Source organism: Lutjanus erythropterus, chromosome 19 (genome assembly GCF_056507025.1).
Source record: "Lutjanus erythropterus isolate fLutEry1 chromosome 19, fLutEry1.hap2, whole genome shotgun sequence".
NCBI lineage: Eukaryota > Metazoa > Chordata > Actinopteri > Lutjaniformes > Lutjanidae > Lutjanus > Lutjanus erythropterus.
The window spans coordinates 5,358,560-5,491,911 of NC_139335.1; the positions used below are offsets into that span (position 1 = coordinate 5,358,560).

At 39.7% G+C, this 133,352-nt stretch overlaps 3 protein-coding genes across 7 annotated transcripts; all 3 read right to left on the bottom strand.

Annotated features, from left to right (window-relative positions):
• Positions 1-47,838: 47,838 nt before the first annotated feature.
• elac2 (elaC ribonuclease Z 2) lies at positions 47,839-63,445 on the bottom strand. The gene is made up of 24 exons (XM_084744631.1): positions 62,945-63,445; positions 61,587-61,637; positions 61,420-61,490; positions 60,992-61,056; positions 60,820-60,877; positions 60,664-60,732; positions 60,468-60,581; positions 59,626-59,681; positions 59,472-59,530; positions 59,048-59,120; positions 58,845-58,957; positions 58,652-58,750; positions 58,423-58,561; positions 56,773-56,858; positions 56,362-56,483; positions 55,178-55,274; positions 54,430-54,568; positions 54,163-54,201; positions 53,975-54,084; positions 53,194-53,293; positions 52,980-53,100; positions 52,428-52,506; positions 50,070-50,214; positions 47,839-48,169 (listed from the first exon to the last, which is right to left on the bottom strand). The coding sequence occupies exons 1-24, from the start codon at positions 63,304-63,306 to the stop codon at positions 47,930-47,932; spliced, it is 2,607 nt and encodes an 868-aa protein (XP_084600757.1). The 5' UTR covers positions 63,307-63,445; the 3' UTR covers positions 47,839-47,929.
• Positions 63,446-64,664: 1,219 nt separating this feature from the next.
• On the bottom strand, positions 64,665-84,758 carry map2k4a (mitogen-activated protein kinase kinase 4a). Of its 5 annotated transcripts, XM_084743495.1 has the most exons (13): positions 84,047-84,758; positions 83,180-83,215; positions 81,002-81,034; positions 76,066-76,168; positions 75,386-75,560; positions 75,185-75,304; positions 74,970-75,089; positions 74,822-74,873; positions 74,609-74,736; positions 66,331-66,408; positions 65,976-66,124; positions 65,744-65,789; positions 64,665-65,465 (listed from the first exon to the last, which is right to left on the bottom strand). In XM_084743495.1, the coding sequence occupies exons 1-13, from the start codon at positions 84,195-84,197 to the stop codon at positions 65,352-65,354; spliced, it is 1,305 nt and encodes a 434-aa protein (XP_084599621.1). In that variant the 5' UTR covers positions 84,198-84,758; the 3' UTR covers positions 64,665-65,351. The 5 variants fall into 5 exon arrangements, with proteins under 5 accessions (XP_084599621.1, XP_084599624.1, XP_084599623.1 ...); XM_084743498.1 differs by lacking the exon at positions 81,002-81,034 and having other exon boundaries at positions 76,066-76,156; positions 84,047-84,757; XM_084743497.1 differs by lacking the exon at positions 81,002-81,034 and having other exon boundaries at positions 84,047-84,754.
• Positions 84,759-92,519: 7,761 nt separating this feature from the next.
• Positions 92,520-117,735, bottom strand: LOC146309125 (somatostatin receptor type 5-like). Its single transcript, XM_084744534.1, has 2 exons — positions 117,260-117,735; positions 92,520-94,693 (listed from the first exon to the last, which is right to left on the bottom strand). The coding sequence occupies exon 2, from the start codon at positions 94,634-94,636 to the stop codon at positions 93,167-93,169; it is 1,470 nt and encodes a 489-aa protein (XP_084600660.1). The 5' UTR covers positions 94,637-94,693; positions 117,260-117,735; the 3' UTR covers positions 92,520-93,166.
• Between the last annotated feature and the right edge of the window lie 15,617 nt (positions 117,736-133,352).

Sequence of the window (133,352 nt, forward strand, 5' to 3'; positions counted from 1 at the left end):
GGACCTTGTGGGCGGGGCTAATGGGAGAAACACTACTGCACATATTCAGTGAGCCACATACGGTGGAAGTAAACTTGGAAACTTCCTCTATACTTTCAATAGAAATGGAATCCAGACTGAGTCTTAAAAGTTGTACTCGTCACTCATCATGGTTAAGTTGTTTCTGGAATTGACAAAAAAGTCAAAATGTTATTGGATAAAACTGCTAAACTTTTATATATGTAAAACTATAACTTAAAAAAACTAAATGGAATAATGATGAAATAAATGGTTAACATGGACATTTGTTTCCACTCCTTCATGTTCAGCATTCTGGCTTTAATCAATACCCATGTGACGTCAAAGCCCTTAATTTCCCTGCCTGCTCCGGCACGTATTACAGTCTTTTCCATCAGTGTATTTCACAGTGTTGACATGAATATTTACACGTGCTGACGGGTTGATCGATCCTTTTTCCTGCAGCTTAGTCGCTGTTCCCTCGGCATTAGTCACCGCCAGCTCCTCTTAAGGTGACCGTGCCGAGTGCATATTAACCATGTCATTCGCCAGCTGTCCCCATGTCATACATTCCGTCAGTCTGACAGAAGTTGGGCCCTAAAATAGCAAGTACTCTTGTCAGAAAATCCAATCTAAAATTAAGCCCTGCTCAATCATATATAAGTCAAATTTCAAAGGAAGGCAGTTGAATAATAGAAGAAAAGGGAGATTTCCCCCATGCAGCTATTGTATTTTACATTCTCAGAGTTAACCCAGAATACAGCAGCCACCTTCACTTCATATACACGCTTCACACTATATATCTCGCAGCATGCTGCAACATGTAGCTCTGTCTCTTCTTCACTCAGACAAACATGTTGCAGCTCAACAGCATTTCAAAAAAATCATTTATGCTATAAGGAGGGAACGCTGAAGGCTGCAGTTATTCCTCCTTTTTAGTCTCTTTGCATTTTCCCTTCGACCACGGCTGAGGAAATATAACGCACAGGATGTCTATAACTCTTTATAGGATATTTTAAAAAGGTGTGTGTATATGGTGCAGTGTGCACAAGGAGCAGTGAGGATCCTGTTTCATTTTCCAAACCAAAGAGAGCTGCATGAAGTATTAAAATATGGTTATACCCCATTGAAAATCAACCCTTCATGTCAGAAGGTGTAATGAACTGACAGGATGGAGACTTCAGTCAAACTAAATTAACATCAAACTGGCAACGGACAAACCTGACAACCTCGTTTAGACCCTCAATATATTAAAAATGACTGATTTCTGTACATTTGGTTCTGTCAATAATGAAACAGAGAGAGTGCACATGTTATTTTAGTTGCTAAACCAATCAGTTCTAATATGCTGTGCTGATATTCAGTACAACAACACTCCCTCTTGTGTGATATTGTTTTTATATAAATTATTAGTTAACAGTAATAAGCAAAAAAACATAGAGTTCTGCAGGTCCAATGTGGAAATATAAGAGAGGGGACACAAATCAGTGGTCTAGAGATCTTGAGTGTCAAACATTTTATTTCCTGCATTCTGGTGAATTTTTATGCACCAGTGTGTGATTTCTATACATCAGCTTCAAAGTCCTCTGCTATTTTAAACATGAATGTGAAGGAAAATAAGTATACAGTGAGAGTAAATCATTTCTATTATGGATTCAAACATCAGATCATATATAGGGCAAAATGTTTACTGTTTAGGACTGTCAAATATAATTCCACTCCACCAGGGGCCTCTGCACCCTGTAAAGGACAGTGCATTTTATTTTTCGATAAGGGACCATCCTGTATTTTACAGGACAGGAGGGAACCATAACTGTGGTTCCGCACCCTGGTGCGGAGCAACAAAGCAACTGGGCGCTTGACGTCTGCATTTTGTTGCTATTTTCTTTTTCTTTTCTTTCTTTCGTTTTATATTGGATCTGGACAGAGATCATATCTGCCTGCAGAAAAACGATATGCAGAGCACCTGTTTTCTTCAAGAAAGAGAAGCATACAGTTACTTCTACAACTCTCGCTGTTTCCTTCACTGCCACGCTGAGGGCCAGCCCGCCATTAAACCCCCTGACAGCCCCGTCACCATCTGAGCCTGAGGAAACCCCATCAGACACACTGAATGGACAATACACACACTAATCGCTATTGCAATCCCAAGTAAGAGGCTTTTGTCTGCAGAGACAAGATGAACACTGGTGTGTAATTGTGACTCTTGTTGTTGTGTTACCGTACCACTGAGGCCTGTTGTTTGCGCTCGCTGCATGTTTCTGAGTGTCAAACTCAGCATGCTGATAGTGTGGTCCCAAGCTGTTGGGTTTTATTGTGCTCGTGTCCACCACCGTGCACAAAGCCAGTAAGCTGCACTTTATCGGTTTAAGGACCAGACTGACAAACCCGGGTTCAGTCGCCGGCCTCGTGAGTGGCAAAGGGACAGCAACTGTGTCTTTCTGTGGCAGAAGGATCCTTTGTTTTGCTTGTTCCTTCTTCTCTTGCCACAGGAACCTCTTCTGCACAATGCTCGTGATTCCACCAGCAGCTCTCTGCTCTGCTCCGCTTCAAATACGCACCAGGTCTATTTTTGATGGATGTCACGTTAAGCTGCACAGAGCAGATTGAGCGGGCAGGAAGTCAGAAAACAGCAAAGAGAGTCCATTTTCAAAATAAAAAACAAAACGTGCAGACTCTTGATTACATGAACAGACAAAAAAGAAAATATTTGACTATGTAACCAACTTATTCATGGTAGACATAAATCAAGGCATGAGTAAATCTCTGTGATTACTTTTGCATAATGTATTGTGGTAACAGCTGGTTGTGAAGGTCATTACTCAGACTTTATCCTTCATTGTCCACCCATCTAAAATAGTTAGCCTAATATAGTGTTTTAAGGTCTGTAATTATTTTCATCATCAACTAATCAGTTGATTATTTTCTCAATTAAGTAATTGGTTGTTTGGTTCATGAAATGTCAGAAAATGGTGAAAAACGTTGATCAAAGCTCAAGATGACATCCTCAAATGTCTCATATTGTCCATAACTAAAAGATATTCCGTTTACTGTCAGAGAGGACTACAGAAACCAGAAAATATTCACATTTAAGAAGACTTTTTTTTTTTTTTTTTTTTAAATAAAAAAAAATTCCACCCAGTGAAGCATTTTTTCACTAGAGGTCATGTGTCTTAAAATTGTTACCCTACTAATAATCCCCATTTTTACTAAATGTATCTGTAATCTGATTACATAGTTTTTATCTGTAAATGTAATGGAATACAGTTACCTTATTCTGTATAGAGGTTACATAATCCTGCTACATGTAATCCTTGACATTTGTGCATGAGACTGAATCCACGGTTTGGTTCCTGGTCCCTGATCACAGGGCGGTGTCCCATCATTATTAATTTATATTGATCATTTCATTTACATTAATAATTGTATTTATATTATTAATTATTTTTATATCTGCTAATGATTGAACCTGCTCCTCCCAGTTTCCAGCAAAAGCAAACTTAAACATCAAGTCAGTAAATAAAATTACCTTAAGTTAAAGGGTGGTTTAACAAGACAGGTTGTGTTTTTGGGGGTTATGCATCCACTCATAAGATGCCAGAAACTGTTTTCTGGTACACACACACACACACATACACACACACACACACATACACACACACACACACACACACACACACACACACACACACACACACACACACACACACACACGCACACACACGCAGTCTGCAGTAGGACATGTGTCTGGATCTCCGGCTGGTCGTCTGACAGCAGCATCTGCGAGGATGTGAGCGCTGCAGTTGATGACACTCTGCTCTGAACTGTCACGGGAGCAGATGGTTTATCAATTCCAAGTAAAAGAGGGAGAAAAAAAAACAAGAGAATCAAGCTTCAGCAAAACAAACAAACAAACAAACCACTGAACGATCAAAGTATCACTGGCCTTTGGATCCCTTTTTCCTCTTCTCAAGAATGCATGAAAGGAAGATGGTGCTGTCGAAGCAGCAGTGTGGGAATTATACTTGGAAAGAGGAGCAAGTGTAGTGGGAGAAATGTTTTATTCTCTTTTAGATTGATGGTGAGAATATTGCAGTTCAAGCTATCCAGAGAGAAACACTTTAGCTTTTTCTTGTGTGGTAGAAAGAGCTGTAATGGAGGAGCTGTTGAACAATAAAATCCATATTGACATGGCCAAGGATTTTATGGGATGAAATAACAAGCCTCTTCGATGTAAAAACACACAAATGAGTCCGACTTAAGTGCTGAGTTTGAGACAGTCTGTAATTTATAGGAACATTCCCCTCACGTATAGACGAGTTTCTACAACTGGATCAATGTTCAGAGGCCTGAACACGGACGACGGCGTGGCTTCATTTGTGAGAACATTCTGCTGGTCTGAATCTTGAGGCGTAACCAAAATGATAAACTCATTTCGTTTGCCTCAATTTGCATCCGAGTAATGAGTTTACAATCAGTCGGATCTAATGTGATATGTCCCTCATGGTGATGCGGATTCTTCATGGCAAATTGAGTTTTCCACAACCTGCCAAAGCGAATGTACGAAGACGAGGACGGGCGGCCTCGCTTCAGAAATAATCCCCCATATTTCACATTTCACCCTGTGATTTTTGGAGCCCTGAAAGCTCCGAGTTTATCAGTCAGGTACTAACAAGCACAGCTAAAGTCCTTCTTAAAGGTCAGCCATCCATTGAGAGGTGTGGACTTTCTGAATAATTCATCTTCACTGTTATCCTTTGGAAATTGAGAGCAGGAAATCAATTCCACATGCATGGCACCGCCGTCCATATTTACTGCCTCAGTGTCTGAGGCAACATTTACTCTCTAATTAGTGGATAATCAACAAGTATAATGGATTTTACAAGGTGGAGGAGTGTAGTGCAGCGAGCGCCCGAGTTTAGTTTCTCAAGATAAATTGTTTCCAGGTGGTGAAGATACTTTTGATACGACACAGTCATACTTTATGACAGTGTTTACAATGTTGGCAACAAGGTCAAACTCAGTGTTAACCAGCCTGAACGACTGTTTCTGCCCTCTACAGTAAAATGAGCTGAGGTATGTGAGGTAACTTTCAAATGCAGCCTGTAACCAAGAGCACAGGTCTTATTTCAGCTTAGAGGGGAACCTTAAGAATGGAATTTTCTCAAGAGCATTTTCTAGAGAGACATCATTACAGTTTTTCTCAATTGCTAAGACACGCTGAACGAAACTGGGATCCACTTGATCTTCATCATCGCCTTCTCAGCGCAGCAGGAGTCTGCATATGTGTTAAGTAGCAATTGCACATTTCAAAAATGACTCCAGCAGTCCAAAAAGTGAGTTGGAGGGATGGTTACAGTGTTACGATGGTCAGAGAGAAGCTCGGCATTGAAGGAGTCAGCAGAAAAACATATTTTAGCCACATACATAAAGACCAACTGAAAAGAAATCTATATATGTTCAAGTGTACACTATATTTACATTCTGAGTGTATGAAATATATTTATTTGACATGTGAAATGTGGTAAGTCTTTGGCGATTAGACCCCATTGTGACAATGTCATGTATAAGGGGGTAGTGGTGGTGGTGACGGGATGGAGATGGAGATGAAGATCAGGGTGTGATGAAGACTGGACATCTGATGAGCTCAGCCCGGACACTGGATATGAAGAACTGGAGGTGAATGCAGGTGGAGGCAGGACTGAAATGACAGCTGACAGCTGTCGGCAACGACGCGATCAGCAGCTACATCTGGTTGGTTAAATGAAGGGTGAACACTATAAACTAATGCTTCAAAAACACTGTAATCGCAACTCCAAATGGGAACTTTTACAATGCAAAGTGCACATCAGGAGGTGAATAAATCAAGCAGCCATGTTAAAAATGAAGTACAGACAGCTCAATATTTTCTAAGGTGGTACACGGAAAAAGTCTGAGAGACGGTGTTACAAGTTACAAGTCCAATACACTGTTCTATTCATCTTAAAGCACACTGAGACTGTACTATACAAAAAAACTTTATTAAAAACTTTGCAAATATGCATCTGCATCCAACAGTTGTGGTGACATTGCAGCAGGTGCTTCAACATCTGTTACGTGACAGAGATCCTCACTCTGCTAGTGCATTCTTCTAATTTAAGATGACTTGTCTCGTCATTTTCTTTACTTTTCTATTATATTTCTCAGTTGTTTTGTTTGTCTGGGTCAATATTAATTTTCAGATTCCTCTAATGCTTCACCCACAGCCTCTCCATACAGATTTTATCATTTTCATTGTCAACACTGTAAGATAACAGAACGTAAGCTCTGTTTGCTATTAATACACTTTTTTCTTTGCTGTGTCTTATGACTATTTGCAGCTGAAGTGACCCATTTTTCCTCACAGCGATCATTAAAATTCATTAAACTTTCATCTGATCTGCCTCTAATTTAAGACATATGACAAATCACCTACCAGTCTTGCCATATAGGCGTCACTACATCCTCTGGAGACGTGTGGAAATCAGCTTTTTGAAAAGCCTCGCTGCTGCATAGCAACCAGGCAGCCCGGCAGAGCCAATCGCATTCCAGCAATCATCTTTTGGCCCTTGTGGGTGGCATTTTAAAGGAACTGTCGTCACAGTGGAAGGAGAGGGATAATGGTGAGAGAGCACTCCGTCGTGGCCTGTGGCAAATGGAGCAGTGATGTACAGAGGAGTGCGAGCTCCCCGGTTACCTTGGGATGTCCTTGAAAAGACCGTTGATGTCATTTTCTGCCCACGCAACCATCACTTCTCTTATTCCTTTCTTCTCCTCTGCAAAAAGCAGCAGCAGCAGCCACACAAAGCACACAATGGACCTGCAAACTGAAAGGAAAGAGTAAAAATATATCCTGCTGTCAAGCTTTTTCTTTTTCTCAAACCCACAAATAAACGTTCTGAATTAAATTAAGTAACACCAAAGAGTTTTCAGAGTCTGTGTTTGTTTGCAGGACTCCTCCAAGAAAAACATCCATTACAATGAAATTTGTTAGACTGTTGGACACAAACAACTGTTTAGTCTCTGGTGCACACAAACAGTCCTATAAAATCTCTAATAAATTTGATATATTTCAACAACCCTGAATAAAGTAAGTCATTTCCTCTCAATAATTCTTCTGTCCAGCAACTTGTTGCAAAAATCTTGCAGTTGAAGCTCATTCAATAAACACCTACAATTCTTCGACACATTTTGCAAATGCAGCCAAATGTAAATGACAGTTAAATCAAAATTAGTTTTGTGTTGAAATGCCACTACAGAGTAAATTGTCCATTGTGGTGCAGATCGAGTTTTCAATGCCAGCTGGGAAATATTTCTATAGTCACAATAGTAAATTCAGGCCGACGTATGACCTCCCTCTCTGTGCTTTCTAGGAATATTCAAGAGATCTGAAGATTTATTCATTCCATACATAATTGTACGCAGTGCCATGTGCAGTGACAGTTCTCCATAGACGTAAAATAAGGGGAAAAAATGAATATGAATGAAATCAGGAGCATTATGAAAGAGTAATTTTATCCAGAAAAGAAAAGAGCAGGCATGAATGCAGGTAAATGTGATGATATGGAACATATGGGGATGCAAAACAGGGAGTTAATTCTACACCACGTGTCAAACTCATGGCCCACGGGCCAAATCTGTAACAGCACATCATCTTTATCTTATAAACACCTGCTATTAATTAACTATTAAACTGTTTTCATAATTGAGTGATAATTAAAATATTTTTTCAAGCAAAAATGGCAGATTTGGGTTTTGGTGTAACAAAACAAGAAATCTAAAGATATCACCTCGGACTTTCTTGCATTTAATAGACATTGCAAACAAAGATTAAACACAACAATCAACTTTAGTCTTAATTATTTGATAACCAAGAAGACTGTACATGTGCTGTGCTCATGGCGTCGTGCAGGATGGAACACACGACTGTGAAACCAAACAAACACTGAGATTAAAATGTCATAAGTTGTGCGACCTACTTGTGTTTGTTTAATAAATGATCTTCCATTTTGTGATCCGGTAGCACAGCAGGTCACTTATAAAAAGGGCATTTAATTGGGAATTAATTATATCCTAAGAATAATATGTGAAAGGCTAATTCAGCAGTAATTATGACTGTGTCATTTAAATCTAAAGCTGTTCACTAATCAGACGTGTAACGTGTTGCTTTACTGCATCACTTTGATGTTTATTTTATTTATTTCTTTCAGACTTCACTAAAGCCAGACTTTTCTTTATTGTTATGCCGTCACAGTGAAATTTCACCTTTTTTTTTTCATGCAGTCTGGCATGTATCCATATAATTAATTGCTTTACAACCTCTGAGAGTTGAACAACCTCCCCTGGCAGCAGTTTCCTCCACATTCCTGCACAGTTATAGCAGAACACCACTCCGGTTCTCTCGTTCTCCTCCTTGTGTTCCCTCCTGCTCTGACAGCTCGCCCGATGAAGTTAACCTGAGAATCTGGGTAATAAATCACGGCACCTTGGTTGTCCACTTGATAACGGCTCATACTCAGCAATTATCTGCTGAATCAGATTGGTCACCGCAAGTCGAGGGAGCCATAAATCTGCAGCACCTTCTGATCCTCCAGATAAATCCCAGGGAAATGAGAACGGCGACGAAGCTGCTGACCTGTCACTGTTTTTCCACTCCTTCAGGAAACAGCGTGCACTCTTAGAATTATAGGTTCTGACTAGAACCGGCTTGGCCCCATAGGAGAACCATGTTTGATTCCTGGTGTAGTCGTTCCTTTGGTATAATGGTCCTACCCTTTCAGAGGGTTCTACCAAGAACCTGGCAAAAAGAGTTATGCCTAAAACCATCTATGAAAGGTTTCACTCAGGACCACCTATGAGAGGTTCTGTTGAGAACCCCCCTGCAGTGTAATGCTCCACCCAGAACCTTCTCTTGGAGTTCTATCCAGAATCTTTCTACCTCCTAACGGAAACCCACCAAGGGTGTTCTCCTGAGAACCCTTTTATATTCCAAGGGTTTTATCTATAACCCATCAGGGGGGTTCCACCGAGAACCCTATTTATATTCCAAGGATTTTATCTAGAACCCACCCATGGGTTTTACATTCCAATGGTTTTATCTAAAAAACACCCACAGTGTTCTCATGAGAACCCTTTTTATATTGCAAGGCTTTAAACTACACCCAGGGGTTCCATTGAGAACCCTTTTATATTCCAAGGGTTTTATCTAGAACCCACCCAGGGGGCTCTACTGAAAACCTTTTATTTTCCAAGGCATCATCTGTTTTCCTGAGAACCTTTTATATTCCAAGGGTTTTATCTAGAACCCATCCCAAGAAATGGCTTATATGCCAAGGGTTTCTTCTAGAACACACTCAGAGGGTTCTACTGAGAACTTCTTCTTCTTCTTTATCTTTTTTTTTTCTGAGGACGTTTTTATATTCCAAGGCTTTTGTCTAGAACAAACCCAGGGGGTTCTACGAGGAACCCTTTTGTATTATGGTAGAAAGAACCCTTGAAGAAAGAGTTCTTCACAGATTTCAACAACCCTTGCAGAACTCTTTCCTCCAAAAAGAATTCTTGGGATGTAAAGGGTTCTTAATGGAACTCTTAGTCTGACAACAAACTGTGACAAACCCTTTCAACTGCATTGCAACTGGTTCTGGGTAGAACCTTCAGGAAGAACCCTTTTGGAACCCTTCTTTTCTAAGAGTGTGGAGAGATTCGAGAGATATTGTGAAATATATGTTGAAAAAAAGTTAGATTTTAATGCACTGAAGCCACGCGAGGCTGCTGATAATGTTGAAATGAACAGATTATAATAGCTTGTTTTCTGTCATCTGCCACAGAGGGGATTAAGTTTCCATACTGATGACCTCCAGGAAATGCCTTTCACCACCTTCAGCAGCCTTAATTGAAACCAATTCCACTGTGGTGCCGCTCACTGCTGCAAATTGGTTCCACTTAGGAGCACTGACAATGCTACCAAGGTGTTAACTGGGATAAATATGATTATTTTCCTCTACAAGACAAGTTGCCGGTGGAGTGAAATAACAGACCAAAACCGAAAATGACACTGTATCAACTAACAGGGAGTTCTTTAAATTACAGTGACGGCTCAGCCACCTGCTGCACCGCATACCTTCATCCGCACGCCTGACTCATAACCTTCATTTGAATTCCAGCTCACGGCGCGATTCATAGCCGAGCGCCTTTAAGTATCAGTCCGGCGCGGGCAGACTGGAGTTGTTTTTGTGCTCGGTGACAAAGCACTCCCGGGCCCACCTCCTCTATTTCACCGCTGCATGCTTCAGTGGTGCAGTTAGAGGTGATAAATGATTTATTTTCCTCAGTGTTCACCACAGTTGCTCAACTTTGCCCGAGCTGTTTCCACTCATAACACTGTATGATTTATGTGGGAGCATTCAATTCTCTAACTTTGGGCTTTTCTTTAACGCTCTGCCGTGCGGGCCGGAGTGGATGATACAATGTGAATCCGCGAGTTCAGCTGCACAAAACAAGGCAACAGTGAACACACCACTCCTCATGAATAATTCAGCCAATCTGACGAGTGCTGCACCGTGATTTCACATGGAACTGCACCGCATCCCTCAGGACAATCAGTGTGATTATTAGGCGTTAGGTTGCCATGGAGAAGCACATCGTTTCACGACATTTCAACAAAATTGGATCAGCAGAGACGGGTACGTCGTTATGACAAATCAACAAATGAGCAGGAAAAAAGTGAAATACTTCACCGGGGATGATTAGTGTAATTTAATGGTGGAACAGTGAGGTGACGTACTCACAATTAATCTACTGACTAAGGATTAGTGGTGTCTGTTAGATTTTATCCCAAACCACATCATCTGAACCTAAAGAGGTGCCACACACTTACATGTGATTTCTGAGCTGTAAATTAAATCACATCCAGCTTTGGATGATGATGTACTGATCAGACCATGACGACAATTCATCTCTTCACATGCTGGCAGCTAATTTAAGCAAATAACAAACTGTCAGTCTGATTTTTTTCATTTCTAGTACCCACCTTCAGGGGCTTTTCTAGCATCACATTATTGGTGATGTTGTCAAACATTTATTTTTGTTGTAGGCTAGATGTGAAGTGATGAGCAAAAAGTGATGCAAACTCTAGCCCCAAGGAAAACTTTCTTTCTCACAATTGTCTCTTCTTTGTCCTATGAGAAATAAACGAGATTCCTATTAGATCTTTTGCTGAGCTCACAGGAGACCATATGAAGAAACAAGACTTTAATTTGAGCACTGAGTTAAATTTAAGATCTCATTCAAGACATCCAAGTTTTCTTTTAGGTCTCACTCTTATCTCAAGAGCTGATCATTATTATTATTAAGATAAATTTAAGATCAGTGCAGTAAGACAAAAAAAGAACATTTTAAGTTCTTCAATTGGGCTCAAATTAGTCTCAGGCTGAGACGACACTTAGGCAATTATTCAGGAGTCGAACTGAAGAAGTATGAGAAAATGGTCCAAAGTTGAGCTCATTTATGTTGACACAGGCTAGACGAGAGCTTATTTTGAACTTTTCTGGGGTTTTTTTTAATGTTAGAGTTCTGTGTGTACGCGTCTTTCAACTAGACAAGCACAAAGTTTGTGCTTTGGGGTTCAGACGTTGTCCTGTGTGCACAGAATGTCTGATTTAGCTATAATTAGATTTTTCATGAAGGAGTGGCTTTGAGTCTTTGGCTAATTTGCAGCACATTGATTTGAGAGAGATGAGACTTTGATGGCACCCTGTATGTAAGCAAAATGTAAAAATATATAGATTTCAGCATTGTGGTACAGTGAAATTCATTTTGCATGGGCAAAAACTATAAAAATTATGATAAAAGTAATGTGCTGGTCATGGCTCCAGAAGCTGTTACTAGCTTGGTCGTGCAAGTTTCAGAGCGACAGAGACACAGAGCATCCCTGTAACCGTAGAAACTCACTGTCACTCTGTGTGCTCACTGCGATTGGAGAGGAAGAAACGCTGCGTCGAAGAGCCGCTAACTCTGAGTAGCATACAGGGGAATAAATTACAGAATGACAGATTTGTGTACAGAATATTTCTCGCTTTCCAGCTGATGGTCTAAAAACCTGCTGCTGCTGTTCTGTCTGTTTCTCTTTGCGCAGCGACATTATCAGAATTTCTTTTCCACTGCGTGAGAAAATGGGAGCTCCAATGGGAACTCAGATCTTCACTACATCACGCTGAATCCTGCCCTTGGGATGTGTAGGCACTGCTAGACAGACATTATGTATGACTGTAATACCTGTCTTAGACGTTACCACTTTATTACCATAACACCTGAAAGTGGGGAGACAAAAAGTCTCGTTGTCCACCTTGTTCCGGCACCAGTGCAGGAGCCCACCGTTTGGGACTAATTTAGCAAGAAAGTTATATTAAATAAAGAATTTAAAAGCCCTCTAAGGTGGACGGCTCACCTCGCTGAGCAACTCCAGCTATAGTTGTAAGTTCACATTAAAAGTAAAGTAGCGGTGAGTAAATCTTTCATGTTTTCTAAAAACTAAGAAAAAGTTTTGAAAAGTGAATTCTAGATTCCTGGGAGAAAAAAAATCTCAAAAATGCAGACTGAAGTTGATGACTTTCTGCTTTGCTAATGATGAAAACAAACAAGACTTTACTTTTTTACTTTGTCTTTGGATAACATTGAGAACAGCAGAGCTTGTTAAAAATTAACTTTTTGTGTTGTTGTTTGGCTGTTGGGTGTTGTGCTAGGTTCTCTGGAGTCAGCTCACTAGTCTAAATCTTTAACTGGGCACATTTCAGGGTCGTTTTGTGGGCAGAATGTATGTTATAACCCCAGTGACATGTAAAGTCATGCAAAAACTTGTATTTTAAATGACAGATGAATACTCAAGTGCATTTTATTGACCCACAATAACCACCAACACTCATCATGCACTAAGTTGAATGAATGTGATTTAATATTGATTTATTTTTGGGAAATAAACAAGAGTTTGCTGATGCTATCATGCTGACCTTTATTTCATTAAAATTCAACTTGGATCCTTTACAGTTGTCTCCAGTATCATTGGATAAAACTTGTGGCTGTCGGGCATGAACTTTTTTCAGCTTCTGGAGGGAGGGGGGTATGACAGAAAAAGTTGGAGAACCACTGCTCTTCTAGTGACATCACTGAAGCGACTGACAACACGAAAGTCACATGATGCACCTGGAATTACGTACCTTAGAACTTTTAATAAGGTTTTGATTTCACATAGAACATGAGCCCTGGTCTCCTGGGTGAAAGTCCTGTGTTTGTTTCAGTCATCCAACCACCCCACATCCTCCATGTGCAGACTTTCCCTGTTTATACTCGGTCAGCAGCCCGGAGCGTCTCACACAGCTGCAGACAGGTTTATATTGAAGTCATTTGAAAGCTGGTGTGTCTCTTTCAGCTGCTAACGGGTACCGTGTGCATCTGAATCACGAATTCCATTACATTGTTATTAGATTACATTATTATTAGAAAAGCCTACCTTGGCATAGTTACAAAAGAAGAGGTGGCAGTCTAAAAACTGAAGAGATAGATGAAAATTACAGTATGATTAGTGGAAATACAATATTTTGATGCTTTGTAGGCACAACAACTGCATTGCCAAAGAATATTAGGTTAGAAAATAAAACTTTTTTCCCAATTTAATGTAACTTCCGGTATATGCCACGCCCACTTCTGGTTCTCTATCTCAGTGGTTCTTAACCCCTAAAGAAAATAAGGTTTATGTTCACGACTCCCTCCACCAAATGCACTCAGTAAAATTAGGCAAATTATACCACTGGCACAAGCAAACTGATGGTATATAGGAACCGTTACCCAGTCGGAAATAAGCCTTTAATTCCCATCATGCTTGCTGGATTGAGTAGTTTGTTAAATCTGATGATTCATGTTACAAAATGCATGTTCAGATCATGGTGGTTTATACTGGCACTGTCAGCTGTGTGTTGTTTTGTAGTTTTAAATGTATTGAGGTGGATGTTACATTTCTTGTTGTTTCCTCAGCTTTGAGTGCTTGATGTAAAATGTCTAAGTTGCAGACGTATTTTTTTTTTAAAAAAATCAATAATTTGACACAAAATATTAATTTCATGATGATTTTATGGATTTGTTAATGATTTTATTGTTCTGTTTTATCACTATGATCCGAACTGTGTCCATAGCAACAGACTGTTCATCATAGCAACGGTCTGTTATACATAGCAGAAGTCTGCTAGACAGGAATAACAGACCTTAGGAGTCTGTAATTGACAGAAAAGAATCGAGTATTTACCAAAGCCATCAGGTGACCCCCCTTGGGGCTGCAACCCCCAAGCTGAGAACCACTGTTCTATCCAAATATACATACAGATCATTTTGTTGGTTGAACAGATGTATATACAACATCTCTTCTGTCTTCCAGTCTGGAGTCTGTTAAACTGGCGTGTAGCTGAGCTGAAGCAGCAGTTACCTCAGTGTGCTGCTGCTCCGTGTCAGCAGACATCCCGCTGTAACTTTCATCTTCCTGCTCGGGGACACCAGTTCACACGTACAGATCTGATGCAGCGTGTCGCCGGCTCCTAGTGTCATTGTTGTTTTTTGTGTTTTTCCTGAACTGCTCAAATCTTGTTCCTGTCAGCGCCGATGTTCTTTTGGGCGGTGCGAGAAGTCGGTCCCTCTCCTCATTATGCATGACCTCCTCCCTGTTTGTCTGCACCTGTCCTTGCATCCTGCCCTCCGCTGTCTGTCACACGGCATAATCATATTCACACAGTGGAAATCACATTACATATTAACCGCCACTGTGGAAGGGTTCAGGGCAGCGGCTGGACAAGCCTAATGAATGCCTAACCATCAAAATGACAGTGATAATGGCATGAAAGGAGTGTCCCAAAATATCCCCAGCTCCCCCACCCGTTCTCCTTCTCCTCCCGCTCCTCTGGGCGGCAGGTAGCACACGCTCATCTGTCACACTGTTACCTCTGTCCCACATCCACAGTCAAGCGCAATCACAACACTGTCACTGCACTCGTAGGAGTAAGGGTTTTTCCTGAAGGGCTGAGGTTCTACCCAGAACCATTTGCTTTTGAAGAACCCTTTTTTTCGTTCGTCATGGATCCTCTGTGATAGTAAGGGTTCCACTGACAACCTTTTTCATCCAAATAACCGTCTTCAAGGATTACTGAAGAAGGGCTTTCTCGGTAGAACCCTTGGGTGGGTTCTAGATTAAACCCTTGGACTACAGAAAGTTTCTCAGTACAACCCTTATATTGTATTTATTATACTGTCCATGGTTGAAGCGAGTTGATTACCCCTGCCCCCTCCTCCTCACAGACTCGAGGAAGCTCAGGCAGGCTGCAGAAACGCTGCAGGAGCACAAGACGAGAAGAACATGCGATGTGAAGTTAATCCTGTTATCCTGAAAACAAAAGTCGACCGCTGTCACAGCTGTGACTCCAGTTTCTTCCCTTGTGCTTCCCTGTGTCTCCCCCTCCACTGTGCGTGCATGTGTGTGTGTGTGTTGTGGGTGCGGCTACCTCATGTGGCACCTGGTGGAACTCTACACCTGCCTGCAATCACCTCATCAACACTCTGATCAAGAAGCCAGCTCTCCAGAGCCAGATTGCTCAGCCAGCTCCATGGTACACTATTGTGTTTTTCCTCAAGCCACTTTTTACTGAGGTTGTTTTCTCCTGTGCCCCAGGATTCCAGCACCAACGTCTCAAGATCAAGCCAGCTACAAACGCTGCCCCACCTCATTCCCCCACCCGTCCACCCTGCTTGTCTGCCTGCCTGTCCGCTGCAACAACCTGATGTGTCTGTGTCTGCATCTGGGTCCTAAACCAGTCAATTGCTCTGAAAATACACAATTCAGTGACTGCTTGCCAGACTCCATTAATATTTTGCTCATAACATCTAGTCCTTCTAAAAAATGAATGATTTTTTACAACTTACAAACAGACAATGACTAATTTGGCAAACATCCAGCATTAAACTCTAATTAAAGTGAAACAGCAAACAATAACACAAGTTATGGACCGGAATGAAAATTTTATAGAACACAGGCATGTTTCTGTGATCTTTGATGGTTATTTATTATTGTAAATATATTATAGATTTCTCCTTTAAGGCCACTGTCATGGTTTGAAGAGACCAGTGTTGACTAGTGGTACAAGACAGGGTGTGAGGCGCGGTGACCTCTGTCAAAGTCGCACGCTTTAGTGACCCAACCATCCACCCCAAACCCTAGGGATGTTTTGCAGTGGTACAACATCCCACCGTATGTCATTTATGGTGTTTGTCAAGCATTTTTCCCAAACTTGTTTCACCAGGAACATGCCATTTCTTTAACATGTAAAGAATTCAATCCACTGATATTGTGCAAAACATTAATCATTGACATCTTCAAGTCAAAGTTACTGGATATTGGTCTTCAAACACCCCCATTAACTGAAACCAAAGTGTCAGTGTACAGTGCAGATCAATTAAGTCAAAAGGTCTGCGGCGTGTGCTGAGCTGATGAGCAGAGGGAAGGCTCAAGCCTGATGGGGTCAACGTGATAACTAAAGCAAAGCTCACATCACCCAGACGATCCAAAGCCTGGTGAATATTCATTAAATCCTCCACAATAAGAGAGAATTTAATCTGCCAATTTAATTATGAGGCCGGCACACAGGAAGGCTTTGGTCTAGATTCTGTTTCCCCGGGAGATTCGTCCTCCATCCCCGACTCCCACGATGAGAAAGAGACAGAGAGAAAGAGAGCAGCCATTTGACCGGCAATGAAGGGAGACCTGGCCCTTGCTGCACAGATCAGAGAGGGAATAATGAGTGAAGGATGAGAAGAGAAAGAATACAGCTATACGCCAGCGTGGCCATTACTCCTCTGCATGGCCTATTATACCGAGAAAACAAGCAATATCCCCACACCACAAATTAGGACACCAGAGAAACAGGGAGTTATTGAGGATGGGAAATGATATTCCTGAGCAGGATGCAGTGTCAGTAATAGCTCTCAAATAGACTTTTCACAACATGGTGCACCAGCGCCTCTTGGCATCTTCCTCCATAATGTGGAGTTAGTGATTCTACAACAAGGAGGCGGGGCTGGCTCTGAAGAAGACTAAAAGGGGGCTGGAGTAAAGAGTCGTCTCTCATTTGAGAACATGCAGCAAACATGTAGTTTATCAGTTTAAGTGTACTCAAAATTTAGAATATTTTCACCACTTTACCTCGCCATCAGACAGCCTTTTACAATGGGAAACCCCTGTTATACAAGCCAAAGATACCAGACTCAATTGCAAATTCTGTCATTCTATCTTGCAGAACACTGGAATCACTGAACTACTGGTGTCTTAATCTGTTAGTTTGTTTGTGTAATTGTGTGCATCTACATATAGCATACATTTGAACTGATATTTAATTTTATAGGTGGCTAAAATACCTTTTGCTGCCGACCCTGTCCACAGCAGTTCATTGCATACCTTCCATGCTGGGCCAAAGGGCTCAGATACCAGGTAAGTCAAAGCATTTTCCTTTCGCTTTTACTTACTTTTTGACATTTTTGTTCCATTATCAAAGGGCTTGGTCTTCATGTCAATAGCAGAGCGGCAAAAGTCCTACTGAAATCCTGAAAGACTAGCCAACAATCATGGTGCATTTTAACAAACCCTGCACTCCACATCACATACTTTTTCTTTTAACTTTCAGTATCTGCAGCTGCCCTTCAAATGCAACGTCCAGGTGCAGATTCACAGCTACAGCTTCAACAGCTTAACCCACCACAGCCAGCCAGCCAGCCAGCCAGCCAGGCAGAGCAGCTGCAGCTGAGCTCACAGCCAGTGGCTATATATTGTCAGAGCTCGGTGGTTTGAGTAATGAGCAATAAATGCATAATGTTAAGTGTTGCGTTATCTCTTCTTTCTGGTAGTTTATTATAAAAGACCTGGACCAACAGACTAACTGCTCCTGTGGATGCAAAATTCAAACTCCAGCTCTGACGGACTGGATGCATGACTGCTGAACTTTTCTGAAATCGGATGCATCCCAGACAAAAGAAGTGACTAAGTATAAATGAGGTCTCTGAGGCAGAATACAGACACTTTAACCCATCAGTCTGTCACAGCATCACATCACTTCATCTAGTCCTTAGCAATGTATAGAATTAATTTAAAAAAAGTAAAACCAGATGAAAGACTCTGAATGGCTACATGGAGCAAGATATCTTCAGACTTTTATGTGCTGAATGTTTTATGCTCACACCTACACTGCAGACCCAGAGTTGAAACCCTTTAAACATCTCTACTGCCAGTGGGCCAGTTTGAGTACAAACTCATGCTGAGCAGCCAAAACTTTGTTCAAACTAAAAGAACTTTGTTAAATTCTTGTGGAGATCCAAAAGTTTTCAAATATGCCAAGCTGATTAAAAAAAAAAAAAAGTACATAAAATCATGCACATCTACAGTATAATATTTGCTGGAATGGTGTAGCCATAAAAACCAACACATTCTCATCTCACTTTGTCACATACCAATAATTTGTCACTGCCTGTCAGTTGCCTAAAACTGAAGCACATGGTTCCCTTTTGTGGCTGTAACTGTCATGGCCAAAAAGCTTTTATAACACGTGATTACTGCTGTGAAATGGTTTGGTTAGATTTAGACACAATAAATGGATGGGATTATACTCTTACCAGATGATTCCACCAAGCATGACACATCTGCACCACGGTTCTGATCCGTCCTCCACACAGCTGCAAACCAGTTTCAGAGGCATTTTAGCAGCATTTTTCCCACCTGATTATGTTTACTTGCTCAGATTTTGTTGATTAGATCTTCTTTTCTTGCTCTTTGTGCTTCTGCCATGGATAAGCAGGTTTCATGGTTAAATTGTTTTTTTTTTATCTGTCCGTCTTTATGATCATGAGTCTGCACAGGGTCTTTTATTTCGAAAAAGTAATCACATTCTCCCTGCTTTTTCTGTGCCTGACTTCTTGCCCGTTCGATCTGCTCTGTGCTAATTGATGCGGCATCCATCAAAAACAGACTTGTGTATATTTGAGACGGAGAGGAGCGGAAAGCCACTTCTGAGACACGCCAAGGCGCTGCTGGTGGAATCACAAGCACTGTGTAGAATGGCTGCGATCAGCTTTAGCTAATGTGGTGCAGCCGTCACGCGACTCAGGTGTGCCTGGAGGGACTTCCCAGAACCATTTATGTATACCATTAAGAACCATTTTCATCCAAAGAACCAAGGATTCAAGGGTGTCAAGGGTTCTTTTTTATCATAATATAAAACCTCCTTGGAGGGCTCTAGATAAAACTATGTTACTGTGTAACTCTGGAGTAATTACGCAGTACATTGTGGGCTGTAATCTAAAGCATTGTCACATTTGGGTAACGCTTGGGCACAAACACGATCTCCTGAAAGTCTGAAAGTTTGTTTGAGGCATCTATCCACCCCACCTCCCCCATGTGAGGATGTTCTCCCCCTCCTTATACTGTGTCAGCAGGCTGGTGTGTCACTCTCAACCGCAAATGCGTTCAGTCAACATCTGTATGTGTCGCCGAGGGGCGGTGACAAATAATTGGTATGTGACCGAATCATAAAAACAGTCCAGTCTAGCATGTTTTTTTATTTTTTGTAAAAATATTTCCCAACACAAATCTTCACCTCAAGACCAAACTTATCTTTCAACTGCGTGGGGCTGAAATTCTCCCCCCTCCTCTCTTCTTCTTGTGTTTGAACTCAGCTGCAATTTATCTGGAATGTGTCTGTCATATTCAGCCTCCAGTGCACATCCAGGCTTCCTGTGCTTTGAGACAGCTCTGTGATTACACTGGACAGGCAATACTCTGCGTGCGCCGAGCTGTTGATTGTGAGAGGCGAGAAGAAGAGATTTGTAGCAGAGGTGATTTACTTCACTTGTCTGTCTCTGTGGAGTTCTGTGGAAGTTGTTCTTTCACTCGCTCATCCTGATCTATGTGCTCTGCTGGAGGCCAATCAGTAATTTTAATCAAGGGCCCTATACAGCAAAACACAAGCATTATATTGTATACACACAGTCATTACACCTACAGCTGGGGGGTTTATGCCACTGTGAAGATGGAATGCTCATTACGAAACAGGAAACTGCTGGAAAATGGAAACAACTTTGTTCTTCTTGTAGTTTTACCACAAGCGTGACAAAGTTTGGCCTGACACTGGTGCCGGAGGAAAGTTACATCAGGTACATTTATTTATAGAGCAGATTTAAAAACAACACTTCCCTGCTCTTCTGCCTCAACACCACTATCTACATTTCATTTAATTTCATTGCATTGTACTGCAAACATCACTAGAGATGTATTGATTAATCAATTATTGATTGATGCTGTAAAAAAAGTCAAAATTCTCTTATTCCAGCTTCTTAAATGTGGATATTTTATGGTTTCTTTGAGAAATACTTCTTGACCATTTTCTGACCAAACAACTAATCAAGAAAATAACTGACAGATTAATGACAGACAATGAAAATAATTGTTAGTAGCATCCTTAAACATTGCATTTCATTTGGAAATTACAAGAGTGATTTTAAGACAAATGCTTGACATCTGCAGAGCAGCTGGGAATTCTCAGACCTACAGCACCTGTGTTTCACTTGTTGTTTTTTTTACTTTTTGATTCTGCTTTTTCATTTTAATTTCACTGCTGTAATATTTGGCACTTTATGTTGTACAAATAAAATAAACCAGCAGCCCGATGACAGTAGATTGAATTGAAACACTTGTTTTTTTTGTACAACCATTTCAGGAACATCTATTTAAGTGTTTTTACAGTCTCACTTTTGTGTTTCCAGCTCCCACAGTGTATCTTTAAACTCATGTCATCTATGCCTACATGACAAAATCATTATTGCCTTAAACCCAAAGCTGGGAGAGGCATTTGTTCAAACTCGGTACAAATGAGCGCTTGGGCTTGAGGATGAACTGATGAAATTTTGGTGACTGTGACCTCATGTCTGTCCCGTTCTCGTGAAGGTGGTATCTCAGAAATGCTTGAAGGGAATAACTTCAAACTTTGCATAAATGTCCATTTGGACTTAAGGATGAACTGCTTATATTTTGGCAGTACAAGGCATACAGTCATGGTCACTGTAACCTCACTAAACACATTTTTGGTCATAACCCAAGTTAACACTGACGGTTTGAAATCTTTCAGAGGTCATGGTGTGAAATCTAACAGAGGTCATGGTGTGGAGGTCATATTAAAATTTGACGGGACTTTGCAAATGTCTGCTGGTTGCATCTGGCAGCTATGGTGTCATTGCAGTAGGTGCTTCACCATCTGTTCCCTGGTGGGGATCTGCACTCTACTGAGTGACCTCTTCTAGTTAATGATAGGATGGAAAAAAATAATAACAGTTTGGCTTAAACGGTCCAAGATTTGTCTGTAATGTTGTTTGTAGTGTCAAAATCAGACAGTTAAAACTCATTCAAAAGCCGAAGACAGTCAAAATGTAACACCTAATCTGCCCTCTGCCTGTGTGAGAGGTTGGAGTGTTGAGAGATGCACAACGTGTCTATTTCAGCTCATTTTAAGTCTTTACCGAATCTAAGCAGGGCAGCAGAGGAGCTAACGAGAAAAAAGGAGTTCAGATCCCAGGACGCTAATGCTTCAAACTCTGAGCAAGTCAGCATGAAACTGCATCACTGCCCTCGTGTCTCCACGCTGTCATCTCATGATGTACTTGCATGCTGAAGGTGCTCTCTCAGTTGTGGAGGAAGATTTTGACAACCCCCAGTCCAGCCAAATATAAAGATCTGATCCGGGGTTACTCACACAGTTGCATAAATAGAGCAACTCTGAGTTATGTAGGCCTACTGGAGGGAAATTAATGTCTCTGCCCGGACAAGCTCTGGTCCCCCAGGTCTCCCTCCACAGTGGAAAAGACCCGAAATAATTCAAAGAAACTACATCGGACGTACAGTTGTTAGGATTTCAGACTCAGAGTCCAGATTAAAGCAGGTAACAGGATGACCCGCTGTGTCTGCGGGGATTACATAGGTGAATCTCTGCCTACTGTTGTTTTTACTCAATTTTAACAGCGGGGGCTGGATTTTGTTGCCGGCAGCTGCAAACAAACGCACTTAAAGAAGATCATGTGAGGCGGCAGAGAGATGAACAACTGATCATTGCTCTCTCTTCTCCATCCAGCATCCAGTTCATCTCCCTTTGTTGTTGGTTTCTGCTGTTTGGTGAATGTGTGATACACTCCTGCAGGAAAAAAAACAAAAAAACAAAAAAAAAAACAACAACAGCAGCTTGCGGTGTAGAAATATTAAGGGTCTACGATTTGATTTGGATTGTGAGGCAATGAGGCAGAACCATCACATTCACCCTGTGGGCTGCGCAGCCAGGAAATGGAGGATTTTAATCAAATGCATTGAAACTGTTTTTTATGGCCTCTGGTCAGTGAAGAACAAATATTTAGAGAACTGAACTTCCAGTATGGAATATCAGTCCTCTGCATTCAGCATCATTTGTTCCTTAAAAGTATGAACTTTGTTTTGGCATATTTTACGTTACAAAATGATTATAATACTGAAATTCAGCCTCAGTAGCAAAGTTCTTTTCCAGCAAGATTTCTCACATGATTAACACATCTTAAGTCAAGTATGTTTTTTGTCTGTGTCATTTCACAGCATGCAGTCTGTTCTGACTTTTGCAGAGGCGATGTGACATTTTACACACAGATTTAATGGAGAAAAATGTCAGGTGACGTAGCTTAAAGAGCAACAATGTCCACATCTGGAGGAGGTTAAAGTCAATGTTGAGTTATTTTATTAGTATGTAACTTAAAGGGGCAATATGCATCTAAAAATGAGTACAATGATCTAAATAGCAAGTTATTATTATTATTGGTTATTGGTTGAAAACTTTGGTTGAAGCGAGTTGTTTCCTCCTCCCCCAGACTCAAAGAAGCTAAGGCAGCTGCAGGAACACTGAACACTGAAGTTAAGAGATGGCATTTAATTTTACACACAAATTTCAGCGAGAGAGAGAAACATGTCAGGTGACGCATAAAGTGCAGCAAAGGATATGGAGGAGGTCATGGTGGATGGATGGGTCAAACAAACTCAGGAGTTTGACCCAGAAGACATTACATTAGACATAACATTAGACATTTTAACATAAGATAACCTATGTAACTAACACTTTCTTTAACCTAAACCACAGCCTTTTCCAGTTTAAGAAGCATCTGAATAATGTCATCTGATCCCAGGGCTTTATGTTAACACTTGGTACTAATAACCATATTGGCGAAAAGAAAAGTTGTGCTGTGCTGAAAACACTCCTTCACAGGTGAAATAACTGACATAATGTAAGAAGCTGTCAGCTCTGTATCAGTAAATACTGGGCACAAAAACAACCTCCAGCCAATCAAAATGACATTTCAAAATGTCCGACTTCAGAATTCAATCAGGCTTTATGTCAGAAAAACAAATGTTTTGAGCCACAACAAAAATGGAACCTTTTATTTTTATCTACCTGTAATAGGTTTACTCCTTTGAGATGGAGGAAAGTTAATGAAAGTGTGAAACCTCCCATTTTTGTTTTCTATTTGACCATTTGTTCTTTGTCAGCGGATACAACAACGACCCACGCAGAACATGATTCACAGATGTAAGCTGATGTTGGGCAGCATTTTCAGTTCAAGTCACGGCACTTTATCTGGCCCTTAAAGGGCAATTTGAGGCAAGAGGTAATGTGAAAATACAAATATGAAGGCGTTAAAATGCACAGCTGTGTATTGTTGAGTCTCAGGTGGATTAACTGAGTTGGGTTTACCCTCTTCTGCACCCTTCCCAACACAACGTGCAAAAACATTTATGAGTCTATACACAAGGTGAACTTCCCTCTATTTGTTTTACACACAGACGATCTAATGAGCATTTCTTATGGTGACGGTTTAAGACTTGACATGAGTCCTGGTCAGAGTTGTTAATGATCTTAACCCTCTTGGGGTCAATCTGACCCCAGGGATATTTGCCTTCAGAAAATGATTTACAGAAAATTGTTGACCAAGTTTTTGTGTCAGGCACTTTGTTTATTTGTTGAATACATAAATAACCCCTTGATAATGAAACCTTGACCTGTCCTCTAGCGCCACCATCAGGCCAAACTTTTAAATTAGAATTAATTTATCTTGGAAAGTTTTCATCCAAATCTTCTCAATTTTACTGACAACATTTATGACCACAAGAATATGAACCCTATTGATTTTGGTGATGATGTGACCTTTCCTGCAGCGCCACCATCAGGTCAAACTTTCAGTTTTAGAGTTAGTGTATCTTGAAAATCTTTCATCCAAATCTTTTCTAATTTGGGGTGCACATTCATGACTCTCACAGAATGAACCATATTGATTGATGTTGGTGGACCCCCCCCCCCCTTCTCTCATAAACATATTTATTTACTTATTTTTATCTCCTGTTTTCGTAACATATTTGTGGTTAGTCACTATAAAGTCTCACTCTCCCCTCCTCTTTTGTTATCCGGGCTTGGGACCAGCAGTGGCAGAGTTAAAGAGTTTGTTTGTTTTGGGTTTTTTTGGTTGTTTTTTTGTTTTTTTGGTGTGTGTGAAGGGGTTTACATGTTTGAAAATTCACCCATTTGTGAAACAGAAAATCATAATGAGAGCATCAGTCAGATAGTCAGAACATGGAACAGTTCTTTATGCCCACAGTCAAGCTTCTAGTCTGCACTACTTTACACAGGATGTGCTGAGAGTGTGTGCATGCTCCTTGCAGACATATTTCTTGCATAGCGAACAGGTCATGCATTTCAGGTGGGACAAACCTGACACCTGCCAATATTGTTCCCCCTCCCCCATGTCATGTATCAACTCTGCACCTGCAGGTGTGGGGATGTTACGTCACACATGGGTCACACACAGACAGACAAGTTGTACACAGCTAAAACAACTTGGGGTGAAATTGACCCCAGAGGAACACCAATGTGTGCAATATGTGTTCAGCACATTGAAAAAATATCATCATGATATTACGGCAAGTATATCTCCGGCCTAAGACTGCCTTTTTGTCATCTCAGAAATATATAAATAGTTAGATGCTTCTTGTCTCAATCAGACTCCGAAAAGCTGGTTCACATATGTATTTCTAGTTGTCTGGATTACTGAAATTCACCTTTTGCTGGACTGACAAAGCAGATGTTAAATTAACTCCAGCTTATTTAGAATTCGGCAGCCAGAGTTTTAACAAAAACTAAAAGGTCTGACCACATAACTCCTGTTTTATTTTCTCTTCACTGGCTCCCAGTGAAACAATGAATTGATTTTAAAATGCTTCTTATTGTTTTTTAAATGTTTCCTGTGGTGTTGACATGCTCAGTGAATACACACCAGAGAGATCCCTTAGATTATCAAATAAAGGCCTCCTCACTGTACCTACTTTATTTTCAGGCGATAATACACTAATGAAAACATACTTATGAATATTGTATTAAATTTCTGCCATATTCTACCAATAGACTCCCTAAATCCTACACACTGGGCCTTTAAAACTTAAAACAAGTAGATAGAAAAACTCTATAGCCCGTATAACATGCATGTTTAATCAACAGGTCTCTCAGCTGGTCATTTCCACTTTTGCAGTCTTACACAACTTTTGGTTTATGTATAAGCAAACTTATGGTTCCTCTACATGTGTTTACCAGTGACAGTTTTGTCTCAATCTAGAGTCATATCGGTGCTCCACAGCCTTCAATATGCAGATCCAAATCTGAAATCCCACTGCCTGTGGAGGCCATGACACCTGTGTTCCTGTGCTCTCTGCAGACTCCAGTAAACATCTGCCACTCTGCCATGAGTGTACATTTCCAGGGATAATCAGTGGCAGGTTTTCTCCCTTGTGGTGTTTCAGCTGCCGTCTCAGACCCAATTTCCCCTCTCTCTTTTCATGTTTAGAGCACTTAGCATGTTTTCCCAGTACATCACTATCTCCGTCAGCGTGTTCCAGTCTGTACTCATGTCTCCAGTTCGGCTGTGTTGCAAACTAAAAAATTTGTTTTACTCTAATTCGCCCCTTATTCCACGGTGTCGGCCTTTACCTGTCCAAACAGGCGAAGACAAATGCAAACTACGAAAAACAGTTTGACATCCGTCTTAAACAAAACTGCACAGGTCAAGGTTTTTCTCCACACAAGCAACAACCCTCCTTATTCTGTTTAATATAACTTTATGCAGGTTGCTTCTTCTAGGAAGCTGAATCATCTAATTGCTGTTTCAGCAAATATTTTTTTTCATTAATGTGACATGAGATTAAATGCACTCCTCTGTCTGTATTCAGAAAATTGGGGTGGTTTCCATTTGTCTAAATCCTTTAAAGCTCAGAGCTGCTCACAACCACAATTCCTGAGTCTCTACATAATCTCACAGTTCCTGTTCTGTTACTGCTGCTGCATTTAAACAGCTCCGGAAGAAACCTGGAGGTTTTCATCCGTTTAGCAGGTTTGTCACGTTTGATCTGGTGAAGTCAGATCCTGTCAATCACACAAACCGGTCATGGCATTATTGTTCCAGTGACAATAAAAAAACAGACTTCCACTGAGAAACTAGTGATGTATTGGTGGGAAAAGCTCTAAGACATCAAAACCTTAAAAATAAAACTACTTACAAAAGTATACGTTTTGATTTTTTTTCTCCAGCAGGAAAGTGGGGAGTGTTTAGTGTTTTATGTGTTGCACTAATGTATCTTCTGAGAACAGATAGATTCTATTATTTCTGCTGATTTCACCTTTGGAAAAATGAAATTTGTCCCTTAAATCAAATCAGTCAAGCCTCTACACACCTGAGGTCCACCTACGCAGGTGGTTTTCACTTATTTTTCAGCACTGTGTCGGAGTGTACAGATTGCCTCCCTTCTTTTCTCCTTGTCCTTTTTTCCACTGTTAGTTAGTTAGGTAGTTTAGTTTTCTTTATTTTCAGCCATGTTTGACCTGGGACACTTCATACATTTATACATAGTTTTTTAAATATTAAGAGCAGCTTGTCCTTTCTTTTTATTTTCTTTATTTTACCAGCTCAGTGTGAAATTTGACTTTTGTATAAAATGTGGAGGAAGTCAAAAGTGTTTTTGTTAATCTAATAGGTGGACATGCTGACACCAATACAGAGGCTTGTTTTGGGGCCAACATGATCAAAGGGAACACAGTTTTTTGAGAATATTATTTGCATAAATCTTGTCAAATTTGCAACATTAAAAATATGTCATCAGCAGTTCATGTTTGCAGTGTACCCATGGACATCTGGAGACAACCACAGCAGACTGTCTGAGGGTCAGGGACAAAAAAGGGGACACCAGCACATCAAAATGATGCACTTCATCACATTTTGTCCACCGGAAGGGCACCCTACAGGAAATTTGTTATGTGTTTCTTCAGGGCATCCAAGAGGGGCACGCTTTTTCCAACATTTGGGCACCAGGAAGGGAAGATTTTAACAGTATCAGTATCGTATCAACTTTAAAAAGTTTGATATCACCTATTCCTAACTAGTGTTTCTGCACAGGTAAGCACATTTCTGTCTTTTGCATGCAAAGGGTTACCTTGCAAGGCAGCAGGATTTGCGAGATCATGTGAGAATCCATCTTGCCAGAGGTGCATCCTAAGAGGGACTACTGGCAGCTACAGGTGGGGTTTTAGGTGCACCGATGGCAGGAAGTGTCCATGAAAATGACTCATCTCAAACAAACCATGGAAGCTCCTGCAGAGCTTAGCGTAGGTCCTGCGTAGCATCACTTATATCTGAGCTGGAGTGTATTTCCCCATTGAAAGAAGAGCAAAGAACAGCACTGAAGAATTTACAGATGCAAAAGATTATATTATGTTAATGTCAACCTGCACAAGTGTTCCATACCTATAGATTTCGTCAAAGGGGTCGGAGCACAGCAATCAATTTTGGAGTTCATCATTTTGCTCAGAGGCACTTGAGAGGTTTTGGATAGTGCAGGTGTAATCATGTTAGTTATCATGTTGTTAGTTATAGTTAAAAGTGGGGGTGATTAATATGACAGGATTTTTTTCATTAACACCTCGAGCCTTCAATCATGACCAATAAAGCTGCCTTTTCACTATAAAGCTCTGTTCATATTGCACTATTATATAAAATATTAGTTCTTCACACTCTGCACACAAAAGGGTAACCATTTACTACATATTGCCATTAGAAGCTGAGTACCATTAGCTGATAATTAGACTGATCAGCCACTATCAGTAATCAATACACACATACATTATTAAAACATTAATCAAACTAATAATTACCAGCAGTCAATGTCAAACAACCTTATCATTTTTTAACAGTTGTGTTTCTGTAGTTGTGACAAGCTAAACCTCCCTGCACTCTCTGGTGGAAATATTACACCAAAGTCCCTTTAAAAAATATGAAATATTTACTATTTTTTTACATGTATGTAAACGCCTAACTCTAGAAACACAAAATGCAAGGCGTCATATGTTGACAGTATTCTTGTCAATTCGGCATCAATATAATCCATAACGATAAACTGTATGTCCATTTTAGTCAAAGAAAACTGTGGGAATGAGAGGCAAACTAGGAGATTAAGATTTCTCACTTGCTGTTTGGTAGATCACACAGATGACTGATTGTGGAACATTTTGTTCAGATTTTTTTTTTTTTTTTTTTTTTTTTTTTTTGTGGCGGCAAAGATTTTGCCTCAAATCTTTTAAATAGCAAAGTTGTCTGGTCAAAAAGTAGATGCAAGAGCACACATCTGCTCCCCCAAGTCTGACAGTGCAGGTGCAGCTACTCATTTGCTCAATTGCACAGGCGCCTGTGGGTGTAATAACCATCCGCCCTTTAGCTAAAGGCCCACAGCTGAAATATACCTGCCAGTCAGCACTGGGGACCAAGAAGCCCTTCGGTTTCTGTTGGCTGGACCTCCAGGCTGTCCTGCAGCACCAGGCAGATTAGAGCCAAACCACCATATTCATAATTAAACAGCTCAGAGGTCCTCATGAATGTGTCTACCCGTTGTAAAGCCTTTATACTTATAGGCTAAATGTTGCAGCACTTGACTCGTACATGCAGAATCCACTCTGAATAAATCCAGCCTGTGTCGCTCTGCTGCAGTAAAAGTTTTTGTAGCATATAGTAAATTTAAACCAAGGACACAGCCAGGGATTTATGGAAAGGCTGAGATTATATCACCCCACTGTACGACGATAATAAGCCTCCACCAATTCATCACCACAGCTAGGAACCCTTACCTCAGCTAAAGTCTCCATTCATTTCTCCTCAATAGAAACAGTCTCACATCCCCGCCTTTTCTTCATTTCTGATTCCTCCTTGTGATAAATGAAAACTTCCCCGGCTCAGAAACAGTTTGCTTCTCTGTGGATTTGTGTGTCTTTTCAGAAGCATTTGACTGGGTTCATTCATTTGTACTGCGCGCTGACGTCTCTCATTCAGCAGACACAAACAGCAAGCCACGCTGTTTGTATTCACTTTAAAAAATGTGATCTGAATGCTGTTATCAGGGAGTCGGCTTCTGTTTATATTGAGTTTGGTGTGGTGAGAGCGGTGCGCTCAGCGAGTGAAAGGTGAGGGCTGAGAGATGGACTTTAGAAATAACCAACCCTCAATTTTCCAATGACTGAGCACTTTCTTGCAGAACAATACCCAAACAAGATAATGTGTTGACACATCATAGCTCAGCAGGAGGACAAATAGGAGACACGTACATAAATTTAATGTTGATTTAACAAAAGATGAACAATGTCAAGGTGAGAATGTCAGTAATTTGCAATGGATGAGTGAGGAAACAGAAGCGCAAAGCCAACCAAGGACTTGCGTCCGCATAGCATTTCTTTTTTTTTCTCAGTTGTTCCCGATGAGAAAAGAGCCTCTGCAGCAGCATGAGGCCGTGCAGAAAATAAAATAATTAATTGATTCCACGGGGGAAACTGGGTTCCGTTACAGTTGCTCCAACCAAGAACGGAAATATGTAAGCATAGAGAATTATAAGAAAATTAGGGCTGCACCAATTAATTGCAATTTGGCCAAGTGCAATCTCCAAATCGCAGAACCAGAAAAAGGAAAAATGTGTGAGAAAACAGCATTAGGACAAAGTACTGAAGTGCTGCAGAGATGACCTGGCCTAAAAATCTTGTTTTTCATATGAAATAAAACACAACATCATGATTTTTATTGTTTTCTGTTTGTTTTTTCAACAATAAAAGTGAAAATTGCAATGCAAAAATTGTCATTCCCAAGATACTGCGATTGCAATATGTGATATAAATGAGAAGTATGAAAAATGTGTGTATGATACTACAACAAACATACAGTGTATAATAAAGAAACAGACAAAGTAGAAATAACAATTATGCACAAATATGTATTATACAATATCACAGCAGAGCACCTTAGCAATAACACTGAAATGGGTCAATAAGTAAGTGTTAAAAAGAGGAAATTTTAGTTTTACAGTAAAATTATAATTATTATTGCACGTTTTATTAATGCACAAGTGCACAGTGGAGTTGCACAGTTGATCATTATTGCAAGGTTGAGAAAAATTCATCATGAACACAAATAAATTATGGGTTATCGTCTTTTTGTGTGGCCGCCTGAGTCCTTCTAGTTAAAAAGTTCTTTCTTTCTTTTCAGAAACCAGCTGGTGTCATCAGTGTGGCTTTTTTTTTTCAGGCCAACCAATCATATACTAGATGGGGACTTGTCACCATGGTAACCAAGTAAATGAAGGAGAGTATGCCTTTTTTTTTTGTTCCTGATGTGCTCCAGAGAGCTGAGGCTCAACTCATGTCAAGAGCAGAGAGGAAGATATTTTTGAAAGTCCCATCTAATGTTCATCTCTCAGTAGCTTCTAACTGAATCTCTGTGGTTTGAAGTTTAGTTTCTCTTCTGTTTGTGTGTTCAGGTATTCGCCTTATTTTGCTTCATGTTCCTTTCAGCTGGATAGGAGTTCTATTAAGTACTGATTTCACTGCTTCATAATAAAATCTTTTAGTTAACAAAATATCAGGGGACTTGTATCGTAAAGAATCTATAATAAATAAAATGTGGTTAAACAGCCTTTTACAGCTGCTAAGTCACAACAAATAGATAATAAAAAGCAAGGGGTGATGTTGGACTGCAACAACAGTGGCCAAGGGAATTTTTAAGATATTGTAGAAACAAAAACCAAATGCAGGTCTCTCTTGTATAAACTTAGTACTACCACACCTCCTGTGGATTTCAATGTCTTTTAAATGTAGCTAAATACACAGTGTCTGTCTCAATCTTCAGTGTCTCATGTGAACCTGTGATTCAAGACTGTTGCAAAGTGAATTTGCATGTATCACAAGTGAATCATGGGCCAGTTTGAAGAAAAAACACTTCATGGTCACTGGATAAACATCAACAGCTTCACTTTAAATGTCATCTTTTCTGCAGCAATCATCATCATTGCACTCTTTGGTTTTAACTTGTCATACAGGCAGTTTTTTTTTTTAAACCCTTTCATGCTTCTGTTTTCACACTTGTCAACTGAAAACACCGCTACGCTATGAAATCCCTGTGGTAATCGTGTTTTGTCTGACAACAGCACTGAATCACAGCCTTTATTCTGAAACGGTGTGTCAGATCAGATTTGCAAACACACTCCATACAACTTCAGCACAGTTGAGGACGATCCAGAACACAGACGTGCCGCTCCACAGTGATTAAGACCTATAAAAGAGTGAATATTCAGGATGTCTGCTCTCAAATACAAACAAAACTCATTTACACTTTCAAATAGCATGCAGAGCACACATCAAAAAAGCAGTTTTACACACAAGTGATAAACCAATCCTTCACATTAATTTCTGTGGAGTCAGGTGACCTACGTCATCATGTGTCACCCCTGCCGTTAGAGGAACAATATAAGTTGCAATATAAGTTAGTTCAGACTAAATGATATTATGTGACATGTAAAAAGCAAAAAAGTCTTTCTGATTACACAAAATGACTCACAACATGTGATTTGTTGTTCAGGAACTGGTAAGTCAAGGTATTGTTACTGGTACTGCTATTGAGAATTTTTAAACGATACCCAGGATCATTCATACATCATTCAGTGAGAACAGGCTGCTTTTCTACAGTGTCCTGTCAGAGGAAAGGGGCTGACATCAGGCTGAGGTCTTAATTATCTCAGGACTTCCTAAATCAACCTCTCACGTATGTCGCTGTTTGAGAAGATAAGACAAATCCGTCTTTGTCTGCCTGCTTTCCCCGAGGGGCCCGTGTTTATCTCCTCACCGCATCTTCACACAGAAGCCACTGCAGAGCGTGATTATCCTTTTCTTTTCTGCTCAGCAGTAAAGAAATGTCGCCGCTCTCTATCCCCGGCTGTACGGACAAGGAGGGTTTGAGCTGCTCACTTCACTGCTGATTAGCATTTGTGAAAGGGAAAAAAAAGAAGAAGAAATGTTCACATTCCTCCTTGTGGAGAGCTTGTTACTGAAGGACAACATTTCATCTTGCTTCATTCACTCTGAAGATCACAGCCCCTCTCACTTCAGAAAGGTGGGACTGTTCCACTAACTTAGCACAACAAGGACACAGCATGATGAAGCACGGGTTTTCCGTCTCCTCATCACAGGTGTGAGGCAACATCAAGAAGCGAGGGAAGCCTGTTTCTGAAGCATGGACGCAGCAGGACGGCACGCCAGCCTGCAGGGAAATCAGGAGTGTGGAGGTGGACGATGCTGAAGGCAAGTGGACTCGAAAACGCTGAGATTTGACATGAAGAGACGTGTAGCGTCAGAGATAGTCTGAGTAATTGGAGCTCCTTAACAATGTGTTGAAGGAAGGATGGTTACATGAGCCTGATGGCGCTGATGACACCAGCAGCACAGGGCTGCTCCTTCAAAAACACTTTCACTGCATTTCATGTTATTTAAAGAAAGATGACTCCAATAAAAAAAGTGACAATTATCTGTTAGCGTATTGCCAAAACAGTAAAATAAAATATGTCAAATGACAATAAATTCAACTCAATTCATTTAAAGAGGTAAGACCTGTGACGGGCTCATAAAGGCTATCAAAGTCGAGAGGAGATGAGAAACGCACTCATGCTGTGCACTTGTTTAACAATATGCCAGAAAACAAAAAAGCAGTTTCTTTGGATTTTTATATCAAAATCGAGTAAAATTTGTTCATTTTTCTTCCTGTGCAGCAAAAGATGAAGGGTGCTTGTGTAAGCTGGAGCTAACCATTTCCAAGCAATCATATCATGACATCCAGCTGACAACCAATATTAAACTTTCAGATGTGACAGACACCAAAACCAATTACCAACAGTATGAAATGTCAGTATGTCTTCCAAGATGTCTCAAGCCTCCAAGACCGACCTGGAATACAACACTGGGGTCATTTACCAAGTTTGCTTTTGCTGCATAGCTGAGCAACACCTGTCGCTAGGTCATTTAGCCATACAGTTAGCACTAAGTTAGCTGATTAAACCCCAGGGTGCCAAGAACCAAACCCCGCAAGAAAACCAGCATTGTAATGAATTCCCTGTCGTCAAACTTCAGGCAGTTTCGGGGGTTTAGTTTGGTCCGGGTGGGGTATGACTGCAAGGTCATAACAACTTTAAACCTTCTAATGATGGCAAAATTAGAGGGGTGTCAAAAAATGTTCACATGTTGGAGCAAAACAGCCATGTCACAAATCTGCATAGCTCCAGTTAAGCCCCTGGAGGCAGGTTACTATTTCCTTTGTTTTAACATAAAGAACCACATGAAGAGTAACTATATAAAAGTTAATAACCAGACATCTCATTTTATACCATGTGTGCACAGTTTGACAGGCATTGGGGTAAATGCACCTGACATTATGATTAACATTTCATTCCTAACATTCTTTTTTTCAGTTGGCTAAATGCTTTGCACTTGTCATTCTGGCTGGACTTCCGACGTTCACATAGCTACTTCATCTGAAATATTATTGGAATAAATGCACTTCTTGTCTGCATGTGAAAGACATTTTTGTCATCACTTTGTGGACGATTGCATTCATCTTATAGCTCTTTTGTTAAATATTCTTTGTCCAAATTCAGTGAAAATTTTGATTTATATTGATTGGATCGTGTGCCATATCTGTTTTTAATGAAAAAAACAAGAACTTCCTTCTAAGTTACTCTGAAATCATGAAAATAGAATATTTCCTTCGCATCCCACATAGCAAATTACTGTTTTGTTTTTGTTTGTTTTTTAATGAAACTATGTATTTGTGAGCCAGTTTTAAGGATTCTTTGGTGGAAACCAGCAGACTGTGCTGAGAGGCACAAACCAGAAAGTATTGACAGACTAACAAATTGTTAGTTGACTTAAAAAAAATCTGGAATAATACCTGTCTTAACTTTTAAACAAGGGTTTCAGCCCCATGGTTACAGTAATTTCTTCTTCTTCACAAAGCACAGGTGTAACTAATAACACTGAGGGGTCTGTTTCATGTAGGTGTGCCAGGAAGTTGTCTCAGAACACCAGTGTGCACAAAAGCAGGACCTTTGTAACTGGGAAAATGTGAATGGAAAGCAGCCGTGATTGTAGTTAATTACACCTGCGCTTTTCCCGCTATGACAAGTCAAAATGCTCACTGTAATAACAGGCCTGTTCTCACACAATGTGTTTTTGTTCTGCAGATGTATTCTCTGTTTTGTCTTCACTGGTGCAGGCTGCTCGTCCCCTCAGGACGGACAGACTGGCACCTTCTCTGTTCAGGACGTCTGGATCGGGTGCAGATGGACTGATTGTTTTGATGCGCAATTTGCTTTTATTCTCCTTCTGTCTGATTTCAGTTCACAGACACGCGTCCACAATGCTCCAGTTAATTGCTACAAGCCAGGAGGTAGTCGGGCGCTGGCAGCTGTGTGCAGCAGCGTCTTCATCCAGGTTTTCAAAGACCACTTTCATGGAATCATAGCACAGAGGGATTTGCAACAAAAAGCAAGTTCATCCATTGTTTGTTTTTACATCCACCTGTTGTTTCTATAGGCTGTAACAAAAGATTTTAAGGAATCTTTTTCTCCTGAACATTGTGTTTTTCCGCCGCAGTGGTCAACTTCTGTTCTCTACAGTTCATCTCAGAGCCAGCAGAGTGTGAAGAAGTTGTCACACATGATGGTACGACCTTCACACATACTCAGTTCTCCTGATTCCTCGCTGATTCTCCTGCAGGACACTTTTCTGTGTGGGTTTACTGCACATTTGCTCGTCTTACTACATTTTCCTATCTCTGTCTTTTGTGTTCTGCAGCCTGACAACTTTGCTGTGCATCTTTACCAGTTTAACACGGTTGATTCTCAAGATCAGATGTCCTCTTGTCTTTACTGTGCATTTAAGTGTTGTACTACATGTGATGCTGTAACAAACACTATAAACTAAAACCATGCAAGCTGTGAAAAGTAAAATATCACCAATAACAGGAAAAGGTAACGTTATTATGGCTTTGACAGGAAATGAACAGCTAGGCTACACTGTGTAAAAAGAGAATACCTGCTAAACATTAACAATAGCATTATTATTTTAGCATGGTGGCATTAGCATTTAGCCCAAAACACAGCCGTGTTTAAGTGCAGTACAGAGAGCTGTTAGCATGGCCATAGATACATAACTGACTTTTTAACAGCCTTCCCTGATCGGTCTTTATCAACAAGGTATCAGGATGTCCAAGCTCTTCTTGAACATCTAGTTATTAAAAATCCATAATACATAAATATGAAAACATAAAGTTATGACTTAAATAGATATTTGGACTTGGGGTGCAGTAAACAAATGATATTCAGAATATTGCTGATTGGCTGCAGAAAAAAACACCTAGAAGTTTATTCAGTGGGATTAAAGATAAATATATCACCAGTCACTATGAGGACCATTATAGATTTTTATGAAGAGATGCAGAGGCATAACTGAAAAGGAAAATCATCCAAATTGGAGTTGAGACATGTTGAGTCACTGTGACCTGCTCCAGATTTGAATGACATTTCACAACACTTTTTTTTATGAATTAGTAGGTGACTGTGGATTCTGACTGAATGGCTTAAACAGACACCTACGCACAATGCTCATTATTGTACCAGTGATTCAATAAATCCATTAAATGAGCCGGCAGCATGTATATAAAGCGTGTTGTGATTCACTTTATTTTGATATGATGGTTAATTTGCGCAACAGGATAAAAATGTAAGATGTGAATTCTGCAGGAAGGCAAACAGGCAGTGGATAATTATTTTAATTAACTGTTAAACTAAAAGTCTGACAGGATAAGAGAGCCTCTTCTCTTTTGTCTGCAGGGCACGAGTGGTCATGATGGTTTAATGATCATGATTAGAAACCTTTTGAAATTGATGGGAGAGGTCCACTGGAGCAAAACAGGGGAGGGTCATGTGTTTTTAATTTTAGTCTAAGGGGGAGTACATTGTTTTTAATTTAAGTCCTGGAGAGGGTCATACTAATTTGAACAGATCCATTTAAAAAAATAAAATGCTTTCTGGAATCCAGAGTTCCTTCAGCGACTCCCCTCCTGACCGAACTGCTGACTATTGACAAACTTGGCCTACGTGGACAGACGGCGTCTACACTATCTGGCAAATGAGTGGCGCTCTGCTGGTGATGACAGAGCAGATTTCCAGCACGTAGAATCTGACAGACATTTCCGTCTCCCAGATCATAATTGTCACATTCGGAGCAGCTCAGGCACCTACTCTTCATCACACCACGCCTGTCCTTCAAGCATGAAAACTTCCATGAGCCAAACTTGGACAGACGAATGGCGACGTGGCGCCATCTAGTGCATAAAATTAATGCCTTTAGCCCAAATACAGAGCGATGGTTCACATTTGTAATATTGTCATATTGTCATGTAAATGTCATGTAAGTTGAGTTTATTGAGATTATTGGCAGGGCTGCCATCATGTGTATTGCAAGTATCCGCAATTAACCAAACCTATTAAAGATTTGTGTTGCGTGACACGATGTTGTAACCGCGTTTTAGCCCGTTGAAAAGAGAGTGAAAAGAGTTCTTAGATGAATATCAACCAGTTTTTAACTAGAAATCAACGTTGAAACCCTGCCTGGTGCAGGTTCCTCCTTTGTGGAGATGCACGAGGTTGTTACATCTTGTTCTTTGTCATTCTCTCCAGAACTACATGTCGTCCTGAGGTGTAGAAAAATCAAATTAAGTATTCCCAACAGAATCGATGACAAACCAAATCTGTGTCAGTCACCAGATCTCGAACACTGAAGTGTGTGATTCTGGAGCAGCAGCTGCAATGTTTTCCTCCAGGAACAAAGCATCACATGAGTTTGACCCAAAAACGCTGCTTTAAAATCCCACAGATCGACATTTTGAGGAGAATTCCGATGATCAGACTCTCATGGGAACTTTTATTTCAGAAGTTGAGAATAATGCATGTCAAGCATCTTTTATAGTTTCTCTGCAGGCTCCTTAATCCTCAGTGAGTCTTTATCTGAATGTCAAAAAAACAAAAAACAAACAAAAGAAAAAGGAAAAATCAATGTTAGTTTATCCGACTCGCCATGTAAAAACACAGCGACCTTTAGGTCGCCAGCCTTTTCTATGAAGCATTGAGCAGGTGTGATTCGTGCGGCGACCGCTTGTGAATATCAGAACAGCTGATTGTTATCTCAGGTGGGGAAGATCTTTACTTTATTCACATGCAGGCCCAGGTGAGAGTCAGTGCTTTCCCAGCCTCCTGAGGTTTCTCTCTCAGACAGTCTGTTAATGCAGCGGCAGCCATGCTGAGGGGGGAGAGAGGCTAACCCAGGCGGAGCTACATGGAATATTAATGGGCTGTGTCGCACTGCCTCCACTTTCCTCGCACAAAAGCTGCTCTTCCACGTTCGAGAAAATCCATTTTCACAGCCTTCTCAAAGTTATCAAAGGTCTGCCTCGGATCTTTGATCTCAATTTTGTAGTCCTTTGCAGCCGATGGGTGAAGGTGTCTGCACTCTTAGGAATAAGGGTTCCAAAGAGGTTCCTCCTGAAGGGTTGAAACCATTTGTTTCTGAAGGACCCTTTTTTTTAGAAAGCATTTGTCAAGAGTTCTTTGTAAGATAAAAGGTTCCATTGAGAACCCTTTTCATCTGAAGAAAGAGAACTCTTTCATCAAGGGTTCTTTATACCATAATATAAAAGGGTTTCTCAGTAAAAGGCCCTGCAATATTAAAAGGATTCTCAATAGAACCTCTAGATGGGTTCTAAATAAAATCCTTGAAATATAAAAGTGTTCTTGGTGGAACTCCCTGGATACGTTCTTGATAAAACCTTTAGAGTTCTCAGTAAACTCCATGTGTGCATCCTAGATAAAAAACTTTTGGAATATAAAAGGGTTCTTGGTAGAACCCCCTGCATGGGTTCAAGCTAAAACCCCTGCAATACAAAGGTATTCTTGCCAGAACAGCCTGGGTGGCATCTGGATAAAACCCTTGGGTTCTAGTTGGAACTCTAGTAGGGTTCTGGGTGGAACCCTCTCTGGACTGTCTGAAAGGGCTCCAAGTGGAATCTTTCTAAAATGATTCTACCCAGAACCAAAGAACATTCTCCAGGGAACAATCTGAATAACCCTTTATGGTTCCAGTCAGAACCTTTGTTTCTCAGGGTGTGCGTGGCCTGGATGGAGCTGTAGATGTGAGGTGACAGCTGACGGACAGTAATGCAGGAGGTTCTGCTCAGATCAGTCGGGATGGATCGTGCGCCCACAATTACCGACCTGTCCATGTGACAGCGCCGTGCCGGCCAGGACTGTGACCTCCAATCTGAGAGGCTCGGGGCCCCGCTGCCTCCATTTTTTTTTCTTTCCACACAAGTCCCCTCAGATTACCTCACACTTTGATTCCTGGCGGAGCAGAACGGGGCTGCTCTCTGAATCAGCAGCCAGGCAGAAAATGTGAAGAGAGGCGAGCAGGCTGCATAATTGACTTTGGATTGAAGCGTAGGATTCAGGTGGAGGAGGTGTATCTGATTGGTGGCGTCCCGCTCTGTTCAGATCTGTCTCCTCTCGTTCCACACCAGATAAACAATGACAAACATGGAGAACGCAGGTGCCACTTAGTTTGATGATCTTATATTTTAATGAATTCCTTCCTTCCTGATTTCCTCCCACCTACTGTTATTTCTGCACTCTGGCAAATAAAGGTGCTAACCAGAACCATAAAGGGTTACTCAGCTTGCTCCCCTTTTGCTTCCTGGTAGAACATCTTATAAAGGTTCCACTTGGAATTCTTTCAGAGAGTTCTACCAAGAACCTAATATAAAGGGTTATACCTAGAACCGTTTGTAAAAGGTTTAACACAAAAACCCCTATGAAAGGTTCTACAGAAACCCTGCCCTAATGGTAGCAGCCAGAACACTTGGTAGGGATTCTATCAAGAACCTTTCCACCTTCTAATGGTGATAACGAGAACCCACCCTTTTATATTCCAAGGGCTTCATAAGGACCCACCCAAGGGTCTGCGGGGAACCACTCTAAAATCTGAGGGTTTTATTTAGAACCCACCCAGGAGTTTTTACTAGGAACCCTTTTATATTGCAGTGGTTTTATCTAGAACCTATGCAGGAGTTTCTACCAAGAACCCTTTTATATTGCAATGGTTTTGTCAAGAACCCACTCAGGGGGTTCTACTTAGAACCCTTCTATAGTCCAAAGGTTTTATTTAGAACCCATGCAGGAAATTCTACTGATAACCCTTTTATATCACAGTGGTTTTTATCTTACCCATCCAAGGTGGTTCTACCAAGAACTATTCTATGTTCCAAAGGTTTTATCTAGAACCTGCATAGGAGATTCTACTGAGAATCCTTTTATACTCCTACAGTTTTATATAGAAGAGCACTGATCTGACACACTGGCCTATTTTGGCAAAGGTTCTAACTTATGTAACAAACTGGCACCGGTAAAAAAAAAAAAAAAAAAAAAACTTTAAAAAATATTTATTTATTTATCCATAATATTTATTTATTAAGCAGCTTTTCATTTTTTTTTTCTTTTTCTGATGACCCATTCAGGTGGTGAATATGCAAGTCACCCAGCTGGTTGATATATAGATTAATACATATAATAATAATAATAATAATAATAATAATAATAATAATAATAATAATAATAATAATAATTTGTAGGTAAAATAAAGGATTAGTGAGCACCAGAGCTCAGTCAGACACAGTGATACAAACTATTGTGTTGCCCATCGTTTCGATTAATTTTCACACCCTATCTCCTCCCTTCCATTCCAGGGCGTTGAACACACCGAATTGCCAAGAGGGGAAGAGATATGAAAGGAAAGATATGGCACAGGGAGCTCTTTTGGATTGACTCTGTAGATAAACTTCAGCCTGCAGGTCTCAACAAGGATTTTGATGTGAGCGTTACGCTGTAATCCAAGATGTTTCCTTTCTTCATTCCTAATGTAGAATTTGAGTTCTATGATTCATGATGGCCCTCGTCTGATACCCCTCCATAACTCTTTGTTCTGTTTTTGTTTTGAGATGCTTATTTTTTTTTTTTTAATAGACCTGGGGATTGCTGAATTATGATGGCTCATGCCTTATACCCAAATCCCAAGAGGTTCTACCACCAGGGTGTGCACAGGTGTGTCGCATGCTGCCAATGATTAGCATGGGATTGGTTATTTTTACCGACCTGTCTAATAGTGATTCATGTAAAATTGATTAACTGCATAAGACTAAAGGTTTTATTCACCCACATTACACAAGCTATCATAATATACACAGTATAAACATAGTTATTTTCTTGTGAGGTAGAGGTGGGATTTCCTATATATCTGAATGCCATCTAAACGCATCACAGCTCCAGGTTTAGCGATATGCTAGCCTTTCATTGAGGCCCGAAGCTGCCATTTGCGCGAGTCCCGTGTCGCGCGAGCCTCCCTGTTGTCATCAATGGAGTTTGTGTCTGACTGATTGGGAGTAAACTAAAGCCAGGTGCTGCATTTCTGCCTCCTACCGATTACAGGTGATGGGTGAGTGTTATTTTTTACTCTGGTTCAGTGAGATAAAGTTGTTGTGGAGTTTTAGTTGATACAGCCTTGTTTATTGTTCCGGTTCTGTCATGTTGGCGTTGCTGGGCAGTGACGCTGTGTTTCGGTGTTGATGACGCACGTTGACGGTGTTGTTTATGCAGCAGTGGTTGATTTGGCTTGACTTAATAACTGTTTTAATTTGCCTGTTTCACGTTAATTAGAGTTACAATTAATGCCGAATGTTCACCGAATGAGTAAGTGTATGTTTATGAGTTGTAAGAATTCATTAACAGTCTTGTTGAAGGAGTAGATGTTTATAACGATTAAATTGAGCGATATGTAAATGGAGTCTGGTGGCAGTGAGAGAGGCAGCAACTGAATTCAGTCAGAACAGTGGGTTTTTGTTTGTAGGATAACAGGCTTGGCTTTCCAGACAGACATTTGACAGTCATAAACAGCTGATCAACTTAAACTGGGGGACTCCTCTCTTCGACTCTTAAATAGGATTTTAATCTAATGTACAGTCTGTGGCTCCAACTTGCTATTTGGACTGCAGTGCCCACTTTTGCATTGCTGCATATTGCTCTTTTAAATGGGAGCTCTTCAGTGTACGGATCTTTCTTTCTCTCTTCAAAAATGCAGTATAAACATAATAAACCAGAATTATCCTTTAAATTTTAGCATGCTCGACCCCAAAAACCTTCAATGTGTTACAACCCGACTCAAGGAATGCAACAAAAAGCGGGAGGCCACACAAGGGATTAAAGAAAAAACAAGAATAATTTATTAACTTAAACCACCACAGAATGTAACACAACCCACAAAGACCACCAGGTCGATGCCAGCTGGAGGAAGGGAGAGACAGAGTGAGCAGAGGGCCCAGCTTTTAAACCCAGAGGCCCAGGTGAGCTCAATCGGCTGATTACCCTCCCATGTCAGCCAATGAGGAGCCTCTCCATTAGCACCTGGAGACAAGAGGGGAGGGGGAGGGGAGAAAGGGCAGACAGGAGGGAAAAACAAGCGCCTTTCCTGACTGGCACGTAACAAATGTAAATTCCTCAGGTGGTCAGACAGGGTAGAAAGCAGGTCAGTGAGTCGCACGCTCATAACTGAAGCCTCAGGTGGCTTTCTTAAATGTAGCATGATAAATACATTTGAATTGTGCCTTCAGGAGTCATTTTCGGTGGTCAACTGCTGGTGAAGTGATGATTAGGTCCATCAATCCATCATTTTCACTCTGCAATGCTTGTGTCAAAACCTATTTCTGCCCCCATCCTGCTTATCATTCATGCCGCCTCTGACAGCAAAGGCCCCTAAATGGACTCCGGGCTCAGGAGCAATGCATCTTCATCTCACTGCTTCTTCACACTCCAGAAAATAGGCTAATCGCCGGCCCACCGCTCAACCCACTAATCTCTAAAAGCTCACATTTGCTTCAGAGTCTTGGCGTCTGTCTTTATGTGAGGGGAGACGGGGATCCTCTCGGTGTAGAAATCTGTTTATCCTTTGGCCTGCTGCGACCAGACCTCCATAGTAAATTTGACTATTTTAACGTAAGCACGGAGTGCAAATTGTAATGCAAGACAAGTGCTGGAAAACACGGCGGTGGTAAATGTTTTCTCTGAGGGCTGGTTCCTCTCTATAATTGAAAGGTCAGCCTCAGAAATCAAAGTTCACTCCTGCCTGCAGACACTGTACAATATGTGGACGGCATATGTGTCATATGTCAAATCAACAGGCTACGGTAACAAGCTAAATCACACTGAAGAGATGCTTTAACTATCCTCGAACTGAGGTTCTGAACAACTGAGCCAGAGCCAGCTGATTTAAAAACTCAAGCACAAGTACAAAATATTCTCCTCAAAAACTACTCAGAGTATTAGTTACTTTTAAACCGCTGAATGCATCATCAGTAGCAGGTATTCAGTTGAATGCTCTGTCTCTACAGATGTTCAGTCTAAATTAGGACTACAAGATTAATGATTGGTTGATCAAAAGAAAATTGGTTGCCATATTGATAACCAATTAATCGCTTCAAACATACGTCAAACATGCTGGATCCAGATTCTTTAATGTGGGGATTTGCTGCTTGTCTTTGTCATTTACGATGATTTTTAAAAAACAAAACAAAACAAAAAAAAAACATTTTATAGACTAATTATTTATCGATAATTAAAGTAATCTGTAGCTGCAGCCCTAAAAATGCAAATAAACGGTTTGGATATAAATTCAAATTGTACTCAGTACTCAATTATGATTGTAAAAATAACTAAGTAGATTTTGTAATGTACTGCATACTAAAGTACAAGTAAAATTACAGACTGGAAAAAGGACAAGTACCTTGCAAAAAAAAAAGACTTAATTGCAGTAATTTGAGTTGTTGTAATTATTTACTTCCACCCAGTGGTGGACACAATAATCAAGTCCAGTACTTAAGTATAGATACTCTGGTCAAATATTACTCAACTACGAGTGGAAGTTGTTCAGCTGAAATTTTACTTGAGTTAAAGTACTAGAGTACATGCTTTTAAAAATACTTAAGTATTCAAAAGTACAAATTACAAAGTACATTTTCTAATATCAGTACGTTGCTGTATTGTTTTCACGATGCATTTACAGAAGCTTGTAACTCTCTGAAACCACCTAATGATGCACTGACCTGCTTGTTGAACCACTCTGCTACACAAAGTCTATAGAAACGCCTATAAAAACTTCAGCATAGAAATTCAGTCAAAAACAAAAAGGACAGCTGTTGTCATTTTCTGATGTAACTGTATTAAAATCGCTGCATGAAATTAGATTGAAGTCAACTGTAAGGAGTTCTCCAAGTCTGTTAAATAACGGAGATTTCTTTCTGGCTTTAGGGGCAGTATATACATAATTATTTGGTATTTTTTCACCCCTATTGAAAGCCTACCTGGAATTATTCTCTTTTTCTAATTATAATAACATCTAGAGATTTAATTTAGTCTTTTTCCTGCTGTCACCATTACTGAGTTTTGTTTGAATGAAAGAGGGAGCGCTTGTTTGCTCTTGTTACAGACGCCTGGATGACGTTTTTCTGCTTTTACATCAATCCCAGTTGCGAGCGGGTACTGTGATTGGTTTCGTCCTGTGAGGAACACAGCGTGAAGCCAACTGCATTTTGGAAAACAAAAAACAGCAACAGCTGACTTCAAAGCTATGCTTAGCCTAACAGTAACAAGTAACGACAACCTTCCCAGAAATGTAGTGGAGTCAAAAGTATTTCTAGTATTTTGTCATAAGTCATAAGTTTCCAAAAAAAACAAATGCTCAAGTAAAGTACAGATACTCAAAAATGTACTTGAGTACAGTACTCAAATAAATGTACTCCGTTACTGTCCACCACTGCTTCCACTCCTGGTCAATCATAATCATACAAGAACATATAATGGACTGGTTATAGCTAACAGTCCTGGTTTCATTAATCGCTGCTGCCTCAGCCAGAGCTGAGTTCATGCACACTGTAATAAATGTTAATTGCATTTTGATGCAAGTACAGTCGGTGAGACAGGTTACAGTCCTCTCCTCTGCTTTGTTCAAGGGGCCCGCATGTCTGTGGATAAATAGATCATATCTGTGGATGGATTTTGATCGACAGATGCTGCAGTTAGAGCAATTATTGTGCTATTGTGCTACAAGGCTGTTCCTCTGGTGCTGCCCAAAGAAAAATGTAGAAAATAAAGGCAGAGAGCACAGGTCAGGATTCAGGTATTTGCTGAATTCACAGGGCAACAAATAATTAAGAATTTGTCACAGACCACATTTTGCAAAGTTGATAAAGTTTCTCTTAACAACTTACAAAACTTCACCATTTTTTGAGTGAGTCTGGAACGTTTTTTTCTGGGTGACAAAAGATCAAATTGCACTCACTGTCTTTGTGAAATGTGACAGTTTTCCTGTCATTTTAATTCTTGGTGCAAGCGGTGAAATTAGTTGAAACACCGTGTTCAACTTCACACATATCTGCTGCATCTTTGCAAGTTAAACACAGAGGAGCCAGTACAAGCTGATCCTGTTTTTTTTACACAAACAAAAAGATAACTTAATGTATTACTGTGCCAAATTCACAGGAAGGAACAACTGATTAAGAATATGACGTTGTTAGTGTTTCATAAAGTTTGTAAAGTTTCTTCTGACTCAGCAACTCACTAAACTTTGAGATTTTTCAAGGGAGTCTGGTACTTTCACCCAAGGTGACAAAGCAGTGGCTGTACTCTTTAGACTATATTGTTATGTTTATAATAACTAGTTTTATGTAGTTATATAGAGAACATATGGTTTTATTCCATAGTTCTCGTCCCCCACAGAAAATCTGGCTCAGGACCTCCTGTTGTCCAGGGCCAGGCCTGGACTGAGCCAGTATCCTCACAGTTTTGACAGTGACACACACCTGACCCCTGTAATGGCTCCGATCCTCCGTCCCATCCTCACTGTTGCTGTGGACGGAGGAGATTCCTGCAGCCGACGCTCCCTCAAGTGGCAAAAGATAATAAGTCACTCTTCATGGGCATCATTTCCATGTTGGCTGATTTTCTTTTTTCCTTCAGGCCTCAGTAACTGGGTGATATCTTCTCTCATGGCTCACCGAAGCCCCCATGTGGACTGAAGAGGAAATGTTCAACATCAGTGGTGTCACTTGGTCTCTGCTGCATGCTCTTTTGTGCATGCCGGTTCTGTCACTCGATGGAACTGATCCATAATTACTGTTATTAAGTCCATCTGTGTTTTTTTCCTGCTCTGACAAGTCAAAGTGTCTGCTGAGCAACCAGTCCAGTACTGTTGAACGATGGAAAAAACAGAGTGATATGACGAAGGTTCATCGACCAAAACTCTTAAACAGCAGAGAAACGAGCAGTGAGCCAGTAAAGCAAGAACTGCTGACAATCTATGAGTCCTGGTCTCAAGCGGATATCGCTGCCGGAGATCTTTTTGAACCAGAGAAGGCCTCATTAGTTGCCCGTAAACTCATCACTAACCAACCGGGTCACACTCACCAAGTTAACTGCTGAGCATCGCTGAAAATGTTCAAATAAAGAGTGAAGATATTGTCATCCCTAGAGCTGAGCTGCAAGCATGGCTAAGAAATATAACCATGTCTTGTAATAAAATAGTTATACTTTAACAAATATATAACAAATATAATATATACATAAATAATTATATCTAGAAATACATATTTTAAAATATATATTATTTATAATATAATATGTTCTTTAAATCATGGCTGTCTTATTAGTTCTGATTACTTTTAAAAATTAATTATTAATATTTTACAGTAATTTCAAATTTGTATAATTGAAACTTAAAAACATTTTATTTTTCATGACCTCATGGCCCACCTGCAGGGCCAGGTGTGTATAATTCTTATATTTCTTATTTTATAACTCTACTTATATTTTCTATACACACACATACCTTTTTTGTAGGTTTTATATTTTGTTGTAGTTGCTCTATGCCAGTGTTTCCCAACCCTGGTCCTCTGGGCCCACTGTCCTTCATGTTTTAGATGTTTGTCTGCTCCAACACACCTGATTCACATGATCAGCTCGTCATCAAGCCTCTGCAGAAGCCTAACAACCTGATCATTTGAATCAGGTGTGTTGGAGCAGAGAAACATCTAAAACATGCAGGACAGTGGGCCCAGAGGACCAGGATTGGGAAACACTGCTCTATGCAATATATTTTTCTTGAATATTAGCATCTGTAATGTGAACATTTCCCTCTCCTCCCCCCCGGGATCAATACAGTATTTCTGATTCTGATATTGGCAGCTAGCTGGTGACGAGTACTGTTCATCATGTTGATGTTTGATGGATGTTTGAGGAGCTATAATATTGTGTTGGCAAAGGCTCACAGTATGGTGGCCACATGGAACATTTGATAGCCATCATAGGCACCATCTCCAGGGAACACTGGATTTAAGATGGCAGTGCAGTGTCCCCCAGTCCTGAGGCAAATCAGGAAAAAGTGCAGTTGTAGAACCGCCAAAGACTAATAAATTTGACGTTTGACGTTTGAAAGGACCACATTATTATTCTTCATATTGAATTTAAATGGTGAGGCATAGTTGATATTTTGCTGTGGGAAGCATCAGTGAGAGTAACAGCGCACAGCCACAGGGGTAGTTGGGGCTGTTAGAGGTAGTTAAGTGACTTTAGTCACCTGTAAAGTGTGTGAATGAGCTCTGGTTGCAGTACATTACTAACTTAACAACTGTGTGTTGTGTTTGCTGCCACAGGAGAGGGGGGGAAAAAAATCCTACAGTGTCTTCCAGCAGTCTTTAAAGTGGAGTTAGTCAGACTGAGGCTGCACAATTAATCACAATCAAATCGAAAATGCAATATGGCCAAGTTCAATATCCAAATCGCAGAACCAGAGCCAAAAAGCAATTTTTTCAAAAAGGAAAAATGTGTGAGAAAACATTATAATAAATATGAGGTGTTGTAGTGACCTAAAAATCTTGTTTTCCTGATATAACAAAGCATGTTTGTTTGGTACAGACCCCAACAAATGTCACATCGTTATGACATTAATCAGCAAAGCGTTTTTGACGAATAGGATGGACAAACTGAAGACACATCGCCACGGCTGTTGGCGGCGCAGCATCAAAACAGACTGGACATGATCGTATAAAACTACATACTGTGTGGGATTGCTTTATTCCATTTAATGAAAAACAAAAACTAGATTCGTAGCTTATCATTGTAACTATACATCTGTTTTCTTTAATTAAACCACACAACCCAAATAAAAATCTCATTCTCTTAAATAAAATAACTCAGGATGCTCCCAGTTAAAGTCTTTTTCTCTGATCTCGTGTTCGTTCAGCTGGTTTTCAGTCTCTTCATCTCTACGTTGTGTGTCGCCGCCTCCTCCTGGTCTCTTTTGGCGGCTCGGCTCGTGTCCGTCGTCCTCGGCTCGCTGTTCACCTCAGGGCCGCCCCATCTCGTGTGTCTCAGCTCCCTCCTCTCTCTCCTCTCCTCCATCTCGCCGATCTCCTCGGCGAAAAGGGTTTTAAGTGCGGGAATGAGCCTGGGGAGGATTTTAAAGTCTCCAAAGCGAATCTGAAGCACAGAGGAAATGGAGAAAAGTGACTGTAGCAGGTCTGAAATTATAACTCCTGAAGGAGAGAAGTTCATAAGTACTGCGGCAGAGGACACAATCCTATCTTACAACTGACTTCTTCTCAGCAAAATCTTCATGAACTTGCAGTCCTGGGCTCCACTTCCATGTCTCATATTAACAACAGCACAGAAACCTGTCTACCTCTCAGTCATTAATCTCTTGTCAGAACTTCTTTTCACTCAAGGCTTGAAACTTTTCTGTTTGCCCAATATAAATATAATTTTATGTCCTTGCGTTTGTTCGTTTATCTAGTTTTAATGCCCTTTTATGTCACATGTAAAGCACTTTGAAAGGCCTTGTTGTTGAAAAGGTGTTGCACAAATTAACTTACCTCGTCTAAGAATTTATTTTTCAGCTTAAGTGACTCAGAAGCCACTCTTTCACCGAATGACCATGGTCCCTCAGACTAACACTATCAGTGTTTAGAGCAAGTAAATAATTGGATGTAATTAAATTTTCCTCAATAAGAAGGAGACATCTGTAGTACATTTACTGCAGTAAATCATAAAATGACCATGACATGTCACCAGAGATTAATTAAACATGCTCAGTTAAAGTATTCTCTGAGATCAGCGCCGCAGCCGTGGTGTCATCCTTTGAAATTTCTATTCCGGCCTCTAACTTGTGTTATTGTTTTCCCGTTTCCTGTTAATTCGAGTTCAAATTAATTCTGAATGGTCACTGAATGACCAAGTGTCTGTTTATGAGTTATAAGAAATCTTTTTCATAACCTTTTAGAAGGAATAGATGTTTATAACGGTTAAATTGAGCAAACTGTTAATGGAGTCTGGCAGGGAGTCACTGAACTCAAACTCCAGAGCGTGTATTTTCAGAGCAGTGGGCTTTTGTTTTCAGGATAAGAGTCTTAACTTTATGTCGAGAGACACCTGACAGAGTCATAAAAAGCTGATCATCTTATAGCGGAGGACTCATCATCGCTTGTTATAGTCAAATATCAATGTTGCGCTCGTCCTGTGCTCCTGCAGCCTGCCTGAGCTTCCTTGAGTCTGGGGAGGAGGGGGCAGGAGGAAATAACTCGCTTCAACCACAGACTGCATTTTAAATATTTTATATACCCTCTATGGTTCCCCCTTGCTATTTGGACTGGAGTACTCACTATTGGGCATTCAACTGTAACATAACGCTCCTTTAACTGAATGAATAAGGGTTTTTTTTTTTTTTTTTACATTTTAGTTTTTGCTTATCGTTTTTGTGATTCTTACATTCTCCTATTGTAAAAATGTGTAGCCTATACACTGAATTTTGAAATTCTTTTGAAAGAAGTTTAATATTTTATCAACAAACTTATGCATCCTCGCCTATGTCTATGACTCAGCACCTTTTCCTACTGAAGGCTATGGATGTCAAATACACAATTCAATAGTTGTAGCTCCAGACAGTTTTTTTTTCCCCCTGAAATTTTCGGCAAAATGGATATTTTGATAGTAAAGACTGCAGACCCGTAGTTTAAGGAATATAAAACCCAAAGAACCACGTGTGGATATTTAAATTAACTACCATCCAGTGAGAATGTTTCTGGATTTAGATCAGGAAAGAAAATGTTAAAGAACAAGAATCTCACTTTTTGATATCAGCATTTGTTGCTGATACTTTTTCGTCTCGTACCATAGACACATTATGTTCTCTATTAAAGCCGTACATATGTCTGTTCACTCACCGTGGTGTTGAACAACGGAAATGATGCATTCAGGTGCCATCATATTGACAGGAAAAAGATTTCCCCACTGAGAAGATTGCTGTTTTTTTTCCAAATGTCAAAATACATCCAATCAGCAGTGATTAAGAAATCCCGTGTGACATGTCTGGAGGGATACTTACTCTCATGTGGTCGAATGATATCCCCACCCTGTCAGTGAAGTCCTCGCTGAAAAGAGGGATCTTGGCGTAACGCTGGCTGAAGTGGTTCAACATGATGAACTCGGCGTTCATCCTCATGCCGATACCGATGGCCTGGGAAGTCGTGCTGTCAGAAGACACGAAGCAGAAAGTCAGAGATTTACGTTCTGCTTCTTTCAGAGGGAAACGTTCAGCGGGAGTATTGTTTTCTCTGGGGGACATAAAAGATGCTTTTGTGAAGACAGACGCTCACTCTGACGCCATAAAAAGCCGCAAAAATCGATGTCAATATCTGAGGAGAGTGAAGAAATTTAGCAGCACAGTCAAAAATAACTGCAGCCTCAAACAGCCAATAAAGTGCACTTCTTTTGGTGGGTGATAGAAATTTAACTGCTGCTGTTTCTTTTTTTTCAGCCATTTTATTCATTTGCATAAATAACATTAACATCTTCAACTCTGAAACAAAACTGTCTTTCTGGACAGACTGTCATTGGACTGAAGAACAGAATATAAAAATCTTTAATGTTCAATATGTAACTTGACCTTCCACAATAAACACGGACAGCATTTCATGTCATGTCTGAGCTTAAATCTCATTGACCGCTTCTAGAGCTACAACAATTAATCGTATCAATCAATTTTCAAATTAATTGCCAACTGTTTTGATAATCGATTTATCTTTGAATAATTTTTTAAGGGAAAAAAAAAAGTCAAAGTTATCTGATTTTTGCCTCTTGAATGTGAATATTTTGCGGTTTCTGAGGACGTCATATTGGATTTTGTTATACACCAATCAACATTTTTCACATTTTTCTGGCGTTTTATAAACCAAACACCTGATCAGTTGATCAAGAAAATGATCAACAGTTTGATCAGTAACAATAGTTCCAGGAAAAACTTGAAAAATAGTTTAGTTAGTTTTTATTTCTCAACTGACAAAATTGTCTAAATTCTCTTCTTTAATGTGAATTTTTCCTGGTTTCTTTACTCCTCTACGACAGTAAGGACGTCACCTTGGACTCTGTAAAATGGTGAAAAATGTTGTCCAGTGTCTCTCAAACAACCAATCAATTAATGTTGAAAATAATCAACAGATTAATTTACAGTGAAAATAATCATTGATTGCAGCCCCAATTATTTTGCAGAGGTAAGGAAACTGATGGAACGAAGAACTTCTTGAATATTTTCTAAGTTATCTGAGGGACTCTGTAGCGCCTCATGGAGCTTAAAGGCTCAAACTGGCTGAGGACAGGATGGGAACCATCTATCCTTTCTGTAAAAAGTTGGGTCAAGTGCTTTTGGGGTTGCCAATTACTTTCCTTGCCACTGAGAGAACCCTGGAAAGTTTATTCTTAAGTCTACAGTTCAGGGACCGTACTAGGAAGGAAGATGAAAAGTTAAGAGACAGCACAAATGCTGCACAATTAATCAAAATCGCAATATGGCTTTCTGCATTTTAAAATCACAGGAGGTGCAATATTTGGTGAAAGCACCATTTCATAGGAAACTAAAGCTAAAACTGTGCCCCTCTCTCCTACACACACCCCATCTGGTTGTAGGCTTCCAAACGTTTGCAACATTTAAGGTCTTCAGTTACGTATGGCAAAAAAAAAGGTAGTTCAGTAAGTCGGGACAAGAAATAGAAGGCAAAATTATAGAAATTGTCAGGTTGCGTTCCAAGATGAAGGAGTCCATCTTTATCACTTACTGTTAACCTTAATTTCTCAAAATATCACATCCTTTCCTGTTGACCAAATCTTCCTCTGTGAGCTTTTGCAGCTTCCAGATCTCAAAAATGGCTGCGCATCTGGGTTTCTAACTAAACCCTGATGTTGGCATAAACACTATTGGAATTGCATAAATTGGGTCTGACTGGAAAGCTGAGACTGTGAATATAATGAGCCCTATTGTATTCATGTGTGATAGTAGCCATTTCATAGACCACGTTTTGAAACTTGACCTCTCTGCATAAAATAAACTATTGCGACCTCAAGAAACTTCACAACCACAAACTAGAGACCTGAGGCGTTCAGATGGATGGCTCTCATATGTATACTGACAGTAAAGAGAGTTTTATGAGCAATTTCCAGAACAGAAGTGCTCACCATCCAATTGCCAAAAAAATGCAATTCTTACAGAAAATCTGCAAACGTCAGAAAGTTTTTAGATCCCAAAACACTGCACTATTTTTTCTGTGGTGTTCATCAAGGTCTTGTTGTCTCGATGTGGTACTTTCTGTCCACTTTTCAAAAATGGTCAAAAATGGTTATATTTTGCACCAAATCTGTGTAATAAATGGTTAGAAGTTAAAACTAGTTTATGATGGTTAATTTTACTCACCTGTGTCTTTTCTCTATGGCTTCCTCCTCCAGCCCGTCCTCCAGCGTGGCCTCGTGAATTAGTAAGGTTGTATTCTTTCCTGAAGAAAACAACAAAAAAAAGCAGAATCAGAGGCCTGAAGCACAGACGAGCACTTACAGCCTCTTCCTGTCCCACAGGAAATCAATCAGGTAGTCTGCGTAATCAAGGATCGGCACGCCCTGTTTGTCTGGTGAGCTGAGCCATCTATAATGAACAGTCATGGGATATACTCGCTGTCTCTGGGAGGCTTTGCTTGGACAGAAGCCAGTCAAGCAATTTAAGAAGAGTCAATGAAGTGGGATCCCTCAGGAACCATTAGAAGAGGCTGCCAGCCACGAGAGTGATCGAAGGCATTAAGAAATATCGGATAAATTATTCAGAAAGAGCCGTGTAGTCCAGCTACACTTAGATGACCTTATGTGAATCTCTGTAATGTTAAAAGCGCACGCTCAATTTGCTATTACCTACAGTGTGTGTGTCTACATACACTTCAGCGAGATGTGGACTTTAATCATTCGGAGTGCTACTAACCGATGTGTACGAAGGCGTCGCAGGGCATCGTGTCCCCAGAAAAGGCCAGTTTCCAGCCAGACTGGTGAGTGAAGCTGCAGGCGAAGGCGTTCTTACAGTGACGCACAACGCATGTCTGGAACTAAAACACACACGCGCGCACAAACAAATTGATGAGTAACTTTAAATAACTGTGAAGCCTTTAATGGTAACTGATGTTAAAACAGCTGCACACCTTCTGCAGATCGTTCGTTTTCAGCAGCGCTTGGATGAAAGTCTTCGTCCTCTGCGTCGGCGCCTCTGCATCATCATACAGAAATCTGTTGGGAATGAAGCTGAAACACAAAACAGATGATGTTAAAAGGACAACGGGGAGTTTTTAACTAGTTATGAAACGATCTCAATTTAATACTGATGCCTTTATATGAGATTCATAAGCAAACAAGACCATTTGTGACATTTGCTTTCCTTTTCCTTTACAGATGCTGTTTAAATAATTTTAGTAATTAAATAGTTTAGTGTTCATGTTGGGCCCATTCATACATTTTAACATACAGTAAAAAATAACATTTTTTTTCTTTAAACAGAGAAAAAAATTGACCTTTATATGTTAGATTTACATATTTTCAAATCGAGCACACACACATCCATAGTCTGGCATTTATGCAGCAAAAAGTCACAAAAATTGGCAGGTGGGTTGCAAATTCCACCCACTACTCAGGCAAAAAAAAAGGACACTTATTGACCTCAAGGTGGCGCTGTAGCAATCAAGTTGGCGTTTTTGCTGTTATCTCAAAAACAGCCTGGTGTGGACGCAAAATTCTTTTATTTTAATCATTCAGTTCATCTGCTTCTTTGCTCAATTTGGCTCAAACTTTTGCTTTAAAAAAGTCAAATTTTAGGACTTTTTCCTCAATTTCCTCCAGATATAAAGTTCTGCGATTTTCACAACCTGTTCGGGACTCTGTTAAAACTGCTTGCAGATCTTGTATTTAGAAGTTTTTGTGTGCACATACTTGATATGGTTGAGGATCTCCTCACAGTAATCGTGATACTGGCCGAGCCAGTTCATGATCTGGGCCGGACCCACCAGGTAGACGGGGCTGAACGCCTTCCCCAACGCTGCCTAAAAGACATAAACTTTAAGATCAGTTTTTTTATCTCATGAATAATTATTTATTTTCAAATATTTTCTTTTACGTACCAGTGCTCTTTGCCTCTGATACAGCAACATGAGCAGCCCCTAAAATCAAATCATGAATATTAGGACAGAGGTTTGAAGCAGCTCACTTTATAAAGAGATGATCTGGTATTTCCGTTACTTAAGTCAAGTATGGCTCTCTCCAAACTAACCAGACTCCATTAGCGAAATACACCAACTATAGACAAGTACCTCAAACAAACCCGCTTCAAATAATCCAAACTATCCCTTTAAACCACCACACGGTTATCATGTTTATCTGATGCTTACTGTGTGGTGGTCGGCATGCATGTGTGAGATGAAGACGGTTGAAATCTTGGACAGAGCGTCATCCACGCCGTCCCCGTAGTGCCTGCAGAGCTGACCGAAGGTTCCCTCTCCACAGTCCAACAGTATCGACTGACACGGGCTACAAACAGCAGGACATGAGAGGAAATACACTCAGTTTCCAGTTTATTAGGTTCACCTGATTAAACTGAATGCAGTGTAACACAACAGTCCTGCAATAAGTCTGCATAATAATTGTGTTCTCAGTTTGTTAAAAATTTGTAGTAGTAGGTAGTAGTAGGACTGATATTATGTTTACTGTTGCAATGAATTTGATCTTTTGAAATAAAAACACTTAATAGCAAAAAAAAAAAAAAAGTAGATCTCCACGCTCTGAAACACTGAGGGTGTGTCTGCTCAGCTGTCTCAAGTGTCAAACAACACTACAACCTGAAAGATGGACGTTTCGTCTAGCAGTTTAATTGGACTTGTTCTGACATGTTTGAGTCACCAGAGCCAGAGGACGGTCACCTATCAGATCGTTTCCCTCAGTCTGCAACAGGATGGTTTATTTTGTGCAAAATGTTCTACTGTGAGCGCACACCAAGGAGACTGAAAAATGAAACTATTAAATGGAAAAATAGTCGATGTCAAGTGATGATAAATCCAAGAACGACCAATAAACTGCAGGATAAGCACCGGCACTTCTACAATCTATCTTTAGGTTTGTGTGGAAACTTTAGTTTCATACCTGATATTAACTAAAGTGCCGCTGACATTTCTGATCTTCATTGGAAGAGCTGATCCTGTTCCCAAGAAAACCACCTCTGGGTATTTTTCTCCTCGTCCTGCAGGTAAAGACATATTTATACAAACACTAAGATAATGCAAACAATTTTATTTATAATGGATAATAAGTTTGGATTAAGTGAAGTGGGCTATTTATCCAGTCAGTGTATTAGCTACAGTAGATGGCGATGAACACACCCAAACTTTGGAAAAGCAGCAGGAGCAGACTTGCCAACCTTGAGACTTAAAAAATAGGGGGGATTTCAAAACCAAAGTAGGGAAAATTTGAGTTTTGCAGATGCTTTGTTTTCATTCTGTTGAATTTTTGTTACAATGCAAAACCATGTAATGTTACGTAAAATTTGCCCCTGTGGCCCTGTCCCCTCAAGAAAACTGATGCAGCAGATTTTACAAATGCATGTCCCTTTCTGTGAGCTTTTCATAAGAAATAGGACATCTTCATTCCAGAATGTCTGAAATTTTGAGTATTTCTCGCTGCAGTTACTGTGCATTTTCCTGTCCATCTCTGACTCACTGAGAGGAACGAGGTGCAAACACGGATATACAGATTCAGAAAAAGTTCTCATTCAAACAATCATTTTCCAGGTGGAAACGGTAGACTTTCTGAGCCATAGGGCTCATACACAACGTATGGTGTCAGAAACAAGTTTTTTAAGGTAAAAAAAACAGAAAAGTTTGTCATAAATTGAGAGAAACATAATGATCAAGGCAGCAGTAGACCAGCAACTCCTGCGTTCTGTGAAATCAGTGCTTTTGCCAAAGGAGTATGGTTGATTTTGAAGAACGCGATATATAAAATGTCAGTATTCTGTCAGAAAATGCTCTCTGATGGCAAGATAATGTGATGAAAAAAATTCAAAATATAGAGCATATTTAAAATGATGTTTTTTAGTTGGCTAAAATTTCTGTTGTTGCTTACTCTGTCCACAGCAGTACATCGCTCAGCTTTTGTGCTGGTACTCCTCTCTGCTTCTCCAAACTGGGGGCATGTTGACAGCAATCGACTGTTTGGACAAGAACCTCATACAACACCACTTCAAATAATCTGAACTATCCCTTTAAACACCACTGAAGAACCATCCACTTAAAAGTGAGAAACATTTTGTTCTGTTCCGAGTCTCTCACCAGAAAGCTCTGCAGTGTCAGTGGAGCAAATCTTCCTGCACTCATCCACTTCTTCCAGAAAGTTTGGGACCTCAGAAGCCTCTTTCACAAACTCCTCAGCGTTGCAGGAGGGGATGGCATCTCTAACGAATGAAGCACAGAGTCAAGAAGACACACACCACTGCCTGCAAAAACACTGGCGGGGAAAACAGGGATTCTTTTCGCATCTGACCTTGATGCGCCTCTACAGCGCTTGACAGAAACGGCGAAGAAAAAAAACACTGACACTTGTAAGACGAGGTTAAAAAAGAAGAAAGAGGAAGAGAGCGGCCGAGTGCAATGGTCCATTCCAGATTGTTTTCTGTGACAAGGCAGCGCTCGAAGCTGCAGAGTAATGTCGGCTAAATTGGGGGGATTGAAGGACAAACTAACCTTTGCCACTCCATTACGGGTCTGAGCTGGAACTTGAGGAGACACTCGGCTCTGACGTTGGGGGTGTGCAGGGCGGCCTGAGGCTCCTGGGGAATAACACACACACAAAAAAAAAATGCTTTTGATGTTTTCCTCCAACTGTTCTGCATGTAACACACTTCATCTACCACTTTGTGTTTGAGGCAAAGTAGGAATCTAGTTAGTGAGAGTCACTGCAGTCAAAACTAAAAAACAAAAACTCCAACATGTTAAAGCTACAACAAGGAACTTTTCTCTTGTGTTAATTCCAGGGCCCTCTGTGGGCAAAAGTGGGAGTGTTTCCAATATTATAACCACAAAACGTAATGTCAAAATCTTTTTAACTGGCTTACACACTACTCACTGTAACTTTGCCTGATAAAATGTAAACAGGCTTGTTTCATCTGATTTCACAGAGAATCCAGCCTGATGGCAGAAATTAAGAAGAACTCTGAGTTGTTTATGTACGTTACTCTAGTTTCATAACCAATTAAAAAAACTCCTTGTTGTAGCTTTAACTAAGTTGAGAGAAAGTATTATATAATATTATGTGCAAAATGACTGAGGAAATAAAAATATGCACACCAGAAATGTGAAATAAATGACCACCATGACAGAAGTTTAAACCTACTACAGCTGCATCTAACAGTTAGTTTCATTATCCATAAATTTAATGATTATTTTCCAAAGAATGGCATCATAAGGTCCGGGGTCGTGTGTACAGATATGTTGTTTTGTCAAACCAACAGTTTAAAACCCAAAGACATGACGCTGATAGACAGAGAGGAAAGCAGTAAATCTAAATATTTGAGAGAACCACTAAGTATTTAGTAGGGATGTAACAAAATGCTGAATATCGCAATTTTTGCAATAGAAAAATGTCTGCCAACAATATATATTGTGTTGTTACAGGCTTATTTTGTAAAAGGACTGCTACTGCATTATTTGCTGCTACTGCATTATTTGGCAGTTGTACCAGAGACAACTTATGCCTCTTTTTTTGCACATGCTTAGGTCATGGTGGCCCACGAGTTAAAAAGGAAAAAAACATTTTATATAAACAAAAAATGCTGTACACTTTAGATTTATTACTTAATAAAGGCCATTATTACAATTACAATATCATATCATGGACTTTTTATTGTCATATGGCAATGTGCGTTTTTGGTACCACTACATGCCTGATATGTAGTATTTTTATGTATGTTTTCCCATTTTAATCAACCTCAGTGTCCATTTAATTATAGATTTCCAAGTTAACAAAGTGCACCTAAATGCAACATGGAGTCCCTGTTCCTGTGTGTGTCAAACTTGGACACTCGACATACTCACGATGCCTGATGCTGCATTTTAATGGAGGTAATATTCAGATGCTGGTATTGATATCGGAAAACCCCTAATTTAGTTTAGAACAGTATGAACCGGAGAAAAACTGTAAATAAAAATATCAGCAAAATTGGAACTATCCCTAAATCTGTAGCACATAAAGAAGGAGAAGAACACACTATAAAGACAGACGGTTCACCTTATGGAAATTGGGGAAATAAAATGCGATGTGTGTGTAGAGTTAGTCCGGTGAGAGCAGACCCCTCAGTGCTGAATGAGAGGATCACATCTCACCGTCAGCATTACCTTTGTTTTGTAAGCTTGGAGTTCTGGAAAGATCTGCGGGTGAATCATGTTCAGCTGGGCTTGAATCTTGTGACTTCTGACATTGTGGACCGTACACACGTGTTCGTTGAGGATCAGGTGTTCTGTGGCGGACGGAAACCTACAGAAACGCAGAGAGAGCTCTCAGCCTCAGCGTGTTTAAACTGAATGTTAAAAAAAGCAGGATTTTCTCAGGAGTCTGGCTTCAGACCTCTCCATCCACTTCTTGTATTGATCGGTTTTCAGAACAGACTCTGGAGTCATGTGGACCACCAGCACGGCAGGATCCTCTGTCCCCCCTGACTGGTACCTACAGGGGACGACAGACTGAACTTCAGTACATTATCTTACTTATTTTCAGTTTAGATCAGATCAAGAAACGTCACAGATAATCAACCCGTTACCTTCTCAGCTGCTGATTGGTGCAAACGGCTTCAACGAACTCCTCAGATGGACACTCGACAATAATGAAGACAGGTCCTGGATCAGTGGGAGTACAAACCTGCTCAGGTCGGATCTACAACAGAAATGACATCAGAAAACACAGTTCAGAGCTGCCGCATAATAAGGCATGTTATTATCAGTGAACAGCAGTTTTACACGGCACCTCTCTTCCTTCGTATGTGACACTTTTCCCATCCTTCAAAGCTGCTATGAGTGGACCGATCGCTGCTGTGCCTCTGTGGGGGAAAAAAAAGGTTCATAGTAGTTTTATTTTCTGGATTATTACAAAAAACATGCTGGTTCCAGCCTCTACAATGTAAGATTTTGTTGATTTTTTTCTGTTTTACATCATTGCAAATTTTATATTTTGGAGTTTAAGGCTGTTGCTCAGGCACAACTAGCAACCTGAATCCATCACAAACAATTTATTACTTCATCAAAACAAAAAAAAACTAACATCACAATGGCGGTAAGGTGGATTTAGGTTCTAACGTCCAGCCCTACTCTGTATTAAAAGCATGTTTTCTTCACTAAAAGAATAAAAGCTGCCACATGTTCTGTTCAGTTTGTACTAAAAATCCACTTACACAGGCAAACCGAGCTCCTTGGCTTGAGGAACTAAGAAGTTTCCTTTCTTGGGGTGAAGCTGTAAAAGTGAAAAGCAGAGAAGAAGAGTGTCAGATTAAAAAACTCCTTCATCTGTACATCATATATGATCATAACATATTTAAAGTTTCCTACCTCACATATAAAGGAAACCACCAAAGAGGGATCTCTGGTAGCTTTTCGTCTTTCACCTGTAAAATAACAGAAATAAAACTGAAATGCTGGTTGCACTTTATTTTACAGTACATGAATAAGATGTAAAGAGCTGGACTTTGTCTCAATTTAGACAAAAACTAGAAACAATATGTTCTTTATTAGACAGTATTAGAGCCTTTATACTTTATTAGAGGGTAATCAGGGACACGTTACAACAAAACTGTACTGAAAACTGAAGACTGAGTTGAACCAACAAAGATTAAGTTAATATGAGATTAGTTCTAATCAGAGTTGAGGAAAACTACATTTAAAATTAGTCAAATTAAGAAGAGCTTTGTTGCACAATTAATAACTAATCTGTTTATTTAAGGGCAGTTTGCTTAAAAACAGAAAAAAATCAAGTGCTGTTAAGACTTAGTAAATATAAAAGAGGGGGGAAACTTGACTTCCAGCTGCTCTGTATTCAACAAAAACTAAATGTTTACTAGCATGCCAAAATTTAAACAAAATGTTTACATTAGGTAGCTAGCTAAAAGGTTAACAAAACACTCAACTGTTTAATAGCTAACTAAAAAGTCAGTTAGCCTCATAATGGATCGACAGAGAAGCTCATTGGAGGTTACACTTTTGGTGCAAAGGAATCAAATTTAATCTGAGTTTAGAGTACAAACTAAGATGAGATTTAAAGAGAGGTTTAAATTAATCTTTCTTAATTAGTTGTGTGCAACATCATTTAAAGTAGCTCCTTCATTTCCACTGTTCACTGACTTGTGGGACAACAGTGTCCATCAGAAACACACTCAAAAATTAACTGGATTCACCTGGACTGTCGCTGTAGCTGTTGGCGTGGATGTCGTCTGTCGTCCCGGGAGAGGGAGGACCTTGAGGGGGGCTGCTCCCGGGGGAGGAGTTTCTGTTGTCACCCCTCAGCTGGGCTGAAAAGCGAAGACAGAAAAGAGTCAGTGAGTTTCCAAAAGCAGGAAATACTCTTAAAAAAAAAAAAATATTTGAACTCACCAAATATTGGCACTTGATAAACTGTCATTGTCTGGTCAGTGTACGCCTTTTCAGTGTACGGTCGCACCGCTGGAAGTGATGATACATTAAAAATCACACAAGCAAAAAAAATAATGGAGTTATTCTGTATAATCCAGTTCAATAAACTCAACATACACAACTTGATGTCTTCCAGTGGTCCAGAAAATGACTTGATGGCGTTCAGATAATCTTCCTGTGATGAAGAAGGCGGAGAAGACGAGACACAGCAGATGTAAAAATTAATCAATGCTATGTTAAAAATCCAGCTGCAGACACGTTGACGCTGTATTACGATGGAGGTTCTCACCAGCTGTGGAGGTCCAGAGAGAACGCACTCTGGAACACCGGTGTCCTTCAAGGTTAATATCATCCCTGCAGAGGAAACAACCGGTGAAGGATACATCTTCAATTTCTAAAAACTATTCACATTTTTTTCCAAAGGAGGTTCTTTTATGTCTGATTTTATTCAAAAATCTAGATATATAATATTTAAAAAAGAACTCATCTCTGCAAATAGTCAGAGGGGAAATCACTTTCCCTGAATGTCCAGCAGAGGGCAGGCTGACTGAGCTGCCTTCTCTATTAGGCAACCTCTCTCAAACAATAAATTCACTGTCAAGGTGGTTTGAGTCAGACATGTCTTCTGATGTCACTGTCCAGACGTGACGCCAGCGTCCAGATGTAGAAATAAAACTTGCATAAAAACAGAAGAACAACTGAACAGATGTTACTGACCTGATAAACCTCCCACGTTCTGCCAGCTCAGTCTGGTCAAGAAGATGTTGTCCAGCTGAGTCGCTTTCAGTCTGTCAGAGGAAAACACAAGAATATTAAATCTCTCTGTCTTTATCCATCGACTGACTCAGATGATATTAAAATATGTGAAGTTCAGAGCAGCTTACTTGTGTTCCTGCATGAGTCTCTGTGTTCCTTCGCCACAGTTGAACAGATATCTGCAGGAGAGGAGGAGGAAAGGTGTGTGATGGTAAACAGCTGTGTGACCTCGTAACATTTTACTGCTGGATAATCAGGGTCGGGAGGGTTACTTTAAAAATGATTCCGATACAATTACTAATTACCTGCTAGAAAAACACAATCAAAGTAATTATGCACATTTAAATGTACTTTAAGTATGATATTTACACACAAACCTCAAAGTAAATAGACATAAATTATTACAGTCTAAGGCTTGTGTTTTTGCCCACTCTTTAAGAAACCACATATTATTATTTTGCTAATGTTTTAATAACGGTGCTGTCAGGTTTTATTTAAAGCCAGTACTAATACTGTAGTACTAAGTACTGCGCAGTATTCAGCCAACAACACTTTCTACCAGGGATGCACAATAAATATCGAGGCTGATAAATTAGCAGCCAATATTGGCCTATCATAGATCTATCAGTCTATATCATATCTGCGTATATAAGCTGATAAATGTCGGCTATATTAACATCTGACTTGACTGATTCTGTCAAAGCATTTAATTTAGGTGGCCATGAAAAGCTAAAGAACTTTATTGAAGATCATGATACTTTAGTAAAAAATAAGTAAAGGGGTATTTTAAGAGTCTGAATTGTTTTTTGTTTATGTTGTCAAGCTGTCTCAGCTTTTCTTACCCTACAGGCTGTATGAACATCACAACTACGATGCATAAAAGTAAAATTATGGGTTATTTTTTATCAGTATTGGCCACAAGAAGCGGGTAATTATAGGTTATGGGTATTTGATGAAAAAAACCATACTGTACACCCCTGCCTACTTTTTAACCACAACATAACAGAAGAGCCAGGGGAACACTGCATTATTACATCACATAAAAATAATTACAGATGAGCTTAAATCAAAAGTTTTTGTTCGAAAGATAGAAATTTTACATATTTTACACCTTTTTTTGTGAATTTACTTTAATGAAGGATTTTTTTCCCCAAAATTATCAATAGATTTATTCTGGAAAAATATCTGTCTTGTTTTTTAGGGTGTTTAAAGAAACCAAACACAACATTTTCTCATAATTAAACAAAGTCTTTGACAAACCTGCAAAGGTCTTGCCAGAATTTCTTGGTGTGAGAACAATGCCAAAACAGGTGTGACACTGTTTCTGGATATTCATGACATAAAGAACAGTTCATGTTTATGTTTATGGTTGTCAGGGATTTTATATCACAGATTTTTATGTAAAGGTGGGTGAAAGACATGAGCCCTGGTTTCAAAATAAAAGCCCTGGCTGCTGTTACTCTGGACATATTTGTGTTTAAATTACCTGTTGAACTCGGAGAAGACATACAGTGACGCAGCATTGTCTCTGCTCCCAGCACCGACCACCTGCACGTACACCGTGGACGGTCCGTGAAGGTCCACCCGTTTGCTCCGGTTCTCTTTGGTCTTCACCCGCCGCAGAGGTTCCTTCTGCTTGACTTTCTTCAGACCCAGAGGCTGACCCGTCCCCGGGTTGTTATTCGAGGCCATCGTTCGTAAAAACTGGAAAACAGTCCGGTGGAAACGAAAATCCCAGCGTGCGAAAGCCGGTGGAGGAGAACCAGAGAGAGCTCTGCTTTTAACCAGCTGCAACGTGAAGGACCTGAGCTGCAGATGGACCGTATTCATAATAAATACGTGAACCATTAATTAAAAATAACCATCTAAAAACGCCCAACTGAAGCTTGTTCCGACATTTCCACACACTTATTTAAAGAATTAATTACCTAAGAGTATCTGAGTGCACATTCAGCAGGACTTTAGAGGTTGGTGGACACATGTGACCCTTCTTCCGGCATTTAATGATGACGTTTACGAGTCTTATCGCTCATTGGTGCGGAGGATTATTTACCAGATCTGTGGACCAATCACGGCGGTGTCTTGAGAGGAGGAGGCGGAGATAGAGAGGGGTTTAACATGAACTACTACAGAACAAAACATCTTAATATTACATATATTCGGCTCTAAATAGTAATTTAATCATCAAATATTGCATCAAATCATTAATAAATAAATAATTTTATCGAATAGTATTAAATTAGAAGCAACGTGATCATAAAAACCTAATAATACATGGCCGTGCTATGATACAGATTAAAGTGCCAAGTCATTATGCTTCTGTGCCAACATTAAATAAATTAATAAATAAAACAAAAAGAGTAATGAATAGGAAGAATAGGATTTGGTGGTATTTAGGGCTGAACTTGCAGACTGCAAACACCACATCTATGACAGCTGCAAAACTGAGGTTCTAAGGTACTGAAAACATGATTTTTACTGTCAGGTAATTACACGCTTATAAATATTATATGCCATTACTGAAATATTTTGCCAATAAATCACCATAAATCTTACACACTAGACCTTTAACAGTAAAAATTTAATTTAATAAAACAAAACTTTCCACTCTTAAAGCCTTTATCATCACAATAAATTGTTATAAATGCAGTTGCAACTTCCTTTTCTTTCCTTTACTTCTACAACATATAGTCACATTGTTTATTTTACCAGCTGTTCATATTAACTTTGCAGGTTTTGCTATTTATTATTTAATGCTCATCAAATTCTAGTGTAACAAACACCTCATCTCACTGAGAGAACATTTCCAGACTCTCAAAGCCTTTATCATCACCCTCAATTGTTACTATGCAAATGCATATTCCTTTACACTCACAGCAATCAATGCATGTTATTATGTAGTTTAATCAACCAGCTGTTCATGTTAACTTTGCTCATCATGATTTAATTCTCACTAATTTCCGGAGTGAGGGATCAACTGAGGACTCATCTCTGACAAACATGACAATCAGAGCATTTTATTTCAAATATCAGAAAACTTTTGGTTCATGAGTGATATGAAAGAACACATCATGTTGAAAATCATGAGTTTTTCAAGGAGCATATTCAACCTGTGCCTAACCTTAAAAAGACTGTGGTTAAAACTGAGAAAACTTTCAAGACTTTGCACAAAAGTTGTCACATTCAGAAAAGAGTCACAACACACATCTCTTTCACTTTCTTTATTCATATATCAGCATATAGTCCACTGCACAGTGAGGACAGCAGCCTCTCAGCACTGACTGGACTGCAGGTCTAACATGATTCTGACCACCAACACTTTTAAACTGCTTTTTTTTTTTTTATAACCCAGAGAAGCAAAGTTCCATTAAGATACCAAACACAATGCTTTCATTTACGTACATGGAAGAGGTGGGACAATTCACAATAAGAGCATGATTCCAGTATGCTGAAGAATCTCCAAATCAAATACTCCACATGATTTTGGTTCTATAAATACAAGTTCCAGGTTGTTGTTTTTTTTATCTTAAATCACTGTAACTAACCACTGAGATGTGTCCTCATCAGGATGAGTCAAGACCATGATTGACTGATTGAGCTGCTATTATACTTACATGACTGTGCGTCTGTGTGTGTTTGTGCACAAGAGAGAAACAGAAGTGTTTAACGTTGATATATTATACAGACATGACTGAAATGAACACCACTTTTATTGCAGATGGTGTTTTCTTTTTTTTTAGGCTTTACAATTCTCTTTTAACACTGCAATAAGGGGACCAAGCAAATTTACACGAGGATTTGTTATTTACTTTGTCGTCTTTTTTTTTCTTTTATGTCTTTACTGTTTGCAGACGGGTGTATATTTATTGATGTGTTACTGTCTTGTCCTGTCATTAGTCCATATACATGGGTGAGCTGGGGGACGCCGGCATCTGATCCAGGAGCCTGCAGACGTAACCAGCTACATCGACCGAGCGCTCCTCGTACATCTGGATGAACGGATCTTTCTGGAGTGGAGAAAGAGAATTCAGACAAAATAAGACAAAAATAATAAAACGTCCAATGACTGCATTTAAAAGGGATAGTTTGGATTTTTTTTTTTTTTGAAGTGGTGTAAAATGATTTAGATTTTTTTTAGATGATTAAAACACATTTAGCTGCAGACTGAATCAACTGTAGGTAATAAACTGACTAAGTGCCTGCAGCCTCACTTCAAAAAATCCAAACTATCCCTTTAATGCCTTCAGTTGGTATTTTAGGCCGGTAAATGTCATGATGAACTCACCAGTAGCTCTTTGTACTTTGGCCTTTTCGACTCATCCTTTGTAAGGCTTGAGAAAGGATGAAAAAGACAAAGTGTTAAAAGGAGAAGGATGCAGTTCAGCTATTTGTCCACCAGTGGGAGACAAACGATCAAACAGCAGCTGCATGTTTTCCTTATTTATTCATTTATTTATTTATTTTTACACAACTGTGGCACATTGCTGCAGAATTCGTTCATCGCAGGGTTTTCTTACCACACGTTGACAAAGGAGATGAATTTGGGAGAGAAGCGCCTCTCCTCCGAGTTGCTGAGTTGTGGCGGGTCTCCCCTCACCACCTGGGTCAGCTGGTCAAACACACTGTTCCACTTTGGGTAGGGAAACCGTCCCGTGGCCAACTCGTACTGAAATACACGACACACACAGAACACGATGAGGGCAAACGGATGACCTTAAACTATAAATCAGGTGAGAAGTAACTTCAGAAAAACCCGTCAGAAATACGGAACAATTATGACTTTATTTGAGATACCTGTATTATTTTCATTTGTAATGTCATAAGGATCCATTAAAATCTCAGTGACACACCTTACAGCAAGTTAAGACTCACCAGTGTGATTCCCAGACTCCAGACATCTGAGCGGACATCGTAGCCTTGCCTGGACGCGCTGGGGTCTATTCGCTCTGGCTGGAAATCAAACAGGAAACAGATTAAAGAGTCGGTTTGGATTTCACAGAAAGAAACTCTATAGTGTTTCACGTAGCCCGAAAAACTGTGTCTGCAAGACAGAGAGAGGTTTTAGGAATTACGACCACTGAAAGGAGCTTGGCACAAAAAAAATAAGACACATTAAATCAGAGCCTCTTAATCTGGGGTCCGCTCCCTTTGTTTTGGCCCATAATTTGACAAGCTCATGTTTTTATGCTCTTTATTTTAAGTGAGTGCTGTAAAAACCTTACCATAATGCCAACAAAACATAAATTCTGTGCAGCTAAAAACTACATAATCTGAATTTTACTGCAGCCTGCAGCACAGGGCTGTGAAACCTCCCAATTCAGTTCTATCAAAATGTCTTGTCTAACTTACTTTCCGCTGATACTGCAGTGATAAATAACTGTACGAAGCATGTCATGTGCAGCCTGGGGGCATTTTGAAAAGATGTGTAACTTAAAATGCTGCTCAATATAAACTTAATATCCAGTACTGACTTGTTATTCAGTGTTGTCACGAAGATGCTAAACTTTATATTTCTGTCAAGCTGAATTTTTCAAGATGAAGTCAAATCTACAGCTGTTTGACTCGATTCAAAGCACTTTGAGTTGCATACACTTTCTGTTAGAAAGGCATCTTTAAATTGACAAAGACAACAATCTCTACCAAATTCAGATCAATTTTTGGCCATCACTGGAAATAATCTGGGCACCTCTGCTTTAAATCAACATGTTTGGATTCATGTCATCATGTACAAAAAGTAACTTGGAGCTCAGGTGATGCATGTAAATCATTATCATGGCAGGTAAAAAGGAAATCTGTTTGTAAACTCATATTCCCATCATGAGAAACAGATAAAATGCCTGGCTTACACAAAATACAGAAAGCACTGATGCAGTTTTGAATCAGAAGCTTAACAGAGGTGATCACGGTCTGAAGCAGCATCACAGGTTCTCAACAGAAAGGTCTGATTTGCATAACAAAAAAGTTGTTAGAGAAAAGCTCCTGCTTCAAAAACCAGCAAATATAAAAACTCTTTCATACCTTCTGCCATTTCACTGCAAAACTCCATTATCAAAAGCTAATATTAGCTCAACCAGGTAACCACACCTGGTAAATATTTGTTATTTTAACAGCACTTAAAGAAAAAGTTCTTATGTAATGCATGTTTTTTTTACTTATATGTTGTGTGTTTGATTGTAAAGGTAAAGGACAGCTGTATTGTGATCATAAAATCATACAAAGTACGATTACACAGTCAAATTCATTATTAGGAGCAGTGGGCAGCTACTGTTCAGCACCCAGGGACATTTAATGTCTTTACTGTTTTTTACTGCTGGTCAACAAATTGCCTGTCTGGGTATAAATTAAGTTCTACATGTCTTGACTTGATAAACATAGTTGGTGCTTCAGTTTAACATTTTAGCAGCCAAACTATCTGAGGGAATAAAGCTAACATTTATGGGATAAAAAGAGGGGAATAACCGAAAAATATGGCAACGTACATGAGAAAGAAAGAAATGTTTATGACCATTTACCAAGGTAATAAAAGATAGTGACTCATCTAAAATGTCACATTAATATTGATCATGAAGTTAAACTCAAAGGTTCATTGGACAATGCATTTACTAATGATACTAATGTTGCAATAACCACTGCAGCAACTCAAATTAATGATTTAAAAACCAAACGTATTATAGATTTAATAAAGACATCCTCTGAAAATATGAGATTGAAGCTTTAAAATAAGAGAGGTGTTGTAGTGTTTTCGGCTGCAGTGACTTTTACAAACCACCAGATGTCAGTGTGTGTGTGTGTGTGTGTGTGTGTGTGTGTGTGTGTGTGTGTGTGTGTGTGTGTGTGTGTGTGTGTGTGTTTTAAACTTAAAGCCCCAAAGCTTCAAATCTTTTCTAAACATAAAACAAGTTAGATCCATTCATCTGCACATCACGAGGAGACGTGGACACCTGGGTGGGATTTAATTTGACATCAATGCCATCACTGATTCAGATTCTTTACTGATTCCCTGATCAATTTTCTTTTGATGGCATTGTTTTGCAATGCGCAACTGTCAGAAAGACACGCTGTCCTCAAAAAAAAGGAACCGATAAGCTCAGAGGTATAAGATTCCAATGGATCTAAGAATGTGGAACCGGTTCTCATCCCTGCACTTTGACAACACAAAGGTTCTTATCATCAACGAGATTTTAGCTGGTGTTTTATTCAATATTCAAGCCCCAGCTGGTACTTCAAATGTTTTTGGGTTTTTTTTTTGTGAGGAGAAAGAAACAGGTGTTCATGAAAAATAAATCCAAAAACTGCAACACAAACTGGCCCCAGAGAAAACCGAACTTACTCATCACCTCTGGGCATGTTTTCACCTGCACAGCCAGATGCCATCAGCTCTGCTGCTCACGCATAAGTAGGATGTTCCCTCATTCCTGCCTGTCAGGGCGGCAGCGTGGTTCTGCATGCCTTACAAGACAACCTCTGCCAATTCTGTCACTCACAGCCTGGGCCTCACGCAGAAACAGTCTCTTAAATTTCTCTTATTTTTTCTGTTAAGAGGGAAACAAGAGATGCCAAATCCTTAACCAGGTGTGCTGAATGATAAATCCCACTTAATCATAAATTTGAGGCATGTGGACGATTGATTGCAAAGGAAAAACACGAGGAAACACGAAGAAAGAAGAGGAACTTCAGCAGCAGTGAAATCAACATACTATTAAATAAACTTAAACAAAGTTAACATGAGATTTTCTAGAGTGTCAGTACTGGAGTTACTGGAAAATACCCAGAAAATAACAAAATATTTACAACATTGTAAAAGGAAGTATCAGCTGAGAGACGCCCAGTTACTGGAGTGGGTGAGTTAAGAAGTTGAAAATGAAACTTAAGTAAAGAAATTAAAAGCTTTATACTATTTTTTAACCAAAGATTTACATTTCTTCTAAAGTTTTATTTTAAATATTTAACTAACGGTTATATTTTTGACTGGTCTGATTATATTATGTCAGTTTTCTGTTTGTTTTGTCCTACCAAGAGTCTAAAAACCCTACAATACTGAATTTAAGATAATATCGAATAGATAAAAGCAGTAAATCTTTGAAACAGTAAAAATATTCTGTATTTTAAACTGTTTTCAGGTTCAAATGGTCTGTAAATGTTTAAATTATAAATATTGTAAATAATTATAAATATGTTAATATCTTTGAATTCTTTTCCTTGCATTGGACAATCAATTTGTGGACTGGGAGATTTTCTTTTATTTATCTTGTCCTCTCTACCACTTGTAAAGTTGTTCCTATAGGAGAAGAACAAAAATAAGAAAACATGGGTGAATCCCAGAAATCAATGCATTCAAACAAAATAATAAAAAAAAAATCATGGATGCTAGGAAATCTGTTCATATAGGTCTTCCTGCACGAGGCCAGCAGCCTCCTCTGCAGCTCGTCACAAACCACAGAACCGACGCGGTAATGAGGTGTGTCGAACAAACGCTGCAGAAACCTCCTGCTGCTGCTGCTGTGCGGAGAGAAGGAAGCACCTCGTTGGCCCATTTACAGGCCTGATTTAGATGCTGATGTCACCCAGCAGAGCGGGACAGTCTGTGCTGCAGCACTGATGGGTTTTATGGAGCACAGTGCTGCAGAGAGCCGCTCACATCTGCCAAGACTGGAAGTGTTTAGTCTCCTGTGTAAAATATACACAGGATTAGAGAGGAAACGATTAGAGAACTATTTTAATAATCAATTAACTCTTTTAAGTAATCCGACGTATAAAAGTGTCAAACATTTTTAAGTTCCAGCTTCTCCGGTACGAGGAATTGATTCTTTTCTGTCTCTTATCATCATAAACTGAATTAAATTTGGTTTTCTAAATTGTTTAACTGAGTGACTCAATGACAGTTATAAGAAAAAATTATTAATGGTTAAATCAAAACTATTATTTGAAGCCCTAAACAGCGTTACATTTACACTAAATTTTTAAAAATTCTTCATCCAACATCCAATGTGAACTCAATGTTCATGAACTGTTTCCTCGCTAAAAGTTTGCGACCACCAAAATTCTCTCATTCTTGCTTGATATACGACTTCAGACGCTCAACAGTCCAGGGTCCCTGTTGTTGTATTTTGTGCTTCATATTTTTCTTACTTTAAATCAAAACTTTCATCTAATCAATGGTGAAATTAATTGCCAGGAACATCCCTCATCACATTATCAATATAATATCATGCCCAGCCCTGATGTGCATGAAGGGTTTTGGTTGCATTTGTGTATTTCTGTCTGTTGTTTAACTCACTATAGAGAAATGTGTGCAGCTCCACAGATGTTAGAAGGTATAATCAGGTACAGCAGCGGTTGTCATCATCATGACATGAATAAGAGCTTCAGGTTCTGTAAAACCTCCACATGCATCCAACACCTGAATGCCGCCTGAGGTACAGAGCATGTTGTCTACACTCTGTCACAGCCACATATCCAAACAATAAGTCAGTCTCCCCAGCTGTACCGAGGTCCGTTTTTCTACGTCACTGCGCCTGCTGTAACCAGCAGCGCGGTCATCGAACACCTGGAGCGTCTGCCAGTTGGAAACCAGAAACTGGAGCTGAGATTCCTGCTGTCTGAGCTCACAGTCGCGGGAAGCTCCCAGGCAACTTCGTTCAAACGCCGTCATGAATGAAGCTCCCTGCCTCTGCCTTTCACAGGGCAGCGTGTGTGTGTGTGTGTGTGGTGGGTCGTGATAGTGCCACACCAAATTTAGAATGGAAACTGCTGTGGCGAGAACCAGGGGGTGCTGAGAGGAGGAAGGGGGAGGGGGAGGTGAGCGCAGCTGACGTAACCCCACAACAGAAAATAACCGGGAGTGATGACGACATGGTGAGATCACCTGTTTGAACTGCCAAAGATCCGGTGCTCTTTAATCATGTTATATACACACGCGACACACACGCACACACACACACAGGTGCTGCTCACCCAAAACATGCTCTCCTTAACAAGCTGAACAAATAGTGATAATCATTTTACTGTGCAAATATGCACAAATTCTAAAATGCTCATCTTCTAAAATATAAGGATTTTTGCCGACCTCTGTAAATTCTGAAGGAGATTTAAAGGGATAGTGTGGATTATTTGATATGGGGTTGTAAGACTTTGGAGGCGCAAAGAGGAGTACCAGCACAGAAGCTAAGCAATGAGCTGGTATGGACGGGGTCAGCAACAAAAGGGATTTTAGCCACTTAAAAAAGGTACACAATAATGTACGCTATATTTAGAATAATGTTTCTACTTTACTTTGCTGTCAAGACACCTTTTCTGATGTCAAACTGCTGTTATATAAGCCAAATATTGCTCTTCCCAAACCAACCAAACTCCATAGGCGAAATCAGTCATTTTACGTCACAGAGGACAGGAGCTGCTGGTCTCCCGCTGCCTCGATCTGTTAGTTTGTTTCTGTTATTGTGTGACTTTGGTCAATCTGAGATATTGTTTCAAAACACTTAAGTTACACAGAAACACAAACACAGAAACAGATCAAGGCGGCGGCAGTCCAGCAACTCCCATGTTCTGCAATGTAAAATTACTGATTTCTACAATGGAGTTTGGTTGGTTTGGAGAGGAACAAAATAAACCTGATGAGCCTGGTAGTTGGTGTTACTGGTTTTACACAGTGTTTGAACACACAAATCACACTGATTACATTACTTGCCCACCATCTGCAACATCATTTTCTCCACATTCATCAAATAAAACAACTAGTTTGGAAAAATTAGAAACAGCAGACGCTCCTTAAAGCAGCAGCTGCAGAATCACAGCGCAGTTGGACAAGACAGTGGTGCACAATTTTGCATTTTCATATTATTAGAGATTCAAAGTCTGGACATCTGCTGCTCCAACTCTGACCAGTCTTTGAAAACTATGCCTGTTAGCAGTCCCAAAACTACATAAGAAGTCCTTTAATCATAAAAAAAAAAAATGCCATGTGCCAAAATTTGTTTCAAGTATAGTTTCCTTTTCCACTGCAACTCATCAGGTCAGTTAATAAAATGTGTAATAAGATTAGTCCTGTTCCAAAGCACTAAAAGCACCATAAACACATGATCCAGTGTCTGCAGGTTGTTTATGGCGTCACTAATCAACTAACGAGATTTAAAAACTCGCTTTCCGGCTCAGACATCAAACGCTCACCACTGCTGACATTTCAAGACTTTTTTTTTTCTTTGCATTTTGAACAGTTAACAACAGAGGAGGGTGTTTATCAGTGACTGGAGACATTTTAACTGTAAGGCTCAAAAAAAAAAAAACAACACTGAATGCAAAAGAAAAATTCACCATTTATGGTCAAACTACAACTCTAGTGTCTCTTCTCTGAGAGGTCTGAGTCAAAGCCGAGTCATCCAGTGTCGTTTCTCAGCAACATTTTAACCAGCAGCAGTGATGCATCTGGAATTACCCTCAACACACACATCAAAACACAACTGCTGTTCTAGTGTCAGCAGACGAGTCAGACACTGGCCCTGATATCCCCAACATATTTTTCTGAATTACGGCAGCGTAACAGTTTGCTTGGACTCTATGGCTCAGTTTACACCTGATACTAACATGATCTGATCTTCGGCTGCCCCCTAATACTCCACTAAACAGTTAGTAGGTGAGAAGAGTCTTAATCTACGATTGGAATGGACCCAAGATGCATTGAGGACATACAGAAATCTGATTACTCAGACCACATTCAGAGGTGTTTCACCTGTGTGTCCTGGGCCACACTGAAGGACATGGACATCATTTAGGACACAGTTTAGACGTCATGTACATCCCCTTTTTTGCCAGTTGTCATTTGGCTCATGGCCAACCATTCCACAAAATATTGTGTAAGTCTGTGAATCGACTTGAAAGCGATGAGTCTTTTTGCGACTGGTCGTTCCCATCCACCCCTTTGAGCCAACCGGCCTGAACACAAACACACACTTGGCCTCTGAATTTCAGCCTCATAAGGTGAAAAGTGAAAGTGAAAATTCTTGATCTGTTGTGCCTTCTTGTAAATTCAGCATAAAATGCAATAAAGTACATTAAGTCATTTTTGTTCGGTTGCAAACAGTGTGTCAACTGTAGCTACTCCTGTCTGAAATGTTGTTTGAACACAGTTGCAACTAATTTTACCAATTACACTAAATTATGAAAGAAGGCAAAGACAAAGTCCCCAGACTACCTTAAAAAAAATATTTGTGAGTTGTTGAGCTCAGAGGAACTTCATAAACATTATGAAACGCTGTCTGTGTCAATTTCTTAATTATTTGGGTCTACTTGTGGACTCTGCACATACATATTAAAAGAGAAATCTGCGAAATATGTCATCAGAGATCAAGGAAACATGTTGAAACACTCGCTTCTCTGACAACAACTCTGCAGCCTCGGCATCCTCCTTTGAAATGTATATTCCGGGCTGGAGTGACTGTTTTTCTATGCCTGTTTCATCTTAATTAGAGTTGAATCTTCACCGAATGATTAAGTGCCTGTTGAAGAGTCACAGGAAATCATTAATAATCTTGTAGAAGGCGTAGATGCTTCTGACTATGACTTGACTATGTTAAGGAAGTATGTTGCATGTCTCCTGTGCTTCAGCAGCACTTTCCGAGTCTGAGGATGAGGAGACGGGCGGGAAAGAACTCACTTTCAACCATAGAAATCACTGCGTCTGTTCCAGGGCGTTGGCTACTCCTGTTAGGCCGATGTTTTAAAACAACGCATTTGGTCCTTGCGAACAGGAAGCATGTACGTGTTTATTTGCATATAGAGCAGGGAAGTGAGATTCAATCACGAGTCACTTGAGACAGCTGGAGAGACGCACGTAATGCCAGATGTGAACTGATGAACTAAAACAAAATGTCCTCTTGTGATTTGATCAGGCAGATTTTAATGCCAGGTGTAAACAGGTTCTTTGAGGCTGCTAGAAAGGAACATTCAACAGAGTCTTTTTCCTTTGGAGATCCATGGATCACTGTTCCACAATAAAATCATTAAAATCCTGCAAGATTTTTTTGTTTGGGTGGAAGCACAAAGTATGAACCGTTCCTTTATCTACCACAGACGCTTTTTGATTCATCTCAGCATGACATCTCTTGTTTCTCATCTCCTAAAAACTCAGTTTTTCATCAAGCTCGGTGTTACTTACTGCCATGTACGGTCTGCAGCCTGCATCTCTGGTTTTGGCGATGGAGTCCACCAGCTGACCACTGATGCCAAAGTCACACAGCTTTATGTTGCCGTTCCTGTCCAGGAGGATGTTCGACGGCTTAATGTCTGAGGGAGAGGGAAGAGAAACTTGTGACGGAAAGACATCTGAAGGAGAACGATCAGATCATTTAAGCGCCAGGTATTTTCTTACCTCTGTGTATTATTTTCAAGTTTTCTTTTAAGTGGTTAAGTGCCTTCACAGTCTGCAAAACACAGAGCGTCAGAAGTTTAGCTGCAGGAATCAAAAATTACGCTTCTTTATTTTTGAAGAGTGGGAGATGATCGCTGCAGAGACTTACAGCTAATGTTATTTTTCCTAATATTTCTTCTGGAATCACTTCGTCTAATGAGCAATATACAAATTTGTAAAATTTGTCTAACGAGGTAGCCATAAGTTCCATACAAATCCAACAGTCACCCTGAAACACAAGAGATTCAGTCATGAGAAAGAACACTGACTGAATTAGAATAAAGCACTTTAACAATCAGAAGCTGATGTGTGAGTTAATTTCACCTCTCTGAACAGAGCACCATAAAACTGCACGATGTAGGGACAATCACTACTTCTCATCACCACGTCTAAGTCCATCAGCAGCTGCTTCTGCTCCTTTTCATCGACCGTTGACCGAATTCTCTGCGGAGGAAACACATAATTATATTCAAGGATATTCAGCCGACGTGTAGATGTCTGCATATATCAAAAAAGGTGAATCACCTTCACCGCCATGATCTGGTTACTCGGCTTGTGCACCATCTTATTGACGGAGCCGTAAGCCCCGCGGCCGATCTCGCCCAAGTCTTTGAGATCCTCGGCCGTGAAGTCCCAGTGCTGCTCCGGGGAGATCTTCAGCTTTCCCGAAGACTCGATACTGTGTGTTCGCAGCCTCTCTCTGACCAAAAAAAACACAGGGGTGTGTGTGTGTGTGTGTTAAACAAGGTTTCTAAACTAGAAACTAAAGCTCTGTGAGAAAAATCTAAAATAAAAACTAAATTAAATTAAATATTGAGATAAGGGTTCATTTTCGGGACAAACAGGACAGGATCTGGCATCCTGGACAGCTGCTTTCTCCAAGAGAAGAATCAATTTTTTCAGTGCAAGAAAACAGAATTTTCTTTAAAGTGTACAGAACCTCAATTAATGCATGTACATGCATACATGCACACACTGCAGGTGTGCTCTGGTACTTTAACAAACAGAACTACACCTCTGCATCCCACATTATAACTAAAAAACTAAACTAAAACAAATACTGGAAGTAAGGAGAAACTAAACCTTTTAAAACAATAAAAACTGAAGCGACACAAGCCAAACCACACTGGCAACTAAATGAAACACAGAAGCACAGACACCAGCTAAATGTAATAAACCTGAATTTATTTTGCAGGTTTACTCACATGTGCGGGTTTTGAAAGGGCGGCCCCGCCGTGTTCAGTGTGAATCTAGTCGTGGGTTTGATTGGGGGGTTGGCAAAGTTCAGCTTCAGGGCTTTGCGTTTACCTGAGCGGGAAGAGACGCAGCACTGTTTCAATGATCTCACGTGAACCAATGCCACGTTGAGGATTGAGCAACACCAAAAGCAAACTCATCCCACATGAAAGGTCAGAATGATAAGTGAGTTAAAACAACACAAACCATTAAATAACAGAAGGAACGAGGAGACAAGTAAATTCATCCAAATTTACTCAAACCCATGGAGGTCATGCTTTCCATAGAATGAGGGGATAAGAGATGGCAGCTTCTGCATCACCATATACAGATGTTTTTACTAAATACGTTCCAGATTTACTGTCATGTTTCCAAAAACATACTCACCTATAAGCCTGTGATAAATCTGTCAGCAAATCCCATGAAAAGACCAAAACTGAATGTATCTGCTAACAAGTCTTGTGTGTCTATCAACGTCTGATATATCTTCAGTGCTCCTGCCACCCCAAATACACACTGCAGCACCAAATGTGGATTCCTCTGCCACTGAAAATAGTCCCTAACAAATTTTTCAAACTATTTCCTGCTGTTTAAGTAACGGTTGATCAAAATAAACTACAGTGGCCAGCTGTTTTAGGAAACTACTGGCACTTTTTTTAAAAAAAATAAACAATACAGACACAGACACATTAGAAGAGTTGGTCTTTTCATGGGATTTCTTCACAGGACAGTTCACCCCCGAATCAGAAGTGCATATTTTTCCTCTTAGCTGTAGCTATCTGGATTGCTTTGGTGTGAGTTGCAGAGTCTGGGAGATATCGGACGTAAGATAATCCACAGACCTTGTTGAGAGCAGTTTCATTGAGGAATTTCTTTTCTTTCTCATAGAAAGAAAGTAGTTCCAGTAGATTTCTACTACCAAGAGAAAGAAGTTCGGAAATAGTTCTGACGTGAAAGTGCTCAAAACAGGTTGTGTGGATTATTGGAATAACTGGGTTATAACTTCTAGAAAGACACGCTGGTTTTGAGTTTTACAAACGTGTTTTTTGACACTTTGTACACCACAAGCAAGAGTGACATCTAGTTCAATTACACTGGAGAGAAGGCAGACATCTCTCTGGCCGGTATCTCAAAAACTCAGCAACTCGCACCAAAAACAGCCTAGATGGATAAACAGCACGACAGGTAAGAGGAAAAATATGTTTTCTTGATTTTGGAGTGAACTCTCCCTTTAACGGTACAAAAAATGTAGAATAATCTTTAACATTTATTGGTATATTTTACAACACTCATCATTTCATGGATTAATGGGTACTGTTCAACTGTTCAAAATAAGCTTTTTCTGCAAAACAAGAGCTAGTACCATTTACAGTCAGGTCTGTTTACATTATGAATCCAAATACCAAACATACAATTTCAGCTTTACACTTAGAATAACTTTGGTATTTTTCAACCTGGATCCTATCTTACCATGTTTTTTGTCTCTAAGAGACTAATGGGGAAAACATTTTTTTAAATGAGTTCAGTACTGAGTGAGACAGCTGCAGCCAGCAGCTTCAAAAAAGGACGCAATGTAATCTTTATAGGCAATCGTGCAAAGTACGTTCACTGAGTGTTTGACGGGCTTTTCTAAGAGTCTGACACCATTACAGAAATGATCCCTACAGAGATACACCTTTGTATTAAAGAACCTTTTTATTTAAACACAAACAGACAATTTATCGCCCTCACCGAAGCCACCAGACTCCCTGTACAGAAACAGCAATTTTATCATAAAAACACACTTTATTCAAACTGGACAGAAAGGCAGTGAAACTCACCAAAACTGCATTGGTTCGTCTTCTCACTGCTCCAACAATCACCAGCTCTGGCTTGGTGAAAATAAACCCTTAACTGGAGGAGTTGGATGGGATGGTGATTGTTGGTGATTATTGAAGGGAACGGAAAGACAAACCAAAGCCGTTTTGGCGAGTTTTATTTTGTTTCTGTCGAGTTTACACATTGCTTTCTGTAAATGGAGTCCGGTGAGCTTGACGAGAAAATCCATAATGTTATCAGGCACTTTTTACAACCATCTGTGGTAAAAACAAGCACTTTAAATGGACGTACTTTGACAGGGTGAGACTACCCACAAGGATTACTTTCTGGTTTGCAACACAGGCCTAATGACAGTTGAACATGTTTATCATCTCTGTTAGGTCTGGGCAATATGGCTTGTAATATTAAGGCTATTCTGTCTTTAATATTTTCTCTGAAATAAGATTTTGTAACTTCTCAAACAGTGCAAATGTGATGATCTTACAGAATATGAATATAAAGACTACGTGGGTAAAGGCAAATACTGGAACAGCTAAAACAGTCTGATCAGTTCAGAAAATGATGTCACTTTGCTGTAATGCAGCCTTTAAAACCAGGAAATGAAAACACTTATGTCATATCATGATACAATACACTATCTAGTAGAGCTGCAACTAACATTTATTTTCTTTGTTGATTAATACGTCTATTATTTTCTCAATTAACTGATTAGTAATTTGAGCTATAAAATGTCAGAAAATAGAGAAAAATGTCACAGAGGAGTAAAGAAACCAGAAATTATTTACAGTTGAGAAGCTGGAGTCAGGGATTTTGAACTTTTTACCATAACTCCAACTGGTTAATCGATAATGAAAATAGTTGGCAATTAATGTAATAATTGATTAACTGTTGCAGCTCTACTATCTAGTGTCATATCACAATACCAACATACTGCCCCGCCCTAATCTCAGTGTATTTATCACCATATTGCCCAGACCCATCTTTAAAATGACCTCGTCCCGTGTTCAGCAGCAGCCCAACACTTTCAGCTGTTCATCAGAGCACTTACAGTCAAACAAATCAGATCTAAACCTTTTATTTGATGCAGACAGAAATGCAGCATGCTGCTAAAATCCCAAACACCTCCATTCACAGTGCAGACACACCGACCCACACACAAAACATGAGATAAGGGGAAAAGAAAACACCAATACACGACATGCTTCTCAAGGCCAACTGCTTTGATTTCACCTTCAATCGCAGGGAAGCGCTCCACGCTCGCTTCGCTCCACCCAAAATACCACAAGAATGCGTGTGCGCTTGAATTCCAATAGGCTTGAGTGGAAAACAGCGCTTGAAATGACAACTTTCGGGTGTGTGTACCTTGTCTCGACAAGCAAGCGCTATGCTGAGGTGCACCCATGCCAAAAAAAAAAAAAAACCCACAGGTAATGTGACAACACTACAGACACTTTCTTTGCTTGTTAGTCACACACTGAAAACCAGTGAGGTAGAGCTTCCATTACTGTGTTTAATTGGGAGTTTAATTAATGAAAGCACAGTTTTTCTTCAGTTGTGAGACTCTTCTATCACACTGAGGACGGACAAAAGGGTCCAAATCAGTTCAGAGGATCTTGTGCCAAAATATCAATGGAAGCTCTGAATTTTAGGCTTGTGCCGATGAGGACAAACACACCTTACCTGCAACCACGTTTTACAAGGAGATGCTTAATCACTATGACAAAAACAAAGTGCAAGAGAATGGCTGCGTTTGCAGTTATTTTTTAAATGCAGTTATCACAAGATCCTGAATTAATTATTTTGTTAACTTGAGATAAGAACGCTGGTTTTCCTCTCGAAAAAACGTCTCGAGTCTCTGGTTACTAATGGAGTCAACGATCTCAGCAATCTCTGCCCGTGTCACACCCTGACTGAAGTACAGTAGGTTCTAATGCCAGTAGCGGAAATGCCTCCGATACAACTTAAAATGCTGGATCGGGTATCAGCGAGCACGAGTCCATGCACAGATCTGATACCAGGTAATTATTAACCCAGCTACTTCCCAGCAGCGTCCCTTAAGCCATTTTTTTAAGCTGGGTCTTACAACAATTAGAGCCTGCATGGATGTGAATTACATCACATCGCATCTGTAGATGGTTAGCATTGGCTGGAAGTGGTATTCAGATATCAGAATCAGTATTGGGTAGGAATAAACGGTATCAGAACATCTGTAATGAAACTAACTGATTGTTATCATACCATGTGGTAAATTTACTTATCAGTGACATTAAATTTTACCATAATGGTAGGTTGCAACAATTAATCGATTATCAAATTAATCTCCAACTATTCTGATAATCCATTAATCAGTTTAAGTAATCTTCAAAGAAAAAAATGTCCAAATTCTCTGATTCCAGCCTCTTAAATGTTGAATATATCCTGGTTTCTTTACTCCTCAATGACATAAACTGAATATCTTTGAGTTGTGTATGAAACAAGTCATTTGAGGACGTCATCCTCGGCTGAGAAAAAACTGGGGGAGCGACATACAGCAAGGGGCTGCAGGCTGGAAACAAACCTGTGCCCGCTGCAGAGGACTGACAGCCTCAGCATGTGGGGTGCATGCACTCCCAACAGAATTACCAGGGTGCCCCATTAAATAAAGAATAATAAAGGTTACCGTACTGTGAAAATCTCGTATGGTTGCAAAAAATTTAAGAGGACAACAGCCTTTTGTATGACAGCTTGTTGTCTTGAGATAAAGAACTAATTAACTTGTAATAACTGCATTAAAAAAGTAAATGCAAGATCAACCTCTATAGCACAGATATTCTGAATTAAAGTAGCTGGTACTGATATATTGAACCTCTTTGTAAAACAAATAAAATTCTGGCGTCTGACAGGCTGCAGCTTGATCATGTCCCGTTACCTGAGCAAGTCGTTCTAAACACTGAACCGTTAGGTACCGGCACAAGCCTACGTGAACCCATCAGAAGTCTTTACGTGGATTAGTTAAGAACAGCAGGACAGACTCCCCCATACCAGACTGTCAGGCGGAAACAAAGGGATGAGAACTGTTGGTGCTGAAGCAAAAGAGGTTTGGCTTACTTGGGGGAGCTCCAGACAGGTTTATCTGAAACCCTAGAGGTGAGAAGACAGCTTTTACTTTCTTCATATTTCACCGTCAGTCTCAGCTTGTTAAGTCTTTTTCAGGACACTGATTTTGTTAGTTAGACTCAGTGTTACCTCCCCTCCCTGCTATAAAAAAAGGTGTCCATTTCACCCAACACACCAGGACTGACAGGAATCCTGCAGGTTTGGGGTTGACAAATAATCACAGAAATTGGCCTTGCTTTGCTAACATGTCAAACATACTGGGGAGAGCTATGGCAGGTTAAATGCATCATCTGGGGGGGTAATGCATTAGCATGCACACGCATTTATGAGACAACTACAAGCACTTGAGTTTGGTGAAGTATGTTATGTGTCAGTCAGTGTAACAAATGAAGGAGGTAAAATAACCTGCAGGTAAAACCAAAATATAAGGGATCTACAAATGAGTATGAGCTACCATCATGAAATGGTTTCGGAAGGAAAACATATTAAAGCTGAATAAACATTTTCTTGGGACAGCTCACCATCAGTCAGCATCATGTGACGAGTTAGGAATCATTAGTTAGCAGCATTGAGGTAAAAGGTGAAATATGGTCAGGGAACGAAAACACAGGATTAAACAACAGGGCTAAATGTCAGATACCTGACACATTATGATTATTAAATCAAAGCATTTAAAGGCCGGATTATTACTACTGTTATGATTAATTACAGTAGCATCTCCTTCTTTATACAGAGGGGTAGCAGGGGTATAAACTTAAAAGGAGAGTTTGAATTTTTTGAAGTTGGCTTGCATGAAATATTCATCTACAGTCAGTGTATTATTTAGTAGGGCTGCACAATTGTTGAAAATATTGTCAAAATGGAAATATGGCCAAGAGCAATATCCAAATTACAGAAGCTGCAATGAACATGCAACAATACAGCATTATAATTAAGTAATGTACTTCTGCAGAGATGCCCTTGCCTATAAATCTTGTTCTTCAGATGTAAGAAAACATGTTTGTTTGGTGAAGTTTCCAATTAATGTTAATATTATTTTCAGTGAAAAAAAATTAGTGATGCTAAACTGATCATTCCTGTCCTTCTAATTATGAATTAGTCACAATATCTTTCTTTTTACCATATGGTGCAAGCCTGTTACCTGCAGGAGATGCTGGTCGATGCGCCCCCAGTTTGAAGAGGCAGCAGGAGCACCGGTGTAGGAAGCTAAACAATGTACTGCTGTGGACAGGGTCAGCAACAACAAAAAAAATTATCTATATCAGCTTAAGAGTGCACTATATTTAGGTCTTTTCACTGCTTTACCTTGCCGTCAGACAGCCTTTCCTTATGGGGAAAAAAGCCACCAAACTCCATTAGCAAAAGCAGTAATTTAACCTTGCAGGCCACAGGAGTTACTAGTCTACTGATCGCCTCGATTCATTAGTTTTTTGTAATTATTTTTTGTTTAACTGCATGATTTTGGTGCACCTGAACTAACTCTTTAAAACACAGAAGAAACACAACAATACAAACTAACAGATCAAGGCAACTGTAGACCACACTACTGCAAGGGAAAATTCATGTTTTTACCAAAGGAGTCTGGTTGATTTGGAGAGTTATATTTGGCTTACATAGCAATGATTTCCTGTTGGTCTGCCAGCAAGGTAAAGTGGTAAAAATGTTATAAATATAGCATATGCTTAAACTGATACTGATTTTTAAAGGTGGGCCCTTCTTCAGGTGGCTAAAATATGTTTTGCTGCTGACCCTGTCCGTGGCAGTACTTTTTTTTTTTTTTTTTTACCTTCCACACCGGTGCTCCTTCTGCTTCTCCAAACTGGGGGCATGTTGACCGCTCTTACAACCCTACTTCATAAAATCCAAACAATCCCTTTAACATGCATTTCAGCTACAAATCCAATTTTGCTGATTAATTAAACCATCACAGCATCAGTGCAATCAAGAAATAAATCAACCAACTACCAGCTATGCAAACTATATTACACATTATTATTATTTGGGACTTGAAAAACTATTACTAGGAGTAGCAGTGTATGTCAGCAGAAATGAGAAATGATTTTGCTTCCCAGAACTCGTCATCTTGTATTTAGAATCAAAACATTAATTGGATTTCTAATTAAACTGCTTATCCTCCTCTATTATTAAGTGAATGAAATATGTAGCTACCTGTTTCACTCTGACATCTCCAGCAGGTGTTGGACTCTGAAAGTTAAAATGAGACAGTGTTTGTACAAAAAAAGGAATCAGCATTATGATGAACATTTGGTTTAGCTGTGCTGCTAATGGAGAAGAGACTGGTGGAGATATTTCTACCTGAAAAGGACGGAGCAGCTCACTCCATAGATTAAACTATACAATCAGATTCATCAATTCAATATGGTTTTGCTTCTTGCCAACCACACAAACCCTATATTACGTGAGTATACATAATGCCTTATTTATGAAGGTGTTTTGATAAATTCGGCATATTTACCACTGACATAACTCTCATTCCAAAGAAGTGCAATCAGCTGTATTTGTATGGAAGAATGATGACGCTCAATTTAGGTATAACAGGTGTCATGAATGTCAAGGGAGCTGTCATTCAAATGCACGATGGCACACTGATTAAATCCATGCGGAATAGCGCATCTTTATAGTGTCTAACAATTAAAAAAAGAAAGATTTGTTAATTGGTCTCTACTACATTCATAGCAATAGTTAAAATCTATAATTGCCAATTTTTCGAATGGAGTTTGGCAGATATTCCTCAAGCAATAGGGAGCAGACTATAATGGGGACAGAAAATGTCAAAATGGTAACAAGGACATTAAATGCGTTTTGTAAAAATTAAGAAAACGAATTTCCGGGTAACTGACATTCAGTACGTTTCTCTCGGTAAAGATACTGGTCCGTTCCCTTGGGGATGATTTTTCAGTCCTGGGAGTAGCCTGAGCCTCCCACGGCTAGCCCTGCTAACATTAACCTTCACTGCAGCAGAATGTATGTGAGCTCCCAGCTACAAGCACATATTTCTACGTTAGCTCCACTTACCCTGCATGCTGCTCATGGTGGTAATGTGCTGAGACTGGGACTGGTGGTGGTGGTTTGCTGCAGGTCCTGCGTTATTGCTGCTGTTGTGGCTGCTGGGTGTTGTTGAGTTGTTAGGACTGGGAGTCGCCATTGTTGTGTGTTTGAATTCCATCAGCAGCACCGGGCTGCAATGCAGATACACGGAGAGCAACTTCACCCTTCCCTCCCAGCCACAATAATTACTGCTGCCTCACTAAACGGCAACTTCGGGCCGCAAAAAAACGAGCGGGCGGCGGTTGTAGAAGAGTTTGAAATGCGTTAAATTGTTAAGATTTTTTAAATGATTTGGGCTACGTTAAAACGCTACCTAGGTAGTAACGTTAACAAAAACAAACATCCAGCTAGGCTAAGCTAACTAAGCTGGCTAGCAACACTAGCCAAGAAGCTTTGCGACCCGCAATCAGCTGACCAAGCGTACGTCCCAGGTCTCTTAAATTGCACCCGTGCGTCCCTCACTTGAGTCCTTTCCTTGCGTCTTAATCCCTCCCACCGAGGACTCACGGAGAGATGCGAGGAGAGAGGAAACGAGGAAATCTGTTTCAAGAGTCATGAGACGTCATTTCCTCTGAAGCGTCGTCCGTTTGTGATGACGGGGGCAGCTGATCACAGCTGGATCAGCTGTTTGTCGGCTTGAACAGCTGTACAGACTCCTGATGGAGTTTGAGTCCGCACATATGTGACGTGTTCTGTATTAATTTTAATAAAGTCTCACAGTTCGCATCAGTGTCAGAACAGCAGCCTGTTACCTGTTCAACAAACACCTGCACGTAAAGAGCATCCTGACACAGAGTGTGTTTATATTATTCATTCATTATTTGCACTCGTGTTTATTTGAATGATGGTTAGTGGATGGATCGCGGGTGGAAACGTCTGTCCCCCAGTTGCGCACTTGGCGCAGGAGCTGCGTGCAGGAAAATCTTCATCATTTTCACCCATGTTTATTATTATTCTGATCGTGAATTTATTATTGAATTACTCAAACTATGATTGTTGGGTATTTTGAATATTATTTATTAAGTTGAATGTTTCAGGGAAATTAAAATGATCTAACTTTTATCAAACCTGACGCTGTTTGTGGTGATTTCTAGTGATGAGCTGATCGGCTCTGAGTTCGTCTGAATCCTCCTGTGCGCATAAATCCTCCACCTGAACCGTTTATTTCTCAAATTTAGGGACAGAGCCTGCAGGAGATTTCTTTACTATGTGTTGTATTGAAGTCTGAGTGTCTTCTTTAATTATTTACTTTAATGAGAATCTGCCACAGACGTTCCCCTGCGCGAAGCTCCTGTGCCAAGTGCGCAATTACGCACAGTTTCTCTCCTGGTGGAGAAATGCTTCCATACCATCCATCGACCGCCAGATCTACAAATAAATCTAAACATCACAGACCTGCAATTAACACAGTTTTTTTTTAACTGGATGGTGAATCAGAAAACAAATAAAATATTAAACGTGGGAGTGACACTTTGTTTTCACTCTGCATGCATCAGATCAGTCCGATCAGCTGCATAAGGGGGTGTGTCGGCCGGTTAAAAGACTTCCGTGAAGGCTGCGCTCGAGTATCCTCACTACTGGATCCTCGCTCCTCCGAGCCACATTAAGTTGGGACGGACCGGCAAGATGGCGGACCTGAAGAACTTCCGGTTCGAGCCAGGATCAAGAAGCGAGGAAACGTCAAATAAGAGACCTGGGACGTACCCACACTGACACTGACATGCCAATACCCACCGTGTCCCGAAGCTCGCCACATTTAGCCAAGACCAGACCGGATGTCATGTCGTATTCTTTTCAAAATAAAACATAAAAGTGTTACTTAGGCTAAAATAAACTGATATTCCTTTATTATTCCCACAGCCGGGACAATTTACGGTGTCTCAGCAGCATTAATATAAAGAAGCATCAATACATTTATTTTAAATATTTATAAAAATAGAAGCAAGTACAAAAATAGAATAAATTGTATTTGTATTGCACATAGAATGATGATAATACACCTGATTATTGCACAGTGGAACTAAAATTCAGAGAAATACTGAATATTGCACATTGGAATTAAAAATTAAAATACCTGCCTGAAATATTGCATGGTACGAATTAACCTGAAAAGGTATTAAGATATTAATACTGTACAATATCACATATTGCATATATCTTAAAATCTGTATCATATTTGAAACCTTTACATCAGGGCTTTTCAACATCAATAGCAAGTAAGCCAAAAAGAGAAATCACTAAAAATACGGTGGCAAAAGTACACATATTCTTTACTCAAGTAGAAGTACAGACACTTGTGTAAAAAAGACTCTGTCTTTGGCAATGAAAGCTTGAATTATGTATCTACAAATTAAAATAATAATAATAATAATAATAATAATAATAATAATAATAATAATAATAATAAATAAAAATGCTGCAGTCACTAGCTGTCCTTTTATACAATAACATAAAATAAAAATCATAAATTAAAATAATAAACCACATAAATCACAGTATTGTTACCGTATGGTGCCCTATTGAGAAATCTTTTAATTGCAATATTTGATATATTGTTACAACCCTAATAATTATAATTATTACATTTTTTTTAAAAGTATCAACACAATTGAAATTTAAAATATAAATTTATAGATGAATAGATCATTTAAAATAAAACAGTATGGAAATGTCTGGGACAAGATTTAGTGTGGGATACTAATTTTGTCATAAGCCATAAAAAGAACTTTTCAAAGTTTTTGTAAAGAATATTTTATTTTGTAAAGAAAAATCGGAAGTCGTATCTTTTCCTTGCGACTATCTTGACGCCACTGCAGTCGTGAAGAACGTGCGCTCGTTTTGCTGCACGGAGCAGCCAGGGAAGAAAACGTCTAAGATTTAAATCTGTCGGAGGACACATGAGAGACAGTTTAAAAACTGTGTGTAGGTTTAATCTTGACAGTTATAAAACCCGAAAATACAAAATAATGCTCTTATGAAGAGAGTCGTCGCTGCAGAAGATGGAATGGGGGGGGGGGGGGGGCGGACGCCCCACCATATTTTTAAAATATATTAATACATGTAATTAGTGGAAAGATTTAAATTTAAATTTAAGGTTCAATTATGTCAGAGTAGATTTGTATCTTGTGCTTCTTGCAGTCGTCCAGCAGATGGTGCCATTGACTTTATTAGGCTCACGCAGACGACGCCCCGCCCATCTGTCGTGCAGCCCCGCCCACAGCCAACCCAGCCCCATTCAGCATCCCACAGCCAGGGGTTACTGTCTTGCTGGTCTGCTACAAAACTGGAAATGATGATCTTGTTTATGGCAGATGAATATGGATTTCTGTTACTCATTAGAGATAACAGGTTGGGCTGAGGGGTTTTGGAGAGGTTCATCAGCATGTGGCTCCACACGGCTGCGTTCTCACACATCATGAATGCACCAGTGACCTGGTTTGATCATTTCAGAGTGTGAAATGTTTGCTTTTTGAGGGTATTTTAATAAATGTATTCAGTGTTTGCATTCTCTAATTTCTTTTCCTTGCACTTGTTTTCATGAAGTGAGGGAATAAAAAAAACACAACTCAAGCCTCATTCATTATCAGTCAGTGGGTTTTAATTTGCCTTTTGAAAGCCATTACAGAGCTAATCAGGCAGCATTTATACTTTCATCACATACACAGACTCACCGTAGTGTCTTCAGAGGTGTAACACTTCACCTCTCTGTGTGAGTGATCAGGAGGATAACTGAGCGTCTCATTTGAGCTCGATGGGACAAACACATTGATCTTCTCTGCTGTCACACATTAGGACTTGAGTGTGTTTTACAAACGAATCCGTGGATCCAATTAAGATGTTCTTCACACGCCGCAAAGGTCAGGAAATCTGATTAATATACATAAACGATGGCTGGATGGCTGTCTGTGTGATGGATGTCAGTTAGATTTACAGCGTAGATGTTTCACATGGGATTCACCGACAGCAGCAGCTGACTTCTTTTGCACATCTGGCCTTAACAACATCTGCATTCATGTATACATCATTTAATCTAAACTGTCTCTCTTGAGCCCTAACCAACCTCTGATCTCAACTGGGAACGTAACTACATAAGTACATTTACTCAAGTACTGCATTAAGTACAAGTTTGAGTCTGCTTCACTCCATCTCAGAGGCAAATATTACTTTTTGCTGCACTACATTTGTCTGACAGCAGTTAAGTGCCTGCTTAAGGTCCCCATGACCAAAAGAGGGCCCCCAAGAGAGCTGGAAATGTTTGTGGGGGTTTTTTTGTGATATATTGTCAGTGGGAATACTTAGATTTATTTAAATAAGATTTTGAATGCAGGTGATTTACTTTTAGTGGAGTATTTTCACAGTGTGATATTTGCACATTTACTTTCCACAAAACAAACAAACAAAAAAAATCTTATAATGCTCATTCTTGGGAACTGGGATAGCACCTTTATTTTCTGAGTGGGTGGCCCAAGTGGGGGGACTGACTTCTTTCTTTCTCTCTTTTCTTTCTTTTCTGTCTTTGTTTAAATTGAAAGAAAGTACTGAGATTTTTGTCACCGTCAGCATAGATGTCAAGTAATTAAAATTGAATATCTGATGGAGTCGACGTCTTACAGACCTGACAAAATGTGAGCAGCCATTTTATCTTATTAGGTTTATTATTGCTAATCAAAACACATTTTAAACCATAATTCTTTAGATTTAGACACTTGATAACAATAATATATAATACATTTGTTGAAAAATATAAAGCTTAACAGTGCTTGAGCGGTTTCCCTGCCTTGATCTTTACAGAATAAATTTCCATCCAAAAATTGAATGTTAGGTTAATATTTGTTAACATTTTTTGGCAGGACTTGATTTGTCCCATTTCTCCAGAATGGAATGCATTTCCTTATTTTCTCATTATTTTGCTGCTCAGGATGTTTCACCAGATCCTTCTGATTCTACCTTTACAGTTGCTTCTCGCAGCACTGACTGTACATAATGGCAGTAACCTCCAGAGACTGACTTCTGCCATGTTAAATGTCCTCTCAGCCGGCAGCTGGACTGTGAGTCACATCAGACCGCCATCCTTCAGGGATCTCTGGAGCTGGCAGCAGATGGTAAACACAGTCTGTCATTTTCATCATGAATCTTGATGAGGATGTGATCATTTATATAGACTAGATAGAACGTTTATTACCTCCACATATCGACTGAAATGTTCTCAGGTGGACAGTAACCAGATTACTGGAGCACAGTTTTGATGTACTGGTTCTTAACACTTCTAGTGTACTTTTTTAGGAAACAGTGGGGATCCATTAAGAGCATTTTTCATCCATGGGAAGAAAGAGCTCTACAAAGATTGTTGAAGAACTCTTTCATCAAGGGTTCTTTGCAGCATCATATAAAAGGGTCCTCAGTAAATCTTGTGTTTGTGCATTGCTTATCTGAAGATAATAAAGACAAAGCCAACTGCTTCGCTTAAACACATCATTCATTTCTTCATATTCAAATTTAAATTACATCTTTAATAACAGACTTGTAATTATGGCACAAAATATTGAAACTGCAGCAGCACAATGACAACAAAAACAAACAATTATAACACACAAATCCACACCAGCCTGCATCCAGCAGGATTATGTTGTACATTTGTCCCTGATGGTTTGAATTCATCCCAGGCAGTTAGATGTAAACCATGTTTTCACAGCGTAATCACTCTTGATGAGGCTTTACGTCCCTTTGGGAAACCGGTCCTGCACTTAAATCAACACCAACACTTCAGCTAAAGTGACGGATGATTTTTGAAAACACAAAGCAATAAAGACTCCCACTCAGTCACCAGTGGGATCATTTTGCAACTCCTCATGCATCCTGATTACACTGGAAATAAACGTGCATTATTCTGCATGCACGGTGGTTTGAATGTGCCAAATATGCAGAAAGAGCTGGTTTGACTGAGATATTTCATCAGAATCAAAAGGGAAGTGCTGCTGTTCATTAGGATCATATGTGGACCTTGTTGTGTTCATCCTCTTGAGCTGATGACAGTGTTTGCACAGGGTTTCCATAGTTGCTCCTGCCAAAAAAAAGTGAATAATAGCCTATTAGAGTTAACTTGAGGCTTGTTCATATTGTACGTGGGTGAGCGCCTGTGGGCAGAGAATCACACTGAGTCATAGTGAAGCCACCAGCAGACCCATCAACTGACTATCACCTCTTCATGTACAGTAAAGCACAGGTGGGTTCTCGCCGTGGGGAGTCTGGGATCACACAGGAGGAGGCTCAGACCAACAATATTTATAGCCGAACACTCGCTTGCACAAACACTAGTAAACAGTTTTCACAGGGAGAAGCAAACACATGCAGCCCCTCGCAGCTCCGCTCGCCCTGAACAAATCTCCACCCTCATCAAACCGCAGCCCCCGGGGGCCGGGCAAATAAAGTATGAGCCAGGCAAATCCCTTTTTAATGTGGCTTTAATGACGGTTTGATGCTCCTCAGAGGATCTTTGCAGAAGGGTGAGCGTGGGCGTGTGGGCTGAGGACCAGCCGAGAGGAGCAACAGCACAGTGATACAGAGCAGGAGCGTCGTCTCACTGTATTTACAGACGACTAAATATAACTCAGAGTGTGTGTGTCTGTGTGCGTGTGTGTGTGTGTGTGTGTGTGTGTGTGTGTGTGAGCGCTCATGAATGAACAGCACTGAGGTGAGTTTTTGATGAATGATGGAGAGTTTTCACCTCATCTGCTGGCGTTTACAATCATCTTTTACCTGCAAATTCATTTCAACAGTGCACTCTTTGAAACAAAGGTGCTGACTAGAACCATAAAGGCTTCTTCAGCTTGTCCCCACAGGAGAACCCTTGTTGGTTCTTTGTAGAAGGGTTCAAAGAGCAAACCTAAAGGGTTACACCTAGAACCATCTATGTGAAGTTTCACCCCAGAATCCCCCCTATGAGAGGTTCTATAGAGAACTGTTTTATGGTGTAATGGTTCCACCCAGGACCCCTTTTGGGCGTTCTTTCCAGAAGCTTTCCACTTGCTACGGGTGCTAATAAGAGCCCACCTTGGGGGCTCTACTGAGAGCCTTTTTTATTCCAAGGATTTAATCTAGAAGACATAGAGGGGATTCTTCAGAGAACCTTTATATATTCCAAGGATTTGATCAAGAACACAGTCAGGGGGTTTCACAGAAAACCATTATATATTCCAAAGGCTTTATCTAGAACACAGACAAGGGCTTCTACAGAGAACATTTTTAGATTCCAAGTTTTTATCTACAACACACCTATGGGGGTTCTATTGAGAACTAAGCTCATATAGAAACTTAATACAGTCCAAATTATATCTTTTTATCAACATAATGAAATCACGAGTGTCCCAAACTTGTCAAACAAGTCATGGACAGATTCCCTGCCTCTCTCCACAGGACAAAAAGCCCCACTAATTTGACCTGAATTCATTTGGAGTTTAAATAAATAAACCAATTAAAATTAATGACTTATACTTGTCAGTAGTTACGAGGACAGCTCTCTCCTCCGAAACTCCTCTGCAGATTTCTGACAAGCATCGTCCTCTGTAGTGCCGACAGAGTAACATCACCTGCTGCAGAATATTCTCAGCTCTGATATCTGCTTGACTGTCGTGTCCCCTGAACGCCTCTCATATTAGTCAAGTACCGCTTCACTTTGAAAAGACATTTTAGTGTCAAATCTCATGTTCAGTCATTCCCTCTTCAAGTCTCTGACTGTCTCAGCACATCGCTGCTCTGATGACACGTCACCAGCTGTATAGTATGATTTTCTAATTGTTTGGGCCCTCTAATACCACTATACTGGCCCTGGAAAACTTATTTATTAATCAATCACCAAAAGCAGGACATGACACTCAGCAGTGTGCAAATCATCTTTTTAATTGTTGGTTACATTTTTGTGAATGAAGCTTTTCTATGCCATTATTTTGTTATCTAAAACCTTTTAATACGAAGCAATAAACTCAGGAAGTGTTGGGTTTTCAGCGGATGTAATTTAACATGGCTCCTAAACAGCTGAAAGCAAACATGATACAGATATCTGTATGTACAAACAGCGACGCAGGAGAGAAACTAAATTTTAAACCACAGAGATTCAGTTAGAAGCTACAAAAGTACTGACAGCTGAACACACACAGACCTGCACAGACATGAGCTGAGTCTCAGCTTTCAAACGCACACCAGAGGACAAAAAACAAAAGGCAATTCAGGCTACTGGCAATAAAAAATTACCTTATCGCCTATTGTTAGCAGGTTCAGGAGCATTTAAAAAAATCTGCATATGCACGCTAATTTTGGTGTACATAAAAGTGGTATTAAACAACCCTAAAAGTTAAGGTTTTATGGATATTTTTGGTTCTGGCAGCGCTTGGTTAAGTTGAGGAAAGATCATGGTCTTGGTTTAATAGAAAAAGTCAAAAGCATCTTGAAGCGCAAAACACACATTTATTAAAATTTAACTGAAAGATGTTTCACTAATCTTAACCAAAGTGCTTTTGTTTGTCTTACGCTTTGTACACTCGCCATCCACCCTGACCACCTCCTATAATAATCCAACATAATCCTGGCAGCAATTACAAAGTAGTACATAAATATAATCAGTACGAGATGGGGTTACAGGCATGGAACTCATATCTTCAATCAACTCATCAATCTTCAGATAATATGCAGATGGTTGCAGTGAATGTTGACTAAAGCTTAAATACAGTTAAAATTTGAGCAAATGATTGTCACATTATGGATAAAAAAGCTACAAATACAACAATTAACAAGATACATGTGATAAAAGTAAATAAAGGCACAACTCTGCACATTCAACCATGCATATGTACACAATATAAACAGTAACACATTCTGTATGTTGGGAAAACTTTAGCAACTCCTTCAAATGCTAAAGAAACTTTGAGTCCATTGATCAAAAATAGCGATTCTACGGCCCGTCTGAGTTCTTCTAAAGTGTTCATTAATGGGCTTTTTACTCCATTACAACCAGATTAAAGTTTTGGATTACAGGCAGACTGCTCTGTGTTGTAATACTGAGTTCAATTAAAGTAACAGAGTACATATTTTACACTATAAGTAACTTATCTCCAATGAGGTGCTCTGTTCCAAGTTTTCCTCTGGCAGAGTTTTAATGCTCCCATTTTTGGTTCCATTGAGAAGCAATGGTACAGTCAGTGTGGACCCGTTGACTGGATCTTTGCCTTTCGTGTCCCCAGCTTTGTCCTTCCTGTCCGGGGACGGCGGGTCTGTAGCTCCTGGAGTCGGTCCTCTTTCTGAGAACAGCGGCTGTGAGCTCTGCGGCTGGAAGCTGCTGTTGCCATTTTGGGCGATCCTGTAGATCTCAGTCATTTCTGAGACATCCTCATCGTCATCGTCCTCTTCGTCCCTGATCGCCCGTCTCAGGCTCTCCCTGGGCATGAGCGCTGTCCTGCCCTCCTCCTGCTGCTGCTGCCGCTCCATGGGCTCGTGGTTCTCCACCTTCCTCGTGGAGCGGCAGAGGGCTTTCCGGAAACCCCTCTTGAAGTTGTCCGACAAGAAGCCGTAGACGATGGGGTTGGCGCAGCTGTTAGCATAGCCGAGCACGACGAAGAAATAGTAAAGACCCTGATACTCTGGTGGCAGCGCCACCAACAGGTTGGTGATGTTGAGGGCGTAGAAAGGCAGCCAGCAGAAGAAAAACATGGCAACAATGATCACAACCATTCGTGTCACTTTTCTCTCCGACTTCCTCCGCTTGGTTGAGGTGGCGTGGACTTTTTTACCCGAGCTGCGTATCTTCAAGACGATGAGCAGGTAGCAGAGGCAGATGATGAGAAGAGGGCAGAAGAATCCAACTGTGGAGGTGTAAATGATGAAAGCCGCCTGCCAGATGTCAGCTGGCTGTGGCCAGGCAATGTTGCAGGTACCTCCTGGCTTGAGGATGTTGGCAAAGATGACCACAGGAAGAACAACAAGAAACGACAAAGCCCAGACAGTGCCATTCACCACTTTGGCCACCTGAGGGCGCCGCCACTTTGAAGACCGAATGGGGTGGACTACAGCAAGGTAGCGATCGATGCTCATCACAGTCAGGCAGAAGATGCTGGTGAACTGGTTGATGGAGTCGACGGTCATGACCAGACGGCACATGAAGGAGCCGAACGGCCACGACTGGAGGGTGTTCTGCACCGCCAGGAAAGGCAGACTGAACATGAAGAGCTCATCAGCGATGGCTAAGTTGAGGATGTAGATATTGGTCACTGACTCTATCTTTGAGTAGTGCAACACAATGTGAATCACTAAAGTGTTTCCACCGAGGCCGATAATACAAACAATTATGTATATAAGTGGGATGAGGACCCCTGCCACGCTGGGACCAGAAGAGACATCTGAGATGGTGCTGTTGGTGGAGTTGTTGGTGGAGTTGAACAGTGTCTCGTTCAGATCGCTGTCATTGAACATGAACAGAAAGAGGGGGAGTCCAGGCGAGGGGCTGGCAAAGCTGCCGCTCTCCCACATTTCATCCGTCATCTCCAGCCTGGGAAGTGAGACAACACCCATGGATGTGCTCTTTCTGTCGCTTCGTCCTCCTGCCGTCTCAGCTCCCGCCCATCTGTTCTGTTGGGGGAGAAAAAACAATTAGTTACCTAACTGAATAGTTGACGTTTTCTATGTCTGTTTCATCTCTGAAGAGACTGAAATGAAAAGAAATGTAACACATCTTTGTTTTCCAAGGACATGAGAAAATGTACTTGGTTGTGTATTTGCAGTTAGTTTCTAATTTGTTAAATTGAGGAAGATGTTTTCTTAATTTGCTTGTGTTTTTCTTATTTTTTCAAGTTTTTTCTTAGACTGCAGTGCGTCAAGCTCTCTCATCCACTGTAGATATTCAAGAAAACATGTAACATTACTATAAACAGCAGTTTACACCACTTCAAAAGAACCTCCATACCTTAGTACACTGTAAAAATGTAAAAGCTGAGAAAACTCAAAATTTCAAAGGAATATATTGCAATAGTTTTGAAAATAGTAAACAGAACTTGTTTTTATTTTTATTTTTTTTTTTTATGTTCTTTCTGGCTAACTGAAGTAAAGTAACAGCCCCTCAGCAAAGACCAGTAGAAACACTGAAAACACAAATATGACAATATGGTCATCTGCTATAGTGCACATTAATTCATACTCGAACATAACAAAAATAATCGATATATCACCCAGCCTTATTTTGAGCATGTAATTAAGAGCTTTGTGTGTGTGTGTTGCACATTTGTAATATTTTAAACGTGAGAATTTAGCATGTAAGTTGGTTATTTTTCACCCTGAAACTGTGAGAACTGAGCCAAAACAATCATAAAACACTGTAATTTCCGGTCCTGGTGACCATCAACGTGTTTACAATGAAGAAACACAGGAAGCAGGTGAAGATAACACTCAGAGGACGAGGAGCAGAGACAAAAAGAGAAGCATGAGATAACAGATAAAATGATGAAAAGCAGATGTGATAGAGGTGGATATGAGATGATGAGTCAGACAGGAAACAATTAGCGCCGGGTGAAGATGGATGTTTGCAGGTAGATTGATTTGACCACAGCAGCTATATTTGGTCCTATTGATACAGCAGGCAAATTAAACAAAGTGTGTTCCCACAAATGGGCAATGCTGATAATTGACATTTCATTAGCAACCCAGTAGCACTCTGGTTAACATGAAGTAGGAACACACAGGGAGAGGAGAGGTGGTTGCAGAGGTGAGACTGTGTGCAGTCTCAGGAGACTCACGCTCGGTAAACAACTTCCATTCTGAGCAACTACAACAGCTGGTACACTCGCCCACGCGTTTAAACAGCCTCCTTCACTTGGAAATGAGAAGGAAACTAAAGTAGAGCCTTTAATAATAGCCATGCTAGGGATGTGGTCAGATGCCAATGTTGGTCTGTCACTGAAATATCTCAAAAACTAGCAGATAGATTATCAGATTGTCAAAATTTTGTGTAGACATTAATAATAAGGTTCCCTATAGGCTAAATTCATGATACCTCTATCATCAACCTCAGCTTTGCTTTATATTTAGTGCAAATTAGTAAATATTAGCACACTAGCATGTTAAACTAAGCTAAATGAACATGGTATACATTTTACCTGCTTAACATCTGCAAGTTAGCATTTGCCACTATGAGTACCTTAGCATACTAATGTCATCATTTATTTTAAAGCATTCCTGTACTGCGAGACTATTAATCAGACATCAGACAAAAAATTACCACTCGAAGAAGAAGGGAACCACTGGAATTAAGCAACAGAAGAAGATGGTGTTATCTAGCATGACAACATTGGTGCTCAGCTGGAGAATCGTGGGTCAGGGAGCATCGTGAGCCGGCCACAGGGCCCGGGCACAGAGCGGGGCTGCTTGCACTGAAGTCCCTGGACCTCCACAGCAGCTGGGACACAGCAAGGCTGGTCGCGCTACAGCTCCTGGGAATCACGTCGCAGCCAGTCAAAGAGCACCGCAGTCCGGCTGCTCGCACTTAAGTCCCTGGACCTCTGAAGCAGCCGGGACACAATGAGGCTGCTCACACCGCAGCCCCTGGGACCTGCGTGCAGTGTTTTGGGCATAGGGGCCAGGGGACACACAAACCTAATGTTAACCACACTAGCGACAGTGATGCCACACATATGAAGTGATAAAATAAAAACATGAATTTGATATTCTGCTTAAACTTATCTCTTTCATAAAAATGCAATTTTCTGTTTCTGTCTGAAAAGTGTATTTTTTGATGCAACCAACCTACATTAAAGTGCTTATAAAAAATAATGAATGAAGCTAGAACAAGATATTTTTTGTGTCTGAAACTAACAGTTTTGTCCTTTCTTTTGATATATTCCATATTAACATATTCATAGAACTAAATATTCTGTGGGTGTTGAAAAATCAGTTAATTTAGCCAAAAACCCTGGCGCTGGCTGGCAACTTTATTAAAAAATGTTGGCAGGGAAAAAGCGACATCTGGGTTATCAGTATAAATATTACACATTCTGGATCTGCAATAATTCTTAGCCAAGCTAGCTGTTCCACATTTTCAGTCTTTCCAAGCAAAGCTAAGCAAACATGGCTGCTGGCGATAGCTTCATATTTAGTATAAAGACATAAGGATCAGTTTGGAAAATACTGAACTAAAACCAGTAGCCACTTAGCTTAGCTAGATTGGTTCAGTCTGACACCAACACCAAGTCTGACTAATTAACATATTATATATTGTTTTCAGTGCAAAAATGTGGGTCTGGACTATTTCTTGCCTAAGCTAGCCGTCTTTTTGCTAAGATAAGCAAGTCTGGCGGCTGGCAGTGGTTTCAAATTTAGTGTAAAGACATGAGAGTGCTACCAATCTTCCCATCAAACTCTCACCAAGAAAGAGAATAAGTATTTTTCCCAAAATGTTGAACTATGTTTTCAATTTCCCCAAACCGTTCCTGGGCGCTAGATTAAGGCCGATGTGAGGAAATGTCCACAAAACCATTAAGGCATATAACAGCTTCTCGTTTCATTTTACTCTTCAGTGACTACACGGCTGTATTGTGGTAACTGTGGTATCACAATAAAAGCGTCATGGGCACCATTTCAAGAAAGAAATATTTCTGACCCTCTCCTGTTTTTCAAAATGCCCGATGTTGCTTTCAGAAATTCAGCAGTGAGAAAAACACAGATGTGCCCTGAGCTCACTGATAGAGTTCGTCAAACAAACCGACTGAAAGGTTATTGTCGCCTCAGTGGTGACAGCTGCAGAGTCTATAAAAAAGGCTTTCAGTCTCCTGCAGTTCAATTTAAAAGACACGTGAAAAATAAACCCAACCTGAAACAGCAAAACAAGAAAAATCAACACATCTACTGTCTTTTTTTATGAGACCACGGTAACTTATTTCATTTCAGCTCATTGTCACATTAATCATTTTTTTAATATCTCCAATTCCTTGTGATTACGGACATTTCACATTCAATTTGGCAATCTGGATCACCATGGAAACAAGAGAAAGAGAAAACCCAGAGATCAGTGTCGTAAATCAAACAGAACCAAATAACCGGCAACACACGGCAGGAAAACAAGAATAGATTCTTCTCTTCGCCTCTCGTCTCGTTTGAAAATGTTTCAAAGAGAGAAAAAAAAGAACTGTGCTGGCCCTTGGTGCTGAATGATGGGTACAATAAAATAACAGCTCAGGTCGAGCCTGAGCCTGGTGCTTCATGCAGCCACTGAAGGAGTTTTTCATAACCAGGGTTCCCTATATTGCTTCCCTAGTAGACTGAGCTGATATTACACTTTAATTAAATAAACTGTTGACCAAATAGGGCAACAAAGAGCAGAGGGTTTTCTTTTACCACAGCTACAGTGTGCAAAAAGGCCATAAAATGCTTTTGGCGACACTTGTTTGCATTTATTACTAGGTGCTGTGCGTCATTCTGCCTTACAGGACTCTGCAGATTTTTCCTAAATCTGTCCCTCTTGTCTCGTCACTTGTCAGGATGTTTACAACAACAGCTCTGGCAGCATGCATGCAGACATTTAGCTACATTTGGTTATATTGTAGCTAGTTATCATCATTCATGTATGAAGATAAACCCTTTTCATATTGCTAAACTGCTGTTCTTTTGCCTGCATATTCATAACGTTCTTAACAAGTCCATCAGGGCCCAGAGCGACTTTCTTGGCACACACATCCAAGAAATGGCAACAAAGAAAACTGACCCGAGGAGTACAAACAGAGAACAAAAGACGCACAACAGCAGGAAGAAAATGACCCCATTTACACTTCATGGGTGGATTAGATAGCAGTCAGATATCACAAAGGCTAAATGCAAATGCATCCGAGGATCACTGGATGAAATCCGATTGCTCGGACCATTTCAGGAGGAGGTTTTAAACTCTATTATTCTAGTCAGATGGTGAAAAGATGTAAATGTGTCCATTTCTTCAAGATGCAGACTTTACTTCTGTCATGGTGTAATTATGTCTGAGGAAGTAGCCTCGACAGGGTCTGACTGCATGCTGTGATAACAGCGGCCAGATTCACCCAGAAATTACATGGAGATTAGCTGTTGTTCTCCTTCTTCCATCTAAATACATGTGCTTACAAGTGTTTGTGCAGTGCAGTTGCTCTGCTGTGATAAGACATTTCCAATTCACAGAGCTTTCAGAGCACAACATCGTTCAGTCTCTGTCTAAAACACTCCCACACTTAAGATGATAGAGTGCGAGGTTTTCTAGTTGCAGCTTGTTTTTGTTTTGTTTTTTTGAGCAAACATGCTTGCTTTGACCATTCCCAGCCATCCTTGTGATGTGCTGGTGTTGTAATCCGGTGGTTTTCAAACTTTTTGTGTCTGAGGCACAGCAAAGGCACACCTGTAGCCGTATCCATGCAAAACAGCTTCAATAAGCAACCAAACCAAGAAACAAGAAAACTTGGGTTACAAACTAACAAAACATTTGCGCATTGGAACAAAATAGCAATCTCAGCAGTGCATCATGGGAAATTATGTCTTTCAGCCTCTCTGCTGCACATGTTACAGTCACAAGCCACAATCCTTGAAGTATTCCACAATGGCTGAAGTACACCATTACACAAGTTACACTACAAAAACTAAACAAGCTTTCCAGATGTGCACCAACATCAACGAACAGAACTTTTCATAAACTTCAGTTCATTAGTAATGTTACACATACTACTACTAATACTAATAATAATAATGATAATGATAACAAGCTAAATTAGCCCGTTATCACATAAAAAGCACTTGGTTATTTCGACAAATGAAATTAATTAGCTCAAGTTCAGCTGTTCTCAGCTCTCTATGCATCTCTTTCAAAACTTAAGCACAGCTGCAACTGTGATGCCTCAGCGAAATCGATTTATCGACCTCCCCGTCTACATCTCTCATCTCAAACAGTTTGATGCCTGCACTGTATTTGCCATATTTTATTCCGTCTCATTAATCACACTGAACAGCACGGGACCTTTCAGGCCTTTCGACGCTCCCTGACAGGGGAAATCCATTCCGTTTCTAAATTGAGGTTCTGAACTGCTGCCTTTGTCACGCGGGAGCCAGATATCCCATGATCCGAATGCCTCATCGCCCGCCTTTCTTTTCTTCAAATGACACGAGAGGAGTGGGTGTGTGTCTGCACAGAACAATCAGAGCTGACCGACACCGCCATATAATCGCAAGTCGCTTCTGCAATGCTTTGGCTCATCAAAGGCTGCAACCGTGTGAAGATAAAGGCAAAATACTTTGTGTCAACAGCATCTGAAAAATCAGGACACCCAGGCTAAAATTACATATGATCTATATTTAACTCTTCTGATGTCCGCTGCTTTTGATAGGCTGACCGTCTGAGCTGCATCGAGGACTCATCTCTTGTGGTCATGCTGTTACCGGTGACACATATTTGCCACTTTGTTTATCCACTGACTCACACTGGACATTTTTTCAATGTCTTGCTTGAGCTTTTGCAAACACAACTGACAGCTTGTAACCAACAATCTGTACACCAACGCTGTCACCTATATAACTTATGTGTATGTACAACTAGAAGCAAATGTAACGCCAGCCGGATGAGAAAATGTTGTTTAGTCACAACATATTAGTAAAATGTTCACTGACAACATATTTAATTTGTTTTTCTGCTAATATTTCTGATCATCAGAATCAGCTTTATACACATTTGTCGACTCCAGACAACAAGAACAATTTTAAAGATAGAAATAGACATACAGCTAAATACAAGGAGGTAAAAATAACTGTAATGTGCATACAAGTAGGTGAAAAAAATCAACAGCAAGAATGAACACACCAACACACAATGTCTTTGTAAAGGTCAGGGTGGTTCTGTAAATTGGAAGTAAGAATAATATAATGCAGAGTGCTGGAATAAATATTGAGTGATTCATGTAACAGGCTGCTTTAGATACATGAAGTAGGTGTTTAAGCACGGTATAGATAAGATAAGATAGATGAGATGAACCTTTACTGATCCCTGTAGGGTAAATTTGATTTGACAGCAGCAGAAAAAAGTAGAAGTCCAATAGGAAATGTAATAAAAAATAAGTAAAATAAGATCAAAGTATATAAAGTACAACAATATAACAGTATATAAAGCATAGAATGGTGAATGGTGATGATGACATGTAGTCTACAGTCATTGGTTGTCACAGCAGTGTAGTTGAGAAAATATTTTATTTCCTGAAGGGAGGCCGGCTGCAGACATGAGACATTGCAGTAACAATTTAATGTACTTAGATTCAGTGATTATCTCTTTATACAGTAGTTTCTACTGTTAGTGGCTGAATCCACCATTCTCATGCTGGATAAAAACTGACCCTTCGCTTAGCTCCATCCTCCTTAGTTACCGTCGCTAAGCCCTTCAAGTTTTCCATTCTGCACAGATGCCATGAACCGTGATAACAGTGGCAGATTTGGCATCAAATTGGGAGTAATTGTTGAAACACTCGGTCTTTGGTTCCACTGTGAAGTAAACAAACAGAAGCTTCTTATTTGAGCCTAAATCAGTATAGATTTAAAAGCGAGTGCTGTTTCACAGAGTCCCACTCAGGAGCGGGGGCTGAAAGAGGTGGGCTGAGACACTGGGCCATCGGGCGGGTGGGGAGAGGGGACTGCTTGGTGACGAAAGCTCCCACTGTATACATCATCTGCTTCCAGATTGGCCAATAGCAAGATAAATTGCAATAGCCGGGTTTCAACCAGTAAAGGGCAGTCGCTATACATATTTATAATACAATATGTAGAATTCAAATACTGTGTGCTAAAATGTCAAACTTCACACCTGAATCAATGAATAAAACTACTAAAAACACATGTATGTCACTCTTTAAACTTGCAACAACAAGAAGTCATGGTGAAGAAGCAGAAACATGACAAGAGGATGACAACAGTGCTCGCTGTAACGGTTGGGAAGTGAGACACAAGACGGACGGTTCCTACAGCTCGCCAGCTAGAACTGGTTCCACATTAAACAGTGGACCTTTTGTATCCCTGAGTCAGATGCATGCTTTCCTAATCTGTTTCTACATTGTGTTCAGAGAAAAATGATCAGGAATCAATATGAAAGAATCAGGTCGATAAGCACCTTATCAATTTCCATCCCTTCTCAAGAAGTGTTTGCTGTACGACATGTCTCCAAATCAACCAGGAGCATAATTGGGTCAGAGTGTTCATTCAAACAATCTTGGACTAATCAAACAAAACCGTACGTAGCATTTCTTACCAGAAGCGCCGTCATGTTGTAAAACAAACCTGCAGCTATCGGAGCGGCTGAAGGTGAAAGCTGCCTTATCTGAAACATGAAGGCGTGCCGCCCGCTTAATTTTTTCTTTCCCTGGAAATTACAATGACTGTAGATGGGAAGCACATTTTCTTTCCACAGGGAGTTCTGATCTTACTGGAATAATTATACAAACACCGTAATGTTTTACTGAATAAACAAAAGTATTTACAATTTACAGTAAGCTGCTGTTTTGAGAAAAATTACACGATGAATGTAAAAACACATTCATTCATATAAATGGAAAACCCAGAAACCATCAGTCACCTGGTTTAAGAATGTAATTAAGAATTATTTTTCTTTTCTCTTAATTATTGCTGATTTTCTGACGAAGACTAGGTGCATTTTTGCTGTGTGTTTGTGAATCTTATTGACACTGTTACCATGGTGATTGTCTGTAATTTGCTGGCGGGGACAGATGTATGTCCTGCTGTGACTGTAGATCTGGTCGAGGACTTCTGGACTGACCGAGGAAATAAAGTACATGTAGTTTTAGTCCATTTGATTCTTATTTATATATTATCTATTTTTATTTTGTCCAGTTAGCTTTGCTTTGAGTATGCTTGTATTATAATAATAATAAATAATAAATAATGATAACAATAAATATAAAAAAAGTATCAGCTGTGTTAGTTTTGGTACATATCAGGTCGGTAAATCTTTGATGATGAATCAACAGAAGTAAATATCAGACTAATAATCAGTCTAATGTATTTATAATCTAGGAACTTAGAACTTCATTTTATTCACAAGCGTAAATTGGTTTCAGAAAAAAGCATCTGAATTGAATTATGAACCCTTGAACTGCTGAAGAGTAAGTCAGCACGACGACAGACTGTTGCAGAGGAAGTCATTTGTTTGAGGGAATCTAATCTCAACACTTGACATCTGCACGCTTCATAAACAGTCTCTACACTGCCACTAGAGTGAAAACAGATGAGTAGACTGTAAATGAATGTGCCACGCTTCATGCAGTTTCTTGCAGTTAACTTGGCGTCACACAGCTGCAGCGTACAGCGTTTCTTTTCATATCTCTTGTTTTCTCTCTTTGCATTTTGTGCACCGACATACATTACGGCTTTTAAAGTCCTATTAAAAAGTCACACCTTTACCTTTAACTTGGCTTAGATTCTATTATTATGCTTTCACTTTTCACTGTTTGTTAGATTTTTAGTTTTTTTTATGTTGATCACTTTCCTTCCCCCTCTCTTCCTTTTCCCAGCACATTTATTTTCATTACTATTTTTTATCTAATTTGTTTGATTTTAATTTTTGCAAATAAACAAACTCAAATTAAAACAAACAGATAATGAATGACAGTTGCGATAATATGTCGTAAATTAAAATGTCATTCTAGGAAAACTTATGATTGTTGACAAATACAGCACAAAGTCCCTGCTGCTTAAAAACTACATTACAGTGAGTTATGAACTACTTATTAAATGTTTATGTAGTGCTTATAAATGCTAAATAAGAGGGTTAAAGTAAATTCTCTGTCAGCACACAATAAGGGCTTAAATAAATACCTACAATTTAACATCACTCAACACCAAGATGCTGTTGAGGTGAGTTCAGGTGAGGAAATGTTTGTACATCACACAGTTTTGACTGCAGCTCGCTGCAGGAGCGGAAATGCCAGCATCGTAGCTGTCAAGCTCTGCTGCACCGCTGAGTCGAGCATCCATCACAAAGGTCAGAGTCTCTGACAGCTGGAGCACTTGAAAGGTTCAGAGTATTTCAGGGAGGAGGTGCGTCATCCTGACAGCCATGTAGCTCACATCAGCGGAGACACGCAGTTACACAGAGCTTACGCTGACGGGCACAGGTTTGGTTTCAGTACAAATCTGAAATATTTAGTTCTACTTTTACTTTTCCAGCGAATGCTCTGAAGAGCACAAGAAACGTCACCAGTAGATGCGCCAATAAACTGCACTTACAGCTGAAATGAAAAGTGCATTTTTAACCCATTTAGATTTCTTCCCATCCGTCTTATTGTGCACGTATTTAAAAATATATACCAAATAAAGAACCGACCAATTTCAACCAATAACATCAGGACATCCACCTGTCAATCTGTCTTCAGCTTTTAGTGGTGCAGGGATAAGACATGTAGCTTCCTCATCTGTCTTCCAAGATGTCTGACACCTCAAACTCGTTCTGTTTCCCCTAAATTTTGTGGTTACAGACCTGCCGGTGAGAATTCACTTTAGTGAAAGTGGTATCTGTGACAGCAGATGATGCACAAGGCTTTTTACAGTGGACTGATTCAACACAAATGTTAGCAACACGCAACATATGATGGTCTGTGGGCCTCGCGACATTACTGCACAAAAGCACGACATTATAACTTTCACTAAAACACAACTTAATGACTCTGTTCACTGATTTGGGTGAATTTGGAGAAAATTCTCTCTGGTTTTCTCTCAGATGTTGGATGTTACTGAGTGTCCTGATGCTTCCCTGATCATCCTGATAACTGGTCCTGATACTCGTTGCTAAAGTAGTAGTAGGAAGTTGTTAAAACTTGCACTACATTTGGTTGTGAACCTGATACAGTGTCGTTTTCTACCACAAAAACTGTGTACACTACCTGCTCAGCAGCAAACCACAGATAAATAGTTGGACAAAACCTGGTGAACAAAGTGGAGAATTTAGCAGATAAAGAGCCACATATTTCCCTCATACGTAGGCAGAGACCGAAAACAGCTAAAAGAGAGTGAATATTGGATTTCAGGTGGACAAAAACAAGGCAAATGAATGATAATGTTGCTCCGTAATGCTCATATGTGTAAATAAGCAACTGTTTGCTCATGATAAGTCAATGCTGTGTTCAGTTTGTTTTCACATTGCCAAAAAAAAGTCAGTTATTGTAGGTTCAACTGTTCTAAACACTGAGCTAAAACTAAAAATGCGGAAAAAAAAAATAAACACAGCAACACTCTTATCAACCCTTCTCTCATCTGACTTATGCTCAGTGACTACGTTTACATGCACACAAATTTTCCACTATTCTTCCAAACATGACAATATTCCAGATTGATATGGCTCATGTAAACAGCACATTATGCTGGCAGTGGATTACTTACAGTATATTAGGGATGCGCCAATTAACCGGCCACCACCCTGCGTTGATGTATCCCCTCTAACATTTTCTCATTAACACTTGTTTAACTTCTGCTTCTGTTTTTCTCACTGCAAAGTTTTACTGCAGCAAACTCTGGTTTGTTAACATCTGCTTCCATGAGATCACGTGAAATCACGTTTCCTACGAGATCTCATGAGATTGTGAAATGAAATGAAAAAGTTGTTTAATAGTCACTGCTTTATTATGAAAATACAACTTAATTTTACATTAAAGAAAGGTTACAAAAATGCTTGTGTATCCTGTAAATACAGTTCATAGAAAATCGGAGGTAGCCAAGACAATTGCAATCAGTGCATTTCTACAGGATATTATCAAATTGTATGTATTATAACCAGGAGCAAAATGAAGCAATTTTATGTGCAAAAATGAGTACAGCAGCCAAATAGTGAGTTGGAGCCATAAACGGTATATTAAATAGGTTGAAATCCTATTTAATCTATGAGGTAGGCTGCAGGAGCGCATGACGCATGCAACGTTATAAATTAACAATAACAAATGAGGACAACTTTAAATATCACAGTAGCGGCGCATCGTGACACCAGTGGTTCAATTTACTCTCCTGATTAACAAAGGCATCAATCATACTGGACTGAGTGGGCGCTCAGTACTGACTGGACTCATACTGGCAGTGGGAACGTGGGTCGAGGTCACGGTTAAGGACGTTGGCAGAGCTGTTTGAATAGCGTGTTTGTTTAGGCTTCTTTTGTATTTCCTCACCTTGAAAACCGAGAGTGAATGTTCAGTGGTTTGCCAAGTGATTAACCAAACAGTCCTGAGCAGACATGAGTAGCAGAGAATGGAAAATTATTATTGTGGTTTACAACAAAGAACGAAGGTTATAACAAGATGTAGATAAACAACTTTTTATTCACCACAAGATATGGCCTTCATGTGAGCCTTTAAGTTGACAGCAGTGTATTTTAAGTGTATAAGATGCTGAGTAATTTTCCATGGACTAATATTGTTCCATAGCCATGGAAAATACTGTCTTTAATATCATATCCCAGTACACCTCCAACATAATTTAAGTCAACATTGTAATTAATAGCCTTAACAACTATTGCTGCTATGGTACTGGCAGTAACCATAGCAACAATACAGATGCTTCACACAATATCAACACTTAATTCTCACTTTTAAAAAGATAATGTTTTTTTTTTGTCCTTGGTGCAAACATGTACTCTAAAGTGTTCTGTTATGGATAATAGTGAAACCACCAGTCCTTTCAGATGTCAGGTGGAGGTAATGTTAATATGCACGGATATATCCAACAGAAGCACATCAGCATACCTTTTTCTCTCCGGTTCGGGCCAAATATAGTGCTTTGTACATTTTGGATGTTATAGATCATAATTGTTTAATCCTTGTTTTTCTGGATCGCAACAAACGCACAGACACAAACACTGCAGCTGCTCCAGCTGTCATGCTGACTCATCCAACCATCCAAAAAAATGTTTTCACTCTAAAAACAAACTGGACCATCTAGAGGAGGTTTCGCATCTGTAATTTTGGTGCAGATCAAACTGAAATATCCAAAAGTCTGAACCAAACAAGGTAGGTATGAAAACACCCAATATTGACTATTGGAGCTCTTCGTATTACATTCATCTGAATAACTTTTGTGAGTAAATTTGCGCTGACTGTCATGAAGTATTTAAATTAAAATCCACAAAAAATGTTGACACTAACAGGCGCTAAAAGTTGCATCACTTTCAACCAAACTGCAGCAGTGAGTCTCTGGAGGCGGCAAGACTGATGTCCACAGTCTAAAGGGCTAACAGGCACTGAGTCTACTGTGACTCTGCTTTGTTAACAAATCTGGTGAGCCTCAAAGCTCCCAAGTGCTCTCTTCTGAATCCTTCAATGTACAGGCTGCAGTTCAGCATGTACAGGAAATACTGAGGGAAGCAGTTCTAGAAAAAGTATTCGCTGCACTGGTTAAAGCGACCAAATTTCTTTGAATAAGTTAGGAGCAGAACTTTAGGTCGTAACGCTTCCATGAATATGACTGGCAATTCGTTCGGTAACACATGAAAGTGGAGAAGAAGGGAGCTTTTGTCAATGTCGGATGTTAGGAAGCATATGGCTGTTTCCTGGAGGCAGCATCGGAGCAAACTGTCGTTTGTTCATTCGTGCCATCACGGTCAGCAGTCACCGCCTCCAACAGATGAAGGTAGTCCGTGTAAATGTGTAAGTTTTTCCATCAAACATAAGCAACATTATATTTGAAGTTGATGCAAATGACACATCCATAAAGGCACACAGAGGTCATTTCATTTCACTCCTCATTTACTGCAAAGCTGCACTACACACTATTCAATCTCACATCAATATAAAAGCATCATGAGCACCATTTCAAATGTCAGGAGTATTTTTGAGCATCTCCATCAGTAAAATCGACCTTTTTTTTCCTTAAAATGTCTGATGTTGCTTTTAGAAAGTCAGAAGCGAAAACGTGGTCTGAGTGGTATTGATCTTTTCTTCCAAATCTCCATCCGAAAGCAAAACAGCATATTTCTCAAACACCGATCTATTCTGTTGTTTGAGTACGCTGCACGTCTTTGTGTATTTAACTGTTGTTTTAGTGTTTTTGCTAACTAATAATTAATTCAAAGCAAGAACAAAAATGTACCACTTTATGTGGGGACACTTTCTGTAATCTGGTAATCACTTTGTCTGGTTGTTCTTGTTGACGGAGTCTGTTCAAAGCTGCAACGCCGACGCGTTTCGCACCATGTGTTGTTTTTCACACATCAAAATGAACATAAGCTCAGCGGTGTCACACTTACAAGTAGTGGACTCACATAAACAGCACATGACCCTCAACAGCAACTCTTCCATCTGGAGGATAAACATTTCAGTCTTCTTTCATCCGGACTGTGGAAGGTTCACAGTCAGGGGACAATGTTCAGAGAGACGGAGTCAGATTATAAAAAAGTGAGACGGACATGTCGAAATTACACCCATGAAGACAGGGGACAACTTGCACAAAGTTATGGATTTTATCTTTAATTATTCCAGATTTTGGTTCAACAAACCTTTCCTCTGTCACAGAGTTAATGTATAATACTTTGTGATGCTCTAAATTATGTTTAGATGATGCCACTATGTTTTCTTGAGTTCGGCTGGGTGGCGTTCAGGCTACAGACAGTTGCATGTTTCTGAGCTTCTTTTGCCTCTCAGCTCATGTCTTTCTTTAGCATACATGTGGTCTCTATTTTGTTCATGAACAATGAATAGTGGCTGTACAAACACGCTTGATGAGATTGGTGTGTAGTTTATGTGTGAACATTGTGGAAACCAGTTTTTGGTTATCGTCTTAGCTGAGCTAACTCAACCACAACACACAGACCTCAAACCGTTACAATAGTCTGGTGTCTCTTCTCAGTGTTAACATTGTGAAACAATCAGAGTTAGGTTTAAGCACCAAAACTGCTTGCTTAGGTTCAGGAAAGGATTGTGATTTCAGTTAAAATAAGTATGTTACTTACAGAAGTTATGTATCTAATTTAACTTACGTACATGACATAAGTTAAGTAGGTTACTAAACTTAACCAAAGTTAAAATAAGTCAACATTGGTGTTTGGTTTTACATGGGACATGAACTGCAACATCCTCAGTGAAAGTACTGTTTGTCTTTTTTTGACCAATCCATCCACCAAAACCTCTTCCCTGTGCTGCTCTTTAGACCACGTCACATGACATTTTTTTTCATCTGTGACACCGGTGTGTAAAATTGTGAAAAATGTCCATCTAAATTTACTAAAACCTAGATGACAGGGTTTAGGGTCAACAGTGCAAAAAAGTAGTACATCCCCACAATTAAGAAGGTCTAACTTTGGTGATATTTAGCACTTTTTTCATTTGAAAACATTACAGATATTAAACAATTCATTGATTAAAATTGATCAAACAGTTGCAGACACATTTTTTCCAATTAATCTGCTAATTGTTTCTGCTGGACTGTGGACTCCTTGCCAACCACCTACAGCTGTTGCCATCACAACATGCATTTCTACGTGTCCACTTATATCTGCGTGGGAAGAGCTCATCTAAACATGTAAAGAAAATAAAAAAAAAAACTTGTACACACTTTTGAGTGTTTATGCGGTTTGTGTGTGGGTTACTGACAATCACAAGTGTCCATGAATCTGTTCCGGTCATTATTCAGAATGAATTTTCACTGCTTTGAATAAATCGGGGACTTGTGGCTCAGCATGTTGATCGATGAATATTTTAAAGAGGATGCTGTTTATTTTTATTTTTTTTAACCTCCTCTCCTCTAAACTCAACAGGAAGTCCATCAGCCTGAGGCTGCTGCCTTCCTGAAAACAAGGTGATATCCTCTCTCTCTTTATACTGACTTGACTGTACAGATTAAGGAAGCTAATTAATTTCATAATTAAAATTGTTATTGTATTATATGCAGATGATATAATTTTACTAGGTGAGCCTGACCTACAGAATATGGAGGGTTGGGTAGTAACTGATTACATGCATCAGGAAAATCTAATCAGATTACGAAAAATAATAAAGTAACTATAAACAGGCCAGATCACATTTATTTAAAATACTTTATCTAAGGCAGAAAGGAATTTAAAAAGATAAAAGAAACACAAGACAATGAAAAAGACAGGGCATAAATATCATTTGACGATATGAAAAGTAAAACAAAATAAAACATAGGATGAAAATAAGTTAAAATAGAATAAAACAATCATGCAGTAGAGTAAAGGTTACGGAGCAGCTACAGAGCAAGATATGAATAAACAGTCCGAAGTTTGACTTAATGCAGTTCTCACCCTGTAACACCATTTGCCTAAAATTTTATATATGAGTTTCTGAGACCTCTCCAGCATCAATATGATCAATACTTTCCTGAAAAATCTGAGACATGTCCTCTGCACTCTGGTGGAATATCAGTGCACTGCAGGCACCATGGCCGCCCTCACAAATTTGCTAATTTTGAAAAAGTTACTTCAGTATAACAGAATAACAGTTACATTTAAACATCAATATTTACCTTAGTGAAACAACCTATAATTACTTAATATTTTGTACCTTATTTCATAATAAAATCATTGAAAACGTGTGCATTAAACGTGATACAGCCCTTATTATTAAACCCTGCAGTCATTATTCTATTGAATTTCATGTTTTAATTTCTGCCACAATCACAAATTCAACAATCACTAATTTAACTTAAAATCATGTGTGAGTTGCAAACAGTTATGAGCAAGTGAGCACTTGTTATTAATTGTTTTGGGTTTTTTTAATTGATTTTCACTTGAGCAATTCCTGGGTTGTCATAATTGTGTGTTATATTGATCAATTCATAAACGCCTGATGTATCAAATATGATACAAATGAAATATACATGAGGTTATTTTTTATTTTGTCAAAAGTCCTGCAGACACAGAAGTCCTTTAATTCTTGGTATGCTCTAAATGTGACAGCCCTGATTTTATATATGAAATGATGTGCATGTTTAAGTGAAAATTCATTCTTTCTGGGGCTTTAGAAGAGTGAATGTTTCTCCTCTGGTCTCAGTTAATCAGACAGACATTTAACCCAGTGAATTCACACAAGACCTGGCATCCAATTCTGGATTTAGTCTTAAGCTTCGCTGACATTTTTCTGTCTCGTACAGGTCCTCTGTGTGAGGTAGACGCCAATCTCAATGTCTGAAGGGAGAAACACAGAAACACTGCAGACCAATCAACGTTTTCTTTCTCCTGCTTCATTTTCAAGACAAGGTGATAACAAACAAAAGCCCTCTTTACATAAATGTGGAGGCAATTTAACTCGTCAGTCTCGTGTCTGGACCGGAGGAGTGCGCTCAGAGATCTCTGACAGGTGGATAGTGATGCACGGAGTGCCTCGGATGTCGCCTAAATCTGCATGTTCGCATAAATCATCCACCTGTCACCCATCCAAGCTAATTATTTTCTACAATTTAGAGCCTCACACTCACATGGACGTCCCACTCCACCTCTAACAGCCCCTGCAGGATATATTGCCTTTTAAATTGCAATGTGTGTTGAGGAGCAGAAGCTTTCCAGGTAAATTCAACAGCTATTAGTAGTAGTTTGCATCGACAACAGGAAATACATGCCTGAAAGTCTGAGCAGACATGCTGTTTTTTATTTTAAGCATGTGAATTCATGCTAATTTCTTTTAGCACCTTAATGGTAATTCCCATTATGTGTTAGCATCAAGCTAACAGACTAATCTACTTATTTTCACATAAAATTTTACTTTTCACGTAAATGATGAGGGGAGAAAACAAAAAAACAAAAAACAAAAACAAAGTGAAAGTTGAATGAATATGATGTTGATTTATGTAAAGAACATAAAGAACTTTTTTCAAAGGGGTTCATGCCAGAAAAAGTTTGGAAACCACTGCTTTAAATGATGAGAAGAGCGGTGGTCGTAAACTCATGCTTCAGCTGAAAAATAAGTGTTAAGATCCATCAGTCAGGCAGCCTGAGAGGGAACAGAACAAACTCTTCTTCCTTCACATCATTTAACTTTTCCTTCTCACCGCTGATTTCCTGCAGTGACGCTGCTTCATAACACATGAGCACTTGGCTCTTAAATGTCCCGTCATGACTGAATAAAACCCTGAGGAACATTTACATAAACAGCTTTCGCAGCATGAGGAAGACAGTGATGTTCGACATTTTATGTCTGAAAACACCTAAAGAAGAAAGAATACCTTAACATGTTTAACTGTAGCTTGATACTGTAATGTTTTTACTCCTAAACACTGTTTTGTTTTGTTTTTTTGTCTTTGACAAGGCGACACATTGTGAAATTTAAATGCATTTCTGGATTATTCACCTCTTCAAAGGCAATTTTGCCTGAAATTATGCCGTGGGATGTGCTGATTAACTTCCCACCTGTGGTGAAACTGTGTGTGTGTGTGTGTGTGTGTGTGTGTGTGTGTGTGTGTGTGTGTGTGTGTGTGTTGTTTATTTCTTGAATTTGTCTGATTCACTTTGTGGATGGACAGATGTAGGACTGGCATTCTGCTTATCTAACCGATTCTTTATCAATTCCTGATCAGCTAGGTTTCATTTCACAGCATTTGTTTTAATTTATGTTTACATGTATACATGTAATTCCTGGAATTTAAAGGGACAGTTCATCCCCAAATTAAAAAAAAACACATTTTTCCTCTGCCCTCTTATGTTTTGTGTCCTAAAATATCCAACATTTACTATATTGACTTGTGTCTGTGCAGAATTTGTCCCCAGAAAAGTGTTTTTTAAAAACCCTGAAATCTGAGATTCAAACATACCTAGCTATGGTATCTAACAAATGTGAATAAGGGGAAAAAGAGCAAATGTGACTTTATTCTTTTACTTGTTATCAGGGCAGACCATGTTAAAATATAGAGATGAGACAATTACTGGTGTAACTGCTGTAACATTCCAGACAATCACTATTACTGTTTCAAATTTTAATTATCATGATCACTGTGTTTGATTACTGTAAATACTATTCAACATCAACTGTAATTAGCATCAGTCTCACAGGTGCAATGATGGTTTGTTTTCCCTCAGTGAAAACACTGAAGACATGATGCCGTGTCAAATCATTGACAGGTTTTCAATAGAAACTCAATTGAACTTGCTCAGCTTTTGTTGGTCAGGTCATTTTTCCTTGATTTCTGTGCTTCTACCCCCGGTGAGTAGGCTACGTATTTATAAAGTTTTTCTTTTCTTTTTTTTCTTTTTCTGTTTGTCTGTTTGTATGATCGCAAGTTTGGAGTCTTTTTTTTTTTTTAAACTGACTGAATTCTCTTTGCTGGTTCTGTGCCGCTTGATGCTTCTTCCATCAATAACAGACTCAGCACGTGTTCTCAGCAGCGTGGACAACACAACAACACACAAATTCAAGCACTTTTCAAGCATTTTCAAGGTCCAATATCAAGCTTGTCCAGCTCTTTATATCTGGTAAAAGACATGAGGCTCGAGCAGAGTCTTAAATTAATAACAAAGGCAAAAGCAATTAGGCTGTTTCCAACTTTTATTTGAATTTTAATAGTATTTTGTTTCCTAAAAAAGTCAACTATTTAGCCAGGTAGTGATTTATTAGGAAAGTAAAACAATTGTTTCAAGAACCTTATTCAAAATCCATGCACTTTTCAAAACTTGAAAACTTAACATTAAAGTTGAAATGTTTTCAAGGATTTCCAACACTGATACAAACCCTGCAACAGATCTGATGATTTAGAACCAGTTCTCAATTCCCAAGATGGCATAATTTTGCTGTTCAAGTGTGAATTCATTACAATCTCAACTTCCAGGAACACACACTGAATAATCTTACTGTTCTAGATGTAAAAATGTTAGAAAAAAAATCAAATGCAGCGTAAAGATGCAGACTTTTGCAACATTTACAACATACGTGGCCTCACATGGAAGAGACGTGATGGGGTTTTTTTTTGCTCCTCTGAGCTGAATAAATCATGTCAGCTGGTAATCAAAGTATCTCACAGTGCCATAAACACAGTGGGGTGTTTTTTTTTTTCAGGAACTGAAAATGTGTTTTCTCCTACAAGCTGAACAAATCACAATACAACTCTCATAACAAGATACAGTATTTGGTTCACAGTCCTCTTGTGTCGATGAATGATTCATTTTAACAAAGCTGCTCACAGCGTTCTAGCACACAAAACCATTAATAATTGAGATGAAGCTGGGCGGTATAATAACCATTTTGTCCATATTATCCACCCCTGCTGGGGAAGTGGCTAAAAGAGGCGTGTTTATCTGAAGTATAACTCCAAACTCTTGAACAAAATAATGATTTTTCAGGTACAGTCGGTACATTTTTGTTGAGGCTGAACACAAACCTCCCTGCAGGCACCTACAGGCACAATCTGCAGAAGTATCTGCAAGCTGCTGTACAATAAAGAATTAGCACAAGAAGAAAACCAGAGGGGTAGAAAGTAACAGGATACAGATTATAACATACTGAGCAAGACACTAAAGACACTTGTACATGTTGGAAATCATTAATATGCAGATAATACCTTGCTACAGTCTCCATATTTAACGTTTAAAAGCAGTATATCAACATTTAATGAATTGTTTACAACATTATGATACAGTTGTAAGCAGACATAACAATATTAGCAATACTGCATAGTAAAGAACACTTGAAATATCATTGTATGTGTGTACAGCTACATTGTGTTGTGATATGAATCATTTGTTAAATGTTATAGATGCTAAATAGTGAGACAAAGCACAGGCGTGAAGAGCTGGTCACAGTGAATCAGTTTCAAGTGCTTCTGGATGCATTATTCTGTTGTAGTTCAACGATAAAATGAAAAATACGTTCAATTTGGCGGTTTTCAGCCCGCCTTCAGCATCCACCTGGCGGATTTTGACCCAGTGGTGGACGGTGATGCCATAGAGATTGTTGGGTTCAGTTTTGTGGTCATGTTCTCAGAAACAAAACAGCGTTGTTTATTTATATCTGGATCATTACCAGGACTGTGTTTATTTCTCAGTATGAAATTTTAAAAGTCAACTATTTCAGTGTAGGGCTGAACAACTATGAAAAAATATCAAATTGCAGTGATGTTGACTGATTCTATAAAGTCTGTAGAATCTGATTTGTTGAACAGGACTCTGCTTCATGATATTATATATTTAAGAGTTTTGTGACACACATTTTGCCTTTAACAAATACTGCAACCTCCTGCAACTTTAAAACTGCAGAAAGCCATATTGCAATTTCATTAAAATTTCTGTAAAAAACTGCTGATGGTTATAAACTTGGGGACTATCCATGCAGAAAAATGAATTCTAGTAGGAGAGCTGAGCTGCTGTTTTCATATTTGAATGTGTGCATGTAACAGATGATACTGTGAGGAAAACTCCACAGGTTTCCAAAACTGTCAGTGCTTCATGATGGAGAGCTCCGTGTTTGCAGGGGGTGGCAGCGTGCATGTGACTGGCAGTGACTGCCTCAGTGTCTAACACACCCACAGATAACTTAGAGTCATGTATTATTTTAAATCCAATCCTGTGTTCAAGTGCAGGTGCATAAAGGGAGCCTGGCTGTGAAATGACCAGAAGTGCTTCGGCACGCTCCAGACGCAGGGCGCATTTGGGTTCACTAAAACAGAACCTTTGGTGTTTTCTTGTGCACCTCGTGTACTAATCCACTACAGGCTTGTGGAGGTAAAGATAAAACAAGCACGCTGCGCAGAGGACATCTACAGTACCTGAAACATGACGCCACATTAACAACATGTTGAAGAAAACACCACAAAACATGTTACTCCTGGTTTTTCTTTTTAGTTTAGACCGAATCAACGGCTGAGCTTGTTGCAGGTTGCAGGCTGTGATGTCATCTCCACAAAAGTTTCAGGTTTAACTATAGAAAATGCAACACTTCATCTGTCAGATGTTTACTCTAACATTAATAAGTGTGTGCACGAAAGCAGTCATGCTCGTGCACGTGGCAGCCCACCCTGCAGAAAACACGTTCCCGCCCGCATTAGATGACATAATGTCACCATAATTTACACATGCCTACACACACACACACACACACACACACACACACACACACACACACTTCATCTCCCTTACTTTCACACACACACAGATTAGGTCACTGTGCTGAGTTTTAATTATGTTTGACAGTGAGGTGAGTTTTACTCCTAATGTATATTAACTGTTAAAGGGATAGTACACTCAAAACAGCAAATTACTTATTGCTTTTTTAAGATTACTGTCGAAATTCTAGAGATAGATAGAAAATTAAAGATATATTTCGTAATAATGGTATTATAAGCAGGATTTCAATCTTAACATTCATTACAACAGTTCAGGAGTCTCACAACACAGCTCAGATTACACACAACAAACAGAGGAACTGAATAAACCAAAAAACGTCACAACAAACATAAAACATTATATCAGGCGAAACAATTTCGCCTCATTTGATATTAATCAAAAAGTAATGAAAAGTAATCAATTTACATTACTTTGGTATTGTGATACTTGGATTAGATTAGTAACTACTTTTTTAACAGGTAATTTCTTTAAAGTAAGGCTGAATGATGACTATGGTGTGTTTATCTATTTATTTATTTTTTATTTTTTGCAGGAATCTGTACCAAATGAAGGACAAGGACATCTCTGTCTCACGACATTCATTTATTTAATAGTTTTTCTGATGCACATTTCGCCTTTAACAAATATTGGACCGAACTGCAGAAAGCCATACTGCAATTCAAATAAAATTTCAATTAACTGTGCAGCCCTAGTTGCTGACTACTTTTATTTTAAAACAGGTAATTACAGGTATATTTTTAAAGTAACCCTCCCAGCCCTGATTATCAATAATCTAGGCTACAGTTTATTATTTGTCAAGAATCAGGGCTTTAAATTTGAGTCTTGAGACATTTTTGCAAACATGCCCCCCCTTCTTTAAATCTGTCCTCCTCATTCAAACGTTTCCACGGTCGCCTCTGGAGTAATTAAAGGCATTTCAGAGAGATTTGTTGTTGGTTTTTCTGATGTTAAAACCCTCACAGGTGAGATGAGACACACGGACTGTCCACTCGGCGCTCATCGGTCCACATTCAGCCACTTGCTGCTGTTGCATTTTCGGCAAACGTCCAGCGAACTGAACAGTACGTGTCGAGCTTCAGTCAGATTCATGCACTCTGTCAACTTACCTTTAAAACTGAGACTTTTCAAAGCGGCGATGCTCCCCAGCCCGGTCTCGTCCGGTGTGATTTAGGCTTTTTAGTGATGAAACAACGCGAGAAGAGCAGGTGCACCTCGTTTATTCCCTGTCAGGACGTGTTTTATTCTCATCGTCCGCCGTGCAGCACTCCGCTCCGAGTTTTTCCTCCTCCGTCTGTTCCAGGACCGACCGACTGACTGACTGACTGACTGATGCACTGAAAGTCACCAGCGCAACATTATAACTGCACGCAGGTCGCACCGTCTCTTGCTTGTAACTAGGTAACAGCTCTGCCTGCTGCACACAGTCAAGTAGGAGGTGTTAAAATCCTATGGTGAGTGTGTGTAGCTCTTTCCCACTGTGTGCTCAGGCTCTATCTGTGTGTGTGCTGTGCAAGCCTGAAGAACCATTAAAGGCTGGAGTGGTTCCACTTAGAACATTTATGATACTATAAAGTCAGTAAAAAAAAAAGTGTCAAACAGTTTTATAAAGTTATAGCCTACTTAGTTCTATTTAAAGTGTTGGAAGTAATCAGGTACAAATACTTTGGTACTGTACTTGAGCAGATTTTTCAATTTTAATCTGTACTTTACTCAAGTATTTCTTTTTACGGATAAATTTTTACTTATACTCCCTACGTTGTAAAGTAAATATCTGTACTTTTTAGTCCTTACATTTTGAAAACACGCTTTACTTTAGTTTTCATGCAAGACGAAAAAAGATGACACAAAGAGATGAAAACAACGCAAAAAGACATAACACGATAACAAAACAACAAAAGAGACAAAACAAGACGAAAACAACGTAACAACAAAAACAACGTAAAAAGACAAAACAAGATGAAAACAATGCAAGATGTTGCAAAACATGTAACAAGATGAAAATGAGTCAAAGATGTACCAATATGAAAGTTATGTAAAATGTCTAACGAGACAAAAATGACGCAACAAGGCAAAGGAGACATAACAAAACAAAAATGCATTTAAGACAAAAACAGCATAGGACACATAAAAAGATGAAAACAACGGCCAAAGAAAACGACTAAAAGATGTAAAAAGACGAAAATAATAAGTAATTAAAAGCAGTTTTTCCTTGGAAAATAAAATGGTTCTTGGTGGTTCTTGTTAGAGGTGTGTTGGAAGGTAGAAAGGTTCTGGACAGGAAGGGCTCTTGGTGGAACCATTACACCATAGAAAGGTTCTCTGTCCAACCTCTGATAGAAGGGTAAAACCTGTCACAGCTTGTTCTGCGTATGTTGGGTTCCTGGTTGAACTTCCAAGTGGAACCTTTAGAAAGCTTCCTTCCAGGAACCAGAAAGTCTTCTCCAAGGGACGAGCCAAAGAAACCTTTAAGATTTTAATTAGCACCTTTATTTGCAAGCATGTATATAGTAGTCTATCTTCCCCCATTAGTGGCGGAGTCCGCCACTCCTATACTGGATTCAAATTGCTTTCACACCCACGAGGGATTCACAGGAAATGAGTTCAGTGTTTTTAATTACACTCAGTGGGCAGTTTATTAGATAGACGTACACCTGGCCAAAACTAATAAAGTCTCATACAACAGTCCTGTAATAAATCCTCCCTTCATGAGGATTTTAATGCTCAGTTTTAAAGCTGATTCAACAATGATCATTTTGGAAGATGAAGCTGTAGGTGTAAATGTACAGTTTTATGTCTTGAGGAACCATTAATGGCTGGAGTGGACAGCTGGGGAATAATGATCATAAAATAAGTGACTCACATGAAATTATATTTAGTTATAACTTACAATGACAACAAAAAGAAACAAACAAAAAAAAAAAACGTATCAGAGCTGGATTAAATTAAAGCTAATGCTAACCTGACATTTCCTACTACAGCTGCTTCACATTAAAAACATTCTGCCTGTGGCTTTTATTGTGAAACAGTCATAAGAATCACAACATATATGTCACAGCAGTTAGTGCTAACCGCAACACTCCATCAGAATCAGTTTCATGTCTGCTTTTCAGTGAATATATGATGGCAACGTAAAGCCGTCCATGAGCGCTAAGGCTAGTTTTCCACAGAGACCTAAAGTGACCCAGTTTTCTGCTCTGTTCTGGCTCTTACACAGCTGGATGTTTTCTACAACCAGTGTTTCAAACGGCAGATTTCTCAACTCAACTCTTTATTTCAAGTCATAAAAGAGAATGAGAAATCTGTGGAGGGTTGGCAAACGGAGCCACGAGAGTCATAACAGTGCCACACAGGAGGAAAAAAAGACCACCCCGGTTCCTCTCTGCATTTTTATCTCTACAGAATAATTCAGACTAAGCTTTATATCAGACAGAACTGGTTCCATTTCTACATTCAGTACGACATTGCATCCACTCTAACCACTCACTAGAGATCAACGTCATTTTGAGTCGACGCTGCGGTGTTACCATGCCAACCTACTTTGTTTTTAGTCTATCATTTTGCGAGAGAGTTAATGTGTGATGGGTGGTTGTGGTCAGCCATAGCGTGTAGATAAGCTGTGTGTTGGATTTGCTGCCACAGAAAATAAATGAGAAGTTCCTGTTTCCTATTTCATGGCCATCTTGCGGCACCATCCTGTTTTGTTGTTTCTCTCGGGAATTTGCATGGCCTCAAACTTATGAATAATCATCATAAACTGATCCATAAGTTTTGTATGTTTGTTTGACAGGCCCAGTTCAGGGAGCAAAAGCATGCATTGCACCTTCAGTTTAATATTTAGCTCCCTCATTTGCACCATCATTGAAATTTAAGTAATAAAAGCCAAGCGCACACTGGTAGGTCTGGCGCACAGATAGCGCATCTCCATGCGCACCTCTGAAAATGTTGTGCCACAGTTAAATATGACAACCACAGATCAAAGGAAAGCTTTAATTCAGGAAATGTTCAAATCTGCATCCAAAGACAGATGATTTTCCATCAGATATATATATATATATATATATATATATATATATATAAAATACTCCTGTTTTTTGAAACTGAAACACTGCAGTATTGCAGAAAAGTGCAGTATTTCTGAAAATGTACTTTTTTGTTTCCATTACTTACTATTTTTGGATTACTTAACACATGCAAACAACAGTATCTATCCATTTTTATACTCATGAATTAGCTTTGCATTGGACACACACTCGCTTTGTCACATAATTGATCATAAATGTCACATGACAACTTGCTAATCTGCTTTGCCACTATAAAGAATATTATTGAACAAGTTATTATTTTCTAGACAGAGAAAATAAATACAAAAAAATACATACAATACATTTTTTAAAAAAATTGTGCTGTGTTAAATTGGTATGAAACAGCTAGAAAAAAATAATTTTAAAAAGTTGTTTTGCAGGGCAGTTTATATTATATTTTTGACATCATGTAGCAGGCCAGATGGAGTGGGAGAGGGGCCCAGAAATGGCTCCCATCCAGCAGTTTGAGACCCTTGGTCCAAACTGTGAAAAGCAAACTAGTTAGAAACTATGAGTCAGCCTAAACTGACTAAACAAAGGTCTCCCAAATACGGCACAGAGCCTGAGGTCGTGGGTAGTGATCAGATGCAATCAGATGATTGATCGCCATGAAATTAGCACGTAGCAGCTAATTAGATAGCTCTGCTGCTGCAGAAACATATTACATCAACAGAAAATTTTATTTCTTTTTTTTTCTTCGATAGTCGACTTAAAACAGCCTTAACAGCAATGTCCATCTTGTCTCTAACAGTCACCATTGTTGCTATCACCGTCAGCGTTATTCCTGCCCCGTAGTGCTGATCATTAGTCCTCCCTGCAGCACTCATAAGTAATGTACTTTTTACAGATAAAAGTTAAAAACAGTGTATAGAATGCATAAAATAAAGGAACATACAACTTATTAAAAGCAATGTGGCAGTGCATTTACAGGTAGTGTGTTCCAGAGCTTTTGGGCGTAACTGACAAATGCCGCATCCCCGATTTTCTGGGAATTTCAGACAAACCAGATGCAGATGATCACAGTGTTCTTGAAGGCAAGAAGGGAACAAGGGAATTAGCAAAATAACTTGTTTCTAGTCCATTAAGAGCTTTGTATGAAAGGAGAAGGACCTTAAAATCAGTCCTAAATGTCACAGGAAGCCGGTGCAGAGCAGAGGTTCTGGTTTATAGTTGAGGTGCAGACCAGTGAAAAGTCCATCACATAATCAAGTCAGCTTGAAGTCAGCTTTAGTTATATTTCTATAGCAGATATGGATATAGTGTATATTAGCTGATAATTCACTGAACGGACCAGTGTATTACTGATATCTATAAGATATCAGCAAAGTCAACATAAAATGTTATGTTATAAGCCAGCGGTATTACAGTATTGTTGACAGCGACCTTCATCATCTCACAATGTATTTCATAAATCAAATAGATCATGAATTGGCCCTCTTTCTCCTAGACGAGTATGTAATATGTCTGTTTTGAACTCTTTCAAATCCTGCAGTTCTCTCCATCTGTTGAATGACCAGCCAAGGTTGACTCGTGTTTTCCCCCGTGCTCTCACACTGTGGCTTTTTCTCTTTGTTGATCCTGGCTGTCAGTATCAGCCATAACCACAAAATATAGCTAATGTCAAAACTAAGTCATCTAAATGAAAAAAAACAAAACAAAAAAAACCTCTGCCTGCTTCTTTTTAACTGGCTAACGTACTACAAACTGTGAGACTTTGCCTGCTCTGCATGCTGTGGGTATAAGCATGCCACTGGTGGTTCTTTCAGGCGGCATCTGCAATCTGGAAACAACAACAACAACAACCTCCGAGCTAGCAACCTACACACTAAAAATGGTAAATTAGCACCTGGAATGCTAACGTTATGAATGTAAATAAGCTAGCAGCTGTCACCTTTTGTTTTACGGTGTTTGGATTTTTTAACGGCAGGTTTCCCCATGTTCCACCAAAACATGGGCTCACTAATTGATTCCACTGAGCACGGCACATCTATGCCACAGGTTTGATACGTCCTCCACCTGGCTACACGTCCCAGCGGTTTCAGATTGGATTGCCCACTTGATTATGTTTACTTTCTCAGATTTTGGAGTAAGCTATGTAGTTTCTTTTTTTTTGTCTCTGCACATGGTATTTTATTTAGAAAATTCACCAGATCCTGTATGGTTGATCTGCTCTGTGCAGACTGACGTGGCATCTGTCAAAAAATGGACTGCTGGTGGAATCACAAGACGATTCTGATTGGTTTAGAGAAATATAAACAATGCAAACAAGCCAAATGTTTTGGGGTTTTTTTCCCCTGTAGCAGAATGATCTTGTTTGCTAACGTAGGTCACATAGAGACATCAGTAGAGTAACCAAATGAACAAAGTTTTCTTTGTAAGCAAGCCTTCAAAATCAGACAAATTTCACTGTTGTCACCTAATGTCCTCATGCAATATTTTCTGTCCTCCCTGTCTGTTGTCACTGCTGATTTTCTATTTCATTTTATACTTGGTTCTTGAGAAGCAATAAAAAAAAGCAATAAAGATATCATACGGGCATCAAGTGTTCATGAGATTGTGGCAGTCTGGTTAAAATTGTTCTTATCACCAGTGATAAATAAGAGAAGACATTTTTTATTGCAGTTTTTTTGTGTATGTGAGAGTATTTTACAGCCTATAGATTGGCACTGCTCCTGCTGTAGATCTGGCTGATTGGCACCATGGGCGTCGTAAAGCAGATGTGTGTTTGACATTTCCCTTTCAGATGTATAGATTGTGTAACAGTGCTGCAACAGATCAATAGACTGTAATGTGCCTTCACTCTAACACACTATTATCCCTTCTCCCATGCTTTCAGAAACAGACCATTCTGTGCTGCTGAGGATTCCTCTCCCTCCGGGGCTACAAAGGAAGCCTTATTCGCTGTCGTTAAAATGTCCATGACAGCAGGGACTATCGGCCCATCTGTTGCTTCAACAGTGTCGTCTTATCTGTGTGTGGTCTGCAAGATTTCACGTTTCACATGAAATCTACATGATATAAGGGCTTCCTCTGTAGTGAACACAGACAGTTATAGAAAGTATATCCTGCATGAGAAGGTGGGTGGATGTCTCTTCACATGCTCTTCCTCTTCTGCGTTTGTAATACATGATGTGATTAGGACATGTTAGAGGCTTCCTGATGTGGAGCTGCATTATTAAAACTCCAGTGAAGTCAGAATTGATGGTTATGTGTTTTTTTATCACATGCATATTTACCTATACATCACTTAAACACATTTTTTTCTTTTCCTGGAAAGCAATTTGAAACTGTTGATGACTCATCCTGCACTCAGGGGTGTTGTTAAATTTGCATCCAATGAAATACTTTCTCGCTTATGATGCAGCATGAAAGACAATCTCATCCATTTTACCAGAGCCGACCGGAGTGTCTCTGGGTGCCGAGCAGGACTCAACGATTTTGAAAAATTACAGAATATTCAGTTATGTGAATATGTTAACATGGAATATATCAAAAGAAAGAACTAAAAATGTTTGCTGTTTTCATAAATGAAGAACATTAAAATGGTTTACTGAGGGGGAAATAGGCTGTCTGTGTTCTTTTTTTTTTGAGAGGGAATCTTGTTAAGAAACATAATCAGGTTTGTATGCAAATATGCGAATGAGGACCTTTTTTGAGCAGAATTTTGTCAGGCTTGGGCCTGATCGGGGTCAACTTTTCAGGCCCAGTTAAAGCCTTTTCCATCGCTGAGTTTGACGGGAGTGACAGAGGGGTCCGGCTCTGCGACTTGACAGTTTGGAGGGCGAGCTGATGAATTTAATTTGTCATGCTTCCACACTGATGTCTGACCACACAAATCTGATCTGATCACTTGCAAAAAAAAAGAAAAACCTGTGGGGATGGTCTGTCTTGAAGATTTGATTTGAGAAACAACTTTGATTCCCCCGCAAGTCTATATCTGTAATATGAGGCTCCTTAAAGGGATGGTTCACATTTCTTTCTATGGCAGAATCTAATGGAACTATTTTCTTTTCACTAGAAAGAAAGGAGCTCCTACATGAAACTGCTCACAAGAAAGTCTGAGGTTAACTGGGTCATGATTTCTGGAAAGACACACTGGTGTTGAACTTTTCTAATGTATTTTTTCAGTACTGCGCACCACAAGCTGAGTGACATTTAGTCCCATTATTGGAGAAAAAACAGGCATGTCTACAGCTGATATCTCCAAGACTCAGCAACTCACACCAAAGCCATCTAGATGTATAAATAGCACTACAGATAAGAGGTAAAATATGTATTTTTGTTATTTGTTTTATTCATATTTTTCCAGGTGCTGTATGTAAGAATCACAGGCACCATGAGAGACACCTCAGCTGTGAACCGGCTCAAGGCTATCAGTCTAATTATTCAGACCGGATTCAGATGAAGGCATCAAACTATAACTTTTGTATTACACTCTTTATCATGTAATATACCACCTAAGTGTGGAGCAGGGGTGGTACACCTCAGGGAACGGATTCCTACAGCGCCAGAAAGGTCATGAACAGTGCCCACGTCATTCCTGCCTGCCTTCATCATTACAAATAGCATCACTGTAAATGGCAAACCCCGTTCCCAAAAGGAAAGTTTAAATTAAAATATCATCGGAAAGCAATTTTCAGTCTGCTAATGCGGATATCAGAGACTTTGTTCTGTTCACCAGACGTGATGTTTGTCTAATTGAATCGCCTCAGACAAGAGAGATTGGCAGATTATTTAATGCCAGGCGGCGGAGGACTCATGAGATGCCAGCGAACGTCCCCACAACATATAAAGAATCGTGTGTCAGAGTGGGAGAGGCTCTTTGACTTTTAGCTATTTGTCATCATCCTTTTTAAACTTTGATGAGTCAGACATGAATGATGAGGCGTGGGCGAAAGCTGAGCCAAAATAAAAACAGAATCTTCTTAATGAGATCTGTTTTCTCCCTTTTAGCTGTTTAATGGGCTTCAAAGGCCTTGGAAATCCATAGTTTAGTCTTTTATGCAAACAGAAACGTAAAAGGTTTAATGATGCTGTTTCATAATGGTGGAAAGTAACATGTATTTATTCATGTTCTCTACTTCAGTTATTTTAAGGTACTTTTTATACTACTTTATACAAACGATATACACTAGATTTACACAGAGCTGACCTGGCTTGACTCGGTTTGACTCGGCGCGTCAGCCCAGCATGGCATGGGTTTGCATTTACATTGCAACAGGGCTTCCCGCTTTGAGGGTGTGTCCTCGAGTCGAGCGGCTGTAAAGCAGTGGATAATATACGTCTGTGGGATAAACACTCTTTATTTAAATTCTTCACAATAAAAGTCACAGCACAAACAGGAAATGTTTTCATTCAGGCGTTGAATCAGCAGTAACTTAACACGACTCTGACATGGCTGAATGCGAATAAGAAACGGTAAAATAATCCAGATACCAGAAAGTACAAACTGCAACATTTCAAAACATAAAGATTCTGTTAGAAGCTACAAAAGTACCGAGAGCTGATCATAAAGAGACTTTGAGAAACATCTTCCTCTCTGCTCTCCTGCACACATGAGCTGAGTGTCACGGCATTCGCTTGTTCGAGGAGGAGAAAGGAGGCCACGGCCCTCTTCGGGGCGGGGCTCAGTGCAGCTTGATGCGCTAAAACTGATAATGGAAATGTAATTCGGCAAGGTAGAGCCAAAAGCGACAGTGAAAAAGGCCCATAAAACAAATAATTTGAAGACATGGAGTCCATAAATTAACATAGTTTAATAAAAAGTTATCACTGTTTGATTAAAAAAATTAATTACGCTAACTCTTTTAAAACTCAGTCTAAATAAGTCCTTTTTTTTTTATTCCTTCCTACTCACTTACCCAACGGTGCAAGAAATCTATTTGCTCAAAGTGAATTTTTACATCGTTCCCCCACACAAATTGTTTTACATATTAGCATTTATCACATAACAACAAAGGCTAAACTTAATTATTAGTATGTTAAATCTTTTTTTAACCACATTCAGAGTGACACTGACAAATGAGTTCAGGAAGATGATATTATAAATGAAATAATGCATCCCAAAAATAATCCAAATTATTTAGAATATGCTACATAACTTCAGTAATTTAATGGGATGAATTAAAAATTACATTTCTTGACATATATTGAAATAAAGTAGCCCTCCTGACACCGGCAGTGTGGCAGTGGTCTGTGATAACACAGTGACGGTCTGCAGTTCAGCTTCCTCTGCAGAGTCCACCAATGCAGCAGCCGCCTGAAGGATCTTGTCTCTTGTCCACGTCCTTGAAACGGCTCATCGTTATGTTTTTGATGAATGCATCAGGGAGTTTGTCTCTTCAGTCTCTGCTGTAACAGAGCGTTCAGCGCGGCAGCCCCCACCATCTGGAAGTCTTCTGAAAACCCACTTGTTCATCAAAGCTTATGGCCTCACACAACTCTGGCAATCATGGCCGTTCTGTTCTTTTTTTTTCTTTCTTTCTTTTTGTTTTGCACTCTGTAAAGCAGAGTACCTTGAACAAATTCAAGTTATTATTAATCCATCACATTTTCTTTTGAATAGATTGTTTTAAACCCAGTGAAGCCATTCCACACTTCAGTCATCACCATCTGATTGAAGGACACACCAGTTACTTTTAATCCTTTTTCTGTATAAAAATACAGAGATAAAATGAAAGTGAGTGTGCCTTTAAAACACGTGTGGCCAGGCCCAGCAAGTGCAGCTGTACTTTGAAATTAATTTATAAATTTAAGATGCGTTGAAAGAGGAGTTAACAGAGGACTCTGAACAAGACTCACAGATTCTAAAACAATCAGGCCAACAGAGTTAAAAACCAAACAGGAGGATAAAAGTCCATTTAAAATGAATTTATTATGATTAAAATTAATTAACAAATGATGGTTTGAACGATCGCACAGTGTTAAATTCTAAAATTAGCACTATTAATAAAATATGAAAAATAAAATGCATTTCAGGCCCATTAAAAACACTAAAAAAAATGGCTGCTCCTCAGTACATTAAAACCGAATCAAACAGTCCAGTCCAGTCCAGCAGCTCCTTCCGTGTCCATGTCCTCCTTCTCTGTTATGCCAATTCTTCCACGGCTCCCAAGCCGACTCCAAAGTGCTCCAAGCCGTTGGATGGTCTTCCTGGGCAGCAGATATCCAGCCGCTGACCCAGGCCTGAGTGAAACGGCGTTGGCGTTGCACATCTCCTCTCTGCAACTTCTTCTGTGTTTAGCTGTGGCTGGTAGGCTCTTGGGAGGACCGCGACCTCTCTCTGGCGTCTGCTGGGACCTGTGTGCTTCTCTTCTCCTTCGCTCTGCCTCAATAAAAGTCCGTCCAATTGCGTATCCCCACATGAGTCGCTCATCTGATAATTCGGTCAATGCCTGTAGGTGTGGATGTGTCTTTCCCAGGATCATGACAGCTCAAAACAGACTGAAAACAGACAAAGCCATTAAAAATAGACCATAATCACAACAACCCAGGTTCAAACAATATGAAAGCACACAAGGTAAACACAAGAAAACATGGCATGCACATGTGTTTTTGACCCTGTCGCACGTGCCACATAATAAACACCCGAGTGATCCCTTTTGTGAACAACAGGTGAACTGAACTATATCAACAAATGTTCCTGTTTTCCCTTTTTCATTTGCTTCCTGTAGTTCTGGAGCTGGAGAGTCTATCAAGGCTCTTTCCAGCTGTGGAATGCGTGCATGTGAGCATGAGCAGTGCTGCTTCAAAAGCCTGTCAAGCCTTGGAGATACAAAGGCCGGAGAAATGCTTTATTTTCAACCATCCATTTGCAGAACATTGTAGGAGCCGTTAGTTAATGCTGTGTATTAATTTCTGTTCATACTGAGCACAGGTGCAATGGATTAGGGTGGTGACTGAAGTCTATAGAGAGCCGAAGTCCCTCCCTTTCTGTTGGACCACCATGGGACATTACTTTGGTAACAGTATGATCTGTAGTAAATGGTGGAAGACATGCTTTTTTATCCTGTTTGAATTGTGCCATCAACACACAAGATACTTCAAGGTGAGGTGTGCTATTCTAATCCAATACGCCTCTCCAATTCCTGTTTCTCCTCTTTTCTCCCTCCTCTCTGTGCGTTCACAAAAATACATTTCTCCTCTGGTCAGCAGTCAACATGGACAGAGAGACTAATTAGCTTCCTGTAAACGGACAGCTCCTCCGTGGGTCACTGCTGCAGACAGGTTGAGGAGCAGGAGTGAAGATAAATCCGCTTTTTAATCCCAGTAGTTTGAAACATAAACTCTGGAGCTTCTGGAGGAAGAAACACAGAAAGCTAAGTCAGCTCCGGTCTCTCCCCCAAAGCTCCCCGGCTCTCAGCAGCTCTGTGCCTCAGCTGCTCCTGTGTGTGCGTCTGCGTTTCAACTCCGATGCGCCATATGTGCCAGGCCACGCCTTCATTTTGCCTTCATTTTTAGGGTTAGGGTTAGGGGTTAGCCTCCTGCTCATGGGCCTGCAGACCAGGCACACATTCATTTCCATTTCCTATTTCCTATCTTGCAGACGTGGCAAAAATGACAACTTCGCTGGTGTAAGATAGCAATGCCGACTGCGCCACCAGCGAAAGTCGTAAAGTCGAAAGCAAAGTCGTAATTTTTTCAGCATTTTGATTTGCTCCAATTTATTGCTGAGACAGACCCACGATAAGCCTTGTGGGTTATTTTTGTCTCCTTTGCCTATTCCTGTTATTTATATTGTTTTGTTTGTGTGCTAAATAATTCAAAACAAGTCAAAAAATCAATCATCTCAGCTCTAATAACATCATATCTATTTTTTAGTTAGACCGGTCTGTCAGTCATATTACAAGTCACATCTCCTCCCACATGTGAAAATAAAATCAAAACAGCATCTTGTGTGTTTGTGTACTGAGGTGTGGCAGCTGCTTATACTGAGTGCTTATCACTCGCTCCTCTAAATAAAAAAGAGAAGCAGTTTCCCATGCTCCTTTTATCCGCTTTGACGGGAACCAGCTGCTACTCCGATTAGATAAGTGCTCTCTTTTCAGGCTGTCACCTTCGTGGCGTTGTTGGCTTCTTAGTTTCATTTAATCCCAGACAGACCGTCAAAAAAACACTGTTTTAGTTTAGAGAAAAGCGAGATCGACCAGATATCATTAATTCTCCATCTGTTAATTGAATCTTGGCATGTTCGTCCAGCAGATATTCATGCTCCACATCACGCTTCACTACATTTTTTATATGTTTACAGTTCTCAGCCCCTTGTGATCAGATCTTCACAGACTCCCATTCATCAATATTTCTATATGTGTAAATACATTCAAAGATTGATGATCACTGTTTAAATAATTGAATCCATCTTTCAGCGTGTTTCGAATGAGCGTATTCCTCCTCGCCCGGCATAAACTGTGTAAATTAGAATATTTTGTTGTGTGTTTTGCTCAGATATGGCAGCACTTTCTCATTTGCTGCCGGCAGCGAAGCAGCAAGAAACTCTCAGCGGACCCCGACCCTTTTTGTTCAGTCTGTGAGTGTTTGCAGCCGGGTCTGTGCATTAATTATGTTCAGTTGTGGCCAAAATGAGCTCCTTCTTTGATGCAGAGATGATTGTGTGTGTGTGTGTGTTTCTCTCATTCACACAGCACCATGTGGGGTTTGCATCATCCTCTTCGTGACCTCAACTGTCAGTCTTATTAAGAAGAATTTCAAGGGACACATTCCTGCTTTTATAATCCTGCTGTTGAGCTGCTGGTTGTCATGACTCGATTACCAATGCAAAGGTGGAATGTAATTGACCTTTTCTCACCTACAAATAAGCAAACCAAGCATTGCGTTCTTAAATTTTACACGTCAGAGCAAATGCAGGTAACATCAACATTGCCTGCAGCCACAAATATGCTGAAACCACCACAGCTGAGTGACGACGCCACGGCTAAAATGCATTAAACTGCAGTTCTTCTGGTGGCAACTAGGTGCTATAAATATAAATAAATACACACACATATATATATATATATATATATATATATATATACATACATATATATATATATATATATATATATATATATATATATATATATATACACTGCCTGTCCAAAGTAAAAGTCACCACATGGATTAAACAAAGCAAATAGGTAAGATCCTTCTGTTGGATAATTACTGCAGTGATTAATGTTTTAGCTGGTAGCAAGTTATTGAACCCTAACTGATGCAGTGAGCAGCTTCTCATTTCTTCAACAACTACATCAGAAGACTGATGTATCCTGTGGTCGAGGAAAAGATGTTATTCTGTTTCAGAAGAGTCAAATTATTTTCCTGCATCAAGCAAAGAGAACAACTAAGCTAAGGAGATTGATGAAACTACTAAAATTGGATGACGAACTGTCCAAAGCATTATTAAAACCTGGAAGGGTAGTGGTGAACCACCATCTTCAAGGAAGGAATGTAGTCGGAAAAAAATCATGAATGATCGTGATCTCTTAAATGTTTGGTGAAATCAGATCGTAAAAAATCAACAGTAGAACTCACAGCTATGTTTAATAGTGAAAGTAAGAATATTTCCACTCACACAGTGTGAAGACAAGTCAAGGGATTGGGACTGAAACCACTTATCAGTGATGCTAATCGGAAAAAAAGTCTTCAGTTTTCTAGGGAGCATAAAGACTGGACTCTGGAGCGATGGAAAAGGGTCATGTGGTCTGATGAGTCCAGATTTACCCTGTTCCAGATTGATGGGGGCATCAAGGTAAGAAGAGAGCTGGATGAAGTGATGCTCCCATCATGCCTAGTGCCTACTGCAGAGGCCTGTGGGGGCAGATTGTTATGATCTGGGGTTGCTTCAGTTGCTCAGGTTGAGGTTCAGCAACGTTATGAGCCCAAAAAAAATTAGGTCAGTTCACTACCTGAATATGCTGAATGAACAGGTTTTTACATCAACGGATTTTTTTATTCCCTGATGGTACAGGCAGATTCCAAGATGACAATGCCAGGATTCATTGAACTCAAACACTGAAAGAGTGGTTCAGGGAGCATGAGTCATCATTTTCACACATGATTGTCCACCACCATTGACCACTGTCCAGACCTTAACCTCAGTGAGAATCTTTGGGACGTGGTGGAGAAGACTTCACGCAGCGGTCTGACTTTCCCATCATCAATACAAGATCTTGGTGAAAAATTTATGCATTAATGCTCTGGACAGAAATAAATGTTGTGACACTGCATAAGCTTATTGAAACGATGCCATTGCGAATGTGTGCTGTAATCCAAGCTAAAAGTGGTCCAACGTAATATTTATCCTTTAGTATGTGATTAATTTACAATATTTATGTAATTTATGACTTTTTAAAATTATTTTCATTATTATTGTTGGTGATGATGGTATTTTTTTGCTTTTCTCCCTCCTTTTTCTTATTCTTTTTTCATTTTCTTTCTTTTTTAAAAAAAAATATTGATATTGAACCTACAGGATGCCTGTTTCTGCATGTTTTTGTCTTGATGTAATTGATACTGCACAATGATAGGAGCTTGTAGCACAGTGGACAAACTATGTGCACAGATGACGTATGTCAAACAATAAAGGTATATACAGTCCCTGCTCAGGGGCAGGTATGTGTATATATATTTTCACAATACAGAAGGTTGTATTTTTCACAAAGAGCCCTGCCTCCAGACTCTCTCTTATCTTTGGAGCAAAAGCACTGTGACATTTCAGTGGCGAACAGAAAACGAATACATGAATCTAATGATGTCTAACAGTGTTATGGCCTTTGATGTGTGTGTGTGTGTGTGTGTATGTGTGTGAAGGAGAAAGAGAGAGGTAGCGAGATGAGAACAGAGTGTGAGTGCATAGCTGCGTGTAAACCTGCTGAACTTGGGTGGCTGCCCTCCAATCTTTCATTCAGCGACAGTCGTGTCATTAAGGACTCTGCAGTGTACTCATCGTTTTATAACTCAAACACTGCAGATGAATTTAAACCCAGTCACATCCACACTCAAAGGCAACAGTAATATATAGAGTTAAATGTCTCTCCCATATGTGAACGGTGAAAATTAGACATGTAAAACACAACTTACTGCTTATTCCTGATGATGCTGAAATACGCTTTGTTTAAGCAGCATCCATACACGTTATAACAGGTTGCATGTAACTCTACAGCCAGGACAGGAGTTTCACTCTGGACAATTTGGCCTCATGCCCCTCAAAAAAAAAAAAAGATACACCCTGCAGCCATAGTGGCCTCGCTGTCCGCCCACGCTGCCCCAGCTGATTTAACCTTTTTCTCTGCCTGAGATTTGGGGAGACTTGGAGCCTGGTTTGAACCGCTAGAAAACTGAGCTGTTTAAGGATGATGTAACAGACTGACAGCAGCAAGTGTCGACACAGTGATATAAACTTTATTTGATCATGAAGTCTGAAGTTAGTCTTCAGTTTTATGGTTTACGCTGCAGACTGGAGACTCTGTGACAAACAGCTAGATCTGTGTTGAATACGCTCGTGTCCTCAACGTATTCAGCCTGTACGGCTCTGTATGGAAGCTTATTTCTGCCAATATGATGGAAAAAACGATCCTTTAAATCATTTTAATGAGATACTTTCTCCAAATAATAATCCTTGTTGATGCCAGACGTCAGAGGAGAATGGCCAGACTGGTTCAAGATGAGAGAAAGGCAACAGAAACTCAAATAACCACTCGTTACAAACAAGGTATGCATCTCTGAACGCAGAACACATCAAACCTTGAGGCAGATGGGCTACAGCAGCAGAAGACCACACCGGGTGCCACTCCTGTCAGATAAGAACAGGAAACTGAGGCTACAATTCGCGCAGGCTCACCAAAACTGGACAATAGAAGATTAGAAAAAAGTTGCCTGGTCTGATGAGTCTTGATTTCTGCTGCAACATCCTCTGAGGAATGTTTGCTTGTTAAATCTACATCAAGAAGAATTAAGGCAGTTCTGAAGGCAAAAGGGGGTCCAACCTGGTATTAGCAAGGTGTACCTAATAAAGTGGCCAGTGAGTGCATATCTTATCTGAAAATAATCACTTAGTATCTAAAATGCTGCCTGTGACTAGTAGCTAAACTATTTCTGTCAAGTTGTGTCAAGTGAAGGA

Excerpts from the sequence above, each read along its gene's own strand:
- elac2 (XM_084744631.1), bottom strand. The coding sequence starts at position 63,306 with ATGGTTCACGTATTTATTATGAATACGGTCCATCTGCAGCTCAGGTCC. Across the intron at positions 61,491-61,586 it reads AGACTCATGCAGGAACACAA|ACTGAAAGCGACTCAGCTGG; the intron begins GTAAGCTGCTCT and ends TTCCTCTGACAG. Across the intron at positions 58,562-58,651 it reads TACAAGAAGTGGATGGAGAG|GTTTCCGTCCGCCACAGAAC; the intron begins GTCTGAAGCCAG and ends GCGTTTCTGTAG.
- map2k4a (XM_084743495.1), bottom strand. The coding sequence starts at position 84,197 with ATGGAATTCAAACACACAACAATGGCGACTCCCAGTCCTAACAACTCA. Across the intron at positions 74,737-74,821 it reads CTTGAAAATAATACACAGAG|ACATTAAGCCGTCGAACATC; the intron begins GTAAGAAAATAC and ends CCTCTCCCTCAG. Across the intron at positions 66,409-74,608 it reads GCTGCAGACCGTACATGGCA|CCAGAGCGAATAGACCCCAG; the intron begins GTAAGTAACACC and ends TTTGATTTCCAG.
- LOC146309125 (XM_084744534.1), bottom strand. The coding sequence starts at position 94,636 with ATGGGTGTTGTCTCACTTCCCAGGCTGGAGATGACGGATGAAATGTGG.